At 41.9% G+C, this 144,179-nt stretch overlaps 1 protein-coding gene across 1 annotated transcript; it reads left to right on the top strand.

The window, feature by feature from the left end:
- Positions 1 to 54,603: 54,603 nt before the first annotated feature.
- TNFRSF21 (TNF receptor superfamily member 21) lies at positions 54,604 to 123,713 on the top strand. The gene is made up of 6 exons (XM_072733630.1): positions 54,604 to 54,929; positions 73,950 to 74,601; positions 76,124 to 76,618; positions 100,854 to 101,119; positions 120,756 to 120,984; positions 122,263 to 123,713. The coding sequence occupies exons 1-6, from the start codon at positions 54,843 to 54,845 to the stop codon at positions 122,490 to 122,492; spliced, it is 1,959 nt and encodes a 652-aa protein (XP_072589731.1). The 5' UTR covers positions 54,604 to 54,842; the 3' UTR covers positions 122,493 to 123,713.
- The last annotated feature ends 20,466 nt before the right edge of the window (positions 123,714 to 144,179 follow it).

The raw sequence follows: 144,179 nt of genomic DNA, 5'->3' as shown, positions 1-144,179 counted from the left end.
GTCATCTTCTTTCCTTCTTTTCCACAGATTCAATTGTGTCTGTGATTTGGGAAGTTGGTAAAAGCAGAGAACTGTGCTGCCTCTGCCCTACCCCTACCCCTACCCCAGTAACGGCCCAGTGACAAACACAAGGGATCTCTACCCTAGATGGATTTTTTTTTTTAATCGTTCCTTCTGTCTGTACTGTTCAATGAAATCAATAAAAACATTCTTGCATTAAGATCAGAAACATGCTTTAGCTCCCATATATTTCATAGCAATATTTCCTATTCTCCACATTCATATGACCAAGCAATATTTGCAAATTCTTTTGGTTGAATAATTGATAACGTATGCGAGACATCCTCAAGTGACTAGGACTCAGCTTTGTCCTCCACAGAGTGAGCTCCCAGTTGGGATCACAGCGGAAATTGATTTGCCACTTGCCATCCTTTAAGACCTAGAGTCAGGTCGCCTGGGTGGCTCAGTGGTTGAGCGCCTGCCTTCGGCCTGGGGCGTGATCCTGGAGTCCTGGGATTGAGTCCCACATCAGGCTCCCTGCGAGGAGCCTGCTTCTCCCTCTACCTATGTCTCTGTCTCTCTCCATGTCTCTCATGAATAAATAAATAAAATCTTAAAAAAAAAAAAAGACCTAGAGTCAACCTGCTTCTTAGCTCTAGGGATTGAGCAGGTGACATGAATCAGCACACAAATAATTTGAATGACGTTAAATACTGATATTTCTTAGGGTTCTTTAGCCCTCTTTTCCTCCTCAAGCCATTCTAGTAATTTCAGTTTCCATCACCTGTGTTAATGGCTATCAATTCTATATTTTCAACCCCAAACTCTCCTGAGATCCAGACCATCTGATCCACTGACTGTTGGGCATCTCATCTTGAATATTCCTTGGCTACCCTATGGAATTCATCATCATTTCTTTCACCTCCCAAAGTACTGTTGCTTTAGAAGATGTTGCTTTTCAGAGTGAATGATATACCATCCACCCAGTTTCTCTGAGCAAAAATCAGACTTGGCTTTTCTTTTCCTGATCACTCTCCAACATGCACACATATACGTTCATTATCTATCTTTCTCAATATATCCAGAATCCACCTAATTCTTTTCATGGCTGCTGCCACCGTCTTCATAAAAGCCTTCCTATACTTCTGGCCTCTGGTCTTGTACCTTTCCAATTTTCTAACTTCAGCTAGAGAGATCTTTCTAAAATACAATTTGGATTATGTCACTTCCCTGCTTGAACTTCCTCCCAAGATCCTTTGCTTGCCCTGTCAATAAACACCAACTCAGCAACCTGCAGTGCTCCCTGCTTCAATGCCATCCACTCTCCTTCCCCCTTTGTTAACTCCTATTTAGCTGTGAGTCTGATTTTATTATTTCCTTTGGGAAAATTTCCCCGAAGTCCTCAGACTGGGTCAGCTCTTCAGTTCCCATAGCACCTGTGCTTACTCTTGATAGCACTTATTTTATATTAACTTGTCTGACTTCTTCATCACACTGGACATTCCTTGATAGAAAGAACTGTGTGTAGTTCAGCATTGTAATATTTCCTGGCAGGTGTTCTGCAAATATTTATTGTGTGAACTAATAAACGGGTTCACCTTGAGCAAAAGCATCAGCATTACATACATAATTGATATGTATGTGCCTGAAGGCAACAGAATAAATCACAAAGTAGGAAGATTTTACATTTAAGATTCTGTGATCCTTAGAACAGAATTGTGAGCCATTCATGGCAACATATGATTCTTGTTATGTTCAAAAGGAATTGGAATAAAACATAAAAAGGCAAGGTGATTAATTCATTTATTAACAAAGAAGGCCTACTGGGTGCCAGACCTTGGGAGATGCTTTGGAAATGCTGAGATGATTAATACCTATTGACTGCTCCCAGGAGTTCAAAGTTCAGTGGGTAGTAGACTCACAGAATGCTAACACTGGGAGAGACACAAAGGAAATTCAATTCAGCCCCCTCATTTTAAGAGAGGAGATGTAGATGATTTCTGCAAATTACTCAAGAACTATATAAAAAGAGAATGTTTTCCCCTTTACACACCTATACTCTCCCTCACCTTCAATTAATCCACTTCCTTATAAAGGGAATACCATATCAGTGATATGAAATCACAGTCAACATAAGCTTACCTTGGAAGGAAAAAAATATGTATGGTCTGCCAAAGCTGTCTCGAAGGGGAAATTTCTAATTGAAATACTGGCATAATAAATGCTTTTGGAGAAAAAAAAATACATGAAAGGGTTAAAAGTGATCATTAATTAAAATCATCAAGCTGTGTTAGAGGAAAGTGGAAAGAATTTGATTGCACAATCATTTGATTCAAGCATTTTATTGACCAGAAACTGGTTTTAAAAGAGAGACTGGTGTAATTAAGAAAGAAATAGTTTTTAATAGACATTTTAAGAGCTTGAGTAAACTGATCATTTGTTTACATTTCAATGTGTGGATGTCAGCCAAAGATAGGCAAACTGGCTTGCCCCAGGTGAGATATGAGGAAGTGGCCTGCCAAGGCTGTTTTTCTTGGCTGAGACAGGCCCTATTCACAGGGTGTGTGCCCCACCATGAAAGACCAAGCAGAAGGCAGCGTAGAATGTTGAAAATATCTACATCTTCAAGTCAAAAAACCAGAAATACTCACTTATGGAGGATAGCCGATTCCTTAAATACTTGCTTCACTCACATGTCACCTGTTTCCTGGAGCTCTGAGTGGGGTTTTGCATATACTGTGTTTATATTTAGAGGGTCACTGACCCTAAGGGACTTCATGTGGGCGAAAGGTTTACTGTAGAGGTTAAATAAACTGCCCATTGACTATAGTTGCTACATTAATATATGATTACACATAGGTGCATACATATATACATCATTACATATGCAGATTGCTCTTACATATACATACATATACATTATTACATACATGTATGACTATTACATGTACCTACTAGGAGCAATTTTATTTTAATTTTTTTAAAGATTTTATTTATTCCTGAGAGACAGAGAGAGAGAGAGGCAGAGACACAGGCAGAGGGAGAAGCAGGCTCTATGCAAGGAGCCCGACATGGGACTCGATCCCAGGTCTCCAGGATCATGCCCTGGGCTGAAGGCAGGTGCTAAACCGCTGAGCCACCTGGGCTGCCCTATTTTAATTTTTTTTAAAGATTTTATTTATTTGACAGAAACAGAGAAAGAGAGAGAGCACAAGCAGGAGGAGCATCAGGCAGAGGGAGAGGGAGAAGTAGCCCCCCACGGAGCAGGGAGTCCTCATGTGGGGCTTGATGTGAGGCTCCATCCCAGGACCCTGGGATCACCACCCGAGCTGAAGGCACTTAACCATCTGAGCCACCTGGGCTGGGCGCCCCTGGGAGCAATTTGGTTAATAAATCAGGCTACTCCTCTGTCAAACTTTAGGCATGATTTTCCCTGTCTTTTTTGTTTTCCAGACCATGGGAGTATGTACCTGTAGGGGGGGGAAGCTTTTTTTTTTTTTTTTTTTTTGGTTATTCAGTAGAGTGGCAATGATACTACCGTTGTGTTCCTTCAACTAGAAAAGTCAAAAGTTACATCTCATCTCAGAGATTCAAACCGCTTTTAATTTATATGTTGATCTCATGTGATTGGACTGGAATGCAATGGAATTTAAATTAGGCATGCTCACCATGAGGGAATAAAAACATCCTGCATTTTCTAATTATGTGAGCACTGAGGCTTGGATGATAGATGATGGGGGATCATGGTGCATATATATTTTTGAAGAGAGTTATTGTTGTTTTAAATTTTATTATTATTTTTAAAAGTAATCTCCAATCCCACATCCAATGTGGGACTTGAACTCATGACCCTGAGATCAAGAGTCACGGGCTCCACTGACTGAGCCGGTCAGGCTCCGCCTCAACCCTACTGGTCTGTATTGGAGCCAGAATTAGAAGCCATTCTGACTCCAGAGCTTGGATTATTTCCTGCATCACACTCTCCGTAAACCCCAGCCCCACTGCTCTCGAGTGGCACAGAGTGCCGTACCCGACCTATGGTGTGTTTACTCAGCACATACTCGGTGGAACTGAGGTGAACCCCAGTGAGACCTTATTCGCCATATTCAGAGAGCAAGACTTCAAAGGAAACAGAAAGCCAAGCAGATACAGAGAGAGGTTAACATGAGACCTGCCCGAACCCCGGGGCTTCCTCGACACTCCCCAGTCCAAAGGGGAAAGACTTCAAAATGACTCCAAATTAATTCTGCATAAGTGGGACAAAGAATTCAAAGCAACTATTGCCAACTCACTTGAGAGATGGCTAGGAATGAATTTGGTTCCAGCTGAGCAGAAATTCAATTTTGGCATCCATTCAGCTCAGAAATAAGGTCAGTTGTTTTAAAATTGTGTCTCAAGGAAAGGCTGAGTGTCACAGGTGATTATCTTCAAACTTCTCCAGCATCCCGAGGGAGCCGACAGGAGTTGTAGAGTGCTTTCCTGAGAGTGTTTGCATGAGCTTGATTAGCCATGCTCCCAGCTTGGTGCACCCCAGTGCACCCTACTATCAGGTTTCCTCAGGTCATTTTAAAATCTCATTTTCCTACTGCAACAATTCTTTGTTTGCGTTCCGCTTGCATATCCTTCTTGGAGCAGACAAGCCATCATTCTCTTTGTTCTTAAGGAGACAGCCAGTTATGGATTTTTATACTTAGGATTCTGAAACATGACATTTGAGACAGGCTCACTTTTATCCACAGATCCCTAGAGCAGAATCTAATTACCAACAAGGTATAATGCCCACAGTCTTGCAGAGAACTCTGGAATAAGTGTTCTACACTGACCAGAAACATAAATAATAGATCAGCAACTCATGAACCTGCATTTATTGAAACCAGAGAGTGTTAGATATGCCACAGGATGGTAACAATGGGCTGAAGATTATCAAAGGATTTTCTTAGTGGCTGGATGGGGCCAATTTTCTATCTGGTTGTGAGAAAGCCATAGGATTACCAGGGCCTGCCCTGCACACATTGCAATAAAGACAAACAGGTCTTATCTACCCTGCAACGAGTTCCTTAAGGGGAGCAGAGTGGAGAGGATTCTGGTTGTAAAGCACAGAGGAGAAGGAAACAGGCCAGATGTGAACCCACTACAAAGGAAGTTCTTAGAAGTTCCGGGCTACCCGGAAATTTTCATTTAATAGCATTTTTGGTGAGTGGATATGAAAGATACAATTGTGTGGTTAACTGTGTAGGAAAGGAAAGTACCTAGTGCCCATTTAGAGAGAAATACATTTCTCTAAGTAGGGCATTGGGACTGTGGTGCTGGTCTGCTATGGACTTAAATCTTGTCTTTCCTTCTTAGATGGAAGGCTTGAAGAGCAGCTCTGTTGGAAGCCAACATAACAGTGTCCAGCCTGCTCTCCAGCAAGTTGCTACTGAGAGACTGGAGGCCTTCTCCCTAGTGAGTTTCACACCCCCACAGCTAGAACTACTCAGTATAAGAGCTTTGTCTATTTGTGGCTTTGCTCCGTTTGGAATATTTGGCTGGCTTAATGTCCCAACGTTGTAACCTTCCTGGATCCTGGCAATCCCTGATATAGGATATTCACAGTGCATTTGACCTTGTCCTAAACAAAAGCTGGGTTAACTCTTCTGTCACCTGTGGTGCTTTTGATTGGAAGAACTGGCTTCCAGTCTCCATGACTCTGATGTAACTCACTGAAATGCTAAGTAGTGTCAAAAAGCTGATTATTTTGTTGAGTACAGTTGCTATTCATTCATTCATTCATTCATTCATTCATTCAACCAACCAGTATTTACTGAGTGCCTTACATATTGCTTGGTACTGTCCTAGGTGCTGATGACAAAGCAGTGAGAGAAAAAAATAAAAAAACTAAAAACAAACCCACTCCCCCCCCAAACCCCAAGAAATCCCTGACCTCATGGAGAAATAAGAAAATTAGATAATACCATTATAGACTGTAGTATGCTGGGTGGAGGATGTGAAGCCATAAGGAGAAAAATAAGGCAGTGGGGAGAGATACGAATTGAGTGTGTGTGGTGAGGAGGGCTGCAATTTTAGAAAGGTTAGCTGGGGAAAGACTCCTGAGATGGCAACATTAAGAGTCAAGACCAGAAAGAGGCAAGGGAGCAAGTCATAAAAAAAACAGGTGGGTGAAGAGCATTCTGGGCCAGTGACAATATGGTGCAAAGATCCTGAATCTAGAAGGTTCCAAGAACACTCAGGAGGCCAGACAGGATGAGTTGAGTGAGGAAGGGGAAGGTAGGAGGAACTAGGGTCAGAAAGGAAATTGGGCAAGGGGGTGAGAAGGATAGAGGCAGGACAGAGAGGGAGGACTCTTAGGTCATTGAAAGAATGTTGGGAGTTGGTGGCATCAGTTATATAGGAATTTTTCATTTATTTTTTTATTTTTTAAGGTTTTATTAATTTATTCATGAAAGACACACACAGAGAGAGGTACAGACAAAGGTAGAGGGAGAAGCAGGCTCCCTGCAGGGAGCCTGATGTGGGACTCAATCCAGGGTCTCCAGGATCACACCCTGGGCTGAAGGTGGCGCTAAACCGCTGAGCCACCTGGGCTGCCCTGAATTTTTTATTTAATACCATTTTTGATGAGTGAATATGAAGGATACAATTGTGTGGCTAACTGTGTAGGAAAGGAAAGTACCTAGTGCCCATGTATAGAGAAATACATTTCTCTAAGTAGGGCATTGGGATTGTGGTGTTTGTCTGCGATGGACTCAAATGTGTCTTTCCTTCAGCCTCTTTTCTTGCCACATCTCACTCCCTTACTTGGTTCAGACTGTCCCAATGATGCCTATTGTGAGGCCTTCTCTCCGACTACTCTATCTGGAATGGTGCCTCTCCCCGTGTTGGTTTTCCCCAAAGCTCTAACCGTTGCCACCATTATAGCATAGTTGGGAGTCATGGGTGGGTTTGTCTTCTGTTTTAACAGCATCATTCCAACTACTATGTTGAGAATATATTGAAAAGATATGAAAGTAGAAGCAAGGAGATCAGTTCTTGATAGAACATTGTTTTCACTGGTTGCAATATAATAATTCACAGTTCATTTAGAAGATCTTGTATACATGTTAATATCATTATCCATTTAACGATAGGTACCTGGAGTTTATTACGGGCATACACAGCCTCTATTCTTAAACAATCCTGAGAAATATAATGTACTATCTGACAATTGTCCTCTAATTTTTTGGGTGTAAATTATACAGAATAAGATAAAGACACTGAGAAAACACTCCCATAAACTGAGAAATAGCACTGTGCTAAGAATAGGCAAATTCATTGTATTACCACCTTTGAGGTTCATGAAACAAAGCTGTCATCTTCCACTATGATAAATAGGTATATGTATTAGATACACACACACTTTTGTGACCAGGATTAGAGAGGACAGAATTGTTAGAGTCAATTCTTCGGTACCACTTACTTAATTTGCCTCTGGGGCATCTGATACCTTTAGGTGTAGGGACCCTCCCCTGCACTTGTCTTCCTTTTGCTAAATAAGAACAAAAAGGACGGCTTGCCTTATCAGATGCTTCAGCTCTGCAGGATCTGGAATGAAACTGCACTTCTGCAGGGCCACAGAAGTTATGGAGCTTTGCACAGGAAAGAGTCTCATGTCTACCAAACCCATCTCGGGCAAGGTCTGCCCTGCTGTGAGGGTAGAGTCCAAGTCAGGCGATGTAGTGGACGCAGGCATAAAGATTTCAGTCCTGCTCAGTCATTAAATGTGTCCCAGTTATATAGAGTACTCATTTTACCTCTCTGATTCTTATTTTCTTCAGCTTCCATCAGGGAAAGTCATGATACAGACATTTAGTGCAAAACCAAGTTGCAACATAATGTTTCACGTATGATCTCATTTCCTTATTTGTTTTTGATAATGTAAAAAACAAACTCTTTCTATTTGTATTATGAGTTTCACAAACATATACTATATAGATATATGGAGGACGTATTTATATATATGTATATATGTATATATACACACACATTTATATATATGTCTAGATCTACATTAAGATATAGATACACATACATGGAATAAACACAAAGAAAGCTTTTCACAGAATGCTTGGCTCTTTGGCCCCTGAGCCTCTCTTTTCGTTACTGGCAATAAGCTGGCTGGGCCAGGGCTTGCTCTTCTTCCAGGGATAGGGTGGTGAATCTGCACTCCAACTCAATTTCTCAAAAGACTATCAGTTGGTAGCAAATAATGGTCCTAGAATCTTGTGATGGAACTGGTACCCACACTCACACTTTGGGTCCCCAAGCTCAAGCCTATTTTTCCTTATTTGCAAGCACATCTCAATATTTGCCCCATAGAAAAGGAAGAATTACAAAGAGTGGAATCCCTCTTCTGGAGCACAGCCCCCCTGGCGTGTCTAGCTGCACCCAGCCCGACTTTATCTGTCCACGGAAGGGAAGAGGGGGCTCTTATAATTGCTTCCTTTCTATCGTGATACTTGCACGTGCTCAAGAGCACTTGGATTGATTGGCATTCAATGTGTTGATGTGAAAGTGGGAGTGGGGTGTGTTGGTTGGGGACGGGGCTTGAAATGGAGGTGATGAAGAGAGAGATTATTAACTTTGCTATACTTTTATAGGCTTTTATTTGTTAATATGAGCCTGCATTGTAATTTAAAATCGGTCCATAAAAGTAGACACTAAGCATACTTTCCAGATGTAAAGTATGATCAGCATTTCAAGGTATATGCTGACTTGCTGTCCAGTGGCCTGTCATGTCATTAGGAGCACTTGGCCAAGCACTTGTGCCTTGCTTATGCTGGTCACATTGATAGTTATAAACTTAGGGCTATTTCCCAAGACTCGTTAGCAGATTTGCAAAACAGAGAGACATTTTGATGTTCACACAGATCTCTTAAAGACATTGAGCTTTTAAAGACACTTTTAAAAAAAGGGGTAACTTTAGAAAGAAATTAAAGCTTTTCAGTACCTTAGCCAAGAGTAAATTTGAAGAATTAAAAAGGTAATTGGACTGAAACTGGGTTAATAAAACCAACTTTCAGAGCGAAGGGAATAACAGGGGAAGGAGAGCAATTTGACTGTGGAACATCCCAGACATTGTCTGACACTTCTGACCCTTCAGCTCTGGTTCCTTTGCTTTGATTCTTCAGGATTACATCTTTTATAAATAAGGTCTGACCCTGCAACTCTACATTATAGTTGTTGGTCCTCATTTGACCTGTGTTCTTTTAGCGATAAAGTTCCCATGATCTTAGGTTCTTTGGATACTCATTTTCCTACATTCACATTCCTACCTTACTATTTCTCTCTCAAACTGAAAAACATGGCCGTGGTCCCACTTTTAAATCATAGGTATTATCTATTTATTTTTTTTTATAAAAGGAGTTATTTATTTATGAGATAGAAAAAGAGGGAGAAAGAGAAAGAGGGGAAAGCAGACAGGAGCAGAGAGGGAGAGGGACAAACAGACTGCAGAGCCTGACATGGGGCTTGATGCCAGGAACCCAAGATTATGACCTGAGCCAAAATCAAGAGTCTGATGCTTAACAGACTGAGCCACCCAGGATCCCTTGTATCTATTTAAAAGTGAGATTGTCATTGTGTTTTTCAGTTTCAGATGTTGCTGTCAAAGGCAGTTCATTTATTTAATTCTATTGCCCATGTCCCATTTGAGATTTTGTAAAGAGAACTGCACTGATACCATTGAATCTAAGGATGAGGGCCTGACACCCTCACCTCAGAAATATGTCTGCACCAGGGTGCCTGAGTGGCTCAGTCTGTTGACCGTCTACCTTAGGCTCAGGTCATGCTCCCAAGGGCCCTGGGATCAAGTCCCACATCGGGTTCCCTGCTCCATGGGGAGCCTGTTTCTCCCTTTCCTGCTCCCCTGCTTATGCTCTCTCTCTGAAATAAATAAATAAATAAATAAATAAATAAATAAATAATAACTTAAAAAAGAAATATGTCCGCACCAAAAAGTCAAGCATTTTGCATGGTTTTCATTGCTTGAAGAAAGTAAGCCAATAATTCATGTTTTTTCATTTACAAATTCTTCTTAAGACATTTTAAAAAGACCTGGCTTGAGAAATGCATGTGTGTATGCTTGTGTGTGTGTGTGTGTGTGTGTGTTAATTCAGATGGCAGGTAAATCACCAACATGGATCGTACAAGCTCTAATTCTCTGTGATAAAAATTTCAGAAATTTAAAACGTACTAAATTGTTACTAAGCCTTCTTAAAAACACCCAATCTATTATTTATTTCCTCATCTTCTCTCCCATTATCCGAGAAACATATTGGCAAAAGTAATTTCTTTCATTTTCGTATCTCTTTTTGTATTTTTTTCCTCAGGTTACCGTTTTGCAGATGAGTTCTTTATATTGGCTATTGTAGTTCCCAAACATCACAAGGCTTATGTTTATGCATTTAAATCTTCTGGGACTCCACCAAAGTGATTGCTTTCATCGTGTTCAATATTCATCCTTTCCATATCAACGAGTTTCTAGGAGACTTTCCACAAGGTTCTTGGAGCCAGTGTATTTTCCTGCAATTTTATCTTGGAATGATTTAGGACTTCGGGAATAGTCAGAGAGAAAAAAAGAAAGAGCTACCCATCTAGGATATGATTAAAATAATTAAAAATTAGGCTGGCTTTAAAAGATAATTTTCATCAAGCACTTTGTAATCTTTTAAAATTTCAGAAAATACAGTTTTTGAGGTTTTGTTATTAGTTTGGCAGATACACAGAGGTCGGCTGTGAGACAATGTTGGTTTTTCCAAATCACGTCTCTTAGCTCACATTCTTGGCAGAGTGGTTGGGGTATCTATCTTTGAGGGCTATACCTGAAAATAGTAGATAGGAGGTCTTTTAAGCTTAAAGCTTTTTGATTTTGGTATGCTAACCCTTTTCTTCAATGTTTCATTTTAAAAATGCTTCTCTTAAAATTTACTCTCCCTTATACAAGGATGAGTTAAACCGATTCAAAGTGTACACATAGGATCCTTTCTGCACTTTAAAATTCGGAGGTTGGGGATCCCTGGGTGGCGCAGCGGCTTGGCGCCTGCCTTTGGCCCAGGGCGCGATCCTGGAGACCCGGAATCGAATCCCAAGTCGGGCTCCCGGTGCATGAAGCCTGCTTCTCCCTCTGCCTGTGTCTCTGCCTTTCTCTCTCTATCTGTGACTATCATAAATAAATAAAAATTAAAAAAAATCTTAAAAAAAAAAACTTTAAAATTCGGAGGTTGGAGGCGTCTGGGTGGCTCAGTCGGTGGAGCATCTGCTTTTGGCTCAGGTCATGACCTTAGGGTCCCGGGATTAAGCCCCGCATCAGGCTCCCTGCTCAGCAGAGAGCCTGCTTCTCCCTCTGCCTCTGCTGCTCCCCCTGCTTGTACTCTCTCTCTGTCAAATAAATAAATAAATAAATAAATAAAATCTTTAAAAAATAAAATTCAGAGATTGTTTGCAACAAAAAATAAGTCAAGTGGAATTTTCATAACCAATGCAAAAACCAACCTATACAGCCTTGGTTTCTCTAAGTAGGAAAAGGTTCCTGAAAACAAAATATCCTGGTTGTATTTTATGTTGAAAGAGAAAAGAGATGGGATGCCTGGATGGCTCAATGGTTGAGCATCTGTCTTCAGATCATCAGATCATGATCCCAGGGTCCTGGGATCGAGTTCTCATCGGGCTCCCTGCATGGAGCCTGCTTCTGCCTCTATGTCTCTGACTGTCTCTGTGTGTCTCTCATGAATAAATAAATAAAATCTTTAAAAAAGAAAGAGAGAGAAAGGAGAGACCCACAAGGCTTGGGGTATTCTAGACAGAGGTGCAAAACCAGTACATGCCAAGTGTATGGGGTCTCCAAGTGCCATGATCAGTTAAGTGCCACCGGGAGAACAGGTCCCACCAGGACGGAAGACAGTTGATGCCTGTCACTTGAATGGATCCCCCAAATTATTGGGTTTTAATAATAGGGTCTTGTTTAGATACTGTTGCCATTTATAATTTATGTCACTGATTTGCATAAGTACATACAGTTCATCTTCATTATTCATGGATTCTGTGTTTGCCAATTTGCTCATTTGCTAAAGTTTATTTGTAACCCCCAAATCAATATTCGCAGAGCTTGTGTGGTCATTTGCAGACACACAGAGAGGATGAAAACTTTGAGTCACCTGATGCACATGTTCAGCTGAGGTTGAATAATGGAGAAGAAAAAGCAATCACCCAGAAAGAAAGACTATTATTGTTATCACTGTCATTAGTTCTTTTATCATTTTCCAGATACATAAGCATTCACAAAATTGGGACACAATGTAAGACAGGTTTGCGTCATTTTTTTAGCTAAACATGTTATTACCATTTTCTATACTTCAAATAGTGCTTGGAAATCTAATTTTAATGGCTGTATTCATTCCTAGCTTCATATGGCAAACCTAGAAGTCTCTGGGGCTAACTTAAGCCTCATATTCAACCTTCAAAGGGTCTGGGGGTCTGCAACTTAGTATTACTTGAAGAGTCTCTTTAGAAAATCTAACATAAGTTTTACAGTTTTCTCTCGAGTTCTCAGGGATTGAGTGCAAGAACATAAACTACAAACATCTTGGAAGCCAACTGAGAGTTCCTGGGAAAAATATATGCTTCTGGAGAAACTCTCACACGTGTGAGCAAAGAGAAAAGCATTCAAAGATGCTCATTTTAGTCCTCCTTAAAACAAAAACAGTAAAAATAGTAAAACAGTAAACAACTGCAACTAACCAAAGTGACCACTGATAAGGAGGTGGGTAAAAAACAGTAGTGTATTTACATGATGGAACTGTGTAGCTCCATTACAAAAAATGGGATGGAACTCTTTAGGTCCTCATTGGTCGAGCTCAAGAGCAGAGTGCTGAATGAAAATAGTAAGTGGCAGGACAATATCTTCAGTTCATTTATGAGTGTTCGGTTCACAGATGCACAAGTGTAGTAAATAGAGAATGAAGGATGCACAACAAAATCATGACCAAGTACTCTTCCTGCCTCTGAGCTCAGGGTGGTTCCTGCCTGCACAGCAAGAGTAGAAGGAGGTGTAAAATCCCTGGACCTTCTGGACTATAAAACAATAGTTTCCAGAATGAGGCTCTAGCTTCTCTTCAGTATTTGTTTCCCACTGTGAAATTTCCATTCCAGCTTTGACTGCTCAAGACTGGCAGTTAACTACCTCATGGTGCATCTAATCTGCATGGGCAACACAAAAAAAGCCAAGGCACATTATCAGATTTCCTGCTGTCATCACATATCTAGCCAAGGAGAGCTGGGGCTTCTTCATAGATTTTGGTCTATTGCTCCCAGCATCACCCTATTTTATATCTTTATTTCATGTATTATAAATTTATTACGTGTATTTATATATATTATTATATATATATTTTTAATGTGAAGTTGGGATCTACAGACACACCCTACATTTGTGCAATCCAGTCTTATGAAAAGGAGCCTTATGGTTCTACTTCACACAGAGATATCCAGACACTCCCATCATGGAACCTTTTTACTTTTTACAGTGAGCTGGAGGATCTTTATTTTTATAGCAGATTTATAATAGCTGGTACAGGTTTCTTTATAGGGTGAGATCCGCCACTGTTGAGAAAATGCTTGATCAAAGCCACTGAAAGAAGGTGAACCTCCAGCATCTGAATAAAGCACTATTCTGCAGATAACAGGTGGAAAGTAAGCCTATGGCTCCAGGGCAGAAGCGGTAGAGAGAACTGTGGAGGAAGAGTTAAGGAATGGCCTACCCCATAGTAGAAGTTGGCCAATTCATGATGAGGCATTGCTTATAGTTTCTGGAGTAACAGAATGATTTGCTATGAATGACATTTGTGTGGAACTTTTTTTTTTTTAAAGTAGGCTCCGTGGAGCCCAATGAGGGGCTTGAACTTATGACTCTGAGATCGAGACCTAAGCTGAGATCAAGAGTCAGACACTTAACCGACTGAGCCACCCAGGTATCCTCATGACCAATAAACCCTTAATGGCATCTAAAAATTTAAGACAAGAGAAGTCATTTGATTCTTTCCAAGGTGCACACTGTCAGGAAACCCATGGAAAGGAAAATAACCTAGTATCTTTTGTCCCTTTGTGTTCTCGTGTTTTAAAGGAAGGCTTTTTTTTTTTTTTTAAAGATTTTATTTATTTATTCATGAGAGACATAGAGAGAGAGGCAGAGACACAGAGGGAGAAGCAGGTTCCCTGCAGGGAGCCCGATGTGGGACTCGATCCCAGGGCCCCAGGATCAGACCTGAGCCAAAGGCAGACCCTCAGCCTATGAGCCACCCAGACACGCCTTGTGCCTCTGTGTTCTGTGCACTACGTGTCTGTTAGCTTTTTAGCTTCTGTCACGTAAAGGAAAATTTAAAAAGGGCTAAAAGAGAGTCACAGAGGAGAGGCAATGTCTTTATCCCAGCCAATCTACTGCCAGGAAGGGAGGGAGAAACTGAGGGCTAGCTCATTGTGAAGGCTCAGGAGAATCTGTGTTTCTACTCCCCAGGATTCCACAGAGCTGAGTAATGAACTGAGGAATATTCCGAGAATCAACTCAAATGAGTGAGAACAAAGGGTTAACTATTTTTCTTTGGAACCTAAGGAGGAAAGCTAACCAAAGCAAAATGATTTAGGATCATAAGAATTTAGTAAGAATGAGTGAAGACAAGACAAAATATTTGTTTCTATTCTTAATCCCTTGTTGACAGACTTAGTATAGTTTAGTAATACTTGATGGAGTTAGCTATTTTTAGATGTAGTTCTGTTTTTATTTTATTTAGGCCCAAATTTCCAACTCGAGCAAACCACGTCCATGGCAAAAAGATTCCTGTTTCTCCAGGAGCTTAACCAAACCCATGACTGTTTTCCTGGTGTCTAGAGACCTTCAGTAAGCAACATAGCATGGGAGGAAGTAACCTTTCTCGCATTAGGTTAACAACCTAAAAATATGGCATAATGGTATGCTATACTCCCACTCTCAGGCATCTTTGCTCTTCCTGTTATTCTAGCAACTTCTTTTTCTTAAATTCAGGTGGATAGAAGTGTGGGAAGTTGGAGTCTAGAATAACCATAATGACTTTGATTTCTAGCTGTGAGGAAGAGCAGGCCCAAGTAGCCATCCCTCCAGCACCATGATATCTATGGGGACAGGAGATACCTACAGAGATCATGGAGGCAGGACCTGGCAAGCAGCCAAGCTGACAGCTGGACACTTCCTGCCAGTGCATTCTAGGGAGCGCTAGCCTCTGGCATCCTCTACAGCGGCCAACAGAAATGAATGGGAAGAACAATTACTTCTCAACTTGGAGTGGGGACAGGCTCACTGTTTAGTCAATGTGGGAGTTTTAAAGACTAAAATATCATAAATAAAGGCAGGAGAGTGGAGTAGAGAAGGCATGGATGGGCTTTGGAATCAGCCCTGAGCTAAAGCCTAGGCTTCCCCAATTACAGAGTCATATATAATTTGTTGCAAAATTATGAGACACAACTTTTGAGCCACAAAGTTCTCACTGAGCAAAATCCCTAAAAATTCACTCTTCTGTCAATTTCTAAAATATCATAGCTCTTCCTGTGCCCCCAACCCATTGTTAATATTTTCAACCTTCAAATCATTTTTGTATTTACCATCTACATAAACCATTTGGCTATTAATATAAATGAGTAAGGATTCTCTAGAGAGACAGAACCAATCAGATAGATATAGGAAGAGATTTATTATAAGGAAATTGGCCGAGAGGTTCCACAATTTGCAGTCTGCAAGCTGGAGACCCAGGAAAGCCAGTGGTGAAACTCCATTTGAGTTCCAAGGCCTGAAAAGCAGAGGAGCCAAGGGCAGAAGAAGACTGATGTTGCAGCTCAAGCGATCAGGCAGCAAAAGCCAGATTCTTCCCTCCTCTGCCTTTTTGTTCCGTTTTGGTTCTCAGTAGATTGTGTGATGCCCACCCACACTGGGGAGGGGACCAACTTATGGAGTCCAACGATTCAGATACTGATTTGATCTGGAGATTCCCTCACAGACATACCCAGAAAGAATTTTTATCCAAATATCTGGTCTCCGTGTGATCTAGTCAAATTGACTATAAAATTAACCATCACATAATATACATACTATTGGTATACTTAACTACATTTTGTATTTTTCCCTTTTTCCATGATGAAAAAATAGGTTCCATGAGGGAAGATAGAAAAGGCTATCTGAAAAAAAAAAAAGAAAAGAAAAGACTATCTGGGGTGTCTGGGTGGCTTTGTTAGTTAAGCATCTGCCTTCGGCTCAGGTCATGATCTCAGGATCCTGGAATCCAGCCCCACACTGCGCTCCCTGCTTAGTGGGGAGACTGCTTGCCCCTCTTCCTCTGCCCCCTCCCTGCACATGCTCACTCTCTCTCCCTCTCTAGCAAATAAATAAATAAATCTTAAAAAAATGACTGTGTCTTATATCTTTTTATGTCTTCTTCAGTAAAGGAGATTCATCCACTGTTGGGACTCTTCTGATTATTTCTGGACATTTAGCATCCCTGAACTTCAACATTAGATATTATTAGCATCTGTAAATCATGGTGACCACAAAAATGCTGTTATAAATTTCCAAGTTTCCTTGAAAAGATGGTCCAATCTTGATTGAAAATCACTACAGTGTCTCATATATTGTAAATGTGTGTTCAGTAAACCTAAGTTTATTTGTTCAGGATTATGATTGTTTCACTGTTGCAATATGAAGACCTTGGTCTAAAATCCATTATTCTTGGGATGCCTGGGTAGCTCAGGGGTTGAGCGTCTGTCTTTGGCTCAGGTCGTGATCCCAGGGTTCCAGGATTGAGTCCCACATTGGGTTCCCTGTGAAGAGCCTGCTTCTCCCTCTGCCTGTGTCTCTGCTTCTCTCTACGTCTCTCATGAATAAATAAATAAAAATCTTAAAAACAAATAAAATCCATTACTCTTGCAGCAAAAAAAGAACTTGAGAAATTGGTTCATTTGATACACTTTTAATTCTAGTACTACATACTAATATTTGAGTATGAAAAGACTTTTATTTCTGTGTTGCAATTGGCATTCTCCGAAATGCAGATCTGGAGAAGATGCTGTACTGTTCTGTGTCTATGTGTCTGTGTGCTCTTCCCCTCCCCCCCCCCACTTAGGGAGTGCTTTATGCAGGGACATTCCTGCATAAAGAAGGATTGACCCTGGGGAATGTTGTTGAGGGAATGGAAGAAAGGAGGATTAAGCAGAGGGAAAAGTTGTCAGAGTATGATTCAGATTCAAGAAAGGCCAGAGTCAATTCCACAGGAGACTCCAAAATTAAGATGGCTCTTCAGAGTTGTCCCAAGCTGGAGCAAGGGAGCCAGAGTTTATAGCCTATGCCAATCTGTCCTTGGGTGTGGACTGTAGAAATGATATGAGTTGGGTTGAAGCAGCTCTTTTCAGCAGAAGGCTGGTATCAAAGACAGCTGGGAGCTGAGGGCTCTTTGTGGGTGTTCATGGTTCTGGAGTCCAGAAGTCCGAAATCAAGGTGTCAGCAGGCTGTCTCCTCTAAAAGCTCTAAGGCTGAATCCTTCTTTGCCACTTCCGGGCTTCTGGTGGCTCTGAGGATTTCTTGTCTTGGGGCAGCATAACCCCAATCTCTGCCTATTGTTACACGACCTTTCTCTTCTCATTTGTGTCTTCTGTCTCTTATAAGGACACTCATCATTGGATTTAGGGCCCCACTCTTATGATCCAGAATGATTTCAGCTCAAATTCTTTAACTTAATTGCATCTGCAAAGACCCTTTTTCCAAATAAACCCACAATAACACCAGAAAAATACACACTAAACAAATCAGAAGATAACAGAAACAGAGAGAGAGAGAGAGAGAGAGAAAAGGAAACCAGAAGTAGAACAGAACACAACAATAAACTAGATCCTGGGTATATTTTGGTCTGTTTGTTCTAGAAGAAACTAGATCTTAAAATAAGGTAGAAAGAAAAACTTGTATATATATATATATATATATATATATATATATATATATATATATATAAAGAAAATAGAATACAATGAAAAGAAACAAAAAATGAAATATATGTATAACATAAATGTAAAAATAAAAAATTTTAAAGACTTAAAAAAATTGACAAAATAAGAAAATAGTGTGTAAAAAGTAGTTGCTTTACTATCTGTAGAATAGAATTCTTTTCTCAGATCTCTGGTTAATTTCAGATGTTCAGAGTGATTTGCTAACTATCTAGCTGAATCCCAGAGATCAGAAGGAATTAAGGTTCCCTACTCCTCTGCCATCTTAACACCTCTCCAAATAAGCTCACATTCAGAGGTTCTGGAGGATAAAACATTGACGTGTCATTAGATGAGCCACCTTTAACCCCTTATAAGTGGTTAAAGGTAAATGTTCCAGCTTTCTTACAAGATAAAATATGCTAATTTTCAAAAGGAAACAACTTTGATGTGAAATGTAATGTCACCTAGGGGGGCAGTTTTGAAAATTTAGAGTTACAGTGATTGGGGGTACTATTGGTACAGTGGGCAAGGGTTTGGAATGCTCGTTGCCTTGCATGTGTGGGATACTCCTAAAAGAAGCATAAAGAAGGATTGACCCTGGGGATCCCTGGGTGGCTCAGTGGTTTAGTGCCGCCTTTGGCCCAGGCCACGATCCTGGAGACCCGGGATCGAGTCCCATGTCGGGCTCCCTGCATGGAGCCTGCTTCTCCTTCTGCCTGTGTCTCTGCCTCTCCCTCTCTCTGTGTCTCTCATGAATAAATAAACAAAATCTTAAAAAAAAAAAGAAGAAGAAGAACTGACCCATATTCTATACAACTTTTCAAAATCCTACCCAAATTGCATATGTTCCCTAGGACATTGATGTAGGTGAAGAACCTATTTGTCATTATCTGAGTTGAGAACATAACTCCATTTTACAAACAAGGAGGTTAGATCACCTGTGATTTTATTTCAGAGTAGTGAAAGGGACATTATAAAATATTTATTATAAAGGAGAGTTATTGAGTCTGATAGAATGGAAAGTCACTTACAGAAAAAAAAAAAAAAAAGATTCCCCTAAGGTATTTTTCTCAAATCTTTTAAGTGAATTTTCTAGTTGGTAGTATTTTATTAGCATTTCCTAAAGTAATTACAATTGTCAGCCTCTCCTTGAGTGATGCATTCTTGGATTCAACCATAGTTCACGGCGGTGTCTTAGAAACCGTCTAGCACTGCTGGAATGGGAAGCAGAGTACTATGTAGTAAGACCGCTTCCACAGTCCTGTTGGGTGGCACTGGAACATGGTGACCAGCTTCTCTGAAACTTAATTTTATTATTTTTCTTTTAAAAAAATTTTTTAAATTTTTTATTAGTTTTCAATCAGATATGTCATACATCAAGTGGTTGTCATCTAAAGGTTAATCTAATTAAAATGTCCCCAAATAAATTATGAGGATGTACCTGAATACTAATGAGATACTGAGAAGTCAGAACCCTCTGAACAGAAGGAAAGCTCATCAAGGCTGATGGCTTTCTCTGTTCCACGGCCTACAAGTACAGGCATTCGGAGCTAAGAAGGTGGGGGAGGATAATAATCCATATTTTAAAACCAAATTCTCCAGTGGCGCTCCTATAATTAACTCCATTAATGGTAGACTATGACCTATGTTTTTAACATCTGTTCTCCTACTCTCAGATTGAACGTCCAAACAGTATCTTTTGAAGGAATTGGAAAAGGAATGCAAGGGGGAACCCAGTTCCTGAAAGATGCAGCTCCTGGTTGATGGTGGCCTTCAAATGGAATCCCTACCACAGCCTAAAAGATGACAAAATTTGACTTCCTGCTGCTTCTTCCCCACCCATTGCCCTCTGTCCTCAGTGTCCTTGTCCTGCTTCTTGAAAGGTCAACCATGGTTTATTGTCTGCATCTCTCTTTGGAAATTTCTCTCTTTGGATATTTTCTCATGCCCCATATTTTATATTTTATATGTCATATACCCTTCTTTTCTGATTTCTTTATATAAAATAGCACAATCATATTCCTTTACTTTACTTTATTTTTTATCTTAACACCTGACATCATATTTTAAATTTATTCAATAATTTGTTTATTGCTTTTGTCTTCCCCTGGAATATAAGACCCATAAGAGCAGGGACATTGCCTACTTCATTGCTTTATCCTTCAGGCCTAGAACAGGATAGTATATAGTGAGCTCCCAATAAATGTTTGTTGACTGGAGCATTTCATTCTTTCTTAAATTATATATATATAATATATAATATATAAATTTATATATATATAATATATTATCAGATCTAGAATTCCAGGTTGATACTTATTCATGTATTCCTCATGCATGTTTCATGATGATTGGTAAATGATACTCTTCTCTAAGGACAAGATATTTACCTTCTATTTTTGCTTTATTTTATGAATTTCCTTTTGATAATTAATAGATAGCTTTGCTTAATCAGCTTTTATTATTTGCATTAAACCAATTTGCTTGTCATGGCTTAAAGAACTAGTTAGAAATTTGGGTACAGAGGTAAGTTAGGTTTTGAAGGCCTCTAAACATGACTCAGCTAATTCACTATGTAAATGTTGCAACTATAGACCGTTGAACATGGACAAGATTAATAGCATATTGTAAGGAGATTTACAGTAGATGATGGGAACGTGGACTCCCTGAATTGTTTATTATGTTGTACTGGGAAAAACAGTGGTTACCGGTTATCATAGTGTAATTACTGGTTATTAGACAGTAGACTATAAGTTCATGAGGGTAGAGATCTTGTCTCTCTTGCTCACCTCTGTGTATTCAGGACCTAGAACAGTGTCTAGCATATAGCTGGGGCTCAATAGATATTTTGAATGAATCCCTGAATGAAAGAAGGAACAGGGCAGCCCTGGTGGTGCGGCGGTTTAGCGCTGCCTGCAGCCCAGAGTGTGATCCTGGAGACCCAGGATCAAGTCCCGCATCGGGTTCCTTGCATGGGGCCTGCTTCTCCCTCTGCCTTTCTCTCTCTCTCTCTCTATGTCTCTATGTCTTTATGAATACATAAATAAAATCTTAAAAAAAAAACAAAAAAAAAGAAAGAAGGAACAATACCATTGAGGAGGGAGCAAGAGGATACTCTGGAAAGTAATACTGGTTAGCTTTCTTTCTTTCTTTCTTTCTTTCTTTCTTTCTTTCTTTCTTCTTTCTTTCTTACTTTCTTTTCTTTCTTTCTTTCTTTTTTTTAAATGTTTTTTTTTTAATTTTTATTTATTTATGATAGTCACAGAGAGAGAGAGAGAGAGGCAGAGACACAGGCAGAGGGAGAAGCAGGCTCCATGCACCGGGAGCCCTATGTGGGATTCGATCCCGGGTCTCCAGGATCGCGCCCTGGGCCAAAGGCAGGCGCCAAGCCGCTGCGCCACCCAGGGATCCTTTCTTTCTTTCTTTCTTTCTTTCTTTCTTTCTTTCTTTCTTTCTTTCTTTCTTTCTTTCTTTCTTTTTCTTTCCTTTTATTTTTCTTTTCTTTCTTTCTTTCCTTTCTGGGCTCCAAGTCCAGTATGGAGCCCAACACAGGGCTTGAACTCTTAACCCTGAGATCAAGATCTGAGTTGAGATAAAAAATTACTTAACTGACGGAGTCACCCAGGAGCCTCAATACTGGTAAAATTTCTTTTTTTTTTTAATTAAAAAAATTTTTTTACTGGTAAAATTTCTTATGTATATGCCTTTCTTTCACAATTTTTCTTATCAGCAGAATAATTCAGAGTCCTATTGTCACATTCTTAGATTCACTGACATATTTTATCTCAGTTTTGGTAAAACTTAGCTAACAGTATCAATCATCATCTCCGAATAAGAAGAGATGAACTCTTCAAGTGTTGTTTTTAAAATTATTTCCTCAGGTGCCTGGATGGCTCAGTTCGTTAAGTGTCTGCCTTCAGTTCAGGTCATGATCCCAGGGTCCTGGGATTGAGTCCTATTAGGCTCTAGTCCCACATCAGGTTCCCTGCTCAGCAGAGAGTCGGCTTCTCCCTCTCCCACTGCCCTTCCTCTCTGTTCATGCCCTCTCTCTGTCTCTCAAAATAAATAAAATCTTTAAAATAAAATAAACTTCTTTTCTCACAGGATTTTGTGCTAGAAAATAAAAGTATTCTTTACTGTGTGATCAATTTTTGCAGCATGATCACTGTAATAGGTTGAATGGTGGACAAGATATATTTCTAAGACCTAATCTCTAGAACCTGTGATTATTATTACCTTTTATGACAAAAGATGTGATTAAGTTAAGGACCTTAAGAGGGGAACTTTTCATGCATTACCCAAGTGCACTCTTTTTTTTTTTTTTAAGATTTTGTTTATTTATTCATGAGAGACACACAGGAGAGAGGGAGAGAGACAGAGAGAGAGAGGCAGAGACAGGCAGAGGGAGAAGCAAGCTCCATAGGAGCCTGATGTGGAACTCGATCCCGGGTCCCCAGGATCACGCCCTGGCCTGAAGGTGGCCTAAACCACTGAGCCACCTGGGCTGCCCCCAAGTGCACTCTAAATGCAGTCCCATGCACTCCTCATAGAAACACTGAGGAGACACCCAGGAGAGGAGGAGGCAATGAGTGACAGGACCACAAGTCAAAAAATGCCAACAGCTACTCAAAACTAGAAGAGGCAAAGAATGAATCCTCTCCTGGAACCACTGGAGGGAGCGTGGCCTTGCTGACATCTTGAGTTTGGATTTTTGCCCGTAGAACTGTAGGAAAATATATTTCTATAGTTTTAAGCAACCTCACTTATGAAGATTTTTTACATCAGCCATAGGAAACTAATGCATGTACCAGAGGCTCTTTTTAAAAAATAAGTGAGTTGCCATCAATTTTCCTAAGAGCCTTTCTTAATCTTTTGGCATTCTGATCAATCTCTTTTGACAGGTTGATCCTGCCATTAGTGTTAATCTTTTTTTTCTTCTATTATAAACCAGTAGTGCCCAGCCAGATTCTGTTCACCAAGGGCTTTTGCTTTGGATGTGAGCAGTTTCCTATCGGTGAGATGGGGTGATTAGGTGAAGATTAATTTTATATAATGATTTATATTTATATAACGATTCATGCTTCACTAAGTACTGCCAAATTACAACTGCTTTTGCTTCCTTGGCTCAACTCATAAATGGAGACTCAGAATAAAGGACTTGCCTGTACTCATTGTAAGGAAAATTAACTCAGAGAGATCAATGTGGGCTCCATAGAATTGTCAGGAAACTCTCTCAAGAAATACTTAGCCTGTGTCCTAAATGACAGACCAGGGGCTGGATTAGGGAGAGAAGGCATTGAGAAAGGGTATTCTAGGCCTTAGGTGGCTTATGATCTGAGCTACTTCCCTTGCCAACTTTACTTGGTAGGTCGCCATAAAATGCCTTATTCAATCAAGCTATGTCTAATATTAGGAGTCTCACTTGGGGCTTTGGTTATGCAGACAGAATCAAAAGCAGAAGAAGCAGGTCTGGGTGGAGTTTCCAGTCCACATTTTCATTCTGTTTACCCATCTCTTTCTGAGCACCTGGAGGGTGGCAGATGGGCGCCACTTAATTACCTTCCCAGAAAGGAAGTGAGAAGGACAAACCCAGTTTTGATCTGCAGTCAGGCTAAGTGGCATGTTCTGTTCCCTCCACCTACTGATCTCAGCTATGCTCTGCTACCCTGAGCAGGCCCTGGGATCCTGACCTAACATAACAAATTAATAGTGCAGCCCTTTCATTTGTTTTGTAGGTACATTCCTAGTATCATCTGTCAATTAAGTTGATATAAATTGGACCCAATTTCCCCACATTTGGACACAGCCTTGGAAGCAAAAGTCAAAAAATCTGGGTCAAGTCTTGGTCAATTCGATTTTTTAGATTTGTGGCTCAGATTTTTCTTGAGTCTTGATTTTTCATCTCTAAAATGATTACTCTCCCTCTCCCAATTAGATCAGGTGTGGCTATCTTTAGCAAACTTAGTATTCCTGTGACTGCTGGAATAATAATATCTGTCTTTTCCCTTGGATCATAAACTCTACATATGGTCGGACACTGTCTGCCCTTGTTCTCTCTTGAATCCTCAGATTGTAATGGAGCATGTTGCACATAGCAGATACTCAACAAACACTTGTTTCAGTGAATAAATGAAACATGTTTCACTTCTTAGTCCCAAGGAGGTTGAAGCCAAATGGTTCAGAGTCACCAGAGATGGGTGAAAACATACATCTTTGGCCTCCTTGATACAGAAATACAGAACTGCACTTGACACAGAAGTCAGAGAACAGCTCGTACTCTGATGTCATACCATTCTTTGTCACAGGCTATATCACCATTACATCTTGGAAACTGCGCTGTACATCCTCATGGATCATTGGGTGTTTTGTGAACATCTTTCTTTTTCCCTGGGAAGGGTTTTTCTTATCTGCTTCTATAAGTTTTCTAGTGCCACTGCTATCTTTAGATTTCTTTGCAAAAATACATATCTGAATTCCCTTTCATGGATAAATACTTGTCGTGAAAGAGAACATTGAATCACATCAGCTAGGTCTTGGACAATCTGGGCAAAAAGCATTCATCTAGACTAGATAATCTAGTCCCTCAGGAAAAGTTCTGAAATGTAGCTCTAGATATCAAGTGTTAGAATAATGACATTATCTCAAAGGTAATCTATGTGAACATGTACTAATGTAACGATGAGGCAATGGGAAAAAATGTTAGGCTTTTCCCCACCTATTTGTTTGGAGTGTGTCTGGTTCTTTCCCTAGTCCTCTGTTTGCCTGATCTATGAAATGGGTGTGCGAACACACCTTCCCAAAGGACTGTAACTTTGACGTCAGCAAGCTTCATTAGCTACTGTTTGCCTAACCAAAGAGAACATAGGAGAGGTGGAAAGTGTTTTTTAATTATGTGTCTGCTCACATGCCAGATGCTACTCATCCAGCTTCCAGATTGAGATTGGCATCAAATCGACCAACCAAGGAAAGAAACATGGAACAATGGAAATAAAAAGCAGAAAAGGAGCCCAAGAGAGGCTGCTGAGTAACAGAGCTTTGGTCTGAGTGTTTGGAGGTTAGGCAGGCTCAGATTCAAGTCCCAGAGGAGTGACTTTCTGTAAGTTACTTAAATGTCTGAGTGTTACCTCCAAGATTAAAATGGGGATCATCATGCAAACATTCTAGGGTTGTCAGGAGAATCAGAGATGTGTATGTGAACCAAATGCTTCATCATGCCACTCCATAACTACTAGTTGATACTGTTTCTGATGGTCTGGGGAGAGAGAAGATAGTTTGATAACTTCCCTTGTATGTTCAGGTGGAAGAAAGTAGCCAGTTGTTCTTCTACATGCTATTGAGAAACTATTACCTACCAGTTACTGGTAGATAGATTTTAAAGATGAAATTTTGTTTCAAAAATAGACCCTTGCCTCCCTTACTCATCAGTTTTGTTTAGTTTTGCTTTTCTCCTGAAACATTTCTCTTATAAACTTACCCTCGGCTGTAGCTGAGGTCATTGGATTCAAATTAAAAACGAAATGTAAACTTGCCTCATCCTGGTGGGTTTCTCCTCCCATCCCAAGCACATTGGTGGTGATGTCTTATGCCCAAGTCCCATGCTCATACAGACACTAGCCATGGACTCAAGCCTGCAGAAGGATGTTCTAGAGCCACAGTGGCCACACAAGCACTTCTTTTTGCCATCTTGAGAGCTCCTCACTCCAGTGTCTGTGAGCTTCGTGTTCTGTGGAAACCCTAAAATACTTTATTTTATTTTTAGAAAGATTTTATTTATTTCTTTGACAGAGAGAAAGAGCACAAGCAGGGAGGAAGGGCAGAGGGAGAGGGAGAAGCAGACACCCTGCTGAGCAGGGACCCCAATGCAGGGTTCCATCACAGGATCCTGGGATCATGACCTGAGCCAAAGGCAGATGCTCAACTAACTGAATCACCCAAGTGCTCCAAACCTAAGGTATTTTAGAAGAACACAGAGTTTTCTAGCAAGAATTGCAGCTATCAGAATCTTGTGACACAAACAGGTGTTACCCTGGCCTTAGGCAGAGCCTTGAGGGAGCTAACATAGCATTGAAGTCCAGGTAAAAACAAGACTTTTACAAAGGCTAAGAATGGAGAACCCAAATATGTAAGGGGAGTGGTGAAAAGTAAAGAAGAAGGAGGGGGGTTGTACCATTGGTTTAGCCAAGATATCATGCCATATATTAGCAAACAACCTTGGGCATGTTACCTAACTTAAGTCGTATTTTCTACAGCTTTGAGATGGGGATAATGAATATCTACCTCAAATGTTTATTACCATGATTAAGTAGGATAATGTTGGTGAAATACCTTGTAGATTACCCAGTACTTAATAGGCACTAAAAAAGATCAGCTGCTACATCCTTTCCAGATCCTCTTTCTTATTTAGTGAGGTGTTGGAGTTGGCTCACACTGGAGCCAGGATCAATTGCATGCATTTCTCATCTACTCTGTGTTCAGGGACATCATGTTGGTGGCTTGAAGCTTGCTATGGTGGGATTATTTACACCATGGAAATTGGCAAATGCCATCACTCAGGACTTTCTTATCCACTCTCTCCCTAGAGAGCTTGTTGGTAAATATTTACCAGCACACCACCGGGTACTGACCAGGTAACCTGACATATTTGAGTCAAGAATGAGACACATTCTACCGATCTCACAGGGATTTTGTGTCAAATAACAATGAAAATGTGAACATGACTATGAGTAGTAATGGTTAATATTACTGTTAGCCAGAGAAGGCGCTCACGGCACTTCTCCAGTGAAGGGCTCTCAAGTCCTCGTTTTTCTGAGTATCCTGAGGAGGCAGAAGGACTACAGTGGTGAAAATCTCAAGTAGAATAAGGTTGGGATACTTACCTTCGAATCAAATACCCTCAGCAAACATATAAACCCTATTCCAAATGCCAAGGATATAACAGTGGTGAACGTCTCTGCCTTCAAGGGACTTATAGTCTAAGGAAGGATGGTCTAGTAAAGCAGAGTAACAGTTCTGTGTGGTAAGTGTTATGACAAGGGTGAGCACAGGTTGCATTGGAACTAACTATGCGGTCTAATCCAGCAGCCTCTGGCCACATGTGGCTGCTGAGTATTTGTATTGTGGTTATTCAAATTTTGAAGGTTTCATAAAAAAATTAAGCTAACTCATAATTTTTATTATGTTAATAATATGTCAAAATATTGATATTTTTGACATATTGAGTTAAATTAAATATATTATTGAAATGAATCTCACTAGTTTCTTTTTACCTTTTTTAATGACACTTAGAAAATTTAAAATTGCATCTGTGCTCACATATTTTTATTGGCCATTTGTATCTCTTTGGAGAACTGTCTATTCAAATTGTTTGCCCATGTGTAAATTGGGTTGTCTCTCCTTTTGTTGTTAAATTATGTGTTCTTTATTATTCTGGATACTAGACTCATCAGATGAATGATTTGCAAATGTATTTTCTCTGTGCCTTTGCGCTACTTCTCTCTCTTTCTCTCTCTCTTTTGAGGGAGAGAAGTGGGGAGGAGGGGCAGAGGGAGATGAATAGAGAGGATCTTAGGCAGCTTCTCCACTGAGCATGGAGCCCTACTCAGGGGCTCAATCTCATGGCCTGAGCCTAAACCAAGAGTTTGACACTTAACTGGCTGAGCCACCCAGCACTCCAAGTCTCCTTTTAAAGACTATTTTGGCTATTCTGGGTCCCTTACATTTCCATGTGAATTTTAAGACCAGCTTGTCCATTTCTGCAAAAAAGACAGTTGAAAATTCTTATAAGGGTCACCCTGCATCTAAAGATCAGAATACTGGGAAGTATTGCTATCTTAATATTAAGTCTTCCAATCCATGAAGATTTATTTAGGTCTTCTTTGACTTCATTCTGTAATGTTTTGTAACTTTCAGTGTACACAAAAAGTTGGTTAAGTCTTTTCCTAAGAATTTTTGTTTATTTTATTGATAACTATTATAAATGGAATTATCCCACTGGGATGGTAAGTGATTTCGTTAGGACTGGCTTTGACCCCGTTAAGCTGACTGCCTCTGGGGGTTTCACATCCAGCTTCCCAGCTCCTCTAATTGCTGGCTGATTGCTCTATTGCTTAGACAATGCCCTGATTGTCAACTTGCTTTCCCTCAGATCCAACTAAACTGGAGTCTTTTACAGAGGTAGTTTTTGAGGCAAGTCTTTGAGGTTTGTTTTGACCCCTGAAGGGCTCTCCTCAGCTATGTGTTTTCCTGGTTCTTTTTGATAAACTAGCTGATCGATGGTTTAACTTGTTACTCTAATGGAACCACCAGCCTCCTTAATTGCTGTCCTCAAACCTCCAATGTTTTTAAGAGTGACTTTAGGCTTGAACTTCCCCAAATTCTGTTTCAAATAAAGTTAGTTCCTCTGGGAATAGCTTTGGAACTTTCTGTTCTTATGGACTGCCTCTCTCCCTGGGCAAAATCTCTGAGTTTCTGCTCTGGATGTGGAAACAGTGGTTCATTTCTTCTGTAGTAATACTGCAGCTTAACAAGCAGGAACTAAAAAACAAACAAACAAACAAACAACAAACAAGAGTACTGGATGAGGGTAATAGCTTCTGGTCATTTTATTTTGCCTCTCTTACCATAGAATCTCTGCCCTATGAATGAGCTAGGACAAGGGTGTCCAGGGCCGCAATGTTTTCCACCTGTCACATCTGGGGCTAAGCCTGTGGCCCCGTAAGTGTGAGATGGATGGAAGAAGGGAGTCCCCTATCTTTTGATCACACTCACCAGGAATTTAACTTCAGCAATTTAGAGCTGGAAGGGGATCAGAAATGCTGCTTTGTTCCTTCTGGTATACTACCATCCATATTCCTTGTTTGGAAGCAAGGAGGAAAGGGAGCCTTGATTTTTTGGCCACACCCATTTGGATTGGGGCTTCTGTCATGGCACCGAGGTACAGATGAGGGAAGAAAGGAGCAATGTTGGTGCAAGTGCCACAGATCCTTGATGTAACTACTGAAATTACTGAGATTTAGCAGATATTCTTGAATAAGTATTTCTTCATTTGTTGTATGCCATTAAGACAACTTTCAGAAACTCTGAATGGTTGTTTTTTTATATAACTTTTCACCAAATTATAGCTGTCCCCTGTGGAGTGAGTCCACAGAGCTTCTCATGCTATCATCCTAGAAGTGGAAGTAGTAATGATTTTTTAAATCAAAACTCCAAAACCACAAAGGGGACAATTTATTTATTTATTTTTAATATTAGAATAAAAGGTTTTTTTTCAAGAATGAGAAGTATAAGGATGCCTAGGTGGCTCAGGGTCCTGGGATGGAGTACTGAGTCAGGCTTCCAGCTCAGTAGGGGATGCTGCTTCTCCCTCTGCCCCTGCTCATGTTCTCTGTCTCACTCACTCTCTCTCAAATAAATAAATAAATAAATAAATAAATAAATAAATAAAAGAATCTTTTAAAAAATGAAAAGCAAAATGCAATGCTTGGCATAATAGAATAATAGAACATAAAATATAATTCTGTATTTTTCATTGTTACATAAATTTGTGAATAAAGATATGGATGATGGAATAATATACCTGAACTATAGGAGCATGGGCATGCAGGATAGGAGATCAGATGGCAAATGGCATGGGGGTAAGGGAGGTGAAGATGACAAAAAAATAAATGAATTAAAATTAATGGACTATGAAAGGGCACCAGAAAAAAAAAGATGGGACACTTGGGTGGCTCAGTGGTTGAGCACCTGCCCCTGGCTCAGGGTGTGATCCCGTGGTCTCAGAATCTAGTCTCATATCAGGCTCCCTGCCTGGAGCCTGCTTCTCCCTCTGCCTGGGTCTCTGCCTTTCTCTCTGTGTGTCTTTCATTAATAAATAAATAAATAAATAAATAAATAAATAAATAAATAAATAAATATTTTTTTAAAAAGTCTATGCAGGTAGTACTGTCAATAATATGCCCCAAACTAAGGAGTATGATTAGTCCCATTAGTGCAATTCTGTGTGCCTGTGATTCCCATAATACTTTTTTTTAAAGATTTTTTTTTATTTATTTGAGAGTGTGAGAACACAAGTGGGGAGGAGCAGAGGGAGAGGGAGAAGCAAGGGAGAAGCAGGCTTCCCACTGAGCAGGGAGTTCAATGCCAGGCTTTATCCCAGGACCCCAGGACTCTGACCTAAGCCAAAGGCAGATGCTTAACCGACTGAGCCACCCAGGTGTCCCCCATAATATTTTTTGATGACAAAATGAGATAATGTGTGTGTAAGTAACTAGAGTGCTATGACCTTTGCTACTTCTCTGTCACTTTCTGACTACCTCACGGGTATAGCAGCAGAATGAAGGAGGTAAATATTCAAGATAGACTTTGCAGATTCCTGCAAAAATTATAGTTGGGATTACCTTTGTAAGAATTAGGCATGCATTACTATTATAAAAATGACTATTCATTCATTTAAATTGGCCAGTAGCTGAGTCAGACAGAGATCAACTGGGAGGATAGAGTTTAAAAAGAAAATATTTTAGCAAGGCAAGTGGTCAAGGTGTATACACAGAAAATGAAAACAACAAATTCCTGGACAAAATCTGTAAGTCTGGAAATATGGTCCAAGTGGTGCCATCTGCTCATAAAATCATGGGAGGCTTTTGGAACTTTCCAGCACTGGGTTGGACTGTCTCCACAAAATTCTGTGGCACTAGCTCATCAGGAGTGTTTCCAAGGGAGAAGGCCGCTGGGATACTTTCACTCTTCTTGCCTTGTTTCTGCATAGCAATTCCCACACCAAAAAAATGGAGGATTTTCCTTCATAAAACACCAGTCTAAACTAAACTCACTTTTACTGAACTAGATCTGGGAGTTCTCCTACTTGATTATGCCACCCATCTAATTCATAATCACTCTTCAAATTTCATTTCAAGTCCAAAAGTATGTGGAACAAGCAAGGGCATTGGATACAGACAAACTTGGGTTCAAATCTAGATTCAACTTCTTATTGGCTGTATGAACTTGGGCATAGTTTTAATTTTTTGAGGTGTTTTTGTTGTTGTTTATTTTAGAGAGGGAGAGAGAGAAAGAGGGAGAGAGAAAGAATCTCAGCCAGGCTTCATGCCCAGTGCAGTGCCCAACATGGGCTCAATCTCACAACCCTGAGATCATGATCTGAGCTACAATCAAGAGTCAGATGCTTAATAGACTGAGACACCCAGGCACCCCATTTGGTCATGAGGTTTTAAATTTCACTGTGCTGTGATTTCCTGAGCAAAATGGCAGGGGTGTGGGGGGGAATATCTAACTTTCAAGTTATCATGATAATGAAAAAAATCAGAGCAGATGCTTGAATCAAGATTGACATATTATTTTCTCCTCATGTGCCTTGACTACTCTTGTCCCTGTCCATCTTTCCCCAACGCATATAGGTGCAACTCAGTAACTTCCATAAATATATATGTATATAATATATTATTATATAAATTATATATTTCCATATATATAATTTATTCATGAGAGACACAGCGAGAGAAAGAGACAGACAGACAGACAGACAGAAACATAGGCAGAGAGAGAAGCAAGCTCCCTGCAAGGAGCCCAGTGTGGGATGCCACAAGCTGAAGGCAGACGCCCTGAGTCAAAGGCAGATGCTCAACTGCTGAGCCACCCAGGCGTCCCTTTTCTATCTTGATTGTAATTTCATTTCATGATGTAAGTCTTAACTCACCAGGAAGAGCTTGGCATGAACTTTCTTTCCCTTCTTTTCACCTTACCCCCTGCTTCCTCTCTCCATTTCCCCTCTCCTGTGCTTAGCAGACCTGGTACTTATTAAACACTTGTGGACATCATGATGACGATGCTCCCAGCCTTCCCAGAGGCCTCCAGGAAAACATCTTGGTCAGGTGCAAAATATCTGGATAGATGTGCAGGAAAAGCTCATTATCAGAAAGTGAAACAAAATGTCACTCTTGGACAGACAGTGACACTCAATGCAGAGGGAAGTGCCAAGTATTTCTGTGTGTACCTAGAGTCACTTTACTTCTTATAGCACCAACCTCAGGCAACCAGAGGCCTTTTCCAATTGGTTTCTCTTTTCTCCTCCCCAATGACCCCAACTTCTCCTTATTCTGCTGCCACAAAGGGAGGTGGACAATTTATTTCTTCTATGATAAATCTAAAGTAGATAATCACTCTTTTCTCCACATAATAAGGCAACAATCAGAGCCAAAAGGGTTCTCTTTTTCTAGTTCATTTAAACTCCTAATTTCCCATGGGCCAATGATGACATACCAAACCACTAAAATAGGTCAGTTTCATCCTACTGCTCCCAATCAGAAAAATAGAGTTTAATTGGTAAGAGAAGGTAGTGATAGCTAAATTTCTTTTTTTTTAAAGACTTATTTTTTTAATAAGTGTTTTTTAATTTTATTTATTTATAATAGTCACACAGAGAGAGAGAGAGAGAGAGAGGCAGAGACACAGGCAGAGGGAGAAGCAGGCTCCATGCACCGGGAGCCCGACGTGGGATTCGATCCCGGGTCTCCAGGATCACGCCCTGGGCCAAAGGCAGGTGCTAAACCACTGCGCCACCCAGGGATCCCAATAGCTAAATTTCTTATAAAATCTTTAAGCCAGAAGTGCCTGGGTGGCTCAGATCATGATTGAACTGCAAATTCAAAGAAGTAGTTTAAACTTTTCAGGGTAACGAGAGCAAGGCCTCTTTGGGTTCTGTGCTCAGTAGGGTGGTGGTGGGGTTTGCTTGAGAGTCTCTCTCCTTCTGCTCCTTTCTCTACCCGTTTGCATGCATGCACCCTCTCTCTCTCTCAAATAAATAAATACATCTTAAAAAATCTTTAAGCCATATGGATTATTTCATAGCTCTCCATTTTCCCAGTGAATTTTCCTGGTGAATCCTCAAGACGCTCCCTATTTTTCTGGGTGCAGAAAGCCGGATGCCCTGCTTGATGGGAATGCATATGGGGTGCCTTTTCAATTTCCATGCCATAGTGGTTCCCAGGAAGGCAGTCACTCAGCCAGCTCCAGGGCGTCCAATTACCAAGACTCTCCAGTCAAAGGTCTTTACACCTCTTTATGTAATAAAAACTTCTATGAAGAGCTTATAACCCTCAAAAGAGCTTAAAGTAATTATATTCTGTCTTTAATATAGAGGTCATTTGTTCTACACATTTATATCAATTCAGTTATATTTCAGTCTACACTATTAATATTTGCTGAGTGGCTACTATGAACAAAACATTATATAAAGGCTTAAGAATAGCAGTTCTCACTCATGGAGGGAATATAAGAAGACCTGGAGAGATTTTAGTTTCCTTTTTAAAACCAGTTTTGTTGAGGTTTAACTTACATACTCATAGAATTTACCCATTTTAAGGATATGATTCAATGGTTTATAGGACATTTGCAGAATTGTGTGAACATTGTCACAACCCAATTTTGGAAAATTTCCATCAAGTCAGGAGCCTTAAAAAATGTTGATGCCCAGGCCATCCAGACCCATGTAGTCAGACTTTGGGAGGATTTAGGCAGCTCCCCAAGTAGTTTTGGAATGCAGAATGTTGAGAAGGACTGCTGCAGAGGATATAACACGGGTGGTTCCTAGTGCCTGTTCTTAGGGAACTTCTAGTCTACAGCTGCCCCTATCCAGGCATTAGTGACATTTTGAACTGGATGATTCTTGTGAAGGTCTCTTCTGTGCATTGTATGGTGTTTAGTAACATCACTGGCCCCTATCTACTAGTAGCACTGTTTCTCCCTACTCCCAAATTGTAACAGTCAAAATTATCTCCAGACATTATCAAATGTCCTCAGGGGGGAAATTAGCCCCAGTTGAGAACCAATGATCTATAGAGGCAACAAAACATGAGAGAAATAAGTTGAAAACTCGACAGAAACACAGTAATATCATGAGAGATACAAAAGGAATGCTGTAGCAGTTTAAAGAAGAAAAGATCTTGTGTGTGTCTCAGTGTGGCACGGTGTCAAGATGGTAGGCTTGAAGCAGCAAATGTTTAGATTGATATTCTGCCTCTGACAGTGGCTGGCTTTATGATCTTGGATAAGGTAGCCAAATTTTATGAACCAGTTTTCTCATAATAGTCATTCAGTATATATGTGGCTTAGTATTATCTGCAAAATGAAGATAATGATACCTTGGCAGGAAGTGTAGAGGTAGCGTGCCAAGAATTAGCGCACAGTAGGCACTTGATATAGCCTTACATTAATTGAGCATTTACTCTGCCAGGCACTGGAGTAAATGCATTACATAATATCACATTTCATCTTTGCTACAATCTTATTAATTATGTATAATGATCATTCCTAGTTTACAAACTGGATAAGGCTTTAAGCTGAAACTTAGAGTCTAAGTTGATAAACTTACTGAGATCTTGGAGTTTGGTAAAGAGAGAGGTTCAAGAAGCAGATGGGTCTGACTTAAAAGCCAGAGTATTTGCAAGCTATGCTATATGACAAAGCCTTTTAAACCTGCTCATCAGAAGAGCCACCTGGTACATCATTAAAAATGCACATCTAGGGACGCCTGGGTGGCTCAGCAGTTGGGCATCTGCCTTTGGCTCAGGGCGTCATCCTGGAGTCCTGGGATTGAGTCCCACATCCAGCTCTCTGCATGGAGCCTGCTTCTCTCTCTGTCTACGTCTCTGCCTCTGTCTCTCATGAATAAATAAATAAAATCTTTAAAAATGCACTTCTACAGATTCAGAAGTTTTGTGACTGTGTTTTCTACAAGTGCCACAAATGATTTCTATGATCATCCAAGTTTGAGAGTGGTTGTTATGGTGCTTCTCATAAATACTAAATAAATGTTAAATAAAAAATAAGCTAGCTAAAAATTCTGGCTTGGGAAATGTGTAGGATTTCAATAGAAATAGTAAGGAGGGAATAGCATAAACAAAGATAAGAGGCTTAAACGTATAGGGTGTGCTTGGCTATTGTAGTAAGAAGAGCTAATGCTATTTTGCTTTTACAGGCACTGTCCAAAGCGTATTACATGTATCATCTTATTTAATCTTCTCAAACCACTTTGTGAGGTAGGCACCACCATTTTCTCATTTGTAGATGAAAAAAGTGAAGTGCAAGGAGATGGAATAACTTGTGCAAAATCTTGTAGCTGGCAAGTGGTCAAGCCAGGCTTTGAAAACAGATGGCTTGTATCCCATCCTTATACAACCAGATCAAAGTATCTGAGTGTATGGAACTTGCACAACATAGCTACTTAGTCACAAAGATCAGATTGAAATTTGAGTTCCTCTATTCCCAAATCTTGATTTTTCCACTATATCACAATTGTTTCACTCCAAATTGTAGGGAGCTTTGAACACTGTAGCTTTCAAATTACTTAAAAAATATTTATTTCATGTCCACTCTTCACTCAACAAGTAGTCATGCAATGCATGCAGTGGATCAGCCATAAAACTGCAGAGGACTAAGGCATGGTTGTGCCCTGGGGGGAATAACCATCTTTCGTGGAAGCAGACACATAAGCAATTAATTGTAACAGTAGGAAAGTGTAAAAAACACTGTTTAGAGAACAGAAAGGGCTAAAGTCTGCCCAAGGTAGTAGAGACTTGAAGAACAAGCCCAGGAAATGTGGTGAGTGCAGTCTATTCTTAATTCTTCAGATAATAGGGCACAGGTGAAAGCAGATTCAAAACGGCATTTTAAGATTAACTGATGGTAGGGTGGAAATCAATTGAAAGGAGATAAATTGTTAGCCCAGTTGGGCAGTTATTATAGCAACCTGAGAATAAGATGGGAGACACTGGGGTCCTAAATTAGGGCCATGAGTGTGGGGAAGGGAAGGTGGGGTGAGATGGTGGAGAATAGGTGCACTTTGAACATGCAGTTAGTTACTAAGGCCTTCTAAGAGCTCTCTACTGGGCAGGAGGACTTACAGTGGGAAAGGGCACAAGGTGCAAGGTTGGATCTCTCTAATTATTCCCGACTCTAGTAGCAGCTCCATGAAATCCAGAGAAAAGGAAGAGAATCTTAAAATTCCTGCACATAAAACTTTCTCTCCCTTCTCCCAGACATAGAATTCTTCCATTTAGAGGTCTTCCAGCATTAGAAAGTTATCTTTTGGCAATGTGGATGCCTTTGGGTGAATGTCTGACATCTAGGAGGAAGTGAATGAGAGGTCAAGATCTACCTGGGAATAGAATCTACCCTGGACATGGGAGACTCTACCAGGATTGACTGGGAGGTTTCCAATTTCTTAAGGCAAATCAAAACTTGGCAATCCTTTCCAGGAGGAATCACTGACAGGCAAACTGGACTGCCCTCTACAGAAAAAAAAAAACACAGAAAGGGATAGCCTGAAAAATTCAAGAGAAAGGAACCCATGAAACACTCAGATGCCAGAGGGCCATGTGAGTGCATCTCTTGCTATATAGTGGCCAAGAGGAATCACAGAAGCTCACCAAGAACAAGCTAATGGGACTGGCAAGGAAGCAAAAGAGGCTAAGAAACCACCTGAAAAAGACAGCAATGGCTCCCACATGGCTCCCACAAAAGCAGCACTGAAGCAAAAGGTTTCTGCTCCCCGAGTTGGTGGAAGACACCACATTGGCAGATGAGATTTTTAAATAAAGATCTGACTATAAAAAAAGAACTCAGTTCTTAAAATAAGATACAAATATTTACATCTTTTCCTTTCCTCTATCCTCAGCACCCCCCTTTCTCTCCCCCAACAAATGAGGCTTCTGTGAGTTAGTCATGACTTCCCTTAGTACTTCCCTGCCCTCAAACATCTAGACTTGATTGGCTAGAACCCCATTCCATGCCCAATAGTTCAAAGCCCACTCTAAGATACCTTTATTCCCAGGAGGGGTACCGCGTGTTCTGATCCAAGCTCCTGTTTTTCTCTGAGTTCAGAGGTTGATGAGTCACCTGGAAAAATTCTGAGTCTCTTCTTGCTTAACCATTCACTCCAAGCAGGAATATAGGACTCACTAAAGACCTAGGGATCCAGAGGGAGCTTGTATATTGCAGGAAGGCAAATATTTTCAAATCTATAAAGTTGTTCAACCTATCACTGACAGTGACTTTCCATGTCTCAGCACAGACTCCCAGAGCCCCCTTGAAATTCTTCTCTTTGCTTTCCGAGAAAGGGTCCCAACGGCCCACTCTTTCAGACCCACTGGATGTTCAAGAGCTCAACAGCACTGAAGGTGATCTAAACTGAACAGAATCCAGCCTTCTGAGATGGGAAATTGTGGTTGTAAATACATTCTTGTGCCCCTCGAATCCCTTCATTCTGCACTTCTACTGTTACATATACTTTTCCTTTAGGAGATTTCAGTCTCTTGGGAATAAGACCTAATAAGGATACATGCAAAGTGCTGGAAAGATATTAGGAAAAAAGACACTTGCACCCAAAAAGACTTGTAGGATTAAGGGAAAGCTGTATGAGTAATCTTCCCCATCTGTCCATCCATCCATCCATCCATCCATCCATCCATCCATCCATCCAACATTGACACTGGTCTAGCCATTGGGCATTTAGTCATGAACAAAACAGCAAGGGCTATGCCTTACCAGGGTTTATATTCTAGTAGGGGGATATGAATTTTGATTCATGTCTTGCAGGAAGGATAGGGGTTCACTGTGTAGGTAAGGGAGAAGGTAGCTTCTCTATCCCATAGAGAGGATAAGACATACAAAGGCAAGAAATAGCATGAAATATAATTAGACCCCTAAAAAACTTAATATGGTTGGCTCATAAGATGTGCAGTGGGATTGGAAAGATAGGGAGAGATGAGGCAGGGCCAATCAGGCACATAGCTGGGAGCTTGGATATTATCCTGTGGTGCGGGGAAGGTTTAATTAATTGTGCAATGTCTCTGCCTTCCTTTTTCCTCACTGCTGTGCCCTCTCCTCCTCTGTATTCCAGTCAGCATGTATGCTTGTCACTCCCACCAAATGAGTCATTGGAGATGGGAGCATTAATTTATTTGAGCAGACATGTGTCAACATCATTTGGAGTAAAGGCACCAGACCCATTACACACACTCAAATAACACGATTAGGAATAGTTTGAAAGCAGCAAACCTCAGGCCTTTCTGATTCAGTTCTGATTGGTTTAGCCCACTTTCCTGCTCAGTCTGTCTCCCTACCGAATTTCTACTTCCCTATCTCCCCACCCTCTCATCACCTGCCCACCCCTCACACACACATTCACACAACTCTGTCTCTTTATTGTTGTCTTAATTCTTATTAGGGTAACCCATAATATTCACTGGATTGCCATAGCAAGGAAGGGGTAAATTCTTAGGACCTATCTCCCTTTATGTAGGGGAAGGCACTAGAATAAAAAACATGGTCTGATCCTCATCTCCTCACACCTTTGTTAGATTCATGAAACTGTAAAGGCAAGATCTAGACAGGATCTTAGAGACTATCTAGTGAAATCCACCTTCATTTTAGAAAAAAAGTCTCAGAGAAATTTATCTGAAGTTAACAAGGCTCTGGAGTTAAAAGCAACACAAGCACTTACTGGTTCCTTAAACAATGGGGGATACACATGAGTGTGTATGAGTGTGTGCGTGTGTGTGTGTGTGTGTGTGTGTTTGAAGAGGAATGCGTGGTAGGAAGCCCTGGGGCTATGTGGGAAAGTTCAAAAGGTAAGACTCAATCCCAACAGCCATACAGCCAAGCTTCCCAATGCTGGAACATTCTTTAGGTTCTGCAGGAGTTGAATGAGCACCACATCTAGGCCATCTGGCCATGTCCTCAGCATCAAGAATTCCTAGTTCCTACTTAAGGGTAATACCTTGTAATACCCCATTCTTCTCGACCTCTGGTTCTATTATTCCAGTTGCTTCTGCTATCTCAGGACAATGACTTGAGAAAAACATCATCTGTCTTCTTTATGGCTTATGCTGACTCTTGGCCGCTCCTGACTGTGGTTTCTGCTGGTTGGTTTTCTCTGTGGATTATTCAGCTTGTGCCCATTGCTAACACTCTTTCCTGCGTAGCCTTCAAACTCCCTAAGAGAGAGGGACTGATTGTTTCATTTAGTCTCATGGTTATTCTTTGTGGACAAAATTCTTGTGCTAGCCCTTCTTGGAGACTGCCACCTGGCCTGTAGATCAGCTGTCCTTGGGCCCTTCACCTGTGAGTGATCAGGGTGGCAGGAGTTTGCTTTCGTAAGATGGGACTGCACAGGTGGCAGTGCTGCACCTCCTCTCCAAGTAGACTCTGCATAACTATTAGTGATTAAGATAGGGCTTGAATTCAGGTTCAGACTCCTAGTTTAGTGCTCTTTCCACTATGCCAAGCTCGCCTGAGTTCTCGATGATTCTGTGTATTTCTCCTGCACCACCTGCCTACCCATTAGCTTCTCAAGTTGAGCATGGCATCCTACTGCATTCACTCTCCCATAGAGCAAGGCCCACGCTTAGATGCTGGAATCCTTGAAAAGGACCCGATGAAGTAATTATAACTAAGAATGGCTTAGTTTCTTTGCTTGTGTATTTACATTTTAATGATGCCTTAAGCTGAGCAAATTACCCTCTAATGTGGCATTTCATACTGTTCAGGAAGGAAAGAAGAATTGGGGAGGGAGCAAATTTTCCACGGTTGCTCCAATTACCATATAAACAGCAACTTATTCTGTATGCCAATAAATAAAACTTCCAGCCTCTTTTACATACATCATCTCCTCTGTCATCACCACCTTTATTTCACTGATGAAGATTAAGAAATTAATATATTTTCTGGGCACAATCCAGATTAGGGATGTTGAGACTGGCACATATAACCACTTTTTATGTTCCAAAAGAAGCTTATGCAACACAAGGTGAACGATGGAAAGTCCCTGTAAAAGGGAAAATTTTCCTAATTTGAAGAATTCTCAAACTTTCTATTACCCACAGCACTCTCCTGCAAGGCAGAGGTATGTTGTCATTCACAGACCTGAAATCAGTTGTCTTGTATTCCTGGAGAGTTATTAATCAACAATATTATCCCAATGCCCACTATGGACTGGGTAATATTTAAGAAGTGCCAGTTAGCACCCAGTACTAAGTAAGTAGCTCCTGTGGAGATACCCACTGTAAATATTTTTATTTTTACATTTATTTCATTCATGTTTCAAATAAAATTGAGAATACATATGTGTTATGTATATCCATATATATACATTAATATTATATTATCTTAATTTCATATTATAGGAATTTTAAATTAATTGAACATGTGGAAAGATACTATTCTTAAAAGATGTTATCCTAATGGACTACATAATATTCCATCACTTTAATATATTGTATAAATTAAATATTTCCCTCTTGGTGGAAATTCAGGTCGTTTTCAAATTTTCACTATTGCAATGATACTGTAAATATTCTTTTACATAAATCCTTATTTGCATTGATTATTATTCCTTTTTCCTCTGCTTCCCATGCATGATGGGAGAGCAGGTTCTAGGCATACCATGCAAAATCTGGAATCCTTGGAGCTTAATATGGTGACTGGCATGTAGTAGGCACTGCTTAACTATTAATTGTTGAATTTCTGATAAATTTGACCAGTGTGGCAGTGGGACAAAGCATATAGTAACGTGAAATGTGGAATCTAAAGCCAGATTTTGAAGGGGAGGATTTGGGTTACAGATCCTAAATTGGGTTAATCTGCATTTCCTGATGTGGTGGTTGAAAAATGTCCCCCAAAGATGTCCACGTCTTCATCCCTGGAAGCTTAATATCTTAGAATAAAATACTAAGGTTTGCCTGGTCAAGTAGCCAACCAACCCATCAATTATAAATGGAATTTTTTCTTAATTTCTCTTTGATAGTTTGTTACAGAAATGCAACAGATATCTGTATATATTTGTGCCTCCCATTTTAAATTTGGCCATTACACTGGTCAAAATTGAGGACTGAAAGGTAAAACCCGGTATTAACAGTAACAATTACAATGAAAACAAAATGTAACTTTTTTGTTTTTGACAGGTCTCATCACTCTGGCTTATTTTTAAAAAGAATGCAAAGAGTAGGCCTGCCTAATTCTGAAACTTAACAAATGCATAACTTTAGGTATATGGTTACATTTCTTCATACCAGAGTTTTTCTTGGGTGTAAATATGGATAGAAATACCCTGCTTACAAATACGTAGATTAACTAATGGGATATATCTAGCAAGTTACCTAACCTGTAGGGAAGGCCCATTCTCCCTTCTTAACTTTATTTCCTCCCTTCCTCTCTCCCCGTCTTCCTTTTGATTTTTTAAAGGGCTGTATGGCATTTCAAAGATATTTAGAAAGCACAAATGTCTGAAAAAAACTTTTTATGAAAATGTATTTAAGGAAATATGTCAGTGTTTATAGCAGGTATCATAGAAACCCAAAGCAATGATAAGGAGAGGGAAGAGAAAAAAAAGGAAGGAAAAACCTACATAATTTCCTTTCCCTCCTTCCTCCTCCTCTTTCTAATCTCTTTCTTTCTCGCTCCCCACCCTCCCTCAGAATACAAATTCTTGGGGAGCAAGTTTTCCAAGCATATTTTTATATCAACACAAGTAATGTGTTCCAGAAAAAAAATAGATTTACTGCTAATCTTGAATTAGCTGAATAAACAAAAGTTTTCCAAGCCTCTGTATGGACAGCATTGTTCCAGGTGCTATGAGGTGATAGGAACATGAATAAGAAAGGTCTGCTTTCAAGTGGCTAGTGGTCTAGCTATAGTCACATATTATCTTATGGAAGTACAATAACTATAATGCAATGCAGATAACCATGCATGAAAAAAAGCATGTGTTAGAACCAAATAACCTAATTGTCCTTTCTATATGTGCTTGAGGGTTTTTTTAGTTTTTATTTATTTATTTTTTTATCTATAGAGGATATGAGGATGTGGGGCAAAGTTGGCACTCTTGACACCAGCCCTGGTCCAAGGCACCACCCTGTCTGGTTATTTCAGCAACCTCTTAACTGTTATGTCAACTCCCCCATAGTCTATTCTCAACACAACAGCCAGATCGATCCAGACAAACACACATCAGACCATGAAACTCTTGCTCAATGGTTTCCTGATTCACTGGGAAAGAAGCCAGTATCTTATTCGTGGTCCACAAGAATCCTGTCCCTGTTGTCCCTCGTCCACTCTCCTGTCATTCTTTAGCACTCCAAAAATAATGGGAACACTGCTACCAGGGCTTCTGAAGGGGTTATTTCTCTGAGACATCTGCCTGGCTCCCTGCCTCCCTTTCCTCAAATCTTTACAAAAATATGGTCTTCCTTGATCACCTTATTTAGAAATTGCAATCTGTCTCTCTCTCTGCCTTGTCTTGCCACTATCATACTGTATAACTCTATCAGTTTACTGGAGCTGTCATAACAAAGTACCACAGACTAGATGTCTCAACAGCAGAATTTATTTTCTCATAGCCATGGAGGCTGGAAGTAAAAGATCAAGGTGTCTGCAGGATTGGTTTCCCCTGAGGTCTCCCTCCTTGGCTTTAAATGACTGTCTCTCTGTATCTTCACTGGGTCTTCTTCCCTTTGTAGGTGTCTTTGTCCTCATCTTCCCTTTGTATGAAGACACCAGTCATACTGGAATAGGGTTCAAGCCAATGCCCTCATTTTACCTTAAATACCTCTTTAAAATTCCATCCCCAAATATAGTCACATTCTGAGGTACTGGGGGTCAGACATTAATGTGTAAATTTGGGTTGGGGGGAACAAAATTCAGCCCATGAAAATAGCTTAAGTGTTTTTTACCTGTTTCTTAGTAAGTTCCAAGATGGCAGATTGTCTGTTTTGTTTGTTGCCTCTACCCGGAACTAAAAAAGTTTTGAGGGTTTTTTTAGTTTTTAGGTCCATAGTGGCTGATTAATTAGTATTTGAAATGAATAGGTAGTAAAGGAATAGACAAGAAAGCCAAAGTAATCTTTTAATAGTTTGGATATGCAATGCCTGGGGACAATGCACATCGTGAATTTAGAGAGCTGTCATCAGCAAGGGTCAACTGGTCAAGGGAGACAGATCTCAGATTCTTCTCTGATCTTAGCTGATTTTTAACTGGATAGCGCTCCTCCACCTGCAGGAGATACCAACAGGTGTCTTCCCCAAGTGACTGGGAAAGATTCCAGCCTTATCAATTGGCTACGTGAGCTTGGACCAGTTGCTTGCCACTTTGGAAATTTATTTTTGTCTGCAAAATATGGTTAAGGATTCTTGCCTCACAGGAGTAATGTGAGGTATCTGTGAAAATGTCCGGTATACAGTATTCACTCAAGCTAAAGTTTCTGACCCATGAAATTTCAAGTTATACCCCTTTCAGAGATCTACAGAGATAACAACCCACCCTTTCACCCTGCTTTCCCAGACTTAAGTTCTGTTATCTGCCTTCCAAATCCTTCTGCCTCCGCCCACTGACAGAAGAGTTTGAAAGAGAAGTAATAGAAATGAGAGGATGGTTTTTTCCCATGGCTTGTAAATAGATATATCAGGGAAACAGTAATTTAATGCCTTAAAATCAAACTCATTTTAAGAATTACTTCAAGGAGAAAAATTGCATAAAATACCAATTTAGCTACCCATAAAATCATTTACAACTTTTCCTTTTTAAAATCATAAACAGCTCTAGATTAAAGACAGAGCTTAACTGATTTGTGGAGCAGACGTCTAAGTAGGATGGGCTTTCAAACAACATAATTCATAAGTCATTTCTAGAAATGACTGCTTTAGGATAAAATATCTATTGTGCTCATCATTATGAATTTTTTATGTAGCATTAGTTTTAGTGCTATGAAGAGAGATGGCTGAAACAGCATTTTTGGTTAAACTAAGCCTTTGCAATATTTTAAATATTTCAGTGAAATGATTGTTTTTCAAGCAAACTCTGGTGGTCTATGTTGCCTGAAAAGTGATTTCAGTTCAAGCAAATTATTTCAACTGAGCCTAAGGCATGATATGTGCAGGATGCAAGCTTTAATGACTAGAGAAGTTTAGATGTTACAAACAACAATAACAAATCATTTGAAAATGTTATTTAAATTATTTTAAAATTATGAATTTTGAATTAATCAATCTTTTCTTTTTTGTTTTGGTCAATGTTCACCACCTTCAGTTAGAGGGACAAAGATTAAAATGAAATGTGTATTATCCCAAAAGACGAAAAATGTAGCGACTATATAGAAAAAGCTTAAAAATTAGACTTTCAGGAGAGCCCGGGTGGCTCAGTTGGTTATGTGTCTTCCTTAGCATCCATCTTTGGCTCAAGTCATGGTCTCAGGGTCCTGGGATCTAGTCCCTGCTCAACAGGGGAATCTGCTTTTCCCTCCCCCTTCCCCTAAGTCTCTCCTCCCCCTTCTTCCCCTTCCTGCTCTCTGTGCTCCCTCTCCTACTTCTGTCTCTCAAATAAAATCTTTAATAAAATTAACTTTTTGGGTATATCTTTTTATTGGAGTTCAATTTGCCAACATAGAGTATAACACACAGTGCTCATCCCGTCAAATGCCCCCCTCAGTGCCCATCACCCAGTCACCCCATCCCCCCGCCCACTTTCCCTTCTACTACCCTTGTTCATTTCCCAGAGTTAGGAGTCTCTAGTGTTCTCTCACCGTCTCTGATTTTTCCCACTCATTTTCTCTCCTTTCCCCTTTAATCCCTTTCACTATTTTTTAAATTCCCTGTATGAGTGAAACCATATGATTGTCCTTCTCCAATCGACTTACTTCACTCAGCATAATACCCTCCAGTTCCATCCACGTTGAAGTAAATGGTGGGTATTTGTCATTTCTAATGGCTGAATAATATTCCATTGTATACATAAACCACATCTTCTTTATCCATCTTTCGATGGACACCGAGGGCCCTTCCATGGTTTGGCTATTGTGGACATTGTTGCTATAAACATTGGGGTGCAGGTGTCTCGGTTTAAAAAAATTAAAATTAAAATTAAACTTTCAAATGTTTTTGGTAAATTTTTAACTTACCCCTTGGAGCACCCCTTGAAAATGCTCTATACAGTAAGTGCTGTGAGGAATAAAAGCAAAAGAAATTTAATCAAAAGGGGAAATTTCCTCTCAAAAAAAAAATCCCCTTTTCTTCAGCTCAGTGGCTTCAGGCAGGGCACCAAAGACCAATCATCTAGAAAACCGTAAAGGCCTTCAAAGGCGTGAAGCAGTACGGGTGGTGGTGGTGGGGGGGGGGGATTGGGAATATGAGATTATATTACTGACATTTCCATTGCTTAAATGAATCCAGTTTTCTCTTGCTGATGAAGGTGTTTCACCATCCATTTGGCAGAGGCTTTTAATGCTGCCCTTATCATTTATAAAAGCTGAAAGCATGGCTCATGAGAGGTGCTGCAGAATCTATTCAAGATCTTCTACAACTGGTAACCTACCCTCATGAGATAATCTATGTATTGGCAAAGCAGGAGAGCTATGAAGCCACAAGACTTGGGTTCAAATTCTGTCTCCACCAATGTCTGGGTATGTAACTACAGGCAAGTTATAAAGACTCTATAAGACACAGTTTGACCACTGGTACAAGGGGGATGATGAGGGGTTCCTGGGTGGCTCAGCTGGTTAAGCATCTGTGTTCAGCTCAGGGCATGATCCCAGAGTCCTGGGATCAAGCCCTACGCCAGGTAGGGAGCCTGCTTCTCCCTCTCCCTCCACTTGTGTGTGTGTCTCTATCTCTCCCCCTGCTCTGCTCTCTCTCAAATAAATAAATAAAATCTTAAAAAACAACAAGGGGGATGGTGATTTTAATAATACATACCAGAAGCCTGCTGTCTGGATCAAATGAAATAATGCATGTAAAGGGTTTCCATGGTGCCTGGCATATAGGAAGTGTTCAATACATGTTGCCGACTCTTAATGTTACCCTGATTACAGTGCTCCAAACCCTGCCTCTGCTCCCATCATAAATGGAATCAGGTTTCTCCATTTGAGGCTGGCAAAAGGAGAAAACTGCTCCTTTGCTTTGCAAAATGCCTAATTGAAAGGCAAGGTTCTCAGTGTCAAGACAATGGAAGCTGAAGGGCTGTACATAAAAAGTAAAATATTTCTTCCCTAGGATGCATAGGTTTTTCCATGCAAAATAATTTTGGGTTTTCTTGGGATAGACCTTAGAAAGTTTTGGGGGAAGTGCAGGGAGGCTGGGAGTGCTATAGAGGACTCTGTAGAGAGGGGTGGGCCAAGAAGCAAGGTGGGAGAAAGACGGTTGCTTCACTCTGGCTTCCTTTAACAGGCAAAGTAACTTCAGAACAAAAGCATGTAATCTAACTTTGTGTTGTGCTCCGATCTTAACTTCTACACTGCAGGGCCTCCCTCTGCTGGAAATCTCTTTCTTTAGACCTTCCCATATGGGCTCCCACTCAAAATGAATCTTTACTTCCTATACTCTACTATTGCACTACGTTTGCATCTCATACAACAATTATTTAGTCATTCAGCAAACATGCATTGCATAATCTGTGTGCCGGGTTCTAGCTAGATATCCAAGGCAGAGTGTCAAAATCACAGTGCATTTATATGTTTCCAATAACATGTCTCTTAAAAATATTGTCAGCCCCCGAAGGCAGAAGTCACCTCCATTCACCACTGTATGACTCACATTGCCTAGCATAATGAATTGAATAGAGCCAGTCCTCAACAGATGTTTGCTGAATTGAATGGAATTAAATAAGAGAGGTGAAATACTAAGATGAGTCTTGGTGGATGATGTTAATTGGTTAGTATTCCAGGCAGAGAAAAATGGACTCCACAAAATCACTTAGGAAAATGCATGGTGTGGGGTAGGAATGGTGAGAAGTTCTTATTCTGTACAGCTAAGGGAGTGGTGAAGGATGTTGCAGAAAAGGGAGGTTGAGGCCATTTTGTAGAGAAGGCCAAAATGAAAATGTTATACTTAATTTTTTAATCAATGGGGAGCCATTGATTGTTCTTCAGCAGATGTGAGGAATAACCAAACCTGTGATTTAGGAAGCACACTTTGGCCATGGTGTGTAAGAGCATTAGGGTAGATGAGCTAAAAAGAAGTAGGCCAATAATCAAACTAATTAATTCATCTAAGCAAAGATGTTAAAAACTTCGATTGGATTGTTTGTAGAGGGAAATGGGAAGACATAAAAAGACACAGGAGACTTTGCTAAAGTACAGGTCTTAGCAGCAAGGTAGATGCAAGCATTGGGAGATGGGAGAGAGAAGGCAAAGAAAAGGAGGAGTCAGGGATGGACTGGAAATCTAGGCCTGTGGATTAGAAAAATGTGGTGCCATGAACAAAAAAGCAGTGACTGCAAAAAGCATTGCTTTATTTAGGAAAGAAATGAAGAAATAGAAGAGTTTCTTTATTTGTTTGTACTTATTTAAGGATGAAGGTCCTTGATATTATAGGGATGGGGCAACCCAGAAAAGACAGATTTTTGAGATGCAGGGGTAATAAGAGTCATGATTTTAAAGGCTGGAGCAGTGAACTCAAGACCGTAAAAGGAAGCATCAGCCTTGGCAAGGACAGGTGCTTCAAAGCACTGAAATGGAAGGAGAGAAAGAAAAGGAGGCAAAAAGTCAGAGAACAATTCAGGCTTGTGAAGAGGGGAACAGAGGAAGATTACCTTGCAGAACCATGACCATCAGGAGGATCTGATGAGGGTAAAGGGACCAAGGTTCTGGGGAGAAGATTTGAGGGAAATAGAAATAAAAGAAAAAAGCCTGATTGTCACCAAGCAGTGAGGACCAAGCCAGAGTATGCTCACCATAATTACCTAGTCACTAAGTGGACGAAAGTTCAAGTGAGGAAAGGTGAGAGAAGCCCATGACCTGATAAATCCCAAAATGGACAAGCAACTCCTGAACAGAAGCTAATGATTCTCCATCATGCTCCTTCCACAACTCCTTGCATCTGCTAGGACTTCTCCTTCCCAAATATTTTCCTTTTCAATCTTCCCTGTCTTCTGACTTTAAACAACTTGAACCCCTCTTGGCCAGGAGAAAGTATGCTATCAGAGCCAATTAGAATCCTAGGACTTTGGTAGTAGATAGAAGCATAAATGATCACTTTAGTAATCCATATTTATCATTTTGCATATCAGGAAGCTTAACTAAGCCCAAATAGATACAGAGGAGTGTGGTGTCTTGCCCATATATGCACAGTTGGCTAATGCCAGAACTAAGATCAGGGGTCAGATTGCCTGTTGTACCTGTCTTGATACTACATTGCATTATATCAGAAGAAATAATTTTTCTATCTCTACTAACACCAAATCCTAATGTGTCTATGAAGAAATATTATACTTTCCCATCTTTCCGTAATGAGCTTATAAAAGATTATCCTCTTGAGGTGCCTTGGTGGCTCAGTGGGTTAAGTGTCTGCCTTCAGCTCAGGTCATGGTCCCAGGATCCTGGGATTTAAACTCTGTCAGGCTCTCTGCTCAGTGGGGACCTGTTTCTCCCTCTTCTTCTTCCTGCTGCTTCTCCTGCTTGTGCACATTTGCATGCCCTCTCTCTCTCTCTGTCAAACAAACAAAGAAATAATCAAATAAATAAATAAAACCTTTTTTTAAAAAAAGATTATCCTCTCAAATAAGTCAATCAGAGAAAGACAATTATCATATATCTCACTCATATGTGGAATTTAAGAAACAAAACAGAAGATCATAGGAGACGAGAGGAAAAAAATAAAACAAGATGAAATCAGAGAGGGAGACAAACTATAAGAGACTCTTAATCATTAGAAACAAACTGAGGGTTGCTAGAGGGGAGTTGGTGGGGGTACAGGGTAACTGAGTGATGGACATTAAGTAGGGCATGTGATGTGACGAGCACTGGGTGTTACATACAACTGATGAATCACTGAACTCTACTTTCTGAAACCAATAATGCATTATATGTTAATTAACTGAATTTAAAAAAGATTATCCTCTCAAAAGGGGACTGGGGAAGAGGAATTGATTTATTGAGTACATACCGAAGGAGAAATGCTGTGCTAGGGATTTTACATATTTTATTCCATTTATTTCTCATATCACCACTATGAGATAGTTCTTACATCTTACAAATGGAGAAGCTCAAAAATATTAATATTAATATTAATATCAATCTCATACCCACCGAATTAGAAAGTGATATAATGGAGATTTGATCCCATATTTGGTGACTCCTCAAACCCACTGTCTTTTGATTAAACTATTAAATGTTAAGTCTACAAATATAAGTATATATAATACATGATGTATAAAATTATATAATAATGTATTTATAAATATACAAATAAAATATATATACAATGGAATATTACTCAGCCATCAGAAAGGATGAATACCTACCATTTGCTTCGACGTGGATGAACTGGAGGGTATTATGCTGAGTGAAATAAGTCAATCAGAGAAGGACAATCATCATGTGGTTTCACTTACACGCAGAATATAAAAAATAGTGAAAGGGACTCTAAGGGAAAGGAGGGAAACTGAGTGGGGAAAAATCAGAGAGGAAGATAAACCATGAAAGGCTCCTAACTCTGGGAAACAAAGGGTTACAGAAGGTGAGATGGTGGGGGGATGGGTGACTGGGTGATGGGCACTAAGAAGGGCACTTGATGGGATGAGCACTGGGTGTTATACTATATGTTGGCAATTTGAATTAAATAAAAAAATAAAAAAGAAACAAATATAAAACTATTAAACTTTCTCATCAACTCTCACATGAAGTGAAAAATTATTTAGGGCGAAAAAGTTTATGGCAAAATGAAAACATTATAGTCATGGACTCCTAAAGTGCATGGGTTATGGGCAATTCAAGGTGAGCCCCACTTTTCCTCATGCTGAGGTTCTCTCCTTCAGGGAAATGAACAATTTTAATCACCTCATTGTTCTTGCGAGTGAAACAAAGGTGTCATACCTTCAAAGGACTGTGTATTGTATTTTTCTAATCATCCTTCTCTTATCACCCAAGAGAGAAGGAAGCTTCTGGAACTGTGCCTGCTTTGCAAGTCTAGTTCCATTTGATCTTATCCAAGAGTGCCTTCTTCGTAGAATGTCACCATGGAGACTTGATCAAACTCATGCTCTTGCACTTAATCTTGCAATCTGTTGCTGAATGGCTGATATTCCTTCTTAGGCCAAAGAACAGCAAGTTCATAAATGAGTTTTTGAAGGAAACAGAGCTGCGGACAAAATGTTTAACCCAAGTGTGGGACGTGGCACTTTGGTGATATACAAGATTAAACCTATTGTTGCATAACACAACTCAGGATGTTTAAATTAAGGCTTGGAAAAAGAAAATGTACAACCAGGTGTGTTAACTATTCTGCTGCTTGTCAAATTTTCCAAGTTTGTTTCACTCAACTAATATTTACTGAGTTAGGTAAATGTCTTGAATCTTGACTATGGAGATATAAAGATGATTGAGATATAGACTTTGGCCCCAAAGAGCTCAAAGTTTGGCCAGAGATGTGGAAAGGTAAGCGAACTATAGTATAATGTCATACATGCAGTAACAGAACCATCTGGGGAAAAAACAAGAGGCAGGAACAACTAAGTCTATCCAAATGGGATAGAGAAGGTGAAGAGAGGACATCATGGAAGCTTCTTGGATGAAGTACCACTTGAGGTTGGTCTTAAAGGGTCGATTCATAGGAATTCTAAAGCAGAGGAGGGGAAATGAAAAGAAAACAAAACCTAACAAAGTCTGGAAGAATCACAAAGGTGAAGTAGTTAAGAAACACGGTGATCTAATACGATTAATATTTAGGCCTTGGGGTCTGTAGGGATTGGCAGCAATGGGAAATGGAGAAGTGAGCTGGATATAGGAAGTAAAGGCTCTGTGCATCATATTTGTGATGTTTACTCAACCATGTGGCAGTGGTGAGGGTTGAATCATAAGGAGAGTTCAGAATATGAATAGTTTTATTAGGACTTTGAACTTCAAATTGAGTATAACGAGGGTTCTTTGTTGGGCTCTTGGCAAGGGAATGACATGATCAGATTAGGTTCTAAAAAGCTCATTTTCCTTAAGATGTAAAGAAGAGATTTATTGTGGTACTGAGAAGTCCAAAGCAAAACTAGAGGCGGAGATGCCAATCAGGTTTGTGTAATCATCTAAGCAAGAGGTGGAAGGGATTTAGAGGAGGAGAAAAGGGAAAAAAAATTGACATAGAATTAGATCAGAAGTGACTGAGATAGAATTAGCAGGTCTTAGTAAAGTCTGCATAGGAGGGGTGATGGATAACTAAGTTCTAGCCAATGGGAATGTTTTTCAGAAGACATACATTTCGATTCTGCTTGGTGGAAACAGGAGTTGCGTGCAGGCTTAGGAACGCTGGAGCCTGGGAAAGGTGATCTTTTATTCTGGGCAGCCACGTGGTAGTTGAAATAGGTGTGTACCTGTAATGGGGGTACAATAGCAGTCTCTACCACTCACACCCGCTGAACTATTTCCTCTCCCTGAGACTGTGACTCCTCAAAGACAGGATCACTTCTTATTACTGTTTTTGCAGTACTCAACACTGCCTGACACATAAGAGATACTTGGTACATGTTGCAATGAAACAATCTTGCTGTTGCTCAGACAAGTTTCATGCTCTCCTGCCCTCTGAGCTTGGCTTCAGCTGCTTCTTGTGCCTTCTGCAGGCTCACAGCTATTCCTGCTGATTTCTGCCATTCTGTCACAAGGATCAGCTCAGGATGTTGGCCATAAAGCAGTCACTACTCAGAATGTGGACAATTGCTGCTTTCATGCTAAAAACTGGGTACTCATATTTTTGAAAGTTGAAATTTTATTACAACTGCCCACAGTGTGGAGAAATAAAAGTATAAGGCAAAAACTGAAGGCAAGACAGTAATTTGGGTGATTTCTCCAGCATCCAAATATGTAATAAGGATTTAGATAGAAAGAGAAAATGGACAAATTGGAGGATAGAAAAACAGATTGGCTGGAAAAGCACTAAGGGAGGGAAAGCAATCAATGAATGAAACTGGAATATTAGGAAGAATGTATAGCACTGACAGAAATTTTAAAAAAGCCCAAAGCTCGAACGTGTGTAAGGAGATGGCAGTTGGAGAGTGAATATAATGGCAAAAATATGACAAAGCTAATCCTTATGGATTATTGGATTTCCATCCTTTCCCAGAAAATAAACCTAGCTAAGTTGCCATACTGAAAATGTGGCGATGAGTTAATCAATAGTTGAAGACTTTTTATGAAGTGAAATAAAAGCATTTATAAATTGCAATTCAAAGTAATAAAGTTTCATACCCTGTTTAGATTCAAATTATTTGTAATCCATTTATGACTCAGAGGGACATGAATTTAAGTGTTAGTGGTAAATAGGATTGAGTGGATTTATCCTCCCTTAAAATGGGTATTCAGTTTCAACTTGATGTGATCAATAGTACACCAGGAAATGATAAAATCCGCAAGTAGTGAGAGCACAATTCAAACTTCTTTTAGGTTTTAGGAAGAGAGATAATTATGAAAGGACTCCTCATGCCTGCAAAGTAACCCAAATTCTAAACTTGAATTTTGCTCACTTCATGGAGCACATCAGTCAGATCCAACTTTGAGTAGGTTTGGTTGTAAGGAGTTAAATGAACTAGCTAACAAAGGCTTTTTATCTTTCACTGCTCCCCTTTTTGTACACCTCTGTAACTTCTTTTTTAAAAATATGATGATATTTAGCAGTCAGTTGAATTTTTAAAGAAATAATTGAAACTATTACATATGGAGACACAATAGATAACCCTTACTCTTTTGAAGTTCTGGAAGTAGACTCAAGTCCAGACATTACCCACGCCCCCCCCCCCCCCATTACAAATGTAATGATAGTATTTTTTAGAACTTGTTTGAATTTCACCAGAGATTATATGTTATGGCTTTACCCCCATCCAATATTTATGGATAATCCTCTTCTTTACTAATAGATGTTTGAAATAAGAAATCGGAATGAATCTTGATATTTTTATCATCTTCTAAGTGTGCACAGAACAAAGTGTACACAATATATTAATCAGAAAAAGAATAGTTCACACTTGTATTTTATAGTGGGTTATCTTCAGGTCTACTGGGTGGTGAGTGTCAAAGCTGGTAGTTGAGAAAGTGTTTCTTTTTTTTTTTTTTAAGATTTTGTTTATTTATTCATGAGAGACACACACACACCCACACACACACAGGCAGAAACACAGGCAGAGGGAGAAGCAGGTTCCATGCAGGGAGCCCGATGTGGGACTCGATCCCAGGACTCCAGGATCACATCCCGGGGCCAAAGGCAGGCACTAAACCACTGAGCCACCCAGGGATCCCTGAGAAAGTGTGTTTATAATGAAATAGAAGGGGTCCCGGAAAGCTAGAATAAGTGCAGCACCACCAGGGCTCACAAATGAGCGGTGTGGCCCACATGGCAAAAGTGGTAGTTTCCATATAGCATAGTGTGAACCGTCAGTACCTAGAGGATGGACACCCCCGTACCAGACACGGTGGACCCTGGGGAGACTGACTCCCTCCAGGCGAAACAAAGACAGGAATGCCAGGTCCTATGTCACATTCAGAAATGTAGGAGATGTCAACCATCCAAGCTACTGTTCTGGTTGTTCTTTCTTCTGGAGCAGCGTGATAACTTCCTTTCTACCCACCCACAACCCACAAAGGCATCCGAAACTCAACTCAAAAATTTTAAAGCTTTTTAGGGGGAAGGATTTTTTTTTTCTTTTTTTTTAAATCTCTGTGATAACCTAATTCAAAACATCGGATCTTTAATTAGGAAGATGCACTTGCCTACACACTTCAAGGATTTCCAAGGCCTCCCAAAGACCACCCACGGACCAACTCCACAGACTCTGAGTCTGGAAGCCTTCAGCCTGGACTTCCTTAGCTGCACCCATTATCCCAGAGGTTTCCCAACTTTGCTCCGTGCTAAAAATCACCCGCAGAACCTTTCAACATCCCAGTGCTCGGACCACACCCCATTTTCGATTACATTAGAATCTCAGGAGGGCGGGTGGGAGGAGCCCTACACACCCGCGTTTTCAACTCTCGAGGTTTGCTCTAAAGCCCCGGCGGGTTTGAGAGCCAAGTCAGGATGCGCTTTGGGCAGGGAGTGGACCTCGGTGTTCTCCGGCCATCGGCCGTTTTTAATCACTGCGTCAAAAACGGCAGAACGGTGCCTGTCGCAGAAACAATTTAGGGAAATTAAGTAACTAAGTAGCTTGGTTAAGCAACTAAGTAAGCTAAGCGCGTCGCGTTGGGCAAAGTGAGCCGGGCGCGCAAGGGCCGTGATCCCCCCGCCGCGGGTCCCGCGCCCGGCCGGCAGCTGCAGTTCCGCCGGCCGACGCCGGGGGGCGCCCTCTCCCTCCCGCTCCCCCCGGACCGCCGGCCCGGCGCCGACCGCACAAAGAGCCCGGCCTCCTCCCGGTGACATCACAAAGGGCCGATCCCCCGCCCCTCCGGCGCCACCACGTGTGTCCCCGCGCCCGGCGGCCACCGACTCAGTCCGTCGCCGGCCGGCCCGGCAGCGGTGCAGGGTCCGCGGCCGGAGGCGTCGCTATGGGAAGCCGCTCCGCCGCCGCCCCGCGCGCAGCCCTCCTCCCTGCTTCTCCGCGGCCGCTGAGCGAGGGGAGCGCCGGGGGGCGCGGGCTGCCGCGGCCGCTGCCTCTCCCCGCCCGGGCGGCCGCGCCGCTGGGCAGGTGCTGAGCGCCCCGGCCCGCTCGCCGCCCCCGCCCCGCCCGGCCGCCCGGCCGCCGCGTGCTCATGGGGCGCTGGAGGTAGATGGGCGCCCGGCCCGGGCGGCGGCGGTGGGTGCGGCGCTGGGCAGAAGCAGCCGCCGACTCCAGCCGCCGGGGGCCCCGGCCCGGCCATGGGGACCTCCGCGAGCAGCAGCACCGCGCTCGCCTCCTGCGGCCGCGCGGCCGGCGCTGCGATGGTCGCGGCCGCTCTTCTCCTGGTGAGCGCGCGGGGGCGGGGGCGGGGGCGGGGGCCGGGGCCGGGGGCCGGGCGGGGCTGGGCCGGGGTCCCGGTCGGGGCGGGCTGTGCTCCTCGCGGGCGGGCTGCGCCGGGGCAGGCGCTGGAGGCGGCCCCGGGCGTCCTGCGCATCCCGGGCTTGCCCCTCTCGGGCCGCAGGGGCCGCCGCCGCCTCGGCGTGGTGGGGCCGGGGCTGCCGAGCCGGGGGTCGCGGCCGGCGGGGGGGCCGCCTTGCCGCAGCTGCAGCGTCATGCCGGGTGCCGGGATGCGGGGAGGCCGGGATGCCGGGTGCCGGGTGCCGGGTGCCGGGTGCCGGGATGCGGGGAGGCCGGGATGCGGGGAGGCCGGGATGCGGGGTGCCGGGTGCCGGGTGCCGGGATGCGGGGAGGCCGGGTGCCGGGTGCCAGGATGCGGGGAGGCCGGGATGCCGGGTGCCGGGTGCCGGGTGCCGGGTGCCGGGTGCCGGGATGCGGGGAGGCCGGGATGCCGGGTGCCGGGTGCCGGGTGCCGGGTGCCGGGATGCGGGGAGGCCGGGTGCCGGGTGCCAGGATGCGGGGAGGCCGGGATGCTACCGCAGTGGCAGAGCGGGGCCGGCGCGGGGCGGCCGCACGCTGCACCCCCGAGCTGCGCGCCAGCCGCCCTCCCCCACCGCGCCGCCTCGGCTGGGGGGGGGCGGGGGTCCCGGCTTCTGCGAGCCGGGAAAAGAGCCCTTAGACCCGCTCTCAGGCGTCGCCGGGGCACCGGCTCCCAGCCAGCCAGCGCGCTGGCCCGGGGGGGGGGGGGGTCTACATAAAGGAAGATGAATTTCTCCAGGCTTGTCTCCCATCCCTCGGTCACCTGTGCTCAGGCAGGTGACCCCGCAAAGCGGAGCAGGTTCCTGCTTCGGCACCCGAGCAGCATTCAGCTCCAGGGCGTGCCCCATACCTAGTCCTCCCTCACTCACCTGGTCGAAGCCTGAAACCACCCTTAACCCAAAACTTATCCCCAACTTCCCCTAGATCCTTCTCCCCTTCCGAAACGCCAGAGGGGAGGGGCCGGGTTAGGTGGAAGACAATGTATTTGAGATCAAGCCCTTGAGCCACCGTAAGCTTCCCATGCCTGTCTTTTTTTTTTTTTTTTTTTGTCTCTGAAGGGAGGACAGAGGTTCTTAGCTGAAACCCAAACAAAAACAAAAGACAAGAGCCTGTTTTCACGGCAGGGCTGTGTAAGGAGAAGGCAGGCTTGCTGTCTCCTTCCCAAAAAGGGCTTAATGCCTGGTCGGCCAAGATCTCTTAGATCCCAGGGCATTGCAGTTGCTATGGCCTGGGAATTCACCCTACAGAGCTCTGGTTCCCTGTGTGGGTGTGGATTTTAAGGGGGAAAGAGACTGAAGAAAAGTTTGGTGCTGTTAGCATTTATAATGAGGCAAGTCCCAGGATCCTTTCAGAGAGTCTATTCTGCCCATTTATAGTAATGGCAAAGTCAAGATCTGTATCCTTGAAACAAGTGTGGGGGATGCTGAGCAGTAAGGGGGTCCCTTCAAGCGATGAACCTGGATTGACAGTGTTGCTGTGTAGAGAAATCCGTTTCAGTTCATGGGAACACCGACCCTTAACATCACTGCAGGTAGATCTATCCTTGAGGTTCCTCCTTCCGTCTACCACTCTACCCACCCCATGCCTCTGCGGTCCCTCAGACAGAACCGTTTATTCCATGCCTCACAGAGTCTACTCCTAGATGAAATCTTAAGTCAAGTGTGATATTTCATTCATTTTACATTTGAGTATGAGACAGGTGTTTTCAAGTAAGGCCTCCATGTAATGAAACTGTAGGTACTTTAGCCAACTGAGAGAGAGCCCAATTCCTTTTCTTAAACCATTAAACTCAGTTTATCTAAAAATTGTGCACTGGATTTGCAACTGAAGACCTGAGAATTTAAGTTTGGCTGTCTTTTTTTTTTTTTGTTTTTTTTTTTTTTTTGGTTTTAAATGAACTTTGTTAAGGAGCTCAGAAGCAATCTTAAGCTCTTAAGTAAAACAAGAGTCCTCCTTCTCTTGGTAAACTAATAGAAAGGGTCTGCTTCAGACCATGGAATGGCTTGGGGTTGACCCTGTTGTCCTCAGGGGTGACAGAGACGGTGTATCAGGGATCACCAGGGATTTGGCTCTAACCCCCAAGCAGGGTGGGCAGGCAATGTCTTTTCTTTTCTTTTTTTCCCATCCCCAATCTGCAAGCTCCAGTCCCCAGGATAGGTGTTGCTCCTGTAAAAAATAATGCTCTCATGATATTGATATAAGGATTATTTATCCAAATGGGATTCTCAGCTATGTGAAAATGACAGACACCAGGCCCCGGAGCCCAGCTAAACATGGCAGGTGCTCAGAACACTACTACGGGGGGCGGTGGGGAAGTTAGTGTCCTACTCATATGTTGCAGTTAGATTAAAAAAGAATAAACTCAATAAAAGGTCCTGTTTATTACGGCTTTCAGTTACAGTTGTTTTTCCAGTATTTTCCTTTTTGTGCCAGTATTTGTTACTGTCATCATTTTTGACACTTTTTTTTTTCTTGTGAGGACTGGCTCAGTGTCTGAAAGAGAACTCTCATAAGGCTTTAATAAGCTTTAAAAGAATCCTGATACCTAACATAATGCCATAAATTACTGTGTGTCAGATGCTTTCTATACAGTGTTTCGTTTACTCCCCACCTGTCTGTGAAGCAGGAAGGAGTTATCTCCGTTTTACAGACGAGAAGATGGATGCTGGGCCAACTTCATTGGTTTGTGCCTGGGCTGCGCAGCTGGCCAGTGGTGGTTCTTGGGCTGGGAGCTGGGAGGGCCTGACTCATACCCTTGCTCATACCCTTGCTCCCTCCTTTGCCACATTACCTATTTCACAACTCCGATTTGCTAGACGATGAAATGTAGCAACAGAGAAGGTTCCCTGGAGCCAAGGTGAGACTGGTGGTTTGGTGTGTGGCAGAAAATTAACGAGAGTTACATGAGTGCCTTTGGAAGAAAGTGTTCCTGCTCCTTGTACTTCTGTTTCTGATGAGTCCAGGTGTTTGCACCATACATGGAAGTATAGACCACAAACTGAAGGATAAAAATGTCATGTGTTCCAGACCAAAAGCAAAAATCTGGAGGGAGGATCAGGGAAGCCTTTAAGTTGGTGCCAGTGTTAAGGAATGCCCTTAATGTCCAGCATGACAGGACACACTCAGAGAGGTCTCTTGCCCTCAGGGAGCTTGCTTTGCCTGGACCCATAAAATGTTGGCAATCGATGCTAACGTGCATGAGGTTCTGTGTTAGCAAACCTACACGGAGCACCCGTTCTGAGAGGGGCACTGCAACCAGGTGGTGGGAACCCAGGGGTGAATTAGGATTTGGATCTTGCCCTGCAGGCACAGATCATAGGGTATGTAAAACGTACCTGGCTATCAGTAGTGCTGGTTGGGTTTCACCAGCTGATATGGAATCAGTGGATAAATGTACTCAGAGTAATACCCGAAATGTGGTTGATGTTAAAATCTTTAAATCACTTCAAGTAACTTGGGCTAGTTTAATCAGTTGGAAAGCCAGCAGAAGAAAAACCTTCCCAAGTCTCCAAATAGAATTACATACATTAGGGTTGGTAGGGAAAGTGACTTCTACTCAGTATAGGGAGGGCAGACTGCTACTGGAATGCAGGATTTCTGACTTACCCCATGAATCTCCCATTCTTGTTGTCAAAATGTGTAGTAGAGGATCAAGCTTCTCGATCTGCGTGGTTTCTGGAGACATATGGCTAAACCAGGTTTAGCCCCAAACAGACAGACCTCCAATGTAAATAAAATAGACAAACAAAAGCAGCACGAAAAAAAAAAAATTCCTTGCCATGGACTGTATACTATATACTCCCTTACACTGAGGAAAAAACCCAAGACTAGATAGACATGGATCCACCAACCAGCTAACTTACATATTTTAGTGTGGTTACATCTGTGCAAAGGCTACCATGCCCAGTGTGGTCCAAACAGTTAATGCCCTCTATTCCGGGACAGGTTGCAGAAGGTACCTGTTCCAGGTGTGCCTTCTTGGAGAGACGCAAGGAGGCATGGCTTACAGGGCAGGCTCCAACAGATGGTCTGTGTACTTTGTCGGTTGTAGATCAGAATGTGGAGACATCACACTTGAGCTGTACCTGAGGGCTAAAGCTTTGGTGACTCCATAGACCAGCTGCAAATTGGTTTTGTATTTCGCCAGCCCTTTATAATGCACAATTGGCCTAAGGAAACTTGATTGACTGACTGATTGGTGCTGGGAAATAGTCAGATGCATCGCCAGACTGTTCAGGAGCCAGTATGAATCCGGAGACTTTCCACCGCATAAACGGCAATGTCTGTTTTCCAGTAAGCACTAAACACTGTTGGCCTTCTTCCCCCAAACAGGCCTGCAAATTCCGGGGAGGCCAGGTCACTGGCAACTTCCTGGAAAACTCAGATGCTTGCTCTTCTGTGACAGGAGGAGCCCAGGGTATGTCATCGCCTTTGGGCATATGCCCGATGACCATTGGAAGCAGATTCAGTCTGGCCCATCAGGCACGGATACGTGTGTTTGATGGAATGAAAACAGAAGCCTTAATGGGAGTTCCCCCGAAATTGAATCCCCGCTTAGCATGAGGACACTGGGCTTTGTTGCTGCTGGGATAGCAGCTATTGAGCTTTGAGTCTTTAGAAAAAGAGGGGGCCAGATTATGCATAAATACCTGCTTTGCCCCAGTGTTTGTATTTGTCAAATACCAAAAAATAAACAAGAATCTTAATTTGGCTTGTATCCTTGCCACCTGGCTCTCCTACCACCTCCCATTTCCAGGCCCAGTGCAGGAGAGAGGAGCCGGGCAGAGGTTATAACCAGGGAGGAACCTGGCCGATGTCAGGGACTGTGTGCTCACTTTGGGCCTGCAGAGAGGTGGGGTGCACTGGTATTCAGGCTGTTGATTCAAAGCCATGGTTCCACTGATATTTAGGCTGTTGACCTCATTCTTCTGGAGAGGTGGAAAGTCCGCCAGGAATGGTCCATTCTCTCTGGATTCTGGCTATCTGGATCCCCCTCCCCCCCGCATATGTCAGCGTCTGGCCTTGTAGAGACAGATGCTTGCAGTGATGGGAGTTTGCCCAGAGGGACCTCAGGCAGGTGTATATGAGCTATGTAGTCCCATCTCTTTAGAAGACTGAAGAAGATTCAAATCTTCAGAAGGTTTGAAAATTATGTCTAAGGTTTTGTTCTAAACTAAAGAACAAATCAAACACAACAAAAAGGAGAGTGGGCTTTGTAAGCTGAGTCATAGCCAGGCTCACTCTCTGATCTTTACACGGTTTTCCCTTTGCCCTTCTGCCGCCGGAAGGGATTGGTGGATCAGCCTTTTGGAGCTGTTTTGGGAGAAGAAACATGACTTTAATGGATTTAGGAGGCAGGAGAGGAATGAGCCCGGAAGTCCTGGAATCAAATGAGAGCAGCTGTAGCTTCAAGAAGGCTTCAGCACTGAGAGCCCAGAGAGGGGAAATATTAATGCCTGCTAATATTAATCATTTATATTGAATTACTAAGCTCCTATTTATTATTTACCATTGACATTGTGTTGAATATCTTCTACAAATGATCTCAGGAAACCTTACAAGTCCACGATATGGTAGCATTAGCCCCATTTTATCGATAAGGGTTTGAGTTGTGGTCAAGCAACTGGCAGCTGCCAGAGAGAGGATTCAGATCTAGGTTCGTGTGGTTTCAGACACACTGCTTTTTTTCTGCCAAGTTGTGGGCAGGGGACAAATAAGCTTGATTTACTGGAATTTTGTTTCTTGTGAAGGGAATGATTTTACCCGAGAGCTGCTCATTCCCTTTCTCTCTGGGAAGCAGTTCTGCTCCGTGATGGCGCTTTGGAAGTTTAGCCAGGAGAGCTGATTAGGAAGTAAGAGCAACCTGTGTATATGTGGCTTGAAAGCAGAGGGTGTGGAGTCCTTGGCCAACATTTTCCAGTGGTGTGACTCTGATGGGCAATGGTGCCATGGTTAAGATGGAAAGATACTCTTGCAAATTGAAATGTTATAAATAGGGAATGGGTGCTTTGCTTTCCTGCTACTTGGGTCATTTTGAAAAATATTTGCTTAGTGAGTAACAGTGTGACATGAGTTCTGCTTAGTAAGTAGTTTTCACTCACTTATCCTGAGAACTTGAGGATGGGGTAGGGTTTTCTTTGCTGCCAGCTTGATTATTTGTATAGGATTAGTGCACAGGTTTGCATCATCTGCTATTAAGTATTTATTTTGTTAACTTTTCAGGTCTCTTAGAAACTGGTTTAACTCCCTGATTGATTTGCATGGTCCCATAAGTCATGTTTTTGTGTGTGGCTTATCCCACTCACTTTTAGCATTCTCTTAAGCAGGCTTTTAAACGTGGCTCTCCCTAGATTGTAGATGCTGAGTGGACGAAAGCGAGGCAAAGAGTGAGAAGAAATTTAATCACTGGTTCTGGGAAAGAGGTTGGAAATTCTGCTTTCCCAAAGAACTCATGGGACGATGATTATTTGATTACATCCTAGGTATGGCCAGGTCAGCTTAACCAGGATTAAGAGAAATGGGGGGCAGGGGATGGAAAAAAAGATTCAAAGGCAAATGGTGACAGGTTTCCAGAATAATTTAACTGGTTATTGTTCACTCCTTGCTCTTCCTTTTATTTCTGCGAGTCCATGGCCCCTCTCTCCTCTGTGGTTTGAGTTTTGTGTATCTGTTCTGGGAAAAAAATACCAAATCAGACAAGGTTTGCATGTAATTCACTCCTCACTTGAAATCCTCAGGGTCAATGTTGTTACTCCATTTCAGCTTCTTAAAGACAACATACAGTGTGCTATTCATCTTTGTGTTTTTGGCTTAATGCCCTGACACAGAGTAGTTAAGCAGTAAATGATTGTTGAATAAATTCCAGAAGGATCTTGCTCTAAACTAACCATTCATTCTAGACAGGTTAGAAGGTAGTTGGATCTGGAGCTACATCTCAATACTTTGAGCTACAACTGAAGGGTATTTGAATTATTAACAAAGGATATTTTAAACTTAAGTGAATTGTCAACTAGAAGGGCCTAAGTGGGTGTGGTTTCTCTTCCCAATTCATTTTTATTCTTTGACATTATATGAACACTTATGTACAGTTAAAACTATGTGGATGTACTTGCTTATGTTCTGCTTTTCTTTATGTAGCTATTTTTTCTCACAGAGATATATTTTTAATTCATTTAAAAAATATTTCTGGTGCATTGCTAAATTACATTGCAAAATGTCAGGCATTGCTAGACTTTAGGTATGTGACAGTAAAAGGCCACTCGTGGTCCTTGCCTTTTGGAGTTAATGGTTTATCAGGGGAGACAGAAAGGGTAATGTTCTAAAGGAGCAGAAGGAAGAGTATGCCAGTGAGAAGGAACAGCATGCAGAGTGGCCCAGAGGTAGGAATGAGCCTACGTGTTCAAAGAGGAGAAAGAAGGCCATTGCGGTTGGCACTTAGTGAACAGGGACAAAGGGAGTGTGATTGAGGTGGAGCAGGCAGGGACCAGATTGGATGAGCCCTTTAAGGTCTGAACATGTCAGGATGTTGCTGGGCATACAGTTGTAGGCAAGGTTATAATATGGTTTTAATGAGATTTCTTTTAAATATCACTCTGGCAGTTCTGTGGAGGATGGATTGGGAAAGGGGAAGTGGAGATGCAGGAGATTGCAGGAGATGATGGTTTTGGGGTGGTGGCGGTGAAGATGGGGATTACTAGATCGATTTTAAAGATTTTGAAGAAGGTCTTCTGCTGGTGAGATGTGAGAGGGCAGGGGTTGAAGGAAAGCATGACAACTGTCTGTCATGGCTGACTCTTTGGTTCCTGAGTTGTCTTTGGTGGCCTGATGACTTTGAAGGGCAAAGCTGGGGGAGGCCTGGGTGGGCTTGGGGGCCCCAACGTTTGGGTACACGTTAGTGACTTTGAGGGGCCTGTGATTCCTGCAGTTCAAGCTTCAGGCCTGCCATGCCACCTCTCCTCTGGGTTGGTGTTATGTTGAGCCATCCTGCTGTTGTTGGACAGATGCTTAGGTGCTGTCATTGCTCTGCAAGGGAGCAGTGCTGATGACATTGTCTCTGTACAGATCAATTGCTCTTTTTCTTTTTGGGTTGTTCCCAAAAGTGAAGTATATTTGGGGTGCATGGCCCAAAGTGGATCGCTGGGTCACAGGGAGTGAATGAATGGTTTTATGGCTCCAGCAGTGCATTGCCAGATTGTCTTTAGAAAGACTGAATTAATTTAGAATGCCACCAGGAACTATAAATGTGCCTTTTACCCCACCAGGCTGCCAACACTGGAGTTTATAATTTTCATTTATTTATGCTGCTTTGATACAGATATGTAAGGGTCCTTGGTCGTGCACATTTGTACTTCAGTAGTCACTGGGGATGGTCGTATATTTATCCATGTGATAATTACCTTTGTAATTACTCATGTCATCCTCTGCCTCAACTAGTGAGTGGAATTTATGTTAACCTCATTTCCATGAATTCTTTACATTTTTGTTTATAAGCTTTTATTAGCCATGTATGGCATACATTTTTTTAAAGATTTTATTTATTTATTCATGAGAGACACAGAGAGAGGCAGACACATAGGCAGAGGGAGAAGCAGGCTCCCTTCAGGGAGCCCGATGGGGAACTCTTATCACAGTATTCTGGGATCACGACCTGAACCAAAGGCAGATGCTCAACCACTGAGCGACCCAGGTGTCCCTAATTTTTTTTTTTTAAAGTAGATTCCTTGCCCAGTGTGGAGTCCAGTATGGGGCTTAAACTCACCGCCCTGAGATCAAGATCTGAGCTGAGATCAAGAGTTGGACACTTAACTGCCGGAGCCACCCAGGTGCCCCTGGCATACATTTTTATAGTCTACTTTTAATATTACATTCAATAACAAAAATTTAGGTTAATATTCTTAAACCTCTTTTTGTGTCAGAGAGTATCCTTTTTTTGGGTCTGAGAGTATCCTTTGTTGCCATTGGTTTTGTTTTATTTATTTATTTATTTTAAAGATTTTATTCATTTATTCATGAGAGACACAGAGAGGCAGAGACACAGGCAGAGGGAGGGGCAGGCTCCATGCAAGGAGCCCGAAGTGGGACTTGATCTGAGGGCCCCAGGATCACGCCCTGAGCTGAAGGCAGGCACCCAACCACTGAGCCACCCAGGCATCCCACCATTGGTTTTGTTTTAATAGTCAGAAATTGATCTCTTTCCCAATACTTTAAATAAACTATTCTGGTTACTTTGAATTTTATATTTGATCTTTCTAAGGTTGGGTTTGTTGACTTTTCTGGACGTCAGCAGCATGTTGGTGGTGGAGACTGCCTCAGTGTGTTCTGCAAGATGTTCATACATCTTGCGTGAGTAAAGGATTGTATGGCCGTATAAGTTTGGGAAATGCCAGATTCAACAAAGTCACTGTTTCCTGCAGCTGGGCCCCCTGCTGGGCCTCCTGGAGCCATCAACAGGCTAATATTAATTGTGCCTCTGTGAGGGCTGCCATCAGGAGCATTTCCTAAACTTTTAGGCCAGGGTTTGGTAAACTTCATCTGTACAGAGCTAGATAGTATTTTTGGCTTTGTGGGCCATGTGCTTTCCGCGGAAACTACTCACCTCTGCCTTTGTACTTCGAACACAGCTCTGGGCAGTGCCTCAAAGAAGGGGTGTGGCTTCATTCCAATAAAACTTAAGATTTGTGGACACCGAAATCTGAATTTCAAAATTTTGACAAAATTTTATTCTTCTTTTGATTCCCACCCCCTGCTGCAGCTATTTATCTATTTAGGATTTTATTTATTTATTCATGAGAGACACAGAGAGAGGCAGAGACATAGACAGAGAGAGAAGCAGGCTCCCCTCAGAGAGTCCCATGTGGGACTCAGTCCCGGGACCAGGACCACGCCCTGAGCCGAGGCAGGTGCTCAACCGCCGAGCCACCCAGGCGTCCCTGCTGCAGCTCTTTAAAATGTAGAAGTCATTCTTAGCTTGTGGACTATAAAAAAGCAGGCAACTGGTTGGTTCACCCCGTGTTTTATATCCGAGGTCATTAGCATCCTGTGGGACTCCGTCAGGGAAACTCATTCTGGAAAGTGCTTGCTGAAATTCTGCTCCATTTGTCTAAAGTGCACTTTATTAATAGAGAATCCTTTCTCCTCTCCTGGTTTTCTCATTTGTTCTATCTTATTTATATGTTAGGCCTTTTTTGAAGCCTTTATTAATTTATTTGAGAGAGAGATTGAGAGAGAGAGAGAGTTGTGGAGGGTGGAGCAGAGGGAGAAGGACAAGCAGACTCCAAGCTGAGCACAGAGCCGGAGGCAGGGCTCAATCCCACAACCCTGAGATCATGGCCTGAGCCAAATTCAAGAGTCCACCGCTCAACTGACTTCACCACCCAGGCGCCCTTGTTTAGCTTGTTTTGAAGTGTTGCTTGCTTGGTTCTTATTTGTCTTTTAACGTATCACCATGCAGTCTGCATTTTGTTTGTATTTTTTTGTTTTGGAGAATGCTCCAAGTCTAGTAGGGGATGTTTCAGGACTACAGCTTTTAAAATCTGGGGTCTCTGATACACTTCTCAGGAATTGGGCATTTGCATTTCAGTTGGGGTGTTTTAAAAGATTTTCTAGTACGGGGGCCCCTGGGTAGCTCAGTCAGTTAAGTGTCTGCCTTCAGCTCAGGTCATGATCTCCAGGTCCTGGGATCGAGCCTCGCACTGGGCTCCCTGCTTAGCGGGAAGTCTGCTTCTCCTTTCCTCACTATCTCTCAAATTAAAAAAAAAAAATCTTAAAAAAGGTTGATCCGAAGGGAATGAAGCTAAACCATGGTAATATGATAAGTTGAAGGAGTAATCGTTAAAATAACTAAAGTATATGGGAGACTTGTGTCCCCATGTTGCACCTGCTTTATCTGTATTAACAATTCTGAAAACAATCTTAGGAGGGTAAGTGTTACCATTATCTGCACTCTGCTGATGAGGAAACCGAGTCACAGGTTGGGTCACTTGCCAAGAACCCTTGGTAGAGCGGAGCCTGCTGAGCACACAAGAGGCTAAAATAGGTTTTTGTTTATGCTTTCTTGCTGGAACTGCTACACTGGCTGGTGGTGTTAGTTTTGCCTTGGTTTCTATGAAGACTCTATAAACCTCAGTGAGCACAGAGGAGTATTTCCCCCTACACCTTTGCCACTGTCTTGTTTCTAAAGTGGCTTCTCCATGTAGGTGGGGGTCGTAGCCTACAGAAGTAGCAGTGGGCATGGGTGAAAGGAGATAAAGTCTCTGGTCTAAGGACTGTGTGCTGCGCACACATGCTCCTCTGCATTGCAGGTTCCAGGGAACACAGCATCTGGGTTAAGTCGTGCCTGTTTTTTTTTTTTCCTTTTCCCACTGTGCCCTGAGCTTGCCTTCTTCAGTCCTGGAGTCAGCACATTCTAGCCTTGGCGTTCTTTATATTCTCCGGCATTAGCAGCAGTCCCTGCTTTTGCCTTAGCAACAGAAGACTTTTTTAAGTCAGGGAAGATAATAGGAAATGCAAGAGCTGACCATATTTATATAACATACCTAGGAACAGTTCTGTTTTTGTGGAAGCTTTACCCATGGAGGTTTTCCTCTTTATATCTTTCGTTTTTCCCTTCAAATCTGGAGGACTCCCAGCAGTCAGGGTCTTGTGATTGTAAATTTAATGTGATTCTCATAATAAAATGGTCAGAAATTCTGGGGCTGCCTTGTTATGCCTGGCTTTTGCCTTTTGGTTATTAGTTGGCATGTTTTATGGTCACCGTCTTAGAAATAATTTGCTTGCTGTATCTTTGTTATAATCTCACAGTAATGAGATCCCTCTTAAAATATTAGTTTTTTGGACCATTAAACATTTTTGATAGCAGACTCACCGTCAATCTTCCTGCTTGCCCATTATGAGAAGACAGAGGTTTATCACTGCCTTGAGTTTACTCATTTTCCATGAAAAATTACTGGAATTTGATACAGAACAAGAATGGCATAAATATGTTGTGCTCGTAAACTGCAGGGAATTTTTTTCCCACTTGTTTGAAGGATGAGGTCAGGGGATGAGAATCGTTAAAGATAAATAGGCATCAGCAGTCTCACATGTGTTAGCACATCTGGGTGCTTCTTGTCCTCAGTCCCATCCCAAAGCCCTAGAGGAGAAGTGACAATAGGACCAATGTGACATTGACCACCAAGGTGAGCGTGGAAGTCTTGGAAGCCTTTATCGCGGGTTACTTGAGAACTACTTCTACCTTCTTCTGAACTGTGCTTTGTCCTGGGGTTTGGATCTTTTGGTTACTCAATAAGGATTTACAGCACCCCTATATCATGTACAGTTTGGGATGGCACACTGATACTTGGCTCTTATCCATTATTTTCCGTGAAATTGGTGTCCTGGATAAATGAAATTTTCCATATAACTGAAGTTTAAACTAGGACAGAACCTAAATGACTTTTGAAGGATAATACCATAATACTTCTAACAATTCCAAATATCGAGTTGGTGTCATTTGTTTTTTTTAATAAAACGAGGGGGGATGTTTTAAATTCTTCTTTACATTTGCTTGTAATTATAAGCACCATGCTGAGCATCATTCTTGGAAGCCAGTTATGGTTCTATTAAAAAAAAGTGATGTGGCCTCAGTGTCTTTGGAGGTGAAGCACACTACTTGCCCTTCCACTGAAGGGTGCCAGACGGCTTTATCCCTTGAATTATTATGGCTGTATTGAGGAGGCCTTTGGCTTTCTCACATGTGGTCTTATACCTGTGCTCCAGCAACCTCTTCTACCATCACCATTTCATTTGTCGCTTCTAATTATTTATGGTCTGCAAATCCATTCATTCAGTCAGCAAACTCTTGTTGGGTATGTCATGAGTTGGATACTGGCCTTGAGGGCTAGGATAGTAAAATAGACTCTGCCTGTGCCCTCATGGAGCTTGTGGTGCAGACGAGAAGACACACTACACCAATAAATGTATGACTACAGAATTATGGTAGTCATATGGGAAAAACGTTTTAAGCAGGGGATAAAAGGATCAGATTTGGTGTGTGAGCTGGAATGAGTGCCAGTAAGGGAGGTCAAGAACCCAATACTCATTGCTAGACTCTAGAGGAGGTCTGAGGGTTCCAGTGAATGGGCTCCTGGTCCCTGCATTTTTGACATTTTTTTGGACTGCTCAGAGAAGGTATTGCCTGGCTTCTTTTTTTTTTTTTCTGTCAAGGGCCGGGTAGTAAATATTTTGAGTTTGTGGGCCATATGGTTTCTTTTGCAATTATCCAGCTCTGCCTTTGTAGTGTGAAAGCTGCTATAGGCAATACCTAAATAAATGGCTGCATTCCAATAAAACATATACAAGAATAAGTGGCATGTGGAAATTCGTTGGTTGACCCCTGGCTCCGAGTACACTTTGTTTATGATTTCCATGGTCTTCATTATTGAAGTGGTTGAGCAAGGAAGGAAATGCAATCTCCATGGTTGTCCTTGGCCTCGAGCTGCTCAGAATCATTATGGGAAGATAAATATATACACCTATGAGACCATCAACAAACATTACCAGCAAGATGTAATTAGGCACTGAAATGAAGAATAGAAACAGGAAATGTGATGAAGAGTTTGCTCATCTGCTTGGAATCTGGGTGGCTAGGAGTAATTGTAAAGCCTTCATGGAAAAGGTGGAAGTGGACCTATCATTGCAGACACCTTGAAGGTTAGAGTTCAGTACGACCTAGCCCAACATACTCATTTTACATGCAAGTAAGACAGGGTCCTACTGATCTTAAGGCAGAGCCTGGACAGAAACACGTCTTCTGTTTTCTAAATCTTTGCCCACATATTCTTTCTTACTCAGGTTTGGTCCTCCCACAGGCTGAGAACACTTAAGAAAGCAGATTCATATGAATAGGGACAAGGTATGTGAGTGAGAGCTTCCAAGTTATGGGTTAGAGGCTTCTTTTGTCCTTGAAGGAAGTGATTCGTGAGAGACTGAGAGCAGGATGAGTGGACAGAGTGTGTCTGTCATTTGGGGTGGGAAGGACAGAAAAGGAAAACAGGAGTGGGGTGAGGGGCACCTGGGTGGCTCAGTGATTGAGCATCTGCCTTTGGTTCAGGTCGTGATCCTGGGGTCCTGGGATGGAGTCCCACATCAGGCTCTGCCTGCTTCTCCCTCTGCTTATGTCTCTGCCATTCTTTCTCTCTCTCTTTGTGTCTCTCATGAATAAGTAAATAAAATCTTAAAAAAAAATGTGTGGGGTGGAAAAGCAAGGAGAGGAATGTGAAATGCAGAAGAATGGATAAGGAAAAGTACTCACATGCCCTCAGTAGGAGAAATCCCTGCATTGGGGCATATCCATCCTGTTGAAGAGCACTTGGGCCATCATAAGGAAGAAAGTAGTCTGTATTCTGATATGGGATGATTTCAGTGATGAACAAAAGCAAATCAGAGAACAGTTTGTATGGCCTGTTCCTTTTCAATGTAATGTGTGAGACAAAAACACCCCAAAGAAACTGAAACAGTCAACTCGAAGTTCATGTGTGTGTATTATGCGTGAAAGCTCAGGTAAGGGTCTGGAAAGATGTGCATGAGAATTACCTGTGAGTTTCTCTGATGAGTGGGTTTAAGTATGGACTTCAACATTTTACTCTATTTTGTCATTGTTGGAATTATTATAAGAAGGCTGATTTTTGTTGTAAGACAATAAAAAGTATCAGGTTGTGTGGGAGGCAGGAGGAGGGACTCTGACATTGGACCTGGGAGTTCTCCAAAGGAATTCTCAGAATCAGGGAAGATTAGAGCCAGAGGGGTCTTGCCTCAGTTCAGGGGGTCCCAAACTTGACCAGGGCATTGGAATCACTTGGAAAGCTTAAAAACAAAATATATTCCTGGCTCTATTGCAGACCCACAGTTGTCTCAGGTGATAGGACTGCGGATGTGGATTTTTTTTTTTTTTAAACTTCCCAGGTAACTTTGATCCTGTGTTTGAAGTGTGAGACTTTGGGTGAACCCCTGATTTAGTTTTTCTCCCTCTGTGCAAAGGAGAGAATTAAAGATTTTGATCTGATGGAACCAGCCTCAAGTGCTCTGCTTCCCTGACTCGCAGTTTTCAATGACAGGTCTCCTGATTCAGGTGTTTTCCTAACATTAGCTTTTAGGTATCATCTAAACTTGTTTTTACATTTTGTAGGGAATATTTTTCTTTTAAAAAGATTTTTATTTATCTATTTATTTGAGAGAGAGAGAGAGAGAGAGAGAGAGAGAGAAAGAGAGAGTAGGGGGAGGAGCAGAGAAAGAGGGACAAGTAGACTTAAACTTGTTTTAGGAGTAATCCCTCATAATCCTTCCTTCAAATGAATTCAGACTTGGTCCTCCTATTAAAAAATTGGTAGATCGGAGCTGCTGCAGAAATGGGAGGTTTGGAGCCCTACCTCCTGACCTTGCCATGGGCCCACATGGGCACCCTCCTGGCTCGAGGGGTAGCTTTGAGTAAGCTGTTTGTTCCATCCTGTGATCTCCAGAGTCCAATTTGAAGATGATTGATTTTTTTTCCCTCTCTCCTTCCATAGGTAATCATTCATCAGCTCTAGCTGCTCTGACCTCTCAAATCTTGTTGCCTTCTCCTTCCATGGCCAACCCCTAAATCAAAGTCACCCTGGACTTTCACCTTCTAAGTGGGTTTTTCCATCAACTCTCCCCCCAACCACTGCCAGTTAACTTTTTTATTCACAAATGTGATTGTGTCTCTTCCCCTCCAGCCTCTCAGTGTAAACAAAGAGTGGTTTCTCACTGCATTTTTGGGTTAGGATCAAAATGCGGAGCTTCTCCAAATTTAACTACGGCCACTGTGTTACATTCTCCCATTGGTTGGGAGAACCATGTAAACTTTTTGGTTCCCGAGCTGAGCTTCATTCAGCTTCAGATTTTTGCTGTGGGGTTCCCTCTGCCTAATCCACATTCCCTTCTCCCTGACCAGAATTAAATTCTGCTTCTCTGTCCTTGAGAGTGACTCTAAATGCTTCTGTAACATCCCTCTGCTGGGAAGCACCTGCTAACCTCCCCCTCATAGGACTCTGTGTTTCTCCTCAGCAGTAATCTCAATTCTAATTAGGTAATTCCTGATTAATTAGTTGTTTCCGTCTGTCCTGCCTTAGAAGGTATACTCCATGTGGCTGGGATAGTGTTCACAAATGACGTTGTCAGCTTGTGGCATGGTGCCTTGTATGTAACATAGTAGGTCTTCAATAACTATTTGTCCAGTGCATTCATAATGCCTAGTCTTTGAACAGACCTCATTCTAGTGCTCAGTCCAGGTGAGATGTAGAGGCATCATTGTTAACTCTGTATGTAAGAGCTGGAATTGCCTCCTGTAACATGAGGTAATGAAAGGTCCATTTTTAGAGCCCCATTGTCTAAAGTGGGTTAGTTAGAATGAGAGAGTTAAAGAGTTCTGAGCTTTGCCTTAGTTAGAAACATCACCGGTTATTCTAAATGAACCAAGAACTGAAAAATCTACTCAATGAGTGGGGAAGAGTGTGGGGTGCAGTGGGATCTGGAGGCAGGCTTTGTGTGCTACTGGGGGGGACCCATCGTAATTGGGTTAGTCAGGGGACTGATGGATCCCCAACAAGTGTGTGCCCTAGGGAGAGAAGTGAACTATAGGAAGACAAGCCCTAACCCCATCCCTGGATGCCAGCACACACACACACACACACACACACACACACACACACACACAGGGCTGTTAGCCACCCCCCTGTGGTCATTCTGCAGAGCGACCTTGGGGTGTGTGCCTGGCTGCCTGCCCAGCCTGCCTGCAAGGGATGGGGGAGCCAGACTCAGAGCCCACGGCACAGCAGGGTAATGATGTTCATACCCAACCACCGCTCTCTGGCCAGATCTCCTGTTACCTTCTCTGCTTTTATCTTGTTTGTGCAAATGTAATAACCTGCCATTTAGGTTATTTATACATCTTTCAAACGTCCAGAACCCTGTGGCCATCTAAAAGGGATTTTGCATTTAGAAACTAGATGTAAAGGAACTCGGGGAAATACAGAAGCAGAGCCACTGTTGCAACCTCTTGGGTGGGTCCTTAGCGCCAGGGAGACTGGGATGAGATTTGTCCTCTTGTACTTGCCAAATGGAACCTGTGCTCCACACGATAGTGGTCGCTTTCTGCCCTCAATCTAATCCACATTGCCAGGGCAGAAGGGGGTGGCTGGGCCGATTTTGCAAACAGAAGGACCAAGAAAAGAAAGAAAGCCAGAAAGAGACAAAGAGAGTTAGTACAGAATTTACCATTATGAAGCAGATTTTTTTTTCTTCAGTCCAAGATGCCATTAAAGTTTCTTTTGTTTTTCTTTTTTTAAGATTTTATTTATTAAAAAAAAAAAAGATTTTATTTATTTATTCATGAGACACACACACACACACACACACACACACACACACAGGCAGAGGGAGAAGCAGGCTCCATGCAGGAAGCCCGATGTGGGACTTGATCCCAGGATCACACCCTGGGCTGAAGGCAGACGCTCAACCACTGAGGCACCCAAGAGTCCCAAGGGAGATACTTTTGATTCAAATCATTAAATTTTTTTGGGAGGGGAGGGGAACTGAATCTTGGATTAACCTTCAAGGTGCCAAGGAGTCGGGAACTATGATCAATTTTTAAAGACATTCTTGTTTTATTCTCTTAGCTCCTGGTACTCATTTTAGAAGGAGCTTGCCCTGATGGGCATCTGGTAGTTTGGGGTGGCCACTGTTTTCTTGACACTTAACCCTTCTCCATTTTGTAGAAGGCAGTGGAAACTTCCTCGGTGGGACCTCTCAAACTTCATTCATGCAGAAAAACTCTCTCACTATTCATTATTAAATATTTCCCCCCAGCTCTCAGAAGGACCTTAGGATTTAGTACCACAAACATAATTTCCTTTCTCCCAAGTTTTCAGTGTAAGAGAGTATAAAATCCTGTCTAGCTGGGTGAAGTTTCTGTCCTATGAACTAAATTTACCTCTGTGGAGTCCCGGCTGAGCCTGGTTTTGTGCTGGGACCTCCAGGTGTCTGCAGGTTCCGGCTCCAGTGACCATGGCCTTTAGAGGCTCAGCGAACAGAGTATACCTCTACATCAACTCTGTTACTTAAAGCAAATTAAGAATGCCAAGGACCCGCCTCTGTTTTGCAAATAAAACAAAACCAAAACCAAAAAATGTTTGGCTTTGCATAGAGAAAGGCTTTGAAAAAATAACTCCACATGGGTAATCTGGTGCTATAGCAGAAGGAGCTTGAATATATGCCATCCAATCCTCAGTTGCTTTGTCTTGGTGCTAAGAAATGGCAACTTAACATTTGGATTATAGGAAGGAAGACAGCTATTCAGCAAGCTATTTTCTTCTTTCATTAGGATTTTTCACTTCTATATACATTTAAAATTTTTTCTTAAATTTGAGAATATGTTTTAAGTAAGCTCTCTGCCCAACATGGGACTTGAACTCATGACCCTGAGATCAAGGGTTGCATGCTCTATCAACTGATCCAGCCAGGTCCCCCTGTATAGTGTTTTGGGTTTTTTTGGTTTTTTTTTTGTTTTTTATGTATAGCGTTTTGAACAACAAAGTACTTACATGTTCATATTCTCAATTGATCTTTATAATTGAGTTGAGCAGTATTGTCAACCTCACTTACTAGACAGAAAAAAAAGGAAGTTAAAGCAAAGGTCATACAATAGGACCAACGCTTCATAGCCAGTAGGTCAGGCCCCATGATGGAATCATAGTCTTTGTTTCTCTCTTTCTACTGTGTTGCTCTGACAGGGTTAAAAGAATGCAGGACCGTTAAGATCTTTAATGGGGATGGTGGTGGTGATATTGGGATTGTTCCATCTTTTCTTCTCCTCTGTTCTTGTATAACCCATTCTTGATTTTTGTTCATTTTCCCTCCCCTTTTATTTCTTTCAGCTTGGATTCCTTAGCACCACCACAGCTCAGCTAGAACAGAAGGCCTCAAATCTCATTGGCAAATACCACCATGTTGACCGTGCCACCGGCCAGGTGCTAACCTGTGACAAGTGTCCAGCAGGAACCTATGTGTCTGAGCACTGTACCAACACGAGCCTGCGTGTCTGTAGCAGTTGCCCTGTGGGGACCTTTACCAGGCATGAGAATGGCATAGAGAAATGCCATGACTGTAGTCAGCCATGCCCATGGCCAATGGTTGAGAAATTACCTTGTGCTGCCTTGACTGACCGAGAATGTGCTTGCCCACCTGGCATGTTCCAGTTTAATGGTACCTGCGCCCCCCATACGGTGTGTCCTGTGGGGTGGGGTGTGCGGAAGAAAGGGACAGAGAACGAGGACGTGCGGTGTAAGCAGTGTGCTCGGGGTACCTTCTCTGATGTGCCTTCTAGTGTGATGAAATGCAAAGCATACACAGACTGTCTGAGTCAGAACCTGGTGGTGATCAAGCCGGGGACCAAGGAAGCAGACAATGTCTGTGGCACACTTCCACCCTTCTCCAGCACGACCTCACCTACCCCTGGTACAACCATCTTTTCACACCCGGAGCACATGGAATCCCATGAAGTCCCTTCCTCCACTTATGTTCCCAAAGGTAACTTAACCTCATGAGTTATTTATTTGAAAAAGTCTTTGAGCCCAATGGAACTACCAAAAATGGGCTTGTACCAAGGATACTTTCTTTATTTTGTATATTCCAAAGTCACCCCTTGAAGAAGGGGCCTCCATTTTGTGGTTAATCTGTCTTCTTTGGATGTATTAGAAACATTTAGACTTAGGTTTTCTGTTAGGGGGGATCAAATATCTAAAAACTAGGTCACATCGAGCTTAAAAAGAAAGAACTGAGAGAAATAAGGACAATACATGGCCTTATGTAAGTCACTTCTTCAGGCCTTGGCTTCAAACTTGGCAAATACATGAGTGATTTAGATGTTCAAGCTTCCTTCCAGATTAAAAGCTTTCCAACATGGAATCAATCCTGGATAGACACAGCCAGAAGGAAAGGAGGAAGGAAAAGGGGAGAAAATACCATGATGCCTGGAAGGGAGGGATTAAATATTGAAACCAAGGTGGGTTGAAAAAGGGGAAAGAAAGAAAGAAGCTTCAGGAAACAAGTTTGTAGCTTGTTGAAGATAACTAGCATTTGCATCTGGAAAATGATGTTTAATTTTTTCAAATGATTTTAATTTTATGCTTTTCCATCGAGTATCCTAGTTGTCCTCAGGATTTTGAGCCTCAGGAAGAATACAAAGTTTATTCTTTATTTTCAAATCCTTTTTGATTAATTTTCTTGAAAGGATAGCCAACTGGAGTTGTGCTTTCTAGCATAGTCTTCACGTGTAATTACATTGGACCTTTATGATAGCTCTATAAGGAGGGCCTTACAACCACCAGTTTGAAATGAAGAAACAGGTTCAGAGAGCTCTAGTGACCTGTCTAGGTTTTCTCAGGGACTAATGTAATCCAGGTCCTGTCTCTTGGGACTTGAAATCCCTGGCTCTCACACTCCTTAATGAAGACTGCTTGTGGAAACTTCTCTGAAGGAAGTACACTCAGCTGCCAGCCCAAAACTTATCCCTTAATAATAGATCCTAAGAAAGTCTTGCCTTGTTTTATTCACTGATTAGTCTCACCAAAGCTTTTGCTGGTCAAATTTGGATTTGGGTTTGAGTTCTTTTCCCTAACTTATCATATTCCCAGTTTTTACCATTGTATCTTGAAATGGCCAAAAGGTGGGAGAAGGAGAATAAAGGGATCACATTTGAACTGGTTTTGTGAACAATCAGCACATTTAAGAGTTGACTAGAACCCTGAACATACATGAGTCCACTCTGTATGTGAAACATAGGGGAGCTGCTGTGAAGCTTGGACATTGGATCTGTAAGGATGCCATTGGTTTTGCCCTGAGGATGCAAGTTTAGCTGTGAAGTTTAGTTTTTATCTTCCACATAAAGGTGCTGTTAGAATCTTTATGAAAATGTGCGGTATGATTTATCCGTAAGCTCCAAAGTTCATCTCTTCTTTCATTATCTGGCCTGGCTTGGAGATGAGCAGGAAGCGGAGGAATATACAGATCCCCAGATATAGAAAAGCTCTTCCCCCCTCCTTTTTTCTAGGCATGAACTCAACAGAATCCAACTCTTCTGCCTCTGTTAGACCAAAGGTACCAAGTGGCATCCAGGAAGGGACAGTCCCTGACAACACAAGCTCGGCAAGGGGTGAGGAAGGCATGAACAAGACCCTCCCAAACCTCCAGGTAGTCAACCACCAGCAAGGCCCCCACCACAGACACATCCTGAAGCTGCTGCCGTCCATGGAGGCAACTGGAGGCGAGAAATCCAGCACACCCATCAAAGGCCTCAAGCGGACTCACCCCAGACAGAACTTGCACAAGCATTTTGACATCAATGAACATTTGCCCTGGATGATTGTGCTTTTTCTGCTGCTGGTGCTTGTGGTGATAGTGGTATGCAGTATCCGGAAAAGCTCAAGAACTCTGAAAAAGGGGCCCCGGCAGGACCCTAGCACCATTGTGGAAAAGGCAGGGCTGAAGAAATCCGTGACCCCAACCCAGAACCGGGAGAAGTGGATCTACTATTGCAATGGCCACGGTGAGCCTTCTTTCCTCTTTGCTCACAGATCCCCACCCTGTCTTAGTCCTTGCTGGCTGAAGGAGTGGGAAATGCAAAGTTTCTAGAAGTTCCTGTCTACCAAGTGCTTTTTGATCTAGTTGGGTTATGAAAAATGAGGTGCTCAGCATTTGATAGAATCCATTCGGAGAGCATAACTACTCTGTCCTTTTCTCCCCTGGCACATTTAAAAGAGACTGTTGACAAACCAGAGACCCGAGAATGACCTTTAGGGACTTTGTTTAACTGTCATTTAACAAGTGAGGAGATAGAGTCCTGGGAGCTTTGGCTGTGTCCTTGATCCAGGCTGGTTGTTCTTTCAGATGGATGGGCTTGACTCCACATCTCCTCACTGTTGGGTGCCTTGCTTTTCCAGTTCTAGACTCCTGAAAAATGAGAGGGTAAAAACCCCAACTTGTTTTCATTAAGTTTGCCTTTCTGAATCTGAACCTTGCTTTTCGATTCCCATCACTTTCTCACATGTGCTTTTCCCCTCCTTGTGTTTTTGGGATCTCATTTCTCCCAGGACGTTAGGAAGGTCTTTTAGATTATAGAAACACAAAGCTTAATCTACTGGTTATCATCTGAGGCTGGACCATACATCTTTTACCTAGCAATCAGAGTGTGTTGATACAGGCTAGAATATTTCAATTTTTCCTTTTTTGAAGACAAAAAATAGCTTACAGAACTTGTGCCAATAGCCAAGTTTGGTCTGAAGACCGCAGTTTTTAGCTTGGGGCAGTTAATTCCCTTTCTTTAAATCCTCAATGAGATAGCAACCCAAAGTTTTGATAATTCCCTTCAGTTATCTTTTTCCTTAAAGATACAGGCATAAACCTAACTTTCTAAAAAAGTCGTTTGGCCTTTTTTGCATTGAGTCTTAAAAATGTTTAGACCCTTTCCCCCGGGAACTTAATTTTTGTGAATCCGTCATAAAGGTATAAACCAGAAATACTAAAAAGAAAGATTTAAGCCCAGAGATCTTAAGCTTTTAACTCAGCACTATGTGTAATAAATAAAAATTGGAAATGATCAAAGGCCCAGTTTTAGGAAAATGAATAAGTTAATTATGGCATATCCATATAGTGGAATACTGTGTTGATATTGAAGATTTAATGAAGTTTTTTTTCCCCTTTTTACCCATGATAGGAAAATGTTAATACTAGGTTAAAGGAAAAACAACAAAACCAAACCAGGCTACGCACTTTTTACACTATAATCCTAATTCTCTTAAATCTTTGGGGAAAGGACTGAAAAGAAATATGCCAAAATAAAAATAATATTTCTTCCAGTTTGGTGGGATATGGTGGAATTTATGTATGTTTTTTTCTTCATTAGTTTTCTTTTCCCCAGATTTTCCATAATAAGGATATGAGATTTTTATAATCAGAAATTTAGAGAAAGTTAAAAAAAAAAACCCAACAATTTTATCTTGCTCCTTTTGCTAGTCTGTGTGAATGACCAAACCAGGTGAAAATCAGACTGAGGCCAACATCCCACCTGTGATAGAGCCTATGTAGACTTGAATAAAACAGCTCTTTGCTGGCAACTCAGTGGGGGAAAGAATGCTTCAATTCTCCCCTCCTTTTTAGTGAATTGGACATAATTTCAGACTGGGAAAATTTGCAATAGTACAAAGAATACTGATATATACCTGTGCTCAGATTGAAGTATTGTTAACTTTTGCCCTTTTGCTTTATTATTTGCCTTTTTTACATAAAAATACATACAGATTTCATATTAAGACATGTATAACATACACTAGTTTGTTACATATAATATGCTATGTAGCATATGTAGTATATATAATGTAATGTATATATAGTATATGTAACATAATGTTTTAAAAAATATTTTATTTATTTATTTGAGAGAGAGAGCATGAGTGAGGTGAGATGGGCAAAGGGAGAGGGAGAGGCCCACTGAGCATGGAGCCCAATTTGGGGCTCGATCCCAGGAGTCCCCCCTATAATCCCAGAGTCCCAGGATTGAGCCTCCCATCAAGCTCCCCGCTCAGTGAGGAGTCTGTTTCTCTCTCTGACCCTCTCTCCTCTTGTGCTGTCTCCCTCACACACACTCTCTCAAAATAAATAAATAAAATCTTTTGAAAAAAGATATTCATCACTTTATTATAAAATAATAAATGCTTTGCGTTAGATGATTTTGCCCAATATAAGCTACTCATGAGTTTAAGACTAGGCAAAGCTGTGATGTTTGGTAGATGAGGTGTATTTTTAAAAAAATTTTATTTATTTATTCATGACACATACAGAGAGAGAGAAGCAGAGACACAGGCAGAGGAAGAAGCAGGCTCCACGCAAGGAGCCTGAGGTGGGAATGGATCCCAGTACCCCAGGATTATGCCCTGAGCCGAAGGCAGATGCTCAGTCGTTGAGCTATCCAGGCATCCTGAGGTGTATTTTTTTGTAACTGAGAATAATGGGTTAGATGCATCAAATGTGTTTACAACTTACTGTATTAAATGATATTTTCAACCCGTAATGAGTTTATCAGGATGTTACCCCATCATAAGTCAAGAAAGATCTGTATACATAAATACAGACATAGAATACTTTTTCTTTTTTTTTTTTAAATTTTTAATTTTTATTTATTTATGATAGTCACAGAGAGAGAGAGAGGCAGAGACACAGGCGGAGGGAGAAGCAGGCTCCATGCACCGGGAGCCTGGTGTGGGATTCAATCCCGGGTCTCCAGGATCGCGCCCTGGGCCAAAGGCAGGCGCCAAACCGCTGCGCCACCCAGGGATCCCTAGAATACTTTTTCTGAATCATTTCATGGCTGACCCTTTAATGCCTAGATTCTTCAGTATTTATTTCCCAACAATAAAGACAGTCTCTTTAAAAAACATAGTTATTTCAACCCCAATAAATTTAACATGGATACAATATTTTATTTTTTTAAAGATTTTATTTATTTATTCATGAGAGACACACAGAGAGAGAGAGGCAGAGAGATAGAGGAAGAAGCAGGTTTCTCGCAGGGAGCCTGATGTGGGACTTGATCTCAGGACCCTGGGATCACGTCCTGAGCCAAAGCCAGATGCTCAACCGCTGAGCTACCCAGGCATTCCAGGATACAATATTTTAATACACTGTCCATATTCCAGTATTGCCAGTTGACCAATTAAAGCCCTCAATCGATAGCATCCCTTTTTCCTCTGATCTAGGATCAGCCTAGGATAAGTTATTTCACTGAATTGCCCTTTTAAGTGGTCAGTCAGAACACTCCTCTGATCTATCTAATTAGGAGAAAGTTAGCAGAGAACATCCTGCTGGACTTGTAAACGTCTGAAACTCTCCTCCCACCTTATTAAAGAAGTGACTCCCTTTCTCTAGTGGTTGCACTTAACGGATTAGATCTCAGTCAGCTGTTATTTCTAAAAGCTGTTTTACAGCAGAGTTGTCAGAGTTGTCAGAATTCTTGAGAACACCATGAGTTGTAGAAGTAAAGCTGGTCCAGCAGCAGAAAGCAGCCTAATACGATGACCTGAGCCATTCTGGTGTCCACCGTCACCTTGTAAACTGTGCCTGTGTCCTTGAAACCATATCCTGTTTCGTAAAAGGAATCGAAGTGCCAAGTCAAACAAAGCCCAACCATCCCTCCTATGATAGCAGTACCTGGGCAGTATGCTTTTCCAGCTAAATCACAGTAGTCTCATTCAGGTGCAATGAGCTCTTCCCATAGTTTAACCTTCTCTCCTTGGTTTTTGCATTGCAGGTTTATATATGAGGTGTTTTTTTTCTAAGGAAATTCTCCTCTTTCCTAGTTGCTATTCTCAAAGGTACAACCAGGTAAAATCCTATTAAAAAGAGAGGTTCTGTTTAATAAAAACCGTCCCAGGGGATCAGGAGATGCCTCTAGAAACAATACCCGTTTGATCTGATCATAGTGAGTCCTGGGCACCAGATGATCTTGTATAAAAAGATCTTTTCTGTGATCCTCATCCATTTCACACCGAATTGTTCATGAGGATGAGAGTGGGGATAAAATCACCTAGCTCTGGGGCATGCTCTGTAAGAGGTCATGGAGGACCTCACTTAACCCTTCCTCCCTTTGGCAGACCTGGCCACGCATGGCCCTGAGTGCCTTATAGACCTTTAGCACTCTAAAGCTGGGCCATTGGTTCCCATTGTTGTCACCAACAAGAGACTCTTCTTTATTAGGCCCCACTTACCCATCTTCACCTACCATGGATTTAGGGCTTTTAAAGTTTGAACTCTACAAAACTGCAATCCTACTTTCATGGAATGCTAATGTTGGAAACATCAGATGAGACACTACGTGACCAGGAGGATTGAAGAGCGAAGGTGCTGGGGTACCTTGTATACTTCCTTCTTTTCTAAACTCATAACAATTTTATGTCTGGTAGGTCTGGACTGTATTGCGGTTTCCCATAATATATCTACTGCAGTAACAGACTTAGAAGTCCCTTTAGAATTTTTATACACAAAAGTCTATGTAGGAGTTTATTACCGGGTCCAAGCATCATCAAGATGTAAGTCTTGTTAAGGCTCCATTTGCCATATTTTTGTCATTTTTAAAAACGTTCTTTCTGTAGTATAACCCCAACACAATGAAGCAAGTGGTAGGTCCAAGAAGTTCCATTTAAAGTCAAGAAGAGTATGGGTTCACATTTAGTTGGGAGGTTACATGAGAAACAATAGTTTTTATTTGTTTTGTCACAAAAGGCACAAAAGTAGAGATAATGAAACTCAGTTTTTTTTTTTTTTTTTTTTTACCCAACTGGCCACACATTGCAATGCATAAGGCTCGGATGATCTCAAAATAGTTGTGCCCTTCACTTTCTGGTAACCAGAGAAGATCAAGAACTGTGGTCCAGTCCACCTCGAGAACCGGATGGTTGAGAATGGCAGTCGGACGCTGCTCTCTCTTTGCTGTTCCTTTACAGGCCATTTCTATTTACCTTTCCTTCCCATTTTCCTCTTCTCTCTCTCCTTTCCCTACTTCTCTCTCTTCTTCCTTCGTTCCCCCCTTCTCTTCAACTCTTTGCAGAAGGTGTGAAGTTGGCTTCCTGGGCAACCTATTGCCCAAGGGATTTGGAGGGGAAATTTGAAAAGCCAGTTGAGGAGTAGTAGTCACTCTGAAAATGCTTGTACAGAGAAGAGGAAAATCGCTAAAGAGGAGGGCCCTGCAAGGTGATACAAGGGGCCAGCGATGAGCAGTATGTCTCCCCGATCATATTCCCTTTTTCTCTTAGACTTCAGAAAAATGAGGAATAAAATTAAATGAGGGGAAAAGGAATTGGATTGATCTTGTTTTCACTGAGCTTAGTTCCTGATTAGCCCGTCCTTAGTCCCATGTCTTGAGGAGATACTAAACATTTGGCAGGGGCAGTGATCCCTTTGGGTCTAGCTACTTCAAGCACGTGACATATAAGGATAGCAGCATGTCCTTTTTTTTTTTTAAGATATTGTTTTTTTGACAGAGAGAGAGAGAGAGACAGAGAACATAAGCAGAGGGAGGGGCAGAGCGAGAGGGAGAAGCAGATGCCCTGCTGAGCAGGGAGCCTGATGCAAGGCTTGATCTGAGGCCCCTGGAATTGTGACCTGAGCCAAAGGCAGACGCTTAACTGACTCACTACCCAGGTAGATACCCCAAAGGTATCTCCTTTGAATGGACTGCAAAAGTGATAGTGGAAGCAGCTGGTGTGCTGTTTCTCAAGCAGATTGTTTTGTAACCCAGTGGCCAAAGGGTAAAGGACTCAATCTGTAGAACCAAGTTCTAAGATGCTATTTCTTTCTTTCTTTCTTTCTTTCTTTCTTTCTTTCTTTCTTTCTTTCTTTCTTTCTTTCTTTCTTCTTTCTTTTAGAAGATTTTATTTATTTATTCATGAGAGACACACACAGAGAGAGGCAGAGACACAGGCAGAGGGAGAAGCAGGCTCCATGCAAGCAGGCTCTAGGATCACGCCCCAGGCCGAAGGCGGCCCTAAACCGCTGAGCCACCCAGGGATCCCTACGATGTTATTTCTTAATTCCTATAGTTCTTATTGTCTGGCACCGTTTAACTGTTTGTATGTGGTTTGCTTCCTCACATTGCTTATAGGTTCTTAAAGAGCAGACCCTGGGTTTTTGTGTGTCCCCATGCCAGGTCAGTAGCATGGGGACCTAGGAAGGGTGGTCGGGAGCCCAGCTGGCCCATATGGTAGCCACCTGAGCTATTTAATTTAAAGGTAAAATGAACTAAAATTAAAAACTCAAGACCTCTGTCGTGCCACAGTTCAAATGCTCAAGAGCTACATGTGGCTAGTAATTACCCTATTGGACAGGACAGATATAAAGCATTTTCATCATAAAAGTTCTACTAGATAACACTAATCTAGAGCAACTATGAACTAATTAATCTACTTAATCCTTTTCAAGGTTGGATTGTTTTCAACCCATTGAACTGTTGGATTTTTTTCCCTTTTGACTTATAATGGTATTTGGTGCTAGGGATTTAACATGGATCTTAAGGTGGGTTATTTATACAAAATTGCCATAGATGCCAAGAATTATTATTCAGAGGTAAAAGGGACTTCCGTGATAGCAATGCTTTAAAATATGCAGAAACCAGCTACCAAAAATTACCAATATTATTCCATTTGATTTGCTTCTTCAAAATGGAACACTTTGGCCCATAGACACTGGGGAGCTGGGTGATGTGAAGAGAGAGAAAACAGCTAACTCATGAATGCCTCCATGCTTGTGTGTAAACAAAATGGAAGTGGCTTAGTCTGGTGGGTGGCCTTCCGCAGAGAAGCATATGGGGAGTCCTGTGGTTGGGTCAGAGGTGAGAGTGGCAGGGGTAGTGGAGTTAAGGGGGTTTTGGGAAGAAAGCGACACCACAGACTAGAAATGGCAGCAATAAAGCTGGGTTCTCAAATTCTAGATTTGCCATTCCCTGTTCATTCCCTGCCATTCCCTGTTAAGGCCTTTTACTTCTCTGGGTCTCTGTTTATAAGGTTAGAAAAAAGGTATTATCATATGCACTTAAGAGCAAAGACGGGAATCTGCTTTCACTTACTAGCTACGTGGTCAAGGTCCAATTATTATTATTATTTTTAAAGATTTTACTTATTTATTTATGAGAGACAGAGAGAGAGGCATAGACACAGGCAGAGAGAGAAGCAGGCTCCATGCAGGGAGCCTGACATGGGACTTGATCCCAGGCCCCCAGGATCACATACCCGGCCGAAGGCAGGCGCTACACTGCTGAGCCACCCAGGGATCCCCAAGGTCCAATTATTTAACCACTCTGTGCCTCATTTTCCTTATGTCTAAAATCGGACTCAATAGTACATGGTTTGTTGTGAGAGTTAACTAAGTGTACCCAGTGCCCAGTATGTTGCTGGCCACATGGCCAGTGGTCCGTCAGTACTAGTGGTGATGAGGGTGGTAGAGATGACTCATCATCACCACCTCCGACTTCTCTGGTAATCTCTCGGTTTGTTTCCTGATTCACTCACGGAAAGAATGACCATGAAAAAAGCAGAAGTAGTCTCCTTTATAATGCATGCAGCTGTACTTACTGAGGGGCAAATCTTCCACCTTAAAAGAGCCTACTGGAAATGTGGTTTTTTCCTCCAAGCTGGGGATGGGGTATTATTGGTTTAATTAATCTATTATTGTAGGTGATGCTGTCTCAAATGGCAGAAAAAGCCTCCTAGATAATCGAATAAAACTCCTTATTGGCTTTATAGTTGGATGTAGATTTATCCTTTCTGTAGTAATATAGTCTCTAACTTGTATCAGGGTCAGCAAGCTAGGAAGTATTTTATTGAAGTTTGTTTATTTATTTATTTAGATTTTATTTATTTATTTATTTATTGAGAGAGAGAGAGAGGGAGAGAGAGAGAGAATCTCAAGCAGGCTTTATGCTGAGTGGGAGCCCAACACAGGACTCAATCTCAGGACCCCGAGATCATGACCTGGGCCCAAATCAAGAGTCAGGCACTCAACCAACTGAGTCACCCAAAGGTTCCAGCTAGGAAGTGTTTTAAACTTTGAAGGTCGTACAGTCTATGTTACCGTACTCTGCTCTGCTTTAGTATGAAAATAGCCATAGGCAACATGTAAATGATGGATGTGGTGTGTTCCAATAAAACTTATAGAAATCAGGGGCTTGACCTGCAGGTTATAGTTTGCCAGTCCCTGGATCTGTGTACCATAGCATCGTCTCTTAGCGGCTCTTGTCTCCTGCTTCCCCGTGGCTCGTATGGCTTGGAGAAAACAGTCTGGTTCTCCTTGGAGAGCTTCTTGAATTCTAGCCACTAGTGTTCCACCTTATATTTAGCAGTAACTGTTTCCTAGTCTGCCGAGTGCTGGAGGGATAAGTTATAAAACAGGACTGTCAGATATGTGTGGGAGTGAGAGAAAGGTGGCAGTTTATCCTGTATTTTGCTTAAAAATTGCTGCTCCATACTTCCCCCATCTCCTCCTGAAAGATACTAGTTTCTACCAGGAGACCTCAGTCTTACTCTCCTGGGTCTATCTCACAGGGGCACCTGACACACGCTTGTCACAACTTGCCTCTCAGGCAAACTGGAGCCATAGAAGAGGGGGAGAGAGAGTAGCTTGGGGTGTAATTGGCCTGCTTAACTTCTGTCTGTTTGCTCAGGGAACCGATATTCTTTGAATGGAGAGAGGGGCCAAGAGGAGCAGTAGATAGACACAACCAGCTATAGACTCCAGAGCACTCCTGCTGTCCTCAGAGAGGAGCCTAGCGAGTGAACTGTTGTATCTTCTTAGTTCAAGTGCTGTTGAGGACAGTTGGAAGGGAGGCATGCTGGGTAAGGAGATCCAAAATCCAGTCCTTGTGATAAGTATGAGCTGGTTGAGCAGAGCCCTGGGGGTATGCTTCAAAGGCTGGATCCCAGTCTGCAGGAGGAGCCCTGGCAGCAGAAACGACATTGGACTATGAGACCTGAAGTCCAGCTTTGGTTCTTCTACTAAAAGGCTGCATGATCCTGGGCAGAAGACTTGCTCTCTTTGAATCTCAACTTTGTAAAATGAGGAAACTTGAACCCCTCACAACAGGTCACCCGATTTTGATCCATGTGACCCTTTCACTGTAACCAAGTCCACTGCTGTCACGCTGCTTGTCTGTCCTGGGAAACACTGCCCTGATTGATACTGCAGTGTGCTGTAGAGTGGGGTACAGGGGCTCCCAGGCAGAGATTAGAGAGGTCAGGCTTAACCCCAAACTGATGCCAAAGAAGGACTGTCTGTGTGCTCACCGCCACTTGGAAGAGCTTTCCCTCATGTTTCCCATAGAGTAAGGTCAGGACTGAAAATTTCCACTGAAGTCAGGACAGGTGGGTGGGGAGGCCCAGGAGAACGTGCAGTAAGTGTGCATACTTTTAGGGAGAGAGGAGACATTTCTGTAGCACGGTAGAGATCGAGCAGCTAGTTATAGGACTACTTCTGAGTCTTTCAGTTCCTTCAAGTGTGTCACCTTGATTGCAGTGGAGAAGCTGTGCTCTAGGCTCTCGTGCGTTTCTGAATTTTTATGCTGAGGGGTACCTTGGTTTCCTCATATGGGCCAGGGAGCCCCAGCCACAAATGGAACTCCTGAGGACAGCATTGCACGGGTCACAAGGGAGGGCATACTTGGGAAATGCTTTCCTGCTTTGGAAAAATTACCCAACTCACACTGGCTGGCAGGAGGCCAGCAGCTCATATAAACCGCTCAAGAGTGGGCAGCTTCTAGGATACATGTGCTGAGTGCCCCCTCTCCCTCTAGCTAAATATCAATAAAGAGGTTCAGACTTGCTATACTGAAACCCTCTTTAGCTCTCCTATATTCTCATTAGTTATTAGCTTGTTAGTGTGAGCATTACTCTCCCCTGTAAAGAAGTTCTTAAATGACACGTTGAACCACAGATCCATGTATCTTTATAATTCATTGGGGACTTTGTGCTTGAAACTTTACAAGGTAATCTAACAGTAATCCTAGAGGATGGGGGGAACTGTCACTCATATAAGAGTGGAAGGCTGGAGTTACAGAAAGAATTATTTCACTTCCCGAGAGCAATATTCAAGTCTGGTTTCACCTGCGGGGAATAGGACAGGTGTCCAGCCTGGCCCTCTGAGATCCAGGAAGAGCTCTTGTCCACAGGATTTGTCTTTAGCCAGGACAGCCATGAATTTCTTCTAGGAAAAAAAGTTGCTATGAGAGATACTAGATTGCAGAGGAGCTATTCTCCATCTTAGTTTACATATTTCTCCCTCTCTGTTTGGGCTTTTGCTAGATTATCTCCTGTTTGAGAGTTGTTGTCCAGATGGTGAATTATTTTCCTCAAGAGAAACTCAATGGCCAATCTCCCTGATTCTGAATTAGGTGTACTTTGGCTGAAATAGGGGACAATAGGATCTGGATAAACGTTACCTGTTTGTGACCAGGTTTACCTTTAAGGCATTCCAAGGCAAAAAAAAAAAAAAAAAAAAAAAAAGGAAGGAAAATGAAAGAAAGAAAGAAAGAAAGAAAGAAAGAAAGAAAGAAAGAAAAGATTAAGAAATTTCAAGCATGACTCATTATTAATCTGCTTAACTTCTGTTGTTTTTCATTTAATTATATGTATGTGAACACTGAGTTCAAGGTACTGTCCTAGAACTAGGCTTTAGTAACATACAGGGTGTTTGTTTTAGTTTTCTTTGGGGAAAGCTGCAAGCTGAAGATCATGGAGAATTGTGTGTGTGTGTATTTCTAATCCATCCTTTTTTTTTTTTTTAATTTATTCATGAGAGAGACAGAGCAGAAACATAGGCAGAGAGAGAAGCAGTCCTCACAGGAAGCCTGATGTGGGACTGGATCCCTGGACCCTGGGATCACGCCTTGAGCCGAAGGCAGACGCTCAACCACTGAACAACCCAGGTGTCCCTAATCCATCCTTTTACAGAAGCTAAAACTGAGTCCCAGGGAAGAACCGTGACTTACCCAAGGGTTACATGGCCAGCAGGGTTAGAGAAGAGACTAGGGCTGAGTCTCCTGACTCCTGGGACAGTGCTTTTTAGATTTCCCATGTTGCTTCTCTGCTCAAAGGACTACAGGGTTCTGCTCAGTACAGAGGGTGTGGTGGTTTGAAAGCAATTACTCCATCTCTTGAAAGACAGAGTGGAGGGGTGGTTTGCCTGTGAGGCTACTGGGGGCTGAGGCTGGGGGAGCAAAAGAACTCTTAGCTGTTTGGCCTCAGGGACTGAGGAGGGCATGAAGGAGAAAGAGATGGAGGCGCGTTTCGGAGGGGGACATCCTCTGGCTTGTTTCTCCCTGGATTGCCTTCATGGGAATGGTGCTGTCCCTAGGTGCTCATTCAGGGTTGGGGGGCAGAGGTCATGGTGGTTCTCGGCTGCCTTTGCCCACCATCATAATTGGATGATTTCAGACTAGGGGAGGTGAAGGAGCCGATGGCTGGAGATGAATCAGATCTTGGCTGCAGGTGAAAGTAGAGAAATGCTTAAGGCTCTTACAGTCTACACAGAACCTTCCCACCTTGACCTTGAGAGGCAAAATCATCCCCTCTTCACTTATCCTTTCTTTACACTCTCTTAACCCGTCTCTCAGGCATTTAGCGCCTTTCTGGTTGCTCTTGACATTCTCAGACTTCAACTCAGTTTTATTTGCGGATGTCCTTGTCCAAGATTATTCTATAGGCAAATTGCTCCAAGGGAACCTGTGGAAGGCCTTATTACTGACACACTAGTTTGGGGGAAGAGAGAGAAATGACACTTCATGGTTATTGAAGGCTTACTGTATGCCAGGCAGCATTCTGTAGGATTTGTATGTACTCTCTTATTTTAATTCTCATGATGACCTTCTAATGTCAGGGTCATGCCCGTTTTTCGTATTAAGAACGGAGGCACAGAAGGATTACATGACCTGACAGGTCACATCTCAAGTCCGTGGGGAGCCAGGACTGGCCCTCAGGCAGTCAGCCTTGGATTCTGAGCCGGTATCTAGTGTGCAGCACTGCTGCTCACCCGTGTCTCTCCATTGGTCGGAGGAGGAAGGGTGGGGTGTGGGCAGACAGCTGAAAACTAGGCTATTGAAAACAAATCATTATAGCAGATTTTTCTTTCCATTTGTCTCCTTTCCTATGACCCGCATGAAGGGGAGTATGGGTTGGTGGAAGACATATTCTAAAGATTTATGTTCAAAGAAGCAACCAAGGGACGCCTGGGTGGTTCAGTGATTGAGCATCTGCCTTCAGCTCAGGGTGTGATCCCGGGGTTCTGGATCAAGTCCTGCATCAGGCTCCCCACAGGGAGCCTGCTTCTCCCTCTGCCCATGTCTCTGCCTCTCTCTCTCTCTCTCTGTGTCTCTCATGAATAAATGAATGAAATCTTAAAAAAAAAAGATTTATGTTAAAAGAAGCAACCAAGACTCAAGAAAGACAGGGTTGGTAACACTTTGCTTAGTCCTGGGAGGCAGCATGGTGCAGAGACATAAGGGCCGATGGGATGAGTCTGATTGACCTGGATTTTGACTCTGTGCCCTCACTAGGCAACTGTGCCAAGCTACTGAACCTCTTCTCAGTTTTCCTATCTGGAATGTGGACATAATCCTGTCTCATGGGGTTGTTTATGAAGCTCAAATGAGATCATATGTAATATTGATAAAGCTGCTTGCTCGCCTTTTTTTTCTTTGTCTCTTTCCTCATAGAAAGGTCAGGACGTTGAGGTATACTAAGCATTCCTGGAGAACTAAGGTCAGGGTGGAGGGGCGGTTGTACTGATTTTCAACCCAAGTAGAACTCCATCAGAGGTGAGACTTAATGAGTCCTATAGGCCAGGAGAAATGGCTACAGAGAAAACACCTCTACTAAGAACATTGGCCGTAGCATGTCTCAGCCTAATTGATGTACAAAGACAGCTTGAGAGGAACTGACTGTGTGGCACATGGCATCTGATTGTCAGATGTTCTCAAGGGTGAGAGGAAGAAATTCTGCTCGCTCCCACTTGCTCCTGTGAGGAGCACTGCTGAGGAGACGGTGCAGCCTGGAGCCATGGGAGAGGGGCACACACCATACTCGGGGGCAAGTGCAGTGGGGCAGTGTTGGCTGAGGGAAGCTGTGCCAAGGGAAGGAGCTTGTGCAGCCCAGTTGTGCTCACTGGTACGATGAAGGTCTGGGATTCAAGTATCTCCAACGTCTTCCATTCTAAAACCCTATCATTCGGTGCCGCAGAAACGGAACGGTGAAGTTGAAAACAACCCACAACTAAACTGCTTCGGGATCCCAGGCTTGAAACCCAAAGATGAAGTTAAAGTGCAGACCAGCTGGTTTGGTGGTTAAACCTCTTATTTGCATAGTTGATTGCATAACTTTATTTGTATGAGATTGATACCCCAATCTGTATGTGAAGGCTGTTCTTTGGGGAAACAGGGCTGCTTCAGAACCAGGACATAATTTGCTTGTTTCTTATTTGAAAAGTTTAGACACAGTCCTTGAACCGAGCTACATTTTAGATGTTGAGAATTTCTGGTCATAGAATTTTTGTTTCTTCCGTCCTGTCTCCTCTCTACCACCCACCGCTCCAGCAAAGCACTACATGACATCATCCCACATTACCTAGCAAACAGGCAAAACCTATCCCTTCTCATCTGCGTTGTCTCTAGGTTTTACTCGGGAACAACACTCCTAGGTCTAGGTCCTTACAAATCCCAATGATCTAGGCTTAGGAAATATGTTTCCTTTCTTCCCAAACTGTGGTTTCCTTCCCCCTGTGGGTGGGTCAGGTCTTTCTGGGGGTGGTGAAGGAAACCCAGCTCTGCAGCCCTCATTCCTCTTTCCCGGGAAAGCAGTAAGATGCAGTCAGCCAAACTGGGATGGCAATGCAGTCAAATTGGGGTGGTGTTTTCTGATATAAATCCCGAAGGTTGCAGTGGATGGTTAGGGGACAGATGTCGGGTAACTGGAAGCTGAGCCCGAGTGTATTGAAACAGTATCAATATTCTCTTCCATCAGGTTTCGGAAATGACTTTAAACATTTTTAACTGAATTACGAAAAATACTATATGCAGTGTTCAGAGAAGAACAAATGAAGTGTGTTAGGAATTTGATAATAAGTACTTGTCCACTCCCTAAAGTGACATTGTGGGCTGTTTTTTTTTTTGGTATTGACATAGGCAAGATCATCAAGCGATTCTGAGATGCAAAGATGACCTGCTGCACTGTCACTACGAAACCTTTTTTTTCTTTTTCTTTTTCTTTTTTTTTTTTTTTTTTTTATGATAGTCAAACATACAGAGAGAGAGGCAGAGACATAGGCAGAGGGAGAAGCAGGCTCCATGCACTGGGAGCCCGACGTGGGACTCGATCCCGGGTCTTCAGGATCGCGCCCTGGGCCAAAGGCAGGCGCTAAACCGCTGCACCACCCAGGGATCCCCGAAACCTATTTTTCTAACCTTACAAGAAAGATTTCTGTTCCCATTAAGTCTTGTTTACTTTTCTTCAACAAAGACTTCTCTCATGCTAACTGAGCGCCACATCTTACTCTAAGTATCTTCTAAATATTAACCTAATTGTTATATCCCTGGGAGGCAGGCCACTATCGTCACCATTTTACAGATGGGGAAACTGAGTTAGAGGGAGTAACTCGCTCCAGGTCGCACAGCTAGGAAGTGGCAATGCCTGGTTTTAAACTTGGGCATTAGTCTGACTCTAGATACTGCCCTGTGATTCTTACAATCTGAATTTCCCATGAATCACCTGAGGCTAGAAATGTCTAGGTTTCTATGGTTGAGAGTGTGTGTGTGTGTGTGTGTGTGTGTGTGTGTGTGTGATACTCCATTAAGAAAATGTTAGTTTGGGGCACCTGGGTGGTTCAGCGGTTGAGTGTCTGCGTTTGGCTCAGGGCATGATCCCGCGGGGGTCCTGGGATCGAGTCCCACATCAGGTTCCCTGCAGGGAGCCTGCCTCTCCCTCTGCCTGTGTCTCTCATGAATAAAAAATAAGATTTTTTAAAATCTTAAAAAGAAAAGAAAAGAAAATGTTCTTTCCCTTAGCAAAGCCTAGCTTGTTCTGAAGTAAAACAACTACAAAATTGTCGCCAGTGAGGAGTTGTCCTTTATAGAAGTCACATTGACTTCCTACTTTTTTTTCTTAGATTGCTTGAAAGGGGAACATTCTAAAGCCACATACCCAGTGGCCTAAAGGCTCTGGAGACTGTGTTAAAAATAAAGGCTGTGACAGATAAGTCAGAGGTGCTGGAGTCCTGCAAGTCGGAAGTCGCATCTGTGGAACGTGCTGGTTTTCTCAGCCCCAGACAGCAGACAGCTGCAACCAAAGAAACCTTCCTTCTTTGCCTGAAGCCTCCTTGACTAAAAATTCCAGACGGTCACCTCTCTGTCAGCCCAAATTTCCTATGGGAAGTAGACTTGAAGTGTAAACACCAGGAGGCTGGGCAGAAGGGAGCAGCAGATTGTTTCAGGGGGGAGGCTGCTGGGCTCTTTGCTCCATCCCCAGGGCCGCCCTACTGCAGTGATTCTCTAGCAGGGGAAGAGGCTTTTTCCCACTTAACCCCTCGCCCCACTGCCTTTTCCACCTTTGCTTCCAGCGATGCCACTTCCAGCAGACAGCACCTTTCTGGTTAACCTCTGAGGACATCTGAGGGTTGTGCAGCAGACGGAACTGTGGCAGGAGGAAAACCTCTTATCACTGTAGCCTAAAAAGCATTTTCTTGTGACCAAAGTGGCCAGAGATGGGCTTTTGCCCTTGGGGGTCACCGGCTGCTGTCCTCCTCAGGCTCGCCCACTGATGACTTCTTCCTCTAGGCTTTTAGGGGGGAGGTGTTTCTTTTTTCAACATTTTTATTTTGTAGTTTAACTAACAGCGTTTATATTTAAGCTGTTTGGGCTGTTGAAAAACAAATGAGCATTTCCCCCACATAGGATGAAAATACAAACAGAAACAACAACAAAAAATCCTTAAAATCAGTGTCCTTCAATCCAACCTGGTCAGGTGTCACGTAAGCAGATTTTGCCAAGGAGGAGTTGTTTCTAGATTGGTGTGATCTTTCTTGACGAGTAACTGGTTGTTGACATTGAAGGGTATGCATAGAATTTGACATATTCAGTATGTCGATGGTATGTCGAATTTTAGAAAATAGGTGGGTTCAAGTTTATATGTTCAAAAAATAATGACTCTTACTATATTTATATATATAAAAGATATATATATATATATAAAAGATTTGATTTATTTATTCATGAGAGACACAGAGAAAGAGGCAGAGACACAGGCAGAGGGAGAAGCAGGCTCCGTACTGGGAGCCCGATGTAGGACTCGATCCCAGGACCTTAGGATCATGACCTGAGCCAAAGACAAACGCTCAACCGCTGAGCCACCCAGGTGCCCCGAATCTTACTATATTTTATCAAATCTAAGACATCACGGATGGTGACAGTTTTTTATATACCACTAAGGAAGAAAACCCACTGTAACCAAGCTGTGAAAAGACATTGACTCACATAACGCATTCGGATGTCTTAGAATCAGTGAACTATGGGCAGTATCTTAGCCACCATCTTGCGTCTTTTCCTTAGAGTCTGACAACATGGTTCTAACTGCACTGTTGGGTTTAGTTTCCTCTGCCTGGCCTATTGGCAACATTTAACGTTCTTGATGGCCTTTTCCACCAAACATTTTCTTACCTTGGCTGCCAGGACACTGCTCTCTGCTCGTCCTCCTCTCACTTCCCTGGCTATTCCTTCTCCATCTCTTTGGCTGGTTCCTCCTCTTTAACTTGACTTGTGAACAGTGGACAGCCCCAGGGCTCAGGACTTGCACCTCTTTTCTGCCTGCACACGCCCCGTCCCTGGGTGACCCAGACCTTTCAATACCGTCTGTCTGCTGGTGGTTCCCAAGTGCGGAGATTCAGCCTGGATCTTGTACTTGAATGCAACATGCGAATATCCTTACCCTTGCTTGACAGACCCAGGATGTCTAGATGCATGACACCTCGGATGTATAAATCCCAAACGACACCTCCACATCAGTCACCCATTACAGAAAGAGGTGCCCACTCCAGCCTTCCAGTTGCTCAGACCAGAGCAGAGGGTGACTCCTTTCCTTCCCTCGCACCCCGTAGTTAGCAAACCCAGTAGCAAATCCCATCAGCTTTTCCTTCAAAATCTATACAGAAGTTGATGATTTCCTTTCATCACCTCTCTCACCCAATCAATCCCCTCCTCTGGATGATTGCTGTGGCCTCCCGACTGGTGGCTCCTCTTCTGCTCATGCCCCTTCCATGTATTCTTGACACAACAGCCCGAATGATCCTGTTCAAATGTAAGTTAGATGGTGCCATTCGAGACTGAGACATTGAGACTTTGTTTAAAAGTCTCCAGTGACTCTTTGTTGCATGCACAGTCCCAGCCTACAGACCCATATCTGTCTGCACTCCCCTTTCATCATTTGTCTCTTAGCTTATGACCCCCGTACTCTGCCCCCTGCTCACTGGCTTTCACCACATCAGCCTTTCTGCTCCTCCCTGTGTGTGCCAACACCCTTCCTTCCTCCATACCTGCTGTTCTCTCTGCCTGGGGTTACATTCCCTCACATACCTGAATGACTTGCTGTCCTACCACCTGTGGGTCTTGATTCAAATGTTGTATCTCATTTCTTTCAGACATTGAGGGAGAAGGCCCTGTATCTAAAATACCCTTGCATCCCCAGTCCTTGCTCTATTTTTCTCTTTAGTATACCTCCCTATCTATCCCTAAATATTTCTTATTTTTTTAAGATTTAATTTATTTATTTATGAGAGACATAGAGAGAGAGAGACAGAGACATAGGCAGAGGGAGAAGCAGGCTGACTCGATCCCAGGACTCCAGGATCATGACCTGAGCCAAAGGCAGATGCTCAACCACTGAGCCACCCAAACGTCCCTATCACTAAATATCTCACTACTTCTCACATCCCTTGGTAGAATGCAGGCTTCACAAGGAAAGGCCTTTGTTCTGCTCTGTGTTTTTCCATGCCCCCGGGGCCTAGAATAGTGTCATGTGTGGGATAACCACTCAAGAACTTTTCATTGGATAAATAAATGAGCAAACAGCGTGAAACACAGACTAAGACCAGGAGGAAGCAGACATTTTTGGCTTTGTACTTTTTGCTTGCCTCTATGGAATGAAATGAAAGGTTATTGGTTTTCCTCATAGCATCAGTGATATCTGTTTTTTCCATCTGGAGAGTTGTCTACTGTTTTGATAGAACTTGTCATGGTAAACAGTCCATCATTAGTTTTATGAGAACACTTTGCACAGTGGTTTTTTTTAGTAGTTAATGAGATTCATCTGAGCTCACAATGATTGTCCACTGAACCTTCAATAAGATAGTGATTAATTCCGCTTCAGAAGTCACTTTTTAGGTTAAAATGAAGTCTAAGCAGTTCCTCTAACATTTATTCTTCAACTAGGGAAAGGAGTGTTTTTAACTTGCGGCATTCTAAGCTCCCAATCACTGATAAAGCAGTTTCCTGTGTAATGTGTTGGGAGTGAGCCCTGTTGCTATCTCATTTTTTAATCATCCTATGATATACTAGTTACTACAAAACACATGCTCATGTTTTGGGTTTGTTGCTTTTAGAGGCACTTACTGTGTAATTGGGCCAGACAGACCTTGGTCTAGACAGCTTCTCCCTGCAGGGGAAGAATCCGGGAGATTTTCCTCTGGCTCCTGACATGGATGTGGTGGGCCACCCTCATGGGGAAGAGGGAGGCGCCAGAGGGAGAGGCTCTTGCCTAAGAGCGGGGTTCCTATGCTAGGAAGCCCAGCTTCCACTCATTGGTGATCGCAGGACATCTGGCATGGCTTCATGGCAAGGGTGTGTTGGCACGTGGCTCCTCAGTTTCTCAATGGCTGCAGTTATAGAGATTAATGAGATGATAAAAGGTGGGGAAGAGGGGTCAGGCAAGAGGGGAAAGCTGTCAAAAAAGGCTGTCATTCATTCACTTGTTCGTTCATGCATTCAAGATGTTCACTGTATTCCTAGTATGCGCATTGCTCTGGGAGGGGCTAGGGATAATGGTAGTCAAGTCGACCTGGGGCTTGGGCAGAAGGTGGTCAGAAAAGGTATCAATGAGGACATGACCGTAGTGGAGGGAAGAAGCTCAATTCTAGGTATGCTAAAGCCATGCTTTGATTCAGATTTCGAACTTGACATATGTTGCTCTGTACATATGTTGAACGTGCTGTACCCATCTTCACCCCTGTACCTGCAGTTTGTAAGGCTGAGATCACGGCACGTACTAACAGAGAGTAATGTCTGGGGGCAGGAATTAGGGGGATGGTAGAAGGGAGATAATGCTGAGCTCGTGTCTCCTGTTTTTTTGTGTACTCACAGGAGAGACTGCGGTGTGTAGAGAAACCGGCATAGGGAGAACTGTGGAGTCATCTGTCTTGGGAGGAGGTTGTGTATTAATGACCTTGATGGGGATTATCTCAGTAGTAGTCCCTCTACCTTTCTTTCTTGAAGAGTAACGGGAAGGGATATTACATTTCACAAGTATGGGAGATGCAGTGGGAATGCTTGAGTCTTTTTTTTTTTTTTGAAGATTTTATTTATTTGAGAGAGAGGCCGAGATAGCAACAGAGATAGTGAGATAGAGCACAAGCAGAGGGAGGGGCAGAGGGAGAGGGAGAAGCAAGCTCTCTGCTCAGCAGGGACCTGGAATCATGACCTGATCCGAAGGCAGACGCTTAACCTACTGAGCCACCCAGGTGCCCCTGCTGAGTCTTTTAAGTGATGAGGACTTGGTACCATCACAAAGGTTATAACCTACTCATCTCTCCCACGCACCCATTCTGTGCGAAGCCAGGTGTAGAGCGTGAATCTGGGTTCTGTGTTGTGCATTACAGACGGCCTTTGTTTCCTCTGGCTCCATCACCACTGTCCTTCATACCTCGTCCAGGGAGGCTTTCATGTGGGTTTTAATGATGGCACTCATTTCTGATACTTCTCTCTAAAAGGAAAGAGCTTTAATACCCTCTCTGATTATAAAGGTCGATTCAGGTTTTTATGTAGAGGTGGAACTCTTTTTTTTCTTTTTTTGCATACTGGAGCTGACATGAGACTTTTAAAAAAATGAGCCTCAAATTACTGTTGTCACCCAGATGATACCCAATTCAGGATTTTAGAATGCACTAGAGAATGTCACTTCTTCCACAGTAGCCCAGTCGATGACCTCATGCCTCTGCTCCTGAGTTCCCTGACAGGAGATCTGGGCGGTGTCAGCAGTGGGTACTGATGGGATGTTTTTTTTGATTGCATGTTTTTTTCTTTGGCATTTGCCTTTCTGTGGATGGTGCCCTTCTGTGTGATGATGCTCCTTCTGACGTGTACCAGTGAGATTCTGAAAAGCGCAGGAGCCAGAGCTGTGGTGCTTGCCTTCATTGTTCAGTACCTGCAGTCCTGGTGTTAAAACCTATGTCTCTGCAAAACCCCTGCCGCCTTTTAGGTCCATTGCCCCCACGATTTGTCGTGTAGAGATGGAGGGGACGGAGGAAGCAAAACCCATGTGCTTGCAGGCTCCTGGCTTGCCGGTTTTACTACCTGGTCCCATACATTGCCTTACCTACCCTATGAATGAGAGGTGGTATTGTCATTTTATTGGCGTGGATACTGAAATCTTAGAAGTGGTCATTTTCCAGGGTCACACAACTGACAAGTCATGGCATGAAACCATAAATTGTGATGGCTAAATTCATGATCTTTCCACAACCTATACCTTAAAATTCAAAAGCTCTGTCCTGGGGCCAGGGCCACCTTTTTGCACACAGCTCCTGGCAAGAACAGCATCTGGTGGATAAGAGCTTGCTTGACTCCTGTGACGATTTCTTTGGAAGCTTCATTCTCAGAGCGCTAGGGCCTGACATCACAGGAAAAGCAGAGTTAAGCTCCATACCCCTGTCAACGCTTCGGTGGGTTGAGGGATGTGTTGTTTTTCAACCTAAGAAAAAAGAGACTTGGCATCATTTTCAGCTAAGTGAGTCAGATCTATTCAACACATCTGGATGAAAACTTGGAACTCTGACGGGACAGGTGACTGGGGCACTTGGTCAGCCAGAGAGTTGGTCTCCGTTTCACTTACCTTGATGTCACATTAATAATTGAGGTGGAAACTTGCATTGTCTCGTGTGTGTGTATGTGTATTCGCGTGCGCGCGTGTGCACACACAAGTGTGTGTGTGTGTGTGTGTGTGTGTGTGTGTAGGGGTGTTTCTTTTAACAAAATGCTTTTCTAAATCTTTATGCCGTTTGATAATTTAGCCACAGTCCCTCTAAACTGCAACAATTTCAGGGGTTGGTGAACTTCAGTGTGGGTACCATATCCAGGCCCCTACTGGGTTTTGTGAATAAGGTTTTTTATTAGAGGGGCAGGCCGGGTGGCTCAGCAGTTTAGCGCTGCCTTCAGGCCAGGGCATGATCCTGAGGTCTCAGGATCGAGTCCCACATCTGGCTCCCTGCGTGGAGCCTGCTTCTCCCTCTGCCTGTGTCTCTGCCTCTCTCTCTGTGTCTCTCATGAATAAATAAATAAAATTTTTTTCTAAAAAAAAGGTTTTTTATTAGAGCACAGCCACACTCATGTTGTATTGCCTATGGCTACTCTCACATTGCAAGAGTCCAGGAATTGCAAGAGAGCGTGCGGCACTCTAAACCTAATATGTTTACTGTTGCCCTTTAGAGAAAAAGTTTGTTGACCTCTCTTTTTTTCCCTCCTAAGGGTACCATGCCAGAATTTTAAAGAAAAGAAATAAACTTGTTAGCTCCAGAGAAAAGTTTCCCACCTTAAATTTAGCTTCCAGTCAATGTGAGTTGAAGGAAAGTCTCATTGTATACATTCTTCGTGGTTTTCTTTTTTCCTCTTTTTTTTCTTTGTTTTGTGGCTGAAGAAAAAGTATGAAGAGGAAACTGGTTTTGGAAGAGGAAACTGTTGTTATGTTTGAGCCTTTAAAACTCTGTAATTACCCTATCGAGGCTGTATATTTGCATCAGAAATGCATTTAGTCTTAAGTTTTAGTGTTCAGTATATGGAACATTTATAATGATGGGGTACTTCCAAAAATAAATCAACTCTATAGAAAATGTTAATCAGCTCATCCCCAGGGACCATAGTGAGTATGTCCATTGTATAAATGAGGAAATGGACATGACAGTTAGTGGTTTGCCCAAAGCCACACTGTCATCGGCATTATGAAGATTTAAGCAAAGGTCCCATGTACAAGAAAATGCAGTCATGTTTTCATGTAAGACACTGCGGGCTTTCGTTAAATTAACCTCAATTAAGATTCAGGAACTAATACGCGTTTTGGTATTTGGAAGAAACTACCAAATCACAAAGAGCTGGCTTGCTCCTTAAAATTACCTGCAGGGTTTTTAAGTAGGACATGGAATTTTTTTTTTCCCCCGAGGAGTCTGTTGCTTGAAATCAAAAGCTCTATATCTGGCTAAACATTGCCATGAAAATTGAAAAGCAACTGGTTCAAGTGTATTTCACACTGCCAGGGAAAATCATGTGAAAAGCTCAGTAATGCCTCATTATGTGGCATTCTACTCAGTCGACAAGAAAGCAGCCTTCTACTAGGAACTTAGTTTTTAAAAGCCATTTGTGGATGGTTGATTCAGGATGCGTATGCAGTCTTGCAGCTCATCTGTCTCTATAGGTTTGCATGGTGGAGTAAGGATTTATGTTGAGGAAACAGCGGGTCCTCCATTTTCAAAGAAACTTCTGGGATGAGTATTGCTCTTTTCTTAGGCAAAAATTGAGAGCTAATTTTAGAAATATTTTGCCCAACAACTGATGGGAGCAATCACAGATTTTTTTCCCTCCTGGTTAACCTCTAGTTAATTGAAAAATTCGATTTTCTGTAACAGGAAGCTCCTCTTTATTTTCTTTTCCTTTTTTTTTTTTTGTTTTTTGTTTTTTGTTTTCCTACTTCACTTGGAAATGACTTTTTTTTTTTTTTTAGTAGTATTTTAAAGACATTGTTAACTATTATAACTCTGGTATCTGGGCATGTGGATATGGAATACCATTCAGAGACAGGGTATTGGCTGAGAGGATTCACCCATCCCTGTTGTGGTAAAGTGCCAGGTCCCATACTGTGAGGTTCTGTATGACCCCATTTATCAATTTGGGCAAAGCCAGTATATAAATTCACAGAGAAGGTGCTGTGAAGAGGAAGACACCAGAGTGTGCTGCTCAGGGAAAGCCGCCCCTCACAGACGGTCCCTGTCATCTTGAGCTTGCAGCTTCCAAGCTTCGAGACTTGTCTTGGCATTTGGCCCTGCTTTCATCAGATCTGCATACTGCAGACCCACATCCACCGAGTTTATAAGTGACTGATAAGCTGGAATGACAATATAATACACTGTCCAGTAAGTTGGGTTCTGTTTCCACTCAGCTACCTTTGTGATGTTGGGCAAATTATCTCATTTTTCTAGGTGTTATTGTCTTGTCTGTGCAATTGGAATGTTAATGCTTTATAAAGACGTTCCATGAGCTAATGCCTTAACATAAAACCTAGGAGATCATAGTGATTGTTATTATACTATAATTTTGGTTATTGTCTCCGTTATAACCGTACAAGTCAACTTACAAGACTGTATAATAGATCAGAAACTTGCTTGTTGAACATACAATTAGAGCCAGGAATGCCTTGGGCTGGAATGGCTGGGCACACTGTTGTTTGACTTGAAGGATACTATTGCCAGAATCTGAAGATCCTTTACCCAGACAGTGCTGGGTCAACTCCACTGCAGTTTTAATCCATGGCTTACCTTTTTCTTAATTTCATGAAGTCACCACTTTTTTAGTCTAGGGGGCCTCTCTTTGGTGACACTTGTTTTTAGCAGTAATAAAAGAATCACTGATTATTTTGTTTGGGTTTGGCTTTCGAAACAGCTTTATCAGGGCAATTTATTGTCCTTGCAGGATTGCTCCTTCTTTTTGGCTCCACATTCAGGAAGTGAAATTTATAGGAGGGTACCTAATTATTCCCCGGGATGGGCTGCCTATGCTAAATGCTTTATGGAAGGCAGTCTATTCCTTTGGTATGTAACTATGGGAGAGCATGCTTTTTTGAGTTTATTAGAACAGAATGGCTATATATAAAGACCTTTCCTTCCATGCCTGTGTTTGTCTTTTTGTGTATGTGTGTGTGTTTGTTTTTAATCTTATTTTCTCTCTGGGTTAGGGATTGACATCCTGAAACTCGTAGCAGCCCAAGTTGGAAGCCAGTGGAAGGACATCTATCAGTTCCTGTGCAATGCCAGTGAGAGAGAAGTGGCTGCTTTCTCCAATGGGTACACGGCGGACCATGAGCGGGCCTACGCAGCTCTGCAGCACTGGACCATCCGGGGTCCCGAGGCCAGCCTTGCCCAACTAATCAGTGCCCTCCGCCAGCACCGGCGCAATGATGTTGTGGAGAAGATTCGGGGGCTGATGGAAGATACGGCCCAGGTAATGTACCTGGGTTGTTGGTCTTTCCAACTAACCTTTTGGTTTCTGTATTCAGATTTTAGCAAGTATATGTAATAAGGAAAAATACTGCTACCGGGTGTTTGGGTTCACACACATTCCCCTTCTAGGGCAATGGTTCACAGAGGTTGTCCATTAGAATCATCTATAAACTTTATTTTTTTAATTTTTATTTTTTAAAAGATTTTATTTATTTATTTGAGAGAGAGAGTGAGCATGAGTGAAGGTAGGGGCAGAAGGGAGGGAGAAGTAGGCTCCCTGCCGAGCAGGGACCCAATGCCTGGCGCGATCCCAGTTCTTTGGAATCATGACCTGAGCTGAAGGCAGCCGCTCAACCGACTGAGCCACCCAGGTGCCCCTCAACTAGGAACTTCAAAAAAATTCTGATACTTAGACCCCCCCCCCCCCGCCCCACCGAATCTCAATAAGATCAGAATCTCTAGGGGAGGACCAAAAATCAGTATTTTAAAAAGTTCCCTAACATGCACAGTTGAGAATCATCATGTTTGGGGTATGATCTAGCTAGCATCAGGCATACAGCCAGATATGCTGACAGCAGTGGGTAGCAGGATTGATCATTCCTTCTGGGCTTGTTCCACCTGTACATCAGATGGGAACCGAGGGGACCTAGGAGTGTCATTTATTTATAGACTCTGGTCACTGAGCTTTGGCTTTAGAGCCGGGCAGCAGCACCAGATTTGAATCCTGGCTCTGACACTGGTGGGTGACCAAGGGCAAGTTCCTTCAGCTTTCTCTGCTTCTGTTTTCTCACACGTAAGCCAGCCTTATAGGGCTAATTACGATTAGAAATGAAGTATATAGGATACTTGATGCATTGAAGGTGTTTTACAAATGGTAGCTATGATCATAACATAACTGATTTTATTTAGCTTTTCCTTAATCATAGCATGCTTCCCTGAAAGGCCATGAATTAAGTACAAATTTGAGTATTGACTTATATGTCTCAGAAGATTTTGATGAAAGTTTCTGAATGTATTCCCAAAGTAAAGAAAATGTGGCCACCGAGACCTGATAAAACCCACTTAAAATTTAAAAGGCCATTCTGTCGGTGTTATTTTTCCAGTGCTCTAAACTCATTACCTAAAGAGCTGGAGAGAGACTTTTACCCCATCAACTCTAATTCACTACCATTCTCAATTTTCTATATTTAAGAGATCCAAGTGCTTTTATTTATTTTTTTCTTTTATTTTTTTATACTAACAGTGTAGTCTTTCTTCACTATGGAAGTAAACATCAGGTGCATCTTTTATTTAAGTGACTGGATAAAATTTATAGGTGCTAATCGATGCCAAAAGTGGTTATTAAACTCCTGGTGTATATTTAACTTCTTTGATATGGGGAATTTCAGAAAAAATATTTATGAATAGTTGCAGTGGTAAACATTTAAAGGCACACACCAGTGTCTTGTGACTTCCTAAGAATGATACCAGAATTTTGGCTTACTGGACACCTGAGTGGTTCAGTGGTTGAGCATTGGCCTTTGGCCTCAGGGCGTGATTCTGGAGTCACAGGGTGGAGTTTTGCATCGTGCTCTCCACAGGGAGCCTGCTTCTCCCTCTGCCTGTGTCTCTGCCTCTCTCTGTGTCTCTCATGAATGAATAAATAAAATCTTAAAAGAAGTGTGGCTCACAACTAAAACTAGGCATCAGGTAGCGGGATTTGAAGAAAGGAAAGGAAGATGTGTAATCTCTAATTAAATAAAATGACTGCAGTTTGAATAAAGGGAGTTGAGAGGCAAACGTGAATGGGCTTCCTTGGAATGTCAACTTTAAGAGCTTATCGGACAAGCAGCAGACCTGAAGAAGGATTCAGATATTGGAGAATAAGCCATTAGATCTTTTTGATGATACCTACAAGAAAGGTAAAATATGATTGACGTAATGTTAGGATTTGGATAAATGGAATATTTGATAAAGTGGAAAGATGATTATGATGAATTCTTAAAGGAAAAGGAGGCGGTTTCTCATTAGAAAAAAACAAATATGAGCATAGGAAAATGAGAAAGCATAAATGTTAATGTTATATTATTAAATCCAGGTGGTACGATTAGAAGTAATTTTTTAAAATTATTTTCTGTCATGAAAACACATGACTTTTGTGATTTAAAGTATTTTTTCAAATGACTAAGCTGAAAGGGCACAAGATAAAGGATAGATAGGGCTTCGTTTCTGCTAAATTAGGATTCTCTCTTCATTTCAATTTTGAGAGAGCAGACAGTAGTTTGTGTGGCAATCCATTCTTCCTTGTTAAGATCGACGGAGGTTTATGATGTTGGGTCAGATTCACCAAAAAAAAAAAAAAAAATTGGTAAAATTTCCTTTGCTTCTGGTTTCTGCACATCTCTCTCATTTTTCTGTGTACACTCAGCAATCATTTACAATTTGGTCATAGTCTTCAGGATACTTCTCTTTTTGGGGGTGGTGGTAATGGTGGTGGGGTATTGACTATCACAAATGACCTTGGTATGTTTCTCTGATGATCCTGTTGAGGTCCATAAATGTTTATTCAGCACCTACTTTATTCCAGGCACTGTCACAGGTGCTGGGAAAGGTGGGCCCTAGGACTCTGTGGAGGAGGCTGCATGTCAAGGAGAGCGACTCTTAACAAAAATCATGGAGTCCGAGAATAAGAAAAAGTAAACTATGTAGTCCCCAAGTGCCAAACTCTTGTACCCTTTAGTTCTTTCCTCTTATCTATATCCAGCAAGATTCTAATAACCATTTTGTTATTTATTTTTTAAGGAACAGTGTGATCAATGCATCCTAGAGCTTTTTCTGTGGTTCTCATGCAAACTGTGTGTGATGATGAAGGCTGAGAAGCCAGTAATAAGCTCCTCGGTCCATGTTTTAATAATGTCCATTATTGTCTAGCAACACTGTGGGCTCAACTCTGACTCTAATTTTAAAAGCCAATGAGCATGGATTTCTGCCTGCCAGCTCTTATTAATCACACAGTATATAATTGTCTGCAGGTTATCTCTGAGATTAGTTGAGTCAAACAGGACACAGAGTGCAGGGGGCATAATTGAGACTTATACTTTCCACTTATGATGGATTTGTATTCTTTGTGTATTGTGTTCCTGCTGGGGACTTGAGACTTTGCCCTCGGAGTTAATGGAAGCTTAATGTGTAAAAATGACTGTGTGTGTATGTTTGAAAATGGTTAATGTTTTTTTCCTATTCATGAACCTGAGAGCACCCACGTTATGTTCCACTCAAAGGATTAGCCTGGTGTGCCTTCTAGTTGCCTTTGTCAAGAACAGCTGGTCCATTATTAACCATGGTGGCCTATTAGCCATTTTTTAATTAAACACATCCAAAGCCTGATTTTTTCTTCTTTTTTAGTTTTTTTTTATGTGCTAAAAAAATTTTATAGTAATATTCACTTTTTGGCATGCTGTTGAGTCTTTTTTTTTTTAAACAAAACAAAACAAAACAAAACAACAACTTAAGTTTTCAAGAGCAGTTTTAGGTTTAAAACAAAATTGAGAGGGACACCTGGGTGGCTTAGTGGTTGAGTGTCTGCCTTTGGCTCAGGTCGTGACCCTGGGGTCCTGGAATCGAGTCCTGTATCAGGCTCCCTGCAGGGAGCCTACTTCTCCCTCTGCCTATATCTCTGTCTCTCATGAATAAATAAAGAAAATCTTATAAAAAAAGGGGGGGGGGAATAAAACAAAATTGAGAAGGAGGTACAGAGATTTCCCATATATCTTCTGCTCCAACATATGCAGAGCCTCTCCCACTGTATCACTTATCAGAATGCTACATTTTTTTTCTTTTTTTTCTTTTTACTGAAGACAAACCTTCATTGACATAGTCATAATCACTGTAGGCCCATGCCTTAGTGCTTACTAAGTTGTATATTTTGTAGGTTTGGACAAATGTGTAATGAGGACATATATCCATCACTATACTGTCATACAGAATATTGAGACTGCCCTAAAAATCCTCTGTACTTTGCCTATTTATCCTCCCTCCTACCCCACCACTGACAACCACTGATCTTTTTATGGTCTCCATGGTTTTGCCTTTTCCAGAATGTCATATAGCGGGAATCATGCAGTATGCAGCCTTTTCAGATTGACTTCTTTCCCTTAGTAATGTGCAGCTAGGGTTCCCTCATGTCCTTACATCACTTGATAGCTCATTTGTCTTTAGCTCTCAATAATATCCCGTTGTCTGGTTGTACCAGTTTATTTCCCCGTGCACCTTCTGATCCTTTCTTAATCTGAGGTAGGAGTCATATTTTTCAAGTTCAACATTTGAAGCCTTCCAGAATCATATGCAGTCTTCCTGTCCAGGGCATCAGCATTTGGTAGAAGCAGCAAAGCATTGGGACAATAGTTGGAAGTTATTGGGACTTTGCCAGAGCTATTTAAAAATCCTAATACAGCATTCCAAATTGTATGTTATCTCTTTTTTTCTATCCTTTTATTTTGACTTTTTTAAACTGAGGCTTTATTTAAAGAAAGTCTTTTGTAAGTAACATATATTTAAGGTTTCAAAAAATCTAGTCTGACAGTGTTTGTCATTTAATTAGAGAATTTGAGTGTGGTTACATTTCTCATGGAATTCCTCATATATCTGAGTTTAAATTTACTATCCAATTATTTGTTTTGTATTTGTCCTCTCTCTCTTTCTTCTTCTCTTCTTTCTTGCCTTCTTTTGGATTAATCAAGTATTTTTTATTACTCCACTTTTCCTCCTCTTTAGGCTAGTTAGTTACATGTGTTTTACTTTACTTTTAATGATTCACATAGATTACAACTTGCACACCTAAATTATGGAAGATATTTCATAGGTGTGTACTTCTTACTATTTCCAAACAGCACAAGAACCTTAGGGGACTTTAATTCTGTTTATCCTTCTCTTGCATTATGTTTTTTATTGTCATGAATTTTAACACCACACATTTTTTAGCTCCCCAAAGGCATAATTAATATTGTTTTATCCAGTCAAGATCCATGTGGATTTACCTGCATCTTGAGCTTTTCTGTTGTTCTTCATTACTTTCTGCAGCTTCAACTTCTACCTGAGATCATTTTTCTTTGGCCTCAAGAATACTTAGTGCAGGTTTCCAGCGATAAATTCTGTTTTTCTGTGTCTGGAAAGTGCTGATTAAATAAATAAATAGTGTTACTTGTCCTTTGTTTTTCAAGGATAGCTGGAAAAGAGAATTTAGTTTGACTGTTATTTCCTTTTGATGTTTTCATATCTGGATTTAAGTTTCCCCTGGGAAAGAGCAAAGGGATAAAGTGATCCTATGTTAGAATATATATTATGTAACAAATTAGGTGTACAGTATCATACCAGACACTTTTGGCAATGATGAGTGTAAGAGTCAGTGCTGTCAAGGAAGCTTATGGTTGAATGGAAGAAACTTGTATACTTCCATAGTTAAATGGGAATAAATCCACAAGGGTGGGAGGAGGGAAGTCTTAGATGTAAGGCTCATCTGCCGTTACAGCTCCAAATAGGAACATCATTGTGGAGATGTGTGCCAGGTTAAATTCATTCTGGCAGCATGTCACTCTGGGAACATTCTGGCAAGTTCCCTGGCCTCTGTGCCTCAGTTTATTTCTAAGGAAATGGGAACACCATTAGTGCCTGTCCTATGAGCTGTTGTGAGAATTAGTTGAGTATGCCCTACAGTAAGTACTTGGTGAATGTTTATTATTCATAGTTGTAGTTATTCCCCAGCTCTAGAGGCAAGAGAATTGGAAGAGTGTTCTGTAGTAGCTCCAACTCATACACATAATGGATCCTTTAAATCCTGAACACTGAGCAGTTACTTACTGTCGGGGGGGGGGGGCGGGGGGCGGTGGCTACTTCCAGTTCCAACACCGTTAAAGTGGACGGTTGAGCATCAGGGTTGCCATTTGGGTTCAGTGCCCGAGAACTGGAAATTCCCGCCGATAGTAAATATTTATTCCTCACTGCTTGAACAAATGTTCCTAGGCTGGGGATGTTTTCTCTAGTGAAGAAACAAAGGTGATGGTATGTGTGAAGATAACAGTCTGCTTTCTCACTGGCTGTCAGAAAAAGGGTAACAAAATTGAGCAACTGAATTTCTAGGTCTTCTCTTCTCTTCTCTTCTCTTCTCTTCTCTTCTCTTCTCTTCTCTTCTCTTCTTCTCTTCTCTCCTCCTCTCCTCTCCTTCTTCCCCCTGCTTGGAGGGGGTGGACTTGTTTATTTTATCTACAGGAAACCTTGAGCAAATGATTTCTCAGACTCAGATTTTTCTGTTCAACATGGGAAATCAAGTGGTTATCAGAATTAAATGAGGTACGGTTTTGTTAAACTGGAGGATATAAGAAAGTGAGGTAATAAAGCGACACTTACTGGCCAGGTTCAGCAGAATTGTGATTTGAATCTCAGTATTCCTTATAAAGGAAGGGAGAAGAAATGTGTGGGAAATATCAGGAAGGGAGACAGAACATAGACTCCTAACTCTGGGAAACGAACTAGGGGTGGTGGAAGGGGAGGAGGGCGGGGTGTGGGGGGGAATGGGTGACGGGCACTGAGGGGGACACTTGACGGGATGAGCACTGGGTGTTATTCTGTATGTTGGTAAATTGAACACCAATAAAAATTAATTTATTAAAAAAAATGAATCTCAGTATTCCTTTATTGTCTTGTTTCAATAAAGGATGGAAAAAGGAATTTTATGTATATTAAAAATGATAATATTAAAAACAACCATAATAATTTAAAATAATCTAAAGTGTTACTGCCTGAATAATATAAAGAAATGTTCAGCTATCTGCTTTGACCAGAGATTCACAAATATAAGGAATTGGTGCTGGGTGGCATCAGCGTGGCCCAGTCAGTGAAGTGTCTGACTCTTGGTTTTAACTCAGTCATGATCTCAGGTTGTGAGATCGAGCCCCACGTCTGGCTCCACACTCTGTGCAGAGTTTGCTTGAGGTTCTCTCTCCCTCCCCCCGCCCCCCTGTAAATAAATAAATAAATAAATAAATAAAATATTTAAAAAAATAAAAAGAGAGAATTGGGACCACTCAGGCAGGGATTTGGGTATCTTATCACTCCTTCCCTCTTTCTATTGAATTAGCTAGAATTAAAACTACACTGTAATTTAACTAATGGACCTGAAACGAATGTTGTTGTGGGCTGTGGTATAGTAGAATGATCTTTTGTTAGAGATTCTTGATCCCTTCTAGAAACCATGCAGGAGACCTATGTCCCAGAGACAGTCCTCTCCTCTCCCCCAACTACAGTAGATACTGTTTGGAGACTGGATGGTTTTGCTCTGTACAATCAACTGGGAGAATCTCAAGAGCGTGGAGAGCACTAGGCAGTCTGTCTTGGCAAGGACAGTACCACTGCTTCTGCTCCAGAGGGAACTACAGTTGCTGATTTTTTTGGTTTCCCAGCTGCAGGATACAGCTGTCTTCTCTATGGTCTGACTGAGACAAGCTATTTTCAGAAATTTTATACAGTGAGGGCGAATGGAGGCAAGTGCCAGCTGTATGTTTAACTGCTGGTTTTTTGGCTATTCGAATTTGTCTTTGTCTTCCATTTGCCAGTTGGTCATCTCTTAGAAAATGAGGATTATTATCCCCAGGCCCCAAGCTGTTAACTGAACTAGCCTGTATCTTGTGCTTCCCCTCTGCTATGTTACCACACACAGCCTCAGGGATCATTTAAGGTCAAGTTTCTTGATTTGCTTGGTGTGGCAGTGAGCTCTGGGGAACCCTTGGTATAGTGAGAAGGGGACTTAAAAATGAGATTGCTGTCACGCAATAGGCCCAGGTCCATTGAGTGGTGCTTATGTGTAGGATGGTCATCGTACAAAGAAGGGAGACCTGTGAATAAGCCGTTAGGTTTATTAATTTAAAATGTATTTTTATTTGTTTATTTTTAAGATTTTATTTATTTACCTGACAGAGAGAGAGAGAGAGCGCGCAAGAGAGAACACAAGCAGGGGGAATGGGTCGAGAGAGGGAGAAGCAGACTCCCCACAGAGCACGGAGCCAGATGCAGGGCTCCATCCCAGGACCCTGGGATCATGACTTGAGCCGAAAGCAAACACTCAACCAACTGAGTCACCCAGGTGCCCCAGATTTTAGGTTTTTAATGTCATTTCAAGCCATTCTACTTATTATCATATTCCAAGGTTTCATTCAGTTAGTCAACAACCTCTTGTCAGACACCAGCTGTGTGTCTGGTACTATGTAAAGAAGGAAGGTGGTCTCTGGGCCTTTCAGTAGCTCATTTACCAAATTGAAGACTTTTGTGCAAATAACGACAATTCAATGTGATCAGCAGATGTTCTAACAGAAGGGTGCACAGGCAATTACAAGGTTATAGCAGAAGGCAGGGGTACTGACCCACCAAATAGTACATAGAAAACAATAGCAGACATATTTGCCCATTTGAAAGCCATTTTTTTTTTGAAAGCCATTTTTTTTTTTTTGAAAGCCATTTTTAAAGAAAAAAACAGACTGTAGTTTCTTTCAAGACTGGATTTTGGTCCTCATCCCTGAGATTTTCCATTGGGTTTCTGCCTGTGGAGCCCTACCTACTTGATCACACCAACATCTTCTCGGGCCTTTGACTCTGCAAAGAACACTTGTTTTACTGAGAACCTTGTTTTGTTTTGCTCAGTTTTCAAGCTTTTCAGAAAGCTTTCACTGTTGTGCAGTATTATAAGTAGAGGAATAAAGGTGCAATGTCTCACTTCATGGAAGTGCTAGAGTTTGAACTTTGAATCTCTAAGAACTAATAGAAGGGACTGGTGGATTCAACAGTTTGACTTTCAACGTAAATTTATAGCTATCTTGTAAGGATCTGGGGAGGATTAGAGACCGAGTGTATATAGTGGAGATCGTGAGTGTAAATGTCTGATCCTGAACTTGATATTGAGTAGGGGCTCAACACATTTTTACTACTATCTTCAGTGTTGAAATTTGAATTCTGTATTCTCCTTTTTTAACTCAAGAGCAAATGATACCCCTCTGTACTTTTAAGGAGAAGGGGAACAAGCATCTGCTGCTGAGTATCCTTGGGACACAGTAGATACTCAGCAGATGCTTGTCTGGTGCTTGACATCTGTGATTACCTAGCAAGCTTTCATGGTCCTGAGAGGTATAGGTCGGTATTAGAATTCAAACATATTTCTGTATGTCGTTGGAAATACATGTTCATTGTACAATGCACTGTTATATACATGGTTAAGGAAATTATTAAAACACTACCATTTATGGTTGTAAGATATATCCTTATTTGAGAGATGTTAAAATGTGAAAAAAAATACATCATAGAATTAATCAAATATGATAGTTGAGTTTGAGTGTACAGTTTATAAGGAGAAGTGTAGAAGCAGAATTTTGGGTCTTGAGATCGATACTCTCTCTCGTAATGTGTATTTACACATACTTTTTTTTTTCTTTTTAAAATTGCCTTTAAGGATAAGATGGATTAACATAAGCCACTTATTTAGTAAGCACTAATGGAACTCTCATTATGTTTCGAACCCTGGCAGACACTAGAGATACTAGATGAAAACACATGTGTACAAAACACACACAAAATGAAACACACAAACAGGGAATCCTCCCTGAAGAAGCTGACAGTTCTATAGGAGAGATAGGTATGTGAGCCACACTTGAGAGGATATTCTGGGGACTTGAAGTGGGCTTTTATTATTTTTCCTGAGACACAGTGTCTCCATGTTCAGAAAAGGCCGAATTTATTAGCCGATGACACTTTTCACCCCTTAATCCACACCCTCACTGGCTTTCTCAAAGAATCCACTGAGCGGAAATTAGAATCAGTATTGTGAAAACAAGCTTATTTTCTCCATCAACTACCAGTGCTGGTTATATTTTTATTTATTTTTGAAGCTAAAACTCCTATCTAGATAAAGCTTAATAACTTCCAGTTTGGGCCCAGCTTCTCCATCCTGTGTTTATGAGACTGTCTCTTGATCTGTTATAACTCACATGCCATTAGCAGATACACTTGCTAGGGAGAAATTGCATCACGGTTAGCAGTAGGTTTTATTATACGCCAGTTGATTTCAACATTTTAAACGCTGATTCCTCATTCTTTGGGAGGGTCAGCTGTCGCTCCTGATTTTCCCATTAATATTTTTTTTCACAGAGAAATTTTGATTTATCCACAGTTGGGCTTTGTCAGGGGACAGTCTGGAATGACCAACTATTAAAATGACTTGTCCCCCAAAAAGAACTAGAAAAAAACATGGGGAAATTCTTTTTTGTTTTTATTCTCACAACAGTAGGTAAGTCTCTTCTGACAATGATAGGAAACATGGAAGTCGTACAAGAAAGATTCAACTACTTAACAATAAATGCACAAGCCAGGAAACATCATAGGCCAATCAAAAGACAGAATAATGACTAGGAGAAGTTGTTTGCAACAGAGTTAATGGCCTTAAAAAATGAAGAGCTTTTAGGAATTAATTAAGAGACCAATGACCCAAAAGAAAAATGCACAGTCTGTGAACAAGACAGCTCACAGAAAAGGAAATACTGAAGACTCTTAAAGGTATATAGATTTCCTAGCCTTGCTCAGAATAAGAAAAATTAAAATGGAAACCTACACTGCAATACAATTTTAACTTCTTAGATGGTAAGAAGTGGGAAGATATGATACCATTTTTGTGTTGTGAGGGTATAGGTAAAGACGAACAGTATCTGTTGACGTGTGTGTGTACATTAGTCCAACCCTTACAGAGTCATCTGGTATTATCTACCGAAGTATATGGCAGTTGACTACTGACCCTACACTTCCAGGAATATGTCCTACATATAGTCCCACATACCTCCTTTATGTGTGTAGAACGTTGCATGTATAAGTATTCCTCGTAGCATCATTTGTAATAAAAGAGGGGTGGTGGCATAAATGCCCTTCAACAGAGACCTGGTCCTGTACACTGTGGGACATCCATACAGAGGGACAGTCCTCACTTGTCCAAAGGAGCAAGTCAGCTATTTATGTGCTAACCTCAAGAACGGTTTTTAAATGAAGAAAAGGCAAGGTGCAGAACAGTGGGTGCACTCATCTGCCATGTTGTGTTAAAAAAAAAGTGAAAGTAAAAAAAAATGTAAAAAATAAAGAAGAGCTGGGATGGGTGGAAATAAATATTACCTATTTATTGGTGTAAGTATCGACTGTATGGAAGAGGACACGAAGAGTTGCTAAGAGTTACCACCAGCAGGGAAGCTGAGAAGCCAAGTACTGTAAGTCAGAGGTTAATTAGGGAGAAGTATTTTTCAAGGTAACCCCTTTCGTACTTTTGGAATTATGTACCAGGTATATTCTAATTCTAATGGCGTGCATCCATCTAATGATTTTTATTAAATAATACTAATTTAATCAAATTGAACAAGTTCAAAACACTTGAGTCATGGAGATGAGCTTGAGCCTTCTTATCTCAAGGTCTTGAGTTTCCTATGAAGTTACTTTCTATCTTCCACACCGCCTTAAGGCAAGCTTCTTGTAAGATTCATGCAACTTTTTTTCATGGTTAGAATTGTTCAAAGGCTTTTTTGTGGGAAAGGCTTCCTAGTGGGTTCTCAGCGAGTGAAATTTAGGGAAACCCACGTCATTTCCAACAGCATGATCTCCTCGTGTGTCCAGGGGCTGAGCTCTTGTAAGGTTCAGCAGTATGTTTGAATGTGAGTGAGCTCCAGCTCAGAACCAAGAGAGCCCACTTACTCTATCATCACTTCCTTTTTCGAGAAAGCTGGTCTGTGAGTCAGCTCAGGGCTGTAACATTACCGTTGATGTCAGCAGCCCCGACAGCTTGCAGACACATGCGCCAGCGGCTGGGCGGGGCTCACCCTCCCTTCCTTCTCCCTCCAGAGCCAGCTGGTTCTTACCAGCTCTGGCAGCTTTGTACAGCACTACTTGTGGCTTCCTGTGGCATTTCCCCTCTGCATCCAGGAGAGGAACAGTTCTTTTGCCTAGGGCAAGGATTAGCCACCTTCACTTAAATGTGGGTGGATTTGTAGCCTTTGGGAATCAGTTTTGAACTTAACTTTTAGAAATAAACAGAATTGGGGCGCCTGGGTGGCTCAGGCGGTAAGTGTCTGCTTTAGGGCCCTGGGATGGATCCCCATGTCAGGCTCCCTGCTCAATGGGGAACCTGCTTCTCTATCTATCCCCCAGCACGTGAGTTGTCTCTCTCTCTCTAATTAATTAATTAATAAAAAAAGAACTTTAAAAAAAGAAATAAACAATAGATGGATGACATACACACAAGACTAGCAACTGCCTTGACTTGGGCTTGGGGTAGTTAAAGGATAAACACACTATAGCCAGCTAACCTGGGATAAAGTTTAAATATAGTCTTAACTAAGGTTGCAGTTGGTACAAAAGACTTTCTCGTTATGCTATGCTTGGATAGAACTAGGGTGGGTGTGAAGTGCCTTTTAAAATAATTCCCCAGTGGTTCTGATATTTTTTGGCCAAGTTAATCCTCTGAGCCTCACGAGGGTGAGTTCCTTCATTCTGCAGGCTCTGCTGTGGCTCCCAGCTCTCGGGGGCAGTGCATGGCTGGGTGGCCACTCAGCTGTGCTACCGCTGTCGTCTGACACAGGACTTCCCAGGGAAGCTGAGCAGGGCTTCTTGGCATTGCACTCCTGTTCCTGCTTCCATCCTATGACCTCCAGTGACCCTGGGGGGATCTAGACCACATAAGGGCAGCAATGTCCACTTGCCAACTGATGATTTGATTTATGTGTTAGCCCTTTCCCTACTTATGCAATGGAAGCACCTTCTGGTCTCCCTTTCCTGTGGCAAGAGAAGAAGGACGGAAAGACAACAACAGACTAAAGAATCAGAAGCCTAGGAAAAGTTTGGGGAATTTTTGTCTTATAGTTATTTGGCTTTTAGCCCTTTTGTAAAATTTATTTTCCCAACTAAAAAATAAGGCTTATGAAACAAAGAAAAGTTGAAAACACAGTACAGCAAACACCCATAAATTTACCACCTAGATTGAACAGTCAATTCACATTTTAACATCTTTGCTTTATCAATATATACACACATGTGTATTTCTAATTCATATTTCCATTTCCAAGAGTTCCCTCCAAATTTCTTAAAACTGTAACACTTCTTCTAAGGGCTAAGGGATCAACATCTTCTTGTGTTGTTCTTTTCTTCTTTTTGTTTGGAAAAAAGTTTGTACTGTGTAAATTTGGATTATCTTGCCAAGACTTATTTCTCTGAGTTGAATGTATTTGTTTTTTAATCTTTTTTTAAAAAGATTTTATTTATTTATTCAGGAGAGACACACACACACAGAGGCAGAGACATAGGCAGAGGGAGAAGCAGGGCTCCCTGAAGGAAGCTCGATGCAGGACTTGATCAAAGGACTCTAGGATCATGCCCTGAGTCAAAGGGAGACAACTGAATTGAATTTAATAAGAATTCACACTAGAAGAGTAAACTCATTGTCCTACCCATTTTTCCTTTTTTTAAAATTAGGGGCCACCCTTGTGTTTGTTTCATTTTTTTAAGGGAGAAATCACTGTACTTCTCAGATATTCTTTACTACCTGAACTTAGGAATTGAATAGACTCAGATAATTTTTTGAGAGATGGTTGGTAACTGTCATTATCTGAACCCTCATTTATATCTGAAATCCTGGCACTACCTAGATTCAGATAACAAAGCTTTCCTTACTATCTGCATCCTTGTTCTCTAAACATAGGGACTGCATAGATTCAGATATCTAGATATTTACATGGCAAGGGAGATAGCCCTTGCTTTTATCAGAGCCCAGTCTTATATACCTACTAGACTTATAGGAGGTAATGAAATCTAATTTGATTTTGATATCGTGAGCAGCTGGGAGAGCAGGGGAAACAAGCTTGAGAAAATATAATCCTTAAATCATTTTAGTTATATATTTATTTGTGACTGTAATTCCTTTGAGATAAAACTTCAGTAGAAATTGAATGTGTTTGTTTCTCTTAACTGTCACTGGTCTGTTGGGACCTGGAATATTTTCAAATACAAAACTAAATTATTGGGCCGTAGTTGAGGTATCTGATATTTATGGAATCTTTCATCTTTATCTCAGGGCGGCCATCTGGCTTATTGCTTGCACTGAGTTTACAGGGGGGGTTGACATTTCCTGTAAACATAGTGGGTCCAGGCAGAGAAGTGACAATGGCTCAGCCAGGAGGATCATTTGGAAAGTGGACGGACCTGATCTTGAATCCTGGTACTCTGACCTTGGGCAGGTTATGCAAACCTCTTAGAGACTCAGTTTTCTCATCTGTCAGATGATGCTCATAAGAGCAAATGGATTACTTATATTTCATGCTGAATCATTTTACATATACTGGTAATGGTTTATTTCTTAAAGTCCCTGTTGTTTATTGGATCTGAGTAACAAGCTGGCCAACTCAGATGGAATAGCAATTAGTGTTCATTGAATTTAGCAGATGAGCTTTTAAAGACCATTATTAAAGTGATGAAAAATTTCACAAATGTGGCATAGGATTCTCCCTTCTTATTGAGTGTTGGATGAGGTCTGGAGGGAAAGTTCAGTGGAAGAAGTATCCCTGACTGTAAAGGAGGCTTCTTCTTGAGTCTGTCAGGCATAACTGGCTATGGAGGGGGGAGAGGGGCCTTGGGGAATCCAACTGAGTGGTGCCAGGAGCCAAGGGGTTAAGTTGAACCATTTTAGCAGATTGGCAAAGAGCATCTAGGCTGGGTAATTAATGCTTCATTTCAGGGGGTCATTGATGCATCAAAGTTGTTAATTACTTTTATGAAAATAGATTGTGCAACCACAGGGAGATTGTAATTGGGTAGTAATTGAAAATAACTCAGTGGTAAACTTGAGTTGAGTGAACCAGGTGGTGGGGGTAACTTGGAAAGAGAAAGAGAGTTGGGGTGGGTGGGTTGGTGGCAGAGAGAATGACATAGCAATAGTAGGGCAGACAATAAATTAGATACAAGTTGAATAGAGATGACCTGGTCTAAATCTTTTTTGCTCAGAAATGAGGAAACAGGTAAAAGGAGGGAAGGAATTTTTCTAAGGCCACACAGCTAGTTAGAGGTCTATTTCCTTTTTTCCCTTGCAGTGAAATTCCAGGATATTAATGACTTTCAGGTTTAAGAGTTGACTGTGAGGAACATACAATGCATGCTGGAAAGATAGCTTCTGAGGCTGGAGTTCTCTGGCCATTCCTATTTGCAGAGTATGCTTAGGAAAACTGCTAGCTTGTAGCAGGGAAGGAAGGGAGTCCTAGGACCTTGTTTCATTTATAAACCACTTTTGCCATGACCAAGGCTTGGAAGGGTGTTCCTTTACCATCCATGGCTGCACCATCCCCCAGGGCAAGCGAACTTCAGTCTTCCACAGTGTATCCCCTTAGGAAGTGCGAGGCAACGGTGAAAGTGCTTTTCGGTTTGGTATTATAAGAGAAGACTTATTTTTGAGCTTCAGCTTCAGGCTGTAATTTAGCTGAGTGCCCAGAGTGGGTATTTTGGAACCTGTAAGAGCGGAGGATTGCCAGGACGCAGCTGGAAATGGCTCGTTCCAGTGTAGCCCAAATACAAGTTCAAGCGCTGTTCTCACAAACGCTGCTGCAAACCTCTGCAGCCCAGAGATGTTCAAGCCCACACATTTCAGTCAAGACCTTGTTTACCTCATCCATTTGGCTGGTTCCTTGTCCTCAGTGGTGCTGGTAATCGGAAAGGAGAACAGTCAGGTCAGCAGTGGAGCTTTAGATGTGACTCAGCCATGGAGTTAAGGTGAAACATTTATCTCTCTTTCCCTCTCACTTGGGACTAATAAATACAGTATCAGGAAGGACTGAGTGTACTTGCATGGAAGCTGATCAGGAGGACATTTGGGGGCCCATTTGGCGAAAATAAATTGCATGCTCTTAAAGTTCACAGGATAGAACCTGGTTTGGGCCGCTTGGGGAGCTCTCCACCTCGTTATCCCTGCCTCCTCCCCTTTCTTACCGTCTCTACCTCATTTCCCCAGTGAGTCTTCCCAGTTAGCGTGATTAGCTCGTGGCTGGAAGGCAAAAAGAATATTTTTTAAAAAAAAATATTTTATTTATTTACTTGAGAGAGCACATGCAGTGGAAAAGGAGAAGCAGGAATCCCATTGAGCAGGGAGTCTGACGTGGGGCTCCATCCCAGGACCCTGGGATCATAACCTGAGCCAAAGGCAGCTGCTTAACCGACTGAGCCACCTAGGTGCCCCAAGAATGACATTTTATAGGTTTCTGCAAAGGAACTTTAATTATCTGGTGGGTAGATTGCCTTCCCTGGCCAAGTTTCCTGAGAGGCCTTTCTCTTAAGGCTTTGTATCTACCTCACTGCAATAAGTTGGGGGACAGTGTTCCCCTTTTGCGCCTGTGAATGCTTGACAGAAGTCTAGAGAGGCACTCAGCCAAGTCGGTGATCTTCCAACTCTCCTGTTCCTTGGCTACCCGTATAAATAGGAGCCACAGCAGCCATAACATTGTCAAGTTCGCAAAGGGAAAACATACTTATCAGTGGCAACTGCTTTTAAAAATAACATGTATTGTTTTTATAATTATAAAAGTTAATATGTCCCTGTAGAGAATTTGGAAGGCTCGGAGATGTATAAGGAATAAATTAAGTCACTTGTAATCTACTTTTTGAATATTTGGGTAAGTTTATGCTTACAGCTTTTGCAAGAGGATGAGACCCTTCTCTGGCTTTCTTGTTTAGAGTATTTGTCTTTTCATATCTAAATCTTGTTACAGCTATTCTTTATTTGCTGTGAACCCCACAATGAACTTGCTGAATCAATAAAGAATTAATTTATTCCACATATCCCGGTGACTTCATTTCCGATTAGAGCTATCATAGGTCAAACAGTACTTGAGTTGCTATGTTGCAATGAAGTTTGGATGGATATTATAAATAGTAAGGTAAAGGGAGGAAAAAAGTTAAGTTTCTATCAGCAACGTTTTCTTATAGAAAAAAATGCAAATAACTCTAGAGAAACCTGGAATGCAGCTGGCTGCTATGTATCCTGCACAAAGTAAGGGATACCTATACTTAGTAGCTGAATAGATTTTCTAGAAAGATGACTGTCACATGATCTCAGGCTTTGGCTATGGTTCTTAGCCCCACTGTGTCGACGCTAAAACCATTCTTAGGGGCATTTTCATATTCACTTGACTCATTGTTAATTATAAGAGAGCATTCTTGTAGCATTCTGTCTTTCTGAATGATGTTGGCGATCATGTACTTAATTTCCATGGATGGGATTCTTTGGCAAAAGTGGGGAAAAAAATTAAATATTTAAGGTTTTGAACTAAGTTCAGGAAGCGGGTGGGTGGACTCCTTAGTCTGTTGGCATGTGATTTGTGGGCAGGGATTTCTTTTTTTAAAGCAAGAACAGTGCACTATATTGACTGACCGTGTTGTCCAATGTAATGTTGTCCCTGAGAACCAAAGTGTGGACAAGTGCTCTTTGTCTAATTGAGTGAATAAAACAATGCGTATTGGCATGAATGGCCATGTGCATTTTCACAGAGGAGGGCACATGCCAGAGACTATTGAATTATAAATTTTAAAGCCTATACATAAAACTCGTCTGTGGATCGAAAGGGGACAGCTGGGAATGCTTTACCCGAGTCTTAAACTTGCACTGGAAGCAGAAGCGGGGTGTGGGTGGTTGTACAGAGGCAAAATGCTGTTGGAAGGATAGATTAATCGGTGGTCTTTGGAATCTGCAGTCAATTGTAAGAATTTCTCAGGCCTTGCAGGTTGTAAAAGAGGCAGTTGTGTTTGCCTTGTGCTTTTTACAACTATTCAACCCAATACTTTGAAATGAGGGTCAATGTCTTCTTGATTGAGGAACTTGAAAATGTTTTGTCTGTGTGTGTGAGTGAAGTCATGAGGGTTCTAATGAGCGGTGATTAACACTTCCTGAACCCTACCCTGTAGGCTCTGGCCACCTGGCTCCCAGGTACCTTTCATGCTGGAAGAGCCAATAAAAAGCTTAAGGTCCATGGACTAGTAGATGTGACAAGTGCCTGCCAGAGTTCTAAAGCATAATGTTAGATGACAAGCCAAGTAGAGGTATCAAGCTGACCCGTGTTGAGCACTGGCCTCCCAATGGCTGTGTGTCCTCTCTGGGCCTTAGTCACCTCACCTGTCAAATGGGATGATATCTTCTATCATTTCCCCACTGCACACCCGGGTGCAAGCCCCGATTTCATCTCACCTGGCCACGGTAACAGCTTCCCAAGTGGTCTGTTTTGTTTTTCGACCCCTCCCCATCCAAATCCATTCTCCACAAAGTGACCAGTGGTCATGGAGCTCACCATCTCCCTCTGAAACCATCTCGTTTGTTTACTTTCTTGTTATTGTCTTTGTGACTCTCTCCTCCAGAATGCCAGGTTCTCTGTCTCCGTTAAATCCACAGGAGCTGTACTACACTGACTCCAGGGGGGTGGTCCTTCCTTTCTCCTTCTGGCTGCTTTTGCCTCTGGCGTCCTCCCGAGCTGCTTTCAAATGGGAGTCAGGTTGCCTAGGGTCTGGTTCTGCCCCTTACTGGGCGGGAGCCTATAATTAAGGGAGTCTCAGCATTTCTCCAGACCTCAGTTTCCTTACTTGTAAAGAGAGGGTGTATTAGTTTGCTAGGGCTACCGCAATGAAGTACTACAGACTGGAAGGTGAAACAACAGAAGCTTATTTTGTCACAATTCTGGAGGCTAGAAGTTTGAGATAAAGGTGTCATGAGGCTTCTCTCCTTGGCTTGTAGAAGATGCTAGCCTTTACCCTGTGGCTTTATCTGGTCTTCCCACTGTGTGTGTCTGTGTCCTAATGGCTTCTCATAAGGACATCAATCATATTGGATTGGAGTAGGGCTCAGCTATTCTTTAATCACCACTTTTTAAAGCTACTTAGTTGGTCCTATCTCCACATAGAGTTGCATTCTGGGACACAGAAAGTTACGAAAGTTAGGACTTCAACATAAGAATTTTGGGAACATAATTCAACCCACGCAGAGGGGAATGTACTAGATGCTATCTAAGACCTTTTCCAGCTCTATTGAAATATATATATATATACATATATATATATGTATATATATATATTTTAAGATTTTATTATTTATTTGAGAGACAGAGAGAAGTAAGAGAGACCACGGGCAGGGGGAGGGGCAGAAGGAGAAGCAGAGCCCGGCTCAGTGGAGAGCCTGCCGCAGGACCCCCCAGGATCATGACCTGAGCCAAAGGCAGCCGCTGAGCTGACTGAGCCACCAGGTGCCCCTATCAAATTATATTTTGAGTTGGAGATCTTCCCCTTCACTCCCTTGTCCAGTTTTAGTCCTGTGAGGTAACAGCTTGGTGTATATGCTTCCGCATTTCTAACGCTTTCGCATAGCCCCACGTAGATTTTTGAAGGCTTTAAAAAATGTGTATGTGTGTGCCTAGCAATAACGTAAGCTACGGCCTGTCAAAACGGCCGAATCTATACATAAACCATTACGTGGGACAAAAAAGGGCACCCGAGAAGGGGTCCCGATTTCATTTTTTTTCCTCTATAATTTTTGAAGTAGCTAAGAAAAAAACATTGTTTGCTTCCTCCCCCAGCTGGAAACTGACAAACTGGCTCTCCCGATGAGCCCCAGCCCCCTTAGCCCGAGCCCCATCCCCAGCCCCAACACGAAACTGGAGAATTCCGCTCTGCTGACGGTGGAGCCTTCCCCGCTGGATAAGAACAAGGGCTTCTTCGTGGATGAGTCCGAGCCCCTGCTTCGCTGTGACTCCACATCCAGCGGCTCGTCGGCGCTGAGCAGGACGGGCTCCTTTATTACCAAAGGTAGGGCTGGCAGGCCTGGCAGGCCGCCCACGAGGATATGCATTCTTTAGGCGTCCCCGGAGGAGCCCTGGGGTTTGGGTCAGGCGGGCGGCCTGCCCGGGAAGACTTCTCCTGGCCCCCAGGCCTGGGAGACGCAGCAAGGGCTTTAGCTGTGATGATCTGGCCGGGACCTGCACGGGTCACCCTCCATCCTCATGATGCTATCGTGGGAGTTTCGGGGAAGGTCTGATAAAATGTAGTCTGGCAGGTTTATTTTGAAAATTATTTACCAGGTTTAGAGAATCCAAGGATTTAAAGTCTAACCTATCTTGAGAGTCAGAAGTGTAGGTTTCAGTGACTCAAATTAAAATTCAGTCTGTTAAGAATTGTTGCAAATAGCAATGTTTTAAACGTTGTGGATTGCCGTGTTTGGTAAATAATTTGCCACTTGCAGTTTTGAATAGCAGGGGAGGGATTAGCATGCGCTCTATATTGATGACAGATTTTTGCTCGAAATTTCCCAGTTTGGGTAATTCCAGTTATACTTCAGTGAAAGAGTGATGTTTTAGGTTATGTTATAGTCTGTGCTTATAAAATATGTCCTATTTTCCATACTTTGCCTATCTATCTTTGTCTATTTTATATTTGTATGAAAGATTTATACTTTAGTTTGTATTTTATGTTATGTGTTATATTTTAGAGAAAGCTATTTATAATAGTGATCAAAGTTATTGTCCCTCACCTCACTGAAGGGTATGACCCAGGAAGCAGTATTTTCTTAGTCCTGTGCTTTTGCTCTTGGCAGTTTAGTTTTAAACAAGGGCAGTGTAATTAGAAAGTCAGATCAGCAGATTACATTGGCTTGGAGTGTTTGAGGGGAAAGGTGGACTGATGTCTTTGTTTAGTAACACAGGACAGATGGGGAGAATGCTTTTCTGTTTGTTTTGTTTTGTTTTAGATTTTTACGTTTCTGTAAGCATTTCAGCATTCTCCCAAGTTGGGGAAGAATCTAGATGTCTTTTTAAGTCAAGGCAAAAGTCATGCTAATGACAATCAGCAACCCATTCGAGTGGTTCTTTGATCTCTATTAGCCAAATCTTGTTTGTTATCTTAAGTGCAGTGCAAATAAAAACTCCCTCTTGTTGAAAATGCGCCAGAGGTTCCCTTACTCACCTTGAGGGTGGGGGTGGGGGGTGTGGACAGCCTAGGGAGAGGGGAGCTGTGCCTCCTAACTCTCCTGGCTTTCCCCAGTGCGGCCCCTTTACCTCTGTCCCCTTCTCTCCCCTCTCCTCCCTGCAGAAAAGAAGGACACAGTGTTGCGGCAGGTACGCCTGGACCCCTGTGACTTGCAGCCTATTTTTGATGACATGCTCCACATTCTGAATCCTGAGGAGCTGCGGGTGATTGAAGAGATTCCTCAGGCTGAGGACAAGCTGGACCGGCTATTTGAGATTATTGGAGTCAAGAGCCAGGAAGCCAGTCAGACCCTCTTGGACTCTGTATATAGCCATCTTCCCGACCTACTGTAGAACAACGAGGGATACCGCACTCTGGAAATTACTCCATTTAGTGGCAGGGTGGTTTTTCATTTGTTTTGCTTTTATTTTTCTGGTTTTTGGGGGGATGTGTGTGCGTGCGTGTGTGTGTGTGTGCATGTGTGTGTGTATGTGTGTTTAATAGAGTATATGGCCAGTGTTTTGGGTTCTTTTTTCTTTTTTTAACCCTTCTAGGAAGATAGTTTATGAGCCTTCTCAAGGTGTTAACTGTTGAAAAATGCCCACCACTAAAGTTTTTTAGGTTCCATATTTTCTTTGTTTTGACTTCTTATGTGTTTTCAAAATTGTTCTGTGCACTTTAAATTCACTTAATATACCACAAATGCAGTGTAGCTTTTCCCTGCACACTGGATTGTGAGGCTTTTAACTTCTTAAAAGTATAATGGCATCTTGTGAATTCTATCAGCAGTCTTCATGTCTCGACATCCACATCTCCTTTTTTTTTAATTATTACTATTTTTATTATTGTTTGTAATTTACAAATTTTCTTAAGATTTGAAGAAATGTAATACCCCATTGAATTACTGTAATGCAATTAGATTTTGAGTTCTCTTTTTAATATGCCTTGTATAGTTCATATTCATGGCTGAAACTTGACCACACTGTTGCTGATTGTATGGTTTTCACTTGAGCACCGTGTAGAATGCCTGATTCCTTGTGCTTCTCTTCTGCTAATATGCTCTGGGCTGGAGACATGAAATCCTCAAGCCATCAGAACTTGCTACTTAAGTGGCTTGACAACTGGGCCACCAAAGAACTTGAACTTCATCTTTTAGGAATTGAGCTGTTCTGGAACATACTGCTGCACTTTGGAAAGTCCCAACTGAGTGCCAGTGGCACCTTTTTCCATAGGGAATTTGCCCAGCTTTGCTTTAAACAATGTCTTGTTTTTTATATATAAGTAGTCCGTAGGTCCAATCCACCTCAAGGCCTTGGTCTTGGTGGGTCTCCTTCATCATTCAATCATTTTAATTAAAAATGGCTGCAGCTGTAAGGACTCTTGTCTGATATATTTGCAACTCTGCTCCCATTTATAAGCCTGCTCTCTCTCTAATGCTCAGTTGGCAGACTCGAATGCAAAGGTGGTGTGGACTCCCTTTGTGTGGGTGGGATTTGTGGGTCATGGTGAGGGATTGATATGAGAAAAATGCCTTCAAGTGTACTAATTTATTAATAAATATTAGGTGTTTGTTACTTGAGTAGTTTGAGTGTATTTCCTACTTGCCTGGTATACGCTCAAGTTATAACTCTTTGATTAGTATTTTGGAAAAAATGTGTGTATTCTAAAAATCTCAGCATTTCTGATCTGTAAATCATGCAAATTAACAAAGCTTTGTGTCTGGAGGAGTATCTGGAGATTCACAGGGAAGGATGGTCAAGTGTTAAAGATGATAAAGGATTTCCTGGTCTTTTGGGGGTAAATCTGAGGCTCCTGTTTTGGAGACTGTCCCTATTTTAAGAAATGAAGATTTGGAGGTAGAGAGGTGGAAATGATGACCAGACCCTGGAGTCTATTCTTACTCATTTCCATTTAAGAAGTTGACTACTTGTGGGGGGTCTATACCAGTTTATAGGCTTTGATGTGAAATTTCATTCCCTCTGAGTAACTTTAAGGGGCTTTCGTGGCAATAGGGCAAGATAAAGTCTTATGTTGATGGGACATATTACATCACATCATATGTATTGTTTTACATTATGTTGTATTTTGTATTTGATCACATACCCCCCTTAGCTTGGGTACGCTGGCTCTATAAAATTCCAATGGCCAGGGCATCAGCAGTTTTGAGTTCCTCTTTCAGTGAGAAACTGGAAGTAGATGGCCTGTCTGAACACTTTGACTCCCATGGGAGTGGATATTAAAGGGGTTTTCTGCTTTCATCCACTTCCATGTGGCTAGTTTCTAGAGAACCATTCTGGCATTTGTTTTTATGGTTCTCAGGCCAGGTTTCCCTTCCTCTTTTGTCAACAGAAGACAGAAACTCTTCGCAGAAGAAAAGCAAACTAGAATGAGTCAGAGATAGTAGGGGAGGACACAGAGTGTGTTTTTCAGATTTTAAGACTTATGCCACTTATTTTGGGGGGAGTTGAAAACGAATAAATCAGAGTTATGGTTGTAACTTATGGTTGTAAGTTATTCATAGCTTGGGGATTATTATTTTCTTAACCAGTTATGCGGCTTTATACTTTGCAAAGCGATTTTTACATTATTTCAGTGAAACCTCAGAACTATCTTATAAGTTAGGTACTATTATTGTACCCATTCTATAGATGAAGAATAGGCTTATAAAGCCTAAGGAACTTGTTTAAGGGTCTACAACAAAAGTTGTAGAGGTCAGGGATCCCTGGGTGGCGCAGCAGTTTAGCGCCTGCCTTTGCCCCGGGGCGCGATCCTGGAGACCCAGGATCGAATCCCACGTCGGACTCCCGGTGCATGGAGCCTGCTTCTCCCTCTGCCTATGTCTCTGCCTCTCTCTCTCTCTCTGTGTGACTATCATAAATAAATAAAAATTAAAAAAAAAAAAGTTGTAGAGGTCAGATTGGATCTGAATCCAAGACTGTTTACTCAGGACTGATAACCAGAATTCCTTTGTTGGGCTGAAGCAGTGGACACAGAGATCACAGGGATGAAATTTATTTGGCTTAGATGTAAAGCCTTATACTTATGTTTAGTAAATAAAGGTGAAAGCATAGGAATGGGGTAGCATCTCCGGATGATCCAAGGGAAAGGGACATAGTGGTGGTTAAACAGAAGCTTAATATTGAATAAACATAATACGTAGCCTACCCCCTCCAAAAAAAGCAACCCCAAGCTGCATTATTAAATATATATATATATATAATGTTTGGGTTAGAGTCTGATTTATATGTTATGTGTTTCACTTTGGAGGTTTTCTCTGGTTTGAGCTGCCTTACTTTGAGGGCTAGGCAGAACTAGAAGGTTCCTGATGTGGGGGTTGGAAGGATAACCAGAAGGGTACGAAACAGAATCAGGAGCAATTGGGAAATCTAAACCTGACGACAAAGATCATTTGGGTGGAGGGAAGACTATCTTATTATTTCCAAGGCTAAGGAAGAGACAATTTATTTTTCTTTAGAGAGTAATACTGTTTGCTCTAGGCCAATTTAGGTTAAATGCAGATGAGCTTTTAAACAATTAGATCAGACTGCTTTTCAAAGGAGAAAATGACTTCTACTCTGGGGAAAAGTTGGACATGCTTCAGTGATTCTCAACTTTACATGAAAATAATCACATGGGAATGAGCAGTCTGTTATAAAGGCGACTTCCCAGAGAGTTTGATTCAGAAAATTTGCAATGAAGTAGAGAACCAGCACCTCATACCCTTTTTTTTTTTTCCTGGAAACTCATTTTGGGCTAAATGCTCAAGATCCTTGCCACTCTGGCCTGCCACAACATGTGGGAGTTTGTTACTATGTCTAATTTGAGGCCACTTTGCTATGCTCCTTAAACTTTAATGAGCAAACGAAACACTTGGGGATCTTATTAAAATGCAGATTGTTTCAGTTCTTAAGGAGGGTGGGTACCTAGGTGATGTGGGTGCTACTGGTCTCTAGATCACCCTGAGTTGCCTGCGACTGTGCCTTGGTTTTATGCAGAGTAGTGCTAATATGGGACAGGATTACACCAATTCCAAATGAGAGAAATAAATAATTTTGGACAATCTGGAGAGATTTCCAGAGTCGGGCAGTCCTGGCCTTGATCCTGGTGGTTCTTGATCCTGGTTGCTTATTGAAATCAGCAGGGGAACTTTGGGAAATTGAGTACCCAGGCTGACCTCCATACCAGTTATACCAGAGTCTAAGGGCCTGGGACCCAGGCATGAGCATTTTTTAAAGCTCTCCAGGAGATGCCGATGTGTAGCCAGCTTGGATGGCCACTGGTTTAAGAGTTTCTGAAGAGAGTGCTTCTCGATCCTCACCCTGGATCTTATAGATGAATCTTAACAGGGAGTTAACCTGGAAATCTGCAATTGTGATTTTGCCATATGTAGTCCTACTCAACTCTACAGACTTGCTTTAGGACCCATATCCCTACTGTAAAATTCTATGTACCTGTTAAGAACTGATACACTACCAAGCATGGATTGGAAACATTTTAAAGCTTAATTGCATAGATGAACAATTGACGCAACTAATCAATTCTTCGTGGCTTTGAGCATAATGTATAAGCTATGATTACTCAAGAACATTTGGGATGTGATGTTATTCTGATTTGTGTGTCTATATATACTTGATTGAAGTTTGCCAATTTTCAAAAAATAAAGTAAGATCTGATGAGTCATTAACTGCACTATGTCATAGAATCTTAGATTGTTCTAGGCTCTGATAGCATTAATCTCATTGTACAGTCCTGTAACTGTAGATGCCTTAGGTAACTATCTTAACCCTAGATTTGAGAAAAGGAGATGTGATTAATCTCTTGTTTAGCAGAATTTTGGCTTTTACCTTTGTAAGGAAACTTGGACATTATCGAGAAATCTTATGGTTTTCAGGTGGGAATTTAAGCTCATTTTTGCTACATAATGGCAGAGCCCAGTTACCTTAGTCCCTGCCAGCACTCTTTCACTGTTCCAAGATCCTTATTTTGCCTCTTTTCTTGAAAGTAAGTAGAAAATAAAGTTAGTGATTTGAACAAGAATTATTTGAATTAGAGATCCAAAACAGGTTTTACCCTATTTGACTTCAAGTAGTTGAATATGTGAAGCATGTTGGATGCCAGAGTCTTCATTATTTCCAAAATACAGGTATTCATAGAATGCCTTACAAGGATATATAAAAAACATGGCAATGGATACCTCCAGGGAGAGAGACAGCCTGTCCAGGAGACAGGAAGAGGAAACGAAGGACATGTTTTTTTCATGATTTGTTCTTTGGAGCCTTTTGAGTTTTGCACCATGTGTGTGTATGCTAGAATTTTTAAAATTATGAATAAAAATTATTTTTAGAGTATTTCTAAGGCATCCAGGGAATGTATACCCATAAAGACCAAGGTGAGTTCCATGAACCAGATTTAAAATGTCATAGTTTTGTAAGGGGCATTTTTGTAAATCTGCAAAGGGAGACAACATCCTGCTCTACTCACCACCGACCACAACCTCTGTGATTTTAGATTCTTTTTCTGGACTTGGCTCTAAAGCTGACTTAATTAATGCAAAAATTTAAATGGAGAGACTTCAAACTTAGAAATTTAAAGACATGGAACATCACAGCGATTTTCTGGCCAATCTTTTTTCTACTTCTCAATATAGGAATCATTTGTAATTACTATCTTGAGGAGGAAAAAGGTCATGATTTAAGAGTCTTTGGGTGGTTCTTCATCTCTCCAGAGGAGACACCTCTGTTCTGCACTGGTATCTTGTTTTCACTTACCTATTGTTTTATGCATAGCAAGACACCAAACTGGAAATCTCATGAGGGAGGTAGAAGAGGCAAAAAGGTAGCTCATTTCCAATAGTCCTATGACAGCCTTTTCTCATTCTCTTTAGAAATTGGGATAGTCTATTTTTCACTAGATTTTGGCTCATTTTGTTTAAATATAGGGTACCCACCAACAGAAATGCTTATTTTATCACTCCACTCATCCATCCACAAAACATTTAAGCACCAAGCATGGGACAGGCACTATGCCAGAATCTAAGAATGCAAAGAAGAATTCCATGCAAGACAGTAACCACCATTGATATCAGGGCATTTGTCTATTCACTGCTCTATCCTCAGCATTTAGAACAGTGCCGGGGACGTGGTAGGTACTCAGTTACTGTATGTGGAATAAATGAAGGAAAGCATGCAGGCCTTGACCTCAAGTTCACATGTCAGAAAGGAAACAAACGTATGGACGTTATAATCCAATCTATCTAAACGAATTGCTGTAAATACAAAGAGTATTAGGAGAGTCAGAAACCTGATAGGAATTAAGGGAAAATATCATGAAGTTCTTTAGTGGAAGTCTTAATTTCAAAGAAAACTGCACCAAAAGCAGAGGGCTGACAGTGGTAGTTCTATACGTTTCAAAGGAATGAGTTTGAAAAGGGGAAGCAATCCAGAAGGAAAACAGAGGTGGTCTAGACATTATTATTCAAGCAAGGAGTTCATATTGTTTATACATTGGCCAACCATGAGGATGAGACATGAGGCCCAGTCATGTGACTGTTGTGCACTTACCACATATTCAAAAGACAAAATGTGTGTGTACCTTCATGGAATTCCACCTCCTCCCATAAAGTATCCAAAGCACTTGGTATAATCAATTCTAATCTTAACCTGTATCTTAAGATGCAGGAACTGTTAGAATTTCCCTCCTGCTGTTGGGGAAACTGATGCACAGATAGATTGTGACTTCCCCCACCTCACACAGCTGGTGTGAGACTATTATAGAACTGAGTGAGTCAGGCAAAGTCCTAAATAACAAATAAGGTGCCTGCCCTTCTAGAGCCTCTCCTCTGGACTCAGTTGAAGCTGAATTTTTTTTTTTCTTTCTTTCTTTCTTTCTTTCTTTCTTTCTTTCTTTCTTTCTTCTTTCTTTCTTTCTTCTTTCTTTTATGGCTTTCTCGTTAATTTTTTTCTTTTTCTTTTCTTTTTTATTACTTTGAAATAATTTAAGATACACAAGAAATTCCAAAGTAGTATAGGGAGTTCCTATCCACCCTTTGCCTAGCTTCCCCAGGATGACATCTTTAATAGCCATAGTATTACTCAAACCAGGAAATTGACATTCACACAATATTATTAACTAAGCTATAGGCTACTGCATTCACACCAGTGTTACATGCACTTTAGTTTTGGGATTTTTTTCTGATGTGTTCATTATACTCTGTTGTTTTATCACATATGTGGATTCATGAAACCTCTACATAATCAGAATACAGAACTGCTTCTTAAAAAAAGATTTATTTATTTATTTATTTATTTGAGAGACTATGTGGGACGGGAGCAGAGCTAGAGGGAGGGTGAAAGGAAGACAATCTTAAGCAGGCTCTGCCAGCACAGAACCTGTCTCACGGTTGGATCTCTCAACCCTGAGATCATGACCTGAGTCAAAATCAACAGTTGGGGGATCCCTGGGTGGCTCAGCGGTTTGGCGCCGCCTTCAGCCCAGGGCGTGATCCTGGAGACCCGGGATCGAGTCCCAACTCGGGCTCCCTGCATGGAGCCTGCTTCTCCCTCTGCCTTGTGTTGTCTGCCTCTCTCTCTCTCTGTCTACCATGAATAAATAAATATTTTTAAAAAATCAACAGTTGGATGCTTAACCTACTGAGCCACTCAGGTGCCCCAAGGACTGCTTTATCAGCACAAAGAGACTTCCTCCTGCTGACATCTTCCCCCTCCACTCTGACCCTTGATGCCTGTTTTCCACCACCAGTTTGTCATTTAAAAAGATATATAAATGGAACCGTGCAGGATAAAATCTGAGACTGACTTATTTTCACAGTATAATTCCATTGCCATCTAACCCAATGGTTACACCTATGAAGACTTTGTTCTTTTTCACTGCTGAGTAGTAATCCATGGTAGGGATGTACCTTGGTGCATTTAACCATTCATGCATTGGAAAACATTTGGAGTATTTCCGTTTTTTGGAGATTACAAATAAAACTGCTAGGACCATTTGTGTACAGGCTTTATGTAGAAACAAATTTCATTTCCTTAGGATAAATACTCAGGTGTAGGATTGTTAGATAAAATGTGAAGTGTATTTTTAGCTTTATTAGTAATCTGATGAAACAGTAAACTGTTTTCACAGTGGTGGGTCCATTGTGTATTCCCAGAATGATATGTAAGAGATCCAATAGTTCTGCATCCTTGCTAGTCCTCAATATTTTTAGTATTTTTATTTTAGTCATTCTAGTACATGTATAGTAGTACAAATCTGAATTTATAGTTATGGAAACATGCAGATAAGAATTTATTATTTTTTTAAAATTTATTATTATTATTTATTTATGATAGTCATAGAGAGAGAGAGAGAGAGAGAGAGAGAGAGGCAGAGACATAGGCAGAGGGAGAAGCAGGCCCCATGCACTGGGAGCCCGACATGGGATTCGATTCCGGGTCTCCGGGATCGCGCCCCGGGTCAAAGGCAGGCGCCAAACCGCTGCGCCACCCAGGGATCCCTAAAATTTTTTTTTTTAATTTTTTTTTTTTTTGATAGTAACACACAGAGAGAGAGAGAGGCAGAGACAGGCAGAGGGAGAAGCAGGCTGCATGCACTGGGAGCCTGACGTGGGACTCGATCCAGGGTCTCCAGGATCACACCCCGGGCCAAAGGCAGGCGCCAAACCGCTGCGCCACCCAGGGATCCCTCAGATAAGAATTTAAAGTAAAAAACTGCTACGTTTCAGATGTTCATTCTATCTAATTGCCATAATTTCATTCTTTTAAAAATTTTATTTGTTGGTTGCTTAAACACGAGATTGACCCTCATGACAAATTTTTAAGTGTACAGTACAGTGTCATTTACCATAGGTGCAACGTATTCAGTAGATCTCTAGAACTTATTAATTTTGCTTAATTAAAATTTATGCCCCTTGATTAGTAACTCCCAATTTTCTCGCTACTCCCAGCCCCTGGCAACCACTTTTCCACTCTCTGATTCTGAATTTGAGTATTTTAGATCCCTCACATAAGTGAAGTCATACAGTGTCATTCTGTGACTGGCTTATCTCACTTAGGCATCATGTCCTCAAGGTTCATCCATGTTGTCACACATGGCAGAAATCCTTTCCTTTTCAAAGTCTAAATAATATTCCATTGTACGTATATACCAGATTTTCCTTATCCATCTCTCAGTAGAAATTTAATGTTTCCACGTTTTGGCTATTGTGAATAGGGTTGCAGTGAGCATGATGGTACTAGTATCTCTTCAAGATCCTAATTTCAGGGATGCCTGGGTGGCTCAGCAGTTTAGTGTTGCCTTCGGCCCAGGGCCTGATCCTGGAGACCCGGGATCAAGTCCCATGTTGGGCTCGCTACATGGGGCCTGCTTCTCTGCCTCTCTCTGTGTGTTTCTCATGAATAAATAAAAAAAAATCTTTAAAAAAATCCTGATTTCACTTATTTTTTTTTATTTCACTTATTTTTTTGATAAATTCCCAGAGGTGGGATTGCTGGATCATATAGTCATTCTATTTTTTATTTCTTGAGGAATAACCATACCGTTTTCCATAAAAGCTATAACTAATTTATGTTCTTAGTAATACTGTATAAAAATTCCCTTTACTCCACATCCTCAACAACATGATATCTTTTGCCTTTTTTAAAAACTGAGGTATAATTGACTTACATTATGTTAGTTTCAGGTGTGCAACATAATGATTTGATATTTATATATATGCAAACTGATCATCACAATAGCACAATAGGTCTAGTCAATATTTAGCTCTTTCAACTTTTCGATAATAACCATCCTAACAGGTTTGAGGTGGCATCTCACTGTGGTTTTGATTTGCGCTTCTCTGATGATTGGTGACAATGAGCATCTTTTTATAGAACTCTTGGCCATTTGTATGTTCTCTTTGGAGAAATGTCTATTCATGTCTTTAGTCTATTTAAGGGTATTTTTGCTACCAGGTTGTAGGAGTTCTTTATATATTTTGGAAACTAACTTCTTACGAGGTAAATAGTTTGCAAATATTTTCCCCCATCCTATTTGTTGTCTTTTCACTGTTGACTGTTTCCTTTGCTGTGTAGAAGCTTTTTAGTTTAATGCAGTTCATGACAAACTTTTAAGTGTACAGTACAGTATCATTTACCACAGGTGCAATGTATTCAGTAGATCTCTAGAACTTATTAATTTTGCTTAATTAAAATTTATGCCCCTTGATTAGTGACTCCCAATTTTCTCGCTACTCCCAGCCCCTGGCAACCACTTTTCCACTCTCTGATTCTATGATTTTTTTTTTTAAGAAAAAAGGAGAATAAGTATAAGCAGGGGGAAGGCAGGGGGAGAATCCTAGGCAAGCTCCATACCCAGAGAAGAGCCCTAGGTGGGGCTTGATCTCATGATCCTGAGATCATGACCTGAGCCAAAATCAAGAGTCAGTCACTTAACCAACTGAGCCACCCAGGTGCCCCCACTTGTCTATTTTTACTTTTCGTATCTGTGCTTTTGGTGTCAGACATGAAATCATTGCCAAGACCAATGTCTAATTTTCTTCTGTTTTCTTCTAGGAGTTTTATAGTGTCAAGTCATATATTTAAGTCTTACTCTGTTTTGAGTAGGATTTTGTGAATGGTGTAAGATAAGGCTCCAGTTTTATTCTAATTTTTAGGGACATCTTGACTCCCCTGCTTATTTATGTTAAGTCTGAGAGAAATTTGTTCAGGTCAGTATTAAAGCATGGAGCTTAAGCCTGGTGACATGTTTAGAATGTTCCACAGAAGAAAACTCTATAGGCCAATGCATTTGGAAAAAGCTATGAACTCTGCTTCTCTCCCCCTATCTCGAATATTACAATGCCCACTACAGAGGGCCTAAAAGTCTTGTAATGAAGTAACCCATTTAACATTGTTTAACACAGCATTTTCCAAATTCACATGACTTTGAAATACACACATACATATGCTTTCTAGTGAATTCATTTGCTTGTTTTACAAATGCCTATTGTCTCATGGAATAGTAATTTTCTACAGAGCAGAGTCTAGAAAATGCTGAGATAGATCATAACATCGTGGTATACTAGAAAAAACAATGATTTAGTGTCAGAAGATTGGGGCCTTTTGCTGCTGTTGGTTAAGCCTGGGAAAGTCTGAACACATGTGAGCCAGCAGTGGGAGTAAGATAATAACCTGGTGGCCAAAGAGGCCCTGAGAGTTCCATGGAAGCAAGAGGCATAAAATGGTCATTGTTACCATGGTCAGGTCAAACTCTGTATCAAAGACCAGCCTTGGGACGTGGAAGCAAAAAAAATCAATACCAGGCAAAGCCAATTAAAAAGTGATAATGTGGTGCTTTTAACTAGGCAAGGCTTTGGCACAGCCAGAGATTTTACCTTTACTTTGGTCAGAATAAAGTCCAGGATCATAAGTGGAGCCTTTGGGCTGGCAGGGGCTGGGATAAGCCTCGGGAACCGAGCCCAAGCTAAGATGTCAAGCCAGGCCTGAAAGTCCACATGAGAGCACAGCTGAGAGATATATGGGGGCATGGTTCTAGATTGGATGTGTCCCAGGGATCTAGAATTTGTAGGCCACAGGGACAATTTTCCAGGCCTCATGGTTTAAAATCCAGTGGTGCTTTGAGCAGAAGAGAGGAGATCAGCCAAGGCCCAGAGAGCAGAACATTAGTATCTCGAAAGCTAGCAGCATTTGTTGGGTTGGAAGCCCCTTTAAAGTTTGGAAATTGGCATAAAATCCATTCTAGTGATGATCTGAGACTGGGGGCATTAAAAAAGATTGTAGCCTCCAAGTACCCCCAAACAGCCCGTCTCTAAGACTAGATCTATCCCTGGGAGGCCCAATTGAGCTTATAGATGAGGGTGAGAGATGATAAGCGGAAGCCCAGAAAGACAACACAGTCAGGGTGCTGAAAACCATGGGCCACAAATCAGGAAAACAGGAGAGTGAGCCCCTGACTCAAATGGACAAATGAGTGGAAGTGAAGTCATATGTGGATGCAGGGGACCTGGTATTGCCCTGGAAAAGGGTTCTAAATCTCATAAAGTATGAAACTAGATCTCAAAATGGTCAAACTTTCCCCTCCACCTTTCCAACTGGTCACTGAGTCATCTGCCTGAAGTTCGGTTAACTTTATTTGAGAATAAAATGATTATAAATGTAGTAGCTTCAGGTATCTGGGGCCCAAGGACAAGGGAGTTATGTAAATGGAAGGAACATTAGAGGTCACTTAATCACACTTTCACTCCAGAACTCTCTATCACATACTTCCCTGCAATTTAAATTCATGACCCCTGAAACTTATAAACATCCCTCCAGCCTTTGAGCTCTGAAACCAGTCAAGTGCAACCACTCAAGTGCAAAGTGTGGGATTTTTAACTGCCAAGCAAATTGGGGCAGTGACGATAGCCAGAATAGATAATTCCATGGCAATGATTATCTATGCACTCCAATTCAGCTGCCAAATGGCAACTCTGGATTTCATTTAGAGTTCTATGAATCTAGCTCAAAGTCTTCAGCTACATGAGTAAATAGTTCTTGTGCTATGAAGCAAATATTTCCAAATATATTTGCACAGGTGCAATTACAGATACAGTGAACCTAATAACAAGCACAATAAAAATAATTTATCTACATTACCATCCTTTCGTTCCAATTAGCAGTTGTTTTGTGGCACCAAGTGAAACAAATATATGAAAATAATAAGGTCTGGTCTGCTGTCAGTTTTGAAAACATCTTCAGAGAAAACAAATGCTTGCAAACTAAATAAATGTGCATGCTTGAATCATATGCCTAGTTTGGCACATAGGTTCTATATCAGGGAAATATGTTTCGTGGGGGAGGCATCCTTCTTTAGGAAACTATCTAAGAGATATGCTAGTCCCGGGAGGGCATGTTCACATAGGAGATGTTGCAGAAGGTGAAAAGTTCCAGGTTGAATCCAAATGCTTAGGGAATGCTTCATGGCTGTGTCTCCAACTTAAAAAGACTCCTCTCTCCTACCAGCCCAACTCCAACTAGCTCCCATCCCAATCCAGTCAGTGCTGTCCTCTGAGGACTGGACTGTGCTTTATTCTACTTTTTCAATCCTCATTATTCTCCCCTCTATCCATTCAACTTTATTGGTCCACTCCAGTGATGTATTTTTTGCAGTCCCCCACATTGGCCCCAAATTTCCTTCATAGACTTTTGTCAGGGATGCTTCCTCTGCCTGGAATTCCTGCATCCTCAATTGCCTCTCACCTCCTCCTTTGTTGGCGAATTCATCTTTCCCTGGGAAGACTCAGCTGCACTTGCCAGCTTCCTGCCACTGCTCAGCCTCCAATGGCCTGCTAGCTGGTTCCATCTTATTTTTATTAGCTGTATGGCAGGAGCTGTACCCAGTAAATATAGATGGAATTAATAATATAAAGTTAAAGAGTCTTCAAGAGGTTAGGAGGAAGACAGAATATTAAGAAGAAAAGGAAGTAGGTAGGCCAGATGTCATATGGAGCGCTAGAACATATAACGTTAAAGTCAGAAGGAAATGTGGCTCTTGCTAGCAGGTGTTTCCAATTCAATTGTAGTTTGTGAGACAAACCCAAGTGAGACTATTAAAGCTACAAATTACAGGGCAGCATATAGAACAACAATGACAAAGAATAAATGGAATAAATGCATGGTGGAGAAGCAATTAAAATGGCGTAGAATTAGTCACTTTCTGCCCATCCTGGCAACTGGGTGCCTTGTTTTCCTCTTTGCCATGCCCTGTCTCTTGTTTCAGGAAAAGTAAAATTTATGTAAAAACCATGTGTGCTTTCTCCCTTTCCTTTCTCATCATAAAAATATTCTCATCATGAAGTGATATGGTGTTTGGGATTTCTTTCAAAATAATTTGGGTTTGGGCAGGGAGAGAGTGGGATGTATGTGAAACATGCCTGGCTATGAATTGATTATTCTCAAAGCCGGGTGATGGGTACACTGGGGCTTATTAAACGTTTCTACTTTTGTGTAAATTATTAATAATAAAAAATACAAAATAAGTGCTCATCAGGAAGTATGAGTTCTGCTCTAGTTAAATAATTCAGCAGGCTAACTTAAATCCTAATTGGAGATTTATACATGCCTTCAACAAATCTTAATGTACATGTGGGATGTGTCAGACAATTGATGAGGTCTAAGGTATTTACTGTGATAAATGTGAATGCCCCTATGTTTCCTCCTTAACCTGAATCCTGGTTTTCCTAGGTCTTAAGTTCAGGGATGATTTTGGGAGAGATTGTAAGGATTACCAATGGCCTCCTAGTTGAGAAATGGACGTCGTTTTCTTGTGTCATTGGGTGCCACTGACATCCAATGACAGCTCCACTGGACTTCTTACATGGTAAACGTCCACAAAATATGGGGACATTTACTACTACCATGCTATATCTCTTATGTGGTTTCATTCATATACTATCCTTAGATAAGGAAATCAAGGCACAGAGAGGTTAAATAACTTGTCCAATGTCACACAGCAGTAAGGGGCAGATAGAGGAATTGAACTTAGGGTGTCAGACTCCAAAGCCAATTCATCTAATGACTAAGAAATGTCCAAGTCAGCCTTACATGTGCTGGCTCCCATATCTACCTCATTTGGTCTCAAACCTTCCCACTCTCAAATACTGGCTTTAGGGAAAACTTTCTCCTCCCTCCTCCCCCATTTTAGAGGATAATTCTCTCTCTATCTTTCACTTAACCTGGATTGCCTTAGGCTAAATATGACTATTCTAGTCCTCAGATGTAATTTTTCCCCCATAGCTAAATTATTTTTGGTTCTGGGGTCCTTGGCGTTGCCAGTTATAAGATGTGGTGTTATGATGGCAAAGGGCAAAGAGGGAAAGGAAGATGTCAACTGCTATCTTAAGGAATTACTGATGCCCCTTCTTCTTTCTAAAGACGGCTCATTGAAGAGGTAGAGAAAGCTAATGACAGTAACAACAAACATTTAGTGATTACTCAATGGACTCTGTACAATGCCCAGTACTTTATAGCATTTATACTTAGCTCTTACAACAACCCAGTGGGGAAGGCACAATGCTCTCCATTTTACAAGTGAGGGACGGAGGCTGATAGAATTTAAGGACTTGTCTAAGGTCACGCAGCTAGTGGGCAGCAAAGGAGGGATTTGCAACCAGAGTTTCTGGGTACCTCTGTGTGGGTCTTTCTGATGGGCACCCAGGTGCTATGCAGAATAGTGGACACCCTGTGTGACACCCAGGCCCAGCCAACTCGGCATTTGGAGCTTTGAGTCTTGATCCCCCCAGTGGTAAGCCTGAACTTTCTATAGAGCTTTGACACTCCCTGGGGTACGCTGGATTTTACAATGACATTTTGAGAAAGGAGAGATCAATGTGGATTGGTAAAGAAGAAGCACTCACGGAAGAAGTAAGCCTAAGCCACACTTTGATGGACAGACGGATCATTTTTAGACAGGGGGAGAACACAGAATTTCTCTAGGTAAAAGAAGAGGGAAAGAGGCAAGAGAAAAATGCGCATAGAGAGCACGGGGAGGAGTAGAAGTCGGTTCTGACTGAAGTGGGCATGCGGTGGGGGGGGGGGGTTGGGGGGTCGGTGCCAAGGATGGGGAGGGAGGCAGGGCTGGACCAGGGGCAGAGCAGTTTAGACTTGAAGCAAGAGGTGGTATGGAGCCAGGGGAGTGCTCTGATCCGGGGAGGGGTGAGATGTAAGCATTTTCAGGAGGATTAGGCTGGCTGAGGCACAAGATGACTTGGTCTTAGGCAGGTTCAGACCAAGGGTTGACATGAAGTCCTGAAGGAACTGCCATACTCTGAGGTTTAGCCCAGTTTTGTCTCCCAGTTTGGTGACAGCAGTCTTCGTAAGAAAGCTGAATTATCTAAGGGACCTCCATGTACGTCTCTGGGACTCGTCATATCACCAGGTTTGCTTCTCTGCTATCCTCTCACCTGACATTTCTAGCTGATGCAGACCAGAGGTTGGCAGGCTGAGGTTTTCAGAGGCAACTCCCTGAACTTGCCTGGTCTGGCTTTCCTCTCCTGCAGAGAGGAGAAAATGCGTTGCTCAACCAGGGGCCTTTGTGGTCATGTGGCCACAGCTGACCCGGCCTTCTCTTTGGCTCACCTCATAACCCCGTCTCCTCTTGTGTGGCCCTTTCTCCCACCTGTTCATTCATTGCACTTATTTAAACCTTCTCTAACCCTCTGGAAGCTCTGAGAAGAAATTGTGCTGCCAGCTCCAGCGGCAAGGTGTGGAAAGACACTATGTACTGCCAAGCCTGGGTTGGGGACTTAATGAGAGGTGAGCCTCATCGCTCCTGCTCTCTCTCACTGGCAGTGGTTTATGGGTGACAAAGAAGGCTCCTGGCAGGCATTTGTGCCCCACCCAAAGGCACGTTGGGAGTGGGTCTGAGTTGCAACTCTTGCTCAACCAGAGCCTGGCCCAGGCTCCACAGCATCCCCAGGTCTTGCTTCTCCACTGGTGCAATTGGGGGGTGCTTCAGGATCCCCAGCCTTCAGGATTCCCTGAGCATCTTCCCATTCTCAGCGTGTGGGCTGGGTAGAATCACAGCTCTTACTGGGGCTGGGGCTGCCCAGTGTTGGTACATAAAAATGACCACCATGTAGAAACTGCTCCTATAGTCACATGTGTGCGACACTGACCAACCTACACACAAGCTTTGCCTCCTGTGACTCTGACTCCAATCTCTCCAGGAAGGATGAACGCAATTACACTTTCCCCAAGAAGCTTCTGTGAACAAATTATGTGGCCCTTGTCACTAATCCTCCTGCATGTGTTAAGGCCCTTGGTTGAGACAAAGTTCAGGGAAATTCTATGTTGAGTTTGCCTGCGTGATCCCTAAGTCACGCCATTGCCTAGTCCCTCTGCTCTGCTTCATTCCCTTGAGTTGCCAAACTCTTCTCTGCTGTTCTTAGCCCACAGCGACAACAGTCAACAGAAGATGCATATTCTCAGTGCTGTCTCAGATGTGTGTAAGCCAGGGTTTCATGGGGAAGGGAGAGTTCAGTCTGTTTAAGGGAGACAGGTACCAATCCTCAACCCTACAGAAAAGTTTATGTGGTAAATCCCCAGGAGGAGAGAGGCCACAAGAGTCCTCCTTTCAGCTGAGGAGCAGATAGGCACAGGGAAGGTTCCCAGAGGATGCACCTGCAGGATTGGGAGGATTTGATAAATGGAGTATTCACAGGGAGATTTCCCAGAAGAACATGAGCCAGTGTGCATGTTAGAAAGAGGAGGTCTGTGACAAGCCTGGATTTGTCAGTTGGAGGCAGTTTCATGGGTAATAAGAGATAATAGTGGAGAGAGAAGAGGTATCTGTCAAGGATGCTGGGGACAAGCTGAACAGTCTGTCTCTGGAAAGGTGTGTGTGTGTGTGTGTGTGTGTGTGTGTGTTGCTACTAAGGTTCTCATGGAACAGTCAGTTGATTGTAGAGACTTGGTTATGAAGTTAGCACTGCTAGGAAATCCTAAGACAACTTTGAGGAAATGAGTATTTACAAGAGGTCGGTTTGTTTTTTCAGCCAATATCTTGCCTTAGAGTGAGATTGGCCTTCCTTTGTCCATTCCAGTAACTATAATTGCTCAAAGTGATGCCTCACAGACTTTGAACATGGGTTTCCTGTGGGCAGGACAAACTGCTAGCAATATCAGGTGTGTGTGTGTGTGTGTGTGTGTGAGGGAGAGAGAGAGAGAGAGAGAGAGAGAGAGAGACTAATAGAGAGACTGATAGAGAGATAACACATTGAGATTGAGAAGGGAAGAAAGAAAAGATAGTGTAGTGTCTTACTGTTGATGGTCCTTAAACGTTAATGCTTAATAAATGCTGCTGTATTGAACTCAAGAACACAGTAGAATCATAAAGCTGTGCTGGGACCACCATATTCTCTTTCTTATTTGGTGGACTCTTCCACCAACTAAGTTAGCACTATGCAGTCATGCTCATCACCACACAAATGTTGACAAAAGGAGGGAGGAGCTTGGAAGCCAATGTCTTTGGAGATCATTTTGCTCTTTCTTGTCCTTAGGTTCTGCGGTCTTGTATTCATTAATACGAGAATTAATGTTTGCTTTGCACCAAGGCTATTACCGGTCCCATAACCCTGGGCCAGCCACTTGATAAATGCAGGGACCCCTGAGAGTATGATTGGCTCCACATTAAACTGTCACCACTACTGAAGTCACACACACAAGATTCTCCTGAGTTTGGGCCAACATAGCAATGGTCAGTGATGAATGGAAGGTGACATATGTCATCTTTTCCAAGGAGCTGTGCTCTTGCTCCTGTTAAACAAGCAACCCATTAATCAAATTAGTACTAATTGAATGTCTATTGTGCTGTTCGGTATCTGGAGGCAGCCTCCTGTCCTTTGATACCTCAGGACTTTTAACTTTGACTTGAGCTTGGTCCTTCTCTTACTCCAGAGTCACTTAGTTTCTCTTAACTAAATTTGTTTCTTCTTCTGGAAATTGAAAACTATGACTCTGACCTAAGGATTCATGGAGCAGTAGAAAAATGGGATAGTTATGAATCAGTATAAGAAATTCTTTCATTTATTGGGTTCTCCAGTAATTTTGGACTGCATGGATATTTTTTCTCTCATTCTACAGGTATGAAACATTTCACACCAAGAGAAAAGAATAGAGAGTAACATTGCAATAACCTGGATATCCATTCAGTTAGATATTATTAATATCTAACTTTTGTTAGATATTAATATTCTGCCATAGTTGCTTCAGAACTTTGGTTTTTGAAGAAATGGATCTTGTACTTAATCCCAATTCTACAATGTGATTTAGGAATGAATTGGTAATCTCTGTGCTGGGAAGTGCAGTGAAAACTGGGTTTTGAGAAAGGGAAGGTGATTAAGGTTCCAGATTCTGTTGCAGAAGAATTATAAAATATGCTTAGTAGAAATTCTAAAATATTGTTAATGGAATTTATCAATTGTATTCATCAAACAGAGTTTAGTTGGACCTTAATTTCCCTAGCCACTCAAAGTTTTGAAAGATTTTGAAAGTATTTCTTCTATAAGATAACAAAAACATCTATCATTCTAACAATTGTCCTTGCCTTCCACAAATTAGCATACCTATTGATCATCAGGCACTTTGAATTTAAGAATGTGACTTATTCTTTTGGTTTCAGTCCTTAGAAACCCAAAAGTTCAATGTTACTTTTTTTTTAATTTATTTTTTATTGGTGCTCAATTTGCCAACATATAAACAATGTTAATTTTCTATTTTGGCTTTGTTTAACAATTTTCTGGGTTGTTCTTTGAAAAGAGAGATACATGTGAATACTAAGTCAACCTCATTAAGGAAAGGGGACTTGGTACTCTGAGCTGAGAAGTCGAGTGGGTTGCTTCACTTGAATCAGACAGTTGGTTTGTAGGGTATCCATTCCTACAGAGAACCAAACTGATAATGATTTATGGCATTTGGAATATGCGCAAAACGTGAATAATAGTGGACGTATTTTGAGAGATTAAAGATAACCCTAGAAAATTCTAAGAGTTTCCATTCTCATTATAGATACCATTAAAAATCATTGTCTCTCCGAACAAAGATCATGACATATATAGCTTGTGCTTATCTCAATGCAAGAGAGAAGAGTCCACTGAGTTCAATTGAGGTGATAGCAGTGCCCAGTGCACTTACTTGGGAACTATGAAAGTTCAAAGATGACTAATACACAACTAGTTTGTCATCAAGTTATGTAGTCAGGGAAACAGGTGTGTGCAACTAAATGGGCCACAAGTTAGTAAGAAGCAAGTGCTATAACAGATGTATGAGGGAAATTCCATGTGATCTGTGAACACACTTTGCTAATGCAGCAACGATTTATGTGGCAAGTACTGAGTAATCAAACTGCCAGGAGTACAGGGAAGTTCAAGATATGATAGTATTTTATTTGGTCTTTTAATTTTTTTATTTTTTAAAAGATTTTATTTATTTGAGAGAGAGAGAGAGCATGAGTTGGAGGGGGCAGAGGGAAAGGGAGAAGCAGACTCCCCACTGAGCAGGAAGCCTGACTTGGGGCTCCAGCCCAGGCCTTGAAAAAGAGCCAGCATTTCAGTGGGGAGAGAATTGGGAATAACAGTATAGGCAAAATAGGGAAAGAAGCAGGACAGGAGGGAATTGGTACAGAATGAGCAAATGGCATAAAGATGTAGTGCGTTTTGAATTTCGATAAAGATTTGTCTAGAATTCCAATCTCCAGTCCCTTACCTTCCATACATTTCTCTCTCCACTGTGATCTAGCCTTGCCTACATCACTTGCTCAAATAGTTGTTGGCCAAGTCACTAGTGATTTTTCCACTCTGAGTCCAATGGACAACTCTAGTCTTTGTCTCTAGTCTTTGCAACTGTGGTCTGCTCTTGCCTTCTCACTCATCCTTTGGCTTGTGCAACACCTTGTTTTTCATCCTTTCTTCTGATTTCTATTCTAATTTCCCTTTTCTCTGGCCATCCTTTCTTGTCCCAAGTCTGTATACCTGCATTTCCTTCTGGATTAATGACAACCCTCTCCCCATATTATATCTGAATAATTCTTATTCAGCTTCAGTTCTCAGCTCAGTTCCCTTGGCAAACCTTTCCTATTTCCCTATGCCCCAGATCTTGCCCCTGTGCAGTTAGGAGCCCCCAGATGATGGCTCATAGTGCCCAGCTCTCCTCCTAGATTAGTACTTACCATGTTTTCTTTTCACTGATTGTATCATCTAAATCTAAACACGAAGTCATGTCCCCATTATATTTCCAACACCTAGGACAGTGTTGGGCTAATGCCAAGTGCTTAATAAGTATTTATTGAATGAATAAATGGTTTATTCAGAGGCCATCAAGAAATTCGGGCTGGTTAAAATAGGTTGTATATAGGAAGAGGTGAGGGGCAAAATAGGTTGGGAGAGAATTTTGGACTTCAAACTAAAATGTTTTAATTCCATTCTATAGGCAATATTGATACTTGGAAGAACCCTGAGCCTAAAAACGACATGTTGTAGCATTAACCTGGTAGTCTGTTTTATTAGCTGGTGTAGTGTGACCCACGAGGTGAAGCATAGAGAAGAATCTAGTTGAGCAACCATAAGAACAGAAGGATAGTGATTTATTGACAAGGCATGGTGACCAAAGGTTTTTTGGAATGGTGAAAGAGAGAAAGGCATTGGAAATAACTCTGAGCATTCTCTTCTATATCACTACCCTTCACTGAGAGAAGGGGTGCAGAGAGAGAGCCAGAAGAAGAATGAGTGAGTTCATTTTTGATATGGTTTGTTGGACTTGATAAGATATTATGGGGATAGTGCAGAGACATTTGGAAATTCCAGCCTGTAGATTAGAGAAGGTTTGAGCAAGAGATGTGGATTGGAGAGATGTTGAAAGAGGTAATGGTGGAAGCTGTGAAGTTTACCAGAGAGAAGACAAAAGGAAAAGAGTTAAGGGCTGCATGTGGAACCTTGAGGAAATCCCACCTTTTTGGCGAACAGACACAAAGTCAGCAAAAAACAAAGGAAGAGTTTTTCAAAAAGGAGAAGGTAGTCATACTAAAATATTGTTGAGATAAGAATCCTCAGAATATAGAAAAATAACTTGAAAGTTGATAGATGGTAGAGCAACGATGGAGTGAAGATGATAATCTGATATGGATTTCAAAAGAGGAGAGATAGTTGGGTTTAGAATGTGGAATGTAATGCAAAGATGATCTAAAGCCAATAGGGCGGGTAGAAGGCAATGAGAACGTGCCCTCTTCTTGACTTTGCAGTAAAGCAGAAATGAGGAAGAAAGTAAACTCTACTCCAGAGGGGGAAAAGCCAAGTTAAAGAGAGACTTAGGTTTTCAGTAATGGAAGGAAGTGGAAGAAGGAACAAAAGATGAAATTGTTCAGGGCAAAGGTCTAAAGTGTAAAGAAATTTATTGACAATGGAATGAGAGTTCCTAAGGTGATAGTAGCAAGGTTTAACTAGTCAATAAATTTCCACTGGGTTTAAGTCAACCTGACATCATAGTGCATCTATCTCA

The sequence above is a fragment of the Vulpes vulpes genome, chromosome 1, assembly GCF_048418805.1.
Source record: "Vulpes vulpes isolate BD-2025 chromosome 1, VulVul3, whole genome shotgun sequence".
Taxonomy (NCBI): Eukaryota; Metazoa; Chordata; class Mammalia; order Carnivora; family Canidae; genus Vulpes; species Vulpes vulpes.
Note: the sequence above shows the minus strand (reverse complement) of the source record. Positions and strands in the feature narration are given on the sequence as shown.

Excerpts from the sequence above, each read along its gene's own strand:
- TNFRSF21 (XM_072733630.1), top strand. The coding sequence starts at position 54,843 with ATGGGGACCTCCGCGAGCAGCAGCACCGCGCTCGCCTCCTGCGGCCGC. Across the intron at positions 54,930-73,949 it reads TCGCGGCCGCTCTTCTCCTG|CTTGGATTCCTTAGCACCAC; the intron begins GTGAGCGCGCGG and ends TATTTCTTTCAG. Across the intron at positions 120,985-122,262 it reads GGGCTCCTTTATTACCAAAG|AAAAGAAGGACACAGTGTTG; the intron begins GTAGGGCTGGCA and ends TCCTCCCTGCAG.